General features: G+C 41.4%; 1 protein-coding gene across 3 annotated transcripts; it reads right to left on the bottom strand.

Annotated features, from left to right (window-relative positions):
* Window positions 1-53,531: 53,531 nt before the first annotated feature.
* ZCCHC2 (zinc finger CCHC-type containing 2) lies at window positions 53,532-108,668 on the bottom strand. Of its 3 annotated transcripts, none has more exons than XM_058557263.1 (14): window positions 107,390-108,668; window positions 94,392-94,503; window positions 91,736-91,812; window positions 89,167-89,238; window positions 84,872-84,984; window positions 75,226-75,320; window positions 72,689-72,772; window positions 71,081-71,138; window positions 68,814-68,949; window positions 67,627-67,691; window positions 67,136-67,230; window positions 62,028-62,156; window positions 56,566-58,059; window positions 53,532-55,639 (listed from the first exon to the last, which is right to left on the bottom strand). In XM_058557263.1, the coding sequence occupies exons 1-14, from the start codon at window positions 108,320-108,322 to the stop codon at window positions 55,572-55,574; spliced, it is 3,531 nt and encodes a 1,176-aa protein (XP_058413246.1). In that variant the 5' UTR covers window positions 108,323-108,668; the 3' UTR covers window positions 53,532-55,571. The 3 variants fall into 3 exon arrangements, with proteins under 3 accessions (XP_058413246.1, XP_058413247.1, XP_058413248.1); XM_058557264.1 differs by having other exon boundaries at window positions 62,028-62,171; window positions 107,390-108,103; XM_058557265.1 differs by lacking the exons at window positions 71,081-71,138; window positions 72,689-72,772; window positions 75,226-75,320 and having other exon boundaries at window positions 62,028-62,171; window positions 107,390-108,103.
* Window positions 108,669-144,179: the final 35,511 nt, after the last annotated feature.

Here is a 144,179-nt window from a genome sequence, read left to right as displayed (position 1 = left end):
TTCTCTCTCTTAAATATTTTCTTTTAAAATCAGATTTGCCTCAAAAAGCATTTGAGTATTTAACTGACAAGAAACAATCTAAATTTTTTTAATCTCTCCAGTGGCGGAAAAGAACTTTGTGCCCCTCCCCCATTACTCCTCCCTATCTGTATATTTCTCACCCCATTCTCCCTCCTACTCCAACTAGGTCTCTTAGAAGAGCGGCTTATGAACTATGCCATCTTCTTTGTGATAAACATTCAACTCTTTATCCCTCTTGCTATCTCATTGATATGTGTGAGGGTAAAGAAAAAAATATATGTAGACTTTTAAAAACTAGAAATAAAGCACTAGGGTTCAAAGTATAAATATTTATTAGTACTAACTATCATTAACATTTCTAAAAGAGCCAGAAAAAGAGAGCTAATATTGCTAAAAATAAGAAATTGGAAAAAATTGCTGATGTAGAGGTCAATTTAAGAATAAGATTGAACATGATTTTGGACGACTGGTCATAAATATACCAAATTGGCATTAGAAGTGTTGCATTTTAGGTCAGTCCAAGTAAATAGGCAATTTTTGGCTTCCTCAGAAAATATTCAAAATTTTAGTAAAAAATGGTGAATATCTTTTTTCCAAAACATTCTTTGCTCCCTTCTGATAAATATGTATGCAATGTCAGCTGATGCGTGCTAACACTGTGTTGAAACAGACAACGAGGCAATAACTGAGAGCCCATGAGTGGGTAATATTCTGATATTCATCCAATAAGCAGCCCTGGGATGCTCACAATGTTCAGCTTGCTGTGATCGGTATTTCAGAAGATTAAATAAGAATCAAACTGTCATTTCCACTTACATAGATAACTTTTTCTCATAAGGAAGAATTTGATATTTAGGTGATGTGGTGTTTAAATTGCTTGTTATGTTGAGGGCTATCTAGAACCTGGAATTGAAACAGCTAACGAATCAATGGTCGTTATTGTTTTAAATCCCCGTTTGCCAATTTTGAGATATTGAGATAGAGATGCAGAGACCATTACAAACTGTCATTTGCTTATTTAATGTGATTTCTGGGGCACCAGGGGAGCTTTGAGCAACAAATTCTCTCTCACTTGTTTACTCTCCCCTAAAAGTTCCAGTTGACATGCATGATTCCTTTCTTTCAGATCCTGACCTCTTCCATAATGATAGAAGTTACTAGTGGAGCTGATAGTTGCTGACAGTCATTTACATTTGGTATGACTGCATTTCAGATCTTGTCTTGAGAAGGATTTTTGTTTGGGAAAGAGCTTAAGACCCAAAATATGGGAGAGAGACTCCAGTGACAAGGTAGGGAACTCAAGAGAAAACTCTGGCTCACACCACAGTTTGGTCTAGGATCAGCATTGTAGAAAACACCAACAACAAATCTTAAAAAACAGGTAAATCTGAAGTCTGTCTGTAAAAATGTGGAACATAACATTCTACAAGATGACGACATCAATAGAGAAGAAAGTGACAAAAGTCCGGGAGAAACACATCTGGACCACTCTTGAGAGAAGGTTGCGCTAAGATGGAATGTTAACCCTCCAGAATAAATCGGCCTGGGACAGAGAGAGGAGCAGCAGAGAGGGAGCCCCTGAGGAGAATACCTATTATCCCAGCCGCCAAAAGGCAGTTTTCAACGGTCAAGACTTCTTGGTGGGAACCTGATCTCTATATCACGTGAGTGTGTGGGTTTTACCAGAGTCTGCACTGCTTCTGCATGAAAGAGACGAGAAAGTGTAGATTGCCCAGTGACTTTCAATTCTCCAAACTTGCTTTTCTATAAAATAGTTTGGGATTGAACATGCAGATTTTTAATCACTTTGTCCCCCTCAGATGGAATGTTCCTAGCCAGGTAAACCCTGGTTCTGCCCACCCCAGGTCAGGAGCAGCACCCCGCTTGCAATAGATCCTCCAAGACCCTTAATTTGCAAAACCCTCTGTTACAGCAGCCCAAGGAATTATTCTTAGGACTTAAGTCTTGTAAAACAGCCAAAACTCCCTTAAATTCTTTCTTGAGAGGGCCCCTGCTATGTGGGGAAGTGCCAACTCCGCCCTCAAGCCTGCTTCCTGCTTGGCAATTTAGAGAGCAAGCAGAACAGTGAGTTTTCCTAGCCCGTTATTCACCTCTGAAAGATAATCCAAGGGAATGCCTTTCCTCCTATTATACTATTGTTCGATTTTATGGAGGACTGCCTCTGAATATAGATGTTGTCAAAAGAAGACAAGAACCTAAAGTAAACAAGAATTTTCCAAATAGTACTTGGTCAAACTATTGTATTCCAGTAGCTAGCACCACTGAGCTCCTGAAGGACAATGAGCCATCACGACTGGGGCCTCCATACAATTTAATTCCTTTTAACAACTGAACATCTATCTGCGGGCCATGCAGGTAGGCCACGGGGCCACTAGCTTTAAACGTCCTATAAATGGAATCACACGGTGTGTATTCTTTTGTGTCTGGCTTCTTTGCTCAAACTCGTATGTGTGAGAATTCATCATGCTGTTGCATAAAGCTGTAATCGATCATTTTAATTTCTGTGTAGCCTTCCATTATAGAAATATACTGCTACTTATTTATCCATTCTGCTCAAGGTGGACATTTGGACTGATTCCAGTTTGGAGCATGTGTTAATTTCCTATTGCTACTGTAACAAATTACTACAAATTTAGTGACTTAAAATAAGACAGATTTGTTATCTTGTAGTTCTGGAGGTCAGAAGTCTAAAAGGGGTCCACGGGGCTGTGTTACTTTGGAAGCTGTAGGGGAGAATCTATTTCCTTGCTTTTTACAGCTTCTAGAAGACATATATTTCTTGGCTCGTGGTATCTTTCTCCATCTTCAGAGCCAGTAACATAGCAGCTTTTCTCATCTCTGACCTCTGCTTCTGTCCTTACGTCTTCTCTCTGACTTTAACCCTCTGGTGTCCTTTCTATAAGGATCCTTGCATTACATTGGGGCCACCTAGATAATCCAGAATAATCTCCCCATCTCAACATCCTTAACTGTAACACATCTGCAAAGTCCCTTTTGCTATGTCAGGTAACATATTCACGGGTTCCAAGGATTAGGTTGTCTTTGAGGGGCCATTATTTAGCCCACCATGGAGCATTATGAATAAACCTGCTATGGACATTCATCTACCTGTCTTTTGGTGCACATATTCTGCATTTCTCTTGGGTGAATACCTAAGAACGGAATTGCTGAGTTATAGGCTATGAATATGTTCAGCTTTAGATTCTGCAAAAACAGTTTTCCAAAGTGGTACTAAGTTACCTTCCTACCAGCAGCATATGAGAGTTCCAGTTTACCTGCATCCTCTCCAACATGTAGTATTGATATTTAACCATTGTGAGTATATAGAGGTATCTCATTGTGGTTTAATTTCTACACCTTTGGTGACTACGGAGATTAAGCAGCTTTTTATGTATTTATTGGCCATTTGGATGTCCTCTTTTCTGAGTTGTCAGGGGTTTTTTTTGAGTCTTTTGCCAACTTTTCTATTGGGTTTTCTTTTTCTTGTTGCTTTGTAGGAGTCCTTTATATATTCTGGATCCAAGCCTTTTGTTACTTATATGTGTGATAAATAACTTCTCTCCCTCTGTGGTTTGTCTTTTTACTCTTTTAACGGTATCCTTTGATGCATAGAAATTCCTGATTTTAACATAGCCCAACATCTACAAGGAAATCTCAAGAAAAATTTTAAAATATTTTGAACTGAATGAAAATAAAAACACAACATATCAAAATTTATGGAGTGAGGCTAATGCAGTGCTTAGAGGAAAATTTATAGCACTAACTTTTGGCATTATTGATTTTATCAATTGTAGGTTTATTTTCTATCTTACTAATTTCTGCTTTTTTCTTCATTTTCTTCTTTTTACTGTTAGATTTGATTTTCTGATTGTTCTCTAAATTCTTTAGATTGATTCCTAGATCATTGGTTTCTCAGCCTTTTAAAAATTTTCTAATATGTGCATATTAAAGCTATAAACATCCTTCTGAGCTTGACTGTAGCTTCATTCCACAAGTTGTGAAATGTAGAGATTTAATTATGGCTTAATTCAAAATATTTCCTAATTTTCATTGTGATTTCTTCTTTGAACCTGGATACTATAAATGTATTGCGTAATTTTCAAACATATGGGGATTTTTTCCTTAACTTTTTGTTACTTATTTTTAGCTTGATTTCACTGTGGTCAAAGAAAATATCCTAATACTGGTTTTGCAAATTCTCATTACCTTGGTAGCTTTCCAATGTCTTAAAAAAGATGTTTTTATATTTAGTCCAGTTTTTCTAGTTGTTTTCAGAAACAAATTTGATACAAAATAATCTATTCAGCTATTGTCGGAAGCATGACTACCACCAGGGATAATTTAATTAATTGTGATGTTGCCACAACCCATAGATCACCAATATCCCCGCAAAAAAAGAAGTTATCACTGTGTCCATGGTCAGAGTTAAGCCACTCCATCTCAGAATTCCGTCTTATTTTCTCCAAAGCTCATGTTCTTGCTATTTCTAACATGCCATTTATTACATTTATTACTGCTTTCAAGGTCCTTCACAACTGACTGCACATTTTCTATCTAATCTTATTTCTCCTATATTTTAACTTGGCCTCCCACCACATTTTTTTCAGTTCTCTTCTCCCTCTTGTTTGCAAATACCAAACGTATACCAAACTGTATTCCTTTGTTGTGTTGTTCTCAGCCTCTCTTTGCTTTTCTTTGAAATGTCTGCCTTTTGATTATTTTTGTCTAATGTATAATAAAATAAATATGTGAGTATTAAAGTGAAAACTGGTCATCTCTGTGCCACTAAAATTACCTTGAACACCAGCAGTGGCACATGTCACATTTTTGGAAACTCTAAGCTGGTGTGAGAAGCAGGGGCTTTACCTCATGGGGTGGGGGTGGTCAGAGGATTCACAGGTGCTTGTCAGGGATGTTATCAAAAGGACCATTGTGTCTAATAGGATTACACTGCATGACCTATACAGTCCTTTACATTTTGAGATTCTCATTCCAGTTTCAAAATCTCAAAAATAGCACATAATTCTGTAAACATTTGTTTTATTTAGGTATAATTTTCAAAATAAATATACTTTCTACCGACAAAGCTGGCAATTGCAGGCCTCTAAGATGGGTAGCACTCTTAATGGCAGACATAACTATAATATTCATGTCAACAGTCCCGCAGTATTGCTTATACTTGAGTGGATCCTGGGGAGAGGGCAGACTGCAGTAATTGCTGGATTCCCCAGACCAACCAACCAATCAACAAAAACCCCTCTTTTGGTGACAGTGGAGTTGGTGAAATATTTTTAATGTGACAGGCTCATTGTTTCTTTCTGAGGCTTATTTGAAGAGTAATGCCAACCATCCCAGACAACTAAAATCTAGTTGAACTTTCAAGCCAGTCAAGAGAAGACCACTCCACAAACCCTTTTGTCACCCATTCCAAGACTCAATCCCTCGGCTGCAGCCTGAGGCTATTTCCTCTCCTTTCCTTAGTGGAGATGGACATTAGCTGGTCACTAATTCTGCAATATAACCCTCAAGTTTCTAGACAACATAATTATCAACGTGCTTCTCAGCCTTCTCCCACCAATCATTCTCGTCCCTTTAACCTTTCCTCACTGGCCCTAAGTGAAAACTGAACTTGAACCCTAACCCTCGTCTCAGAATCTTCTCTGAATTTGTCTCACCCTAAAGAAGACAGAAGTGAAATCAGTGCTGAACGAAATGGTAGAACAGAGCAAGGGACTGTCTCACCCTAGAAATATGCACACTATGTGAAACAGGGCTACTTCGCTGTGTCTTCAGAAGGATCTTATTACAATGAAGACAGCACAGCTCTTGCTGGATGAGACACCTGACAAGGTGCAGCCAACACAATGATGTCACGCTCAGGGGAGGAAAACAAACATCCCAGTGTTTGAGACCAACTCCCCAGGGAGATGAAGCTAACGCAGCAGGAGGGCCCTTGCCAGCAAAAGCAGTTGTAAACAAATTGAGGTAAATATGAACGAGTCTTTTTTGTTCAGTGAGATTCTAAGCCCTGGGAAAGCTGAGAACCAGCATCATATGTGTATCATATATCACAGAAGTATCATATATTGAGGCAGATATGGTAGATACCTGCAGTGGTGTCTTATACATCACAAGCAGTAAGTAAATGTACCAATTGATGACAAGAGGCCATTTCCTCAGCATCCTTTCTGTATGTGAATTTGAAGACACACAGTCAGAGCAGAGAGGTGGTGAAATACTCAAATTCTGCCTTGGTTCCAACTGTTGTTAGGATCTTTGTGGGGTCCCAAGAGATAACTCTTCTTTCCTGCCTGATTTATGAGTCAATGGAGAAACAAAGCAAGAAAGATGGCAGGTGGAGGCTATAACATCACCTTTATTAAGCTGCTATTGATGATACAGCTTATATCTGTGAGCAAATAAACTTTCCAATACTGAACTGCCACAGCAGCCTGGGCCATGGCAGCCTCTCACCCTGACCCAGCCCTTCCCCAGCTCACCCACCAACTCATGTCCTCTGATGGCAGGGTAGCTCCCAAAGAGGAAAACAGAGGAGCTGAGCCCATCACTTTGCTTTGTTCTCTCTAAATTTCCTATTAGCCAAGTATTGCATCTTCTCTGAGCAGAGGGAGAGACAGGCCAGGGTGTTACATAAATAGAGTCCCTTCCTCCTGAAATAACTGTCAAATGTGGGGATTAAGTGTACCTCCAAAATACAACTCTGCTGCCTCACCTCCCTTATGGACTGCACTCTCTGATCCTTCACCATTCCACACCCAAACACTCTTGGCAAAACTCCTCTTTTGCAGGTATGATAAAGTGTGAGTGTGCATGTGTGTTCATTCAAGTGTATACATGTGTGAGTTTGCATGTGTATGACTGGGTTTGCCTGTGGTATAAGTGTGTGCACATGTGCATATGTGCATATCGTGAGTTTGCATGTGAGTGTGTTTGTGAGTGTGCAACCATGAATGCATGTGTGTGCAAATGTAGGTGTGCAGGTATATGCATGTGCATATATGTGTGCATGTGTGTGCCTGAATATGTGTGTACATAGGTGTGCCTATAGCGCAAGTATGCGTGCGTGTCTGTATCGAGCTCTGGAGCCAGGCACTCAGGTACATATTTGGACAGATTCATTTCAAAGAACATTCCTTGAGCACCTCCAATGACCAGTGACTGTGCCACCATGAAGAGGAGTATTACATTTCTCTAGATGCACAAAGATTATAAGCTGGTTGGAAAGTTAGACAAATAAGTGACCATATGCAGTGCAAGATCAAAGATGCTACATGCCATAACGGCACGAAGAAGAGGAGAATTGCTCTGATCTGTAGGAAGGCAGGGATATTTGAGACCAGCTTAAAAGGAGATGGGAGGTGCCAGGGAGCCATTCCAGGCAAAGGCATAGCAGGAGCTCAGGCCCAAGGTGGGAATATAGGGCCTGTTGAAGCAGTGAGTCATTTGTTGTGCCAGGGCAGAAATTAATGCGAGAGTTACTACAGCATGTCAGGGACAACATCCAGCCTTTCTTCACCTTATTTCACAGGGTGCGCGGCGATGAATGATGGGAGATGGCCCACTTACGGAGAACTTCGTTGTACTAAGCAATGTGAACTCCCTTTCCTAAGGCAAAGGCAAGCCCTCATGGTAGAGTGGAGAAGATGAATGGAAAGAATGGGGCTGGGAATTTCAAGGCTAACAGGTTATTGCATCGGCCTAGGTGAGATAATGAGAGCCTGAACTAGATGATAGAAAGGAGGTGTCAGAGAGGTCAAAGATACCCACAAAGAGGGGACGAAGATACTTTTGCAGATACACTCAACAGTATTCTATTAGTGTGAAGAGGAGGTTTTCAGAGCTGGCAGCTGGCTGTGTAACGATGTCACTACCATGAAGAGGAAGAAGACGATGTGGTAAGAAAGATGAAGTTAATTTTGAACTACTGGGTCTGCCCTGATAATCCATTGGAGCTAAACTTTGTCATCCCAAAGCCTACACAGATATTGACTTTTGGGAATTGTGTCCTCTTGCTGGCTAGGCATCAAAGAACAAATGTTTTCTCTTGTCACCGTGCTTCATCTTCCGGAGAGAACTGTTCACTTCTGAGGAAGCCATTCCTCTTTCATCTGGAACCTTTTATCTCTAATGAATTTATCTTTATAGCTCTAACTCAAGAAAAGTCCAATGGGAGTCCTCAGTGGGAGCCCTGAAGAAGCAAGTTTCCTAGAATAAGAGAGATATTGCTCTTGCTCTGGTCTGCTCTGCTCAAAGTCTAGCAAGCCACATCTGGACACTACAGTGGGCATGTCCAGTGGTGTATGACCTGACAGAGTGATGAAGGAAACTAAACCGCATCAGCTGTAAATAGGCACATTTGCGGTTCCAAGGAAAAGTCAAGTTCCAGGAGAGGACAGGCTACTGGGTGGCTCCAATCTACAGATGAGGCTCTGCTGGGGCAGCCAAGATGCTGAAGCAGAAGCCTAGGACCCTCACTGTACCACATCAGCCTGGAAGGATGGGGAGAAGGTCTTCGGCTGCAGAATTCAGCAGAACCAGGGGCTAAAGATAGGACAAAGTTGGAAAGGCAAACACCACAGCAACTAAGATGGATTCCAAGAATGAAGAATGGTTAGCTAGAAATATGTCAGGCTTTTAGGCAGCTAAAAGCCAACAGTGGGTGGATTCCCAATGTGGGGACCTGAGAACTGAAAGGGATTGAAAAACCAAAGATCCAATGTTGCAAACACATATGGGCTAGGGGCTGCCCCGGGTCCTAAGGGGTGTGGTGCAATCTGAGAAAGCTGAGTAGGCACTGGAGTTCATTGGCCTGGAAAAAAGATGGTAGCTGTTAACTAAATCATGAGCTTCTGGAAGGCAGAGAATGCAGATGTGATGTCCAGATCAGTAGGCAATCAATAGATATAGATTGTTTGATTGCTTAAATAAGCCTTACAAGAGGATAGCCTCTTAATTGCTACCTTCTACCTTTGGAATGCCTTTGATTTTCTAGTTTCTCTCTTTCTCTTTTTTTTCGCTGGCAGCTGTTATTGCCTCAGCAAACTAAAGCTGCTGCTATTTCAGCATCATTGCTAAGAAGGGCATCGGAGCATCTTAATGTCAGGCTGAGCTCACTCAACCAGATTAATTCCTTAGATGTTCAGCATAATTTCTGGTAAAGTTACATTTAAGTCAGAACAAAAGGCAGATAACTCACTTTATCTGTGAGCCTTTTATCTTGTTGACAAACTCGAATTCTCATCCATTACAATTTTCATGGCAATTCAAGAAATTGCTATAAGGAGAAATGTGGACTTTGGAAAGATACATGAAGTCAGGACTGTGCTCCTCGCTGTCACGTGAATGTCTCACAGTCCTGGCAGTTTCTGATTCAGTTCAGAGGGGATTATAGAAGCATGGTGATTACTGTGTTCCCTGAGCTTCTCACTGGCTTTAAAGAGGTGGCTGATTTCCACTTTTATTTATAGAAACTTTGAGAATTATCTCAAAAGGCCAAGAGTCCAAGAAGATATCCAGAATCTTCGAGTTTGAGAGGACATGTGGGGTCACCTAAACCCCACCTGAGTCAGATAAGTAAACCAAGGCTCAGAGAAGTGACTGTTGGCTAAGGTGCAACTAAGTGGAATGTTGGCACTTGGAACTGAGCTTCCCAGGTTCCACTATATCATGCCTCCTCATTAACAGAAATACTTGTACTGGATCCAGACATTAAAAAATGAATGCCAAAAAACGATTTAAAATATAAAAAGCCATCAAAACAAAAAATGCAAAAATAAGGGAAAAAGTCTTAAACCAAAAAATAATGCATATGGCACTCGCTCTGTAAACCAGGTAATCACTCTGCTAAACACTTTCGTGCATCCATTAGACAAAGCACTCTCAAGCTGTCTCAACATGTGTTTCGCAAAAGGTTCATTATATTCCTTTTTCTGTGCAAAAATGACAAGCTATAACCTTTTTCCTGAGCAAGTGATGACAATCCCTAGCACCCACCATTATGAAAATTCAGGTATGTAAGTTTTGCCCTTTATCTCTCTCAGTTTGTATCCTCCGGAACAAAGAAAATTATAGGCATTGTGCTGACAATGGAAATGTAAGCCTTTTTTTCTCCTCTGGCTTTTGTTACTAGGGTTTGAGACCACGTGTGCCATAAAACTCTTTCCCATCTGGCTGGGTTTTGAAACTTCGCTGGGAAGCAGTTTTTACAGTTGAGTAATTAATTCTCTCCAACACTTGGGAGCTGTGAAATAAAGGAGATTTCAGAGAGCAGTTCATGACCTTGTGCTTTTGTGTGTTGTGCTGAGAACTAACCTCCTGTGTTCCTGGGAGAGAAACATCTATTAAAATCTCTTGGGTGAATACTTCAACAGGCTGATTTCATTTTGAAACAAATCACTTGGTGCATTTTAGAAGGCATGATGAATGATGTCACCTCAAATATTAATATTGTTATAACTCTGGATAACATGTTTTTCCTCAGATTCAGAGCTTTACTACATTTCAGCAATTCCATTCAGCCACACCTATAACATTTGAAGTCTGGTAAAATACAGGGGAAAAAAACAACATTGTTTGATATTGTTGAAAAAGTATCTAAAACTGTAAAGTATCTATGAATTAACCTAACAAAAAAAATCACATGAAGTTATGGAAAAAAATTAAAACTAATAAAAGATACAAAAAACTACCTAAATAAACAGAGGGATATGTACCATATTTATAAATGGGCCTACTTAGCACAGAATAGATGTTCATTTTCCCTTAATTAATCTCTAAATCAATGCAACTTTAATCAAAATCTCACGATGATTTTTTCCCAGCTTTATTAAGATATAATTGACATATAACATTGTGTGAGCTTACGGTGTACAATGTGATGATTCCATACACATATGTATATGTTGTGAAATGATTACCACAACAAGATAAGTTAGCACATCCTTCACCTCACATAATTACCATTTGTTGTTGTTGTTATGGTGAGAACATTAAAGCTCTATTCTCATAGCAACTTTCTTTTTTTGTGTGTGAAATTTATGTATGTCCCTTTTTTTTTTTTTTGCAGGGAAAGATTTGCCCTGAGCTAACATCTATTGCCAATCGTCCTCTTTTTTCTTTTTCCTCCCCAAAGTCCCAGTGCATGGTTGTCTATTTCAGTGTAACTCCTTCTAGTACTTCTATGTGAGCTGCTGCCACAGCATGGCAACTGACATATGAGTGATATGGTTCTGTGACCGGGAAACTAATCTGGGCCACTGAAGTGGTGAGAGCACTGAACTTTAACCAGTAGGCCATCAGGGATGGCTCTCTCATAGCAACTTTCGAGTACGTGACACAGTATTAACTACAGTCACCAAGCTGTACCTTAGATCCCTGGAACTTGATGAATTCAAGACAATTTTTCTATTGGAAAAATTAATTCTAAAGTTTATAAAGAAGAGTAAAAGTCCACACATAGCCAACGGAATTCTGAGAAAGAAAAGCAAAGGAGGACTAGCTCCTCATATAGTAACTATATTACAAAGCATAAGCATAGGAGAGACAAATAGAACAGAAAGTTTTGAAGAAGAACTACATATACAAGAGAATTGCTATATGATAGAGCTGGTGTTACAGATCAGAGAGAAAAAGACATGTTATGTAATAATAGATCTTGGAAAATGTGGTTCACTCTGTGGAAAAAATAGATTTAAATTAAAAATTTTTTAATTTAAATTTATTTATTTATTTATTTTTGTGAGGAAGATCAGCCCTGTGCTAACATCTGCCAATCCTCCTCTTTTTTGCTGAGGAAGACTGGCCCTGGGCTAACATCCACGCCCATCTTCCTCCACTTTATATGGGATGCCGCCACAGCATGGCTTGCCAAGCGGTGCGTCGGTGCATGCCTGGGATCCGAACCAGGGAACCCTGGGCCGCCACAGCGGAGCGCATGCACTTAACTGCTTGCGCCACCCTAAATTTATTTTTAATAATTATAATAATATAATATACAATTATATCAATTTATTATATAACATATATAATTATATAATTATTAAATTAAATAACAAATATAATTATTTATTAATTATAAAGGAAATATTTTAAAATTTAAATAATTTAAGTATATTAAAAATAATAAAGAAAGAAAGAAATGCCAAATCGTTTTAAGACTGTAAAACCACTAACAGCAAATGTAGGAGAATACCTATAAGCTTGTAGAAGTGAGGTAGACTGGGAAAAATAGAACAAGAGATGGAGCACAGAGGATTTTCAGGGCAGTGAAACCACTCTGTATGATACCATAATGGGTTGGATACATGTCACGATACACTTGTCCAAACCCATAAAATATACAACACCAAGAGTGAACCCTAAGGTAAACCATGGACTTTGAGTGATAATGATGTGCCAATGGAGGTTCATCGATTGTAACAAATGTACAACTCTGATGGGGGTGATAATGAGAGAGGCTGTGTATGTGTTGGGGCAAGGGGTATATGGGAACTCTCTGCGCCTTCCACTCAACTTTGCTGTGCACCTAAAACTGCTCTAAAAAATAAAGCTTATTGAAACAGACAAACACATTTTGCAGCTCCTCCCATCAGGAGGTAGACGGAGACTTTTTTCCCCTCTCCTCGAATCTGGGCTTGGCCCTGTGACTTGCCTTGGCCCACTGGGCATTAGCAATATGAAGAAGCAGAGGCTAGAAAAGCACTTGTACACCAGGGTTTGCCCTCCTTGCTGCTGAGACCACCACGTGAAGAAGCCTGGCCTAGCCTCCTGGAGGATGAGAGGCCATGTGGACTGAGTGAGAGGCCCAGCCATCCCAGCTGAGATCCCCACTACTCAACACCACCCTTGACCATCCAGCCCCAGGAAACAGGTCCGGTCCAGAAGAACCACTCCACCAACCCACAACAATTAATCATTGTTGGCTTAAGCCACTATGCTTTGGAGTGGTTTGTTATACAGCAAATCTAGCTGATTTGAGTAGGGGCACAAAAAATACAACTTCAAAGGAAAAAAAATGGATGGATTTAACAACATCAAAAGCAAAGCTTTCTCTTCAAAACAAGACACACTTGACAAAGGTAACAGACAGGAGATGTGCTGGAAGAAGACATTTTGCAAAACTAGGACAAAGAATTAAAAGCCAGAATATCTAAGGAACTCTTGCAAATCAACAGGGAAAAAAAAATAGAAAAACGGGCAAAAATATGAAAAAGAAACTCATAGAAGTAAAACCAGAATGGCCAATAAATATATGAGGAGACTCTCAAACTTATTAGTAATCAGAGAAATGCAGATTGTGTTAAAAATGAGATACTGCCTTATAACCATTAGACTGACAAGAAATAAAAAGTTGCATGACAGCAAATGCTGCCAAAGATACTGCCTTATAACCATTAGACTGACAAGAAATAAAAAGTTGCATGACAGCAAATGCTGCCAAAGGTGTGGGGAAATGGAACTCCTTATTGCGCTACAGATGGGCAGGAGCCACCTGCTGCCACCATTTTTTGAGGTCAGTTGGACACTACTTAACGAAAACATGTCTATGTATATTCTGTGTGTGAACCAGAAATACCATTCTTGGTGATACCCCAGAGAAACTGACAGGTGCCCAAAGAGACTTTTGTCTGTAAGTTTGCACTAGCATTGTCAGTGTAAACAGTTATAAACAATCTAGCTGTCCTTCAGTGGGAGAGTAGATAAATAAACTGTGGTGCATGTATAGGATGGAAAAACTAGACAGCAGTCAGAAGCAGTAAATAAGATTTACTTATATCAACATGGCTACCTCTCAAAAACATCATGTTGAGTGAAAAAATAAGTAGAATGAGACACACAGCACAATACCACTTACGTAAACTAAAGTCTACCTTACACATCTGAAGGTACGGAAGGTGAGAACACACATTAAAACCCAGAATGGGTGTTTATGAGAGGAGAATAATACAGCAATTAAGGGGCTATAATAAAATAAAATCAGAAAATTAGTTTTATACATGTACCTACTACTTATAGCTGCATGAGTTTTACTGATAAAGCTGTGATTTAGAAAGCTAAGTAAAAAAAAAATAAACAGAAAGGAAGAGATTCTTTTATGTAAATAAAACACAAAGTGCAGAGTGATCCCCCCACCTGTGACAACATTTTGCTGGTACCGCTTGTATCACTATCAACCTGTAACTCTAGATGGATGCCCAGTGGAAAACAAAACAAGACAAAAGGCATCTTTCTTCTTCTTTTTTTTTTTTATAATTTTATTTATTTATTTTTTCCCCCCAAAGCCCCAGTAGATAGCTGTATGTCATAGTTGCACATCCTTCTAGTTGCTGTATGTGGGACATGCCTCAGCATGGCCGGGGAAGCGGTGCGTCGGTGCGCACCCGGGATCCGAACCCGGGCCGCCAGCAGCGGAGCGCGCGCACTTAACCGCTAAGCCACGGGGCCGGCCCATTCTTCTTTTTAAAGGAAGAATCCTTGTGGGGAAAACTCTAGACTTCGTGCTGAAATCAGATATTAAAGGCTGGTGGTCCCCTTCACTCATCCCCACGATCTGGCCTCTACAGTGCATTCTTCTCTATGGCTGTGCTGCTTCATAACAACCACTTCTTTAAATATGAAATCAATATCTACGCGGGGCCTCCAATTTTATACTACCCTTGAGTATAATTTATTTAATCTAGTTTACATCCAAAGGTAAAACCAAAACTATTTTATATTCTTAGCTGAAAACAGCCACTCATGCAAGAATCAAGGTGTTACTTCTGAGTTAAGAATTTGTCCTGGCCCTGGTCTCATGACTTTGGTTACATCTGGTTAAGTTTGTCATAGTCATTTGAGTTCATGGAATATAGACCTTCCTCTACCTTCTCCCCCATGGAGTAACCCACGATGAGATTATAGGTGTGAGTGTGGTGCACTGAGTGGGGACAGTGTCAGGGTTAGGACAGGGGACGTGATGAATACATGGGCAGACAGAATCCAAGTGTGATGGTTAATTTTATGTGTCAACTTGGCTGGGCCATGGTGCCCAGATTTTTGGTCAAACTTTTTCTTGACATGTTATAAGAGTATTCTTGGACGAGATTAACATTTAAATCAGTAGACTTTAAGTACAGCAGATTGTGCTTTATAATATGGGTGGGCCCCATCCAATCAGTCAAAGGCCTGAATAGAACAAAACTGACCTCCCCTAGCAAGAAGGAATCCTTCAGCCTGACAGCCTTTGGATTTGCACCACAGCATTGGTTCTTCAACCTGACAGCCTACCCTGCAGACTTTGGACTTGGCAGCCAATTTCCCAAAATAAAGCTCTCTCTCCATATAGACATATCCAATTGGCTCTATTTCTCTGGAGAACCCTAATATACCAAGGAACTTCTGTAAGGGAGTGATCAGAAGGTTATCAGCCGAATTGTTTATGCCATCAGCTTCTGCCTGCAGGGTTAGGGGCTTGAGATCCGTGATAAGTAACAACCACTTCAGAATAGTGCAGCGGAAAGAGATGCTCAGATTTCATGTAAATGGTGCTCAATTTCCAACAGAACTGTTTATATGGAGGGGGAAACATCCCTAAACCAACACAAACCCACTACCGATCTCAAAGCCTATCAATTTTAACCACAACCATTCCCCAGATGGCTCAGCTTGATTTCCCAGAATGTGAGACAATTCCATGAAGGAAAATAAGCTGATTTTAAAAACTGGAAATAACTCAGTTACATAGGATTTTTTTTTGGTTGGTTTTGTTTTTGCTTTTCATTCTAATCACTCAATAAGGCCCAGTTGCCATAATGTAAGAATCCTCTGTGGGTGAGGCTGGATGCCAGGTTCAACATTCACCAAGTCCCGGGGAAACCTCAGGCCAGTGAGTGGAAAGAGGAGGTGGGTCACTCAGCCTGTTGGAGTAATAAGATCACGGGGAACTTTTCTCCCTGTTTTAAACTTCTAATATTGCTGTCATGAAATTGACCAATAAATAACCTTTCCTAAATTCAACCATTTTTCAGGGAAAAACAAACAAACATGCTAATCTTGCCTTCCCATCATGCTCTGGGGAGGCTCCACTGGCTCCCCAGGACACTATAATCAAAGCACTTTTTCCTGGTCATCGGACGGTTTAACCACAGGCAAAAGAGGACATGCAAAATCATCAGAGCCATAATAGAACGGTCCATGGAAACAGAATCTAGGGTTGGAAGGAATCTTGGAAACACGTTTTGTCCATCCCCTCAGCTCTTGGGCCACACCTAAACTCTTAAAGCCCTTAGGAATTTACCATGCTGAAGACCTCCAAGGACAATACCTAATCTGTTTTAGAAACTCATTCTAGTGTCTAAGAATACTTACAGTCAGGAAGTTTGGTGTTGTAAGTTCAGGCTCCACTCACACCCATTTCCTCTGGCTCTGAGCTTGGGTGGAGATGGACAGCAGTTGGACACATTCTAACCCACCCAGTGAACACACACAAAAGCTAAAATAGCCCCCTCCCACCCCCATTGTCAGCTTTCTCCTCTTCAGGTTCAGTGATCCTTTAATCTCTTCTCATTGGTTTCATTCTCTGAACTAGGACTACCTGTGCCTAATCTTTGCCAAATAGTCCAGTAGAGGGTTGGTCACTACTGGCTGTGGGGTGACCAACTGTCCCAGTGTGCCAGGGGCTTCCCAGGATATGGAACTTTCAGTGCCAAAACCAGGAAAGCCCCAGGCAAACCAGGACACGTTGGCCGTGCTGGTTCTCTACAGAGGAGAAATGTCTCACCCCAAAATTTCAAGGAAACTTCTAAAATCATAGATTCATATCCGTGCCTCGGTTCTGATCCTTAGAGTTTGTGTAGAGCCCAACTGCTATCCCTCAAATTCATTGCCCAAAATGTGTCCCTCTTGTCAGAAGGGATATGGGCAATGATCCATTCTCTGATGCTACAAGGGAGCATCTCAATTAATGACATGTCACTCTCTGGGGACAGAAAGATCAATCTTGAGTGTCTCATTTGCTCTGTTCTCAGCACAGACTCCGTCTGGAAGGGACGCGGCAGAGCATCTGCCCTACGGCGCACAGCATCTGTGTGTCCTCCACCACAGTCACCTGGGCGGGCAGGAACACATGGGAACACAGCACCTGCGGCTAGAAAAAAGAATCAAAACGGGAACAGATATGACAAGTGTGAGGGGGAGGAGAAATTGGACAGGGGAGAATGCCAATAAAAGGGAGAAAATAGCCTAAATAGGGTAGCAAAAACTTTAACTTTTTCCCTCTATCCTCCTAGGTTCATTGGCTGGGGCCCTGTAAATTAGACTGACAAAAGACAGATTAACAAGAGGAAAACAATCAGAAGGTTATTAACACATGAACACATGGGGCACTCTGTGATGAGTAACTCAGGGATGGTTAGAACTTGGGCTTATACAGCCTCTTAAAAGAAAACTAAATGTTTAGAGAAGTGACAGACAAAGGAAAAGGACTTTTAGTTTCTTCGGTGGCAAATTGTGGGAAGGTAACTAGATGGGGGAACTAATGGAAGATAAGGGCTGGTTAGTAAGTTTATAACATAGGTTACCTCTAGGTGAGAGTCCAGAGCTATCTCCAGTGACTGACCCCTATCCTCCCTGGTAGAGAGGGGAGGAGAGAAATCTTTACAAATTTATGTCCTGCTCTTAGGTGAACAAGAGGAGGGCAGAGGGCTTTTCTTATATCTGCTTCTTCTCAAATTGCCTTCAGCTCAAAAGAATCCTTCTTCCAAAGTGGCGTGTTTTGGGGTGGCATATTCTGCTATCCTTCAAGGGCTGGAGCAAAATCAATAGAGAGAATAAGGTTAGAAACATTCTCAAAGAGAGGGAGAAGTTGGCTAAGGAATGAAAAAAGGAAGAACATGAGAAGCCTGTGTTGGTACGAGAAGTAGAGAAGACACCTGTCTGCTCCAAGTTCAAGCCAAGATTCTGCCTCAGGCTGGATCACCAAGGGAGAGCCTGCCCACCCCTCTCCATACTTCCCTCACACCTTTTAGAAGAATGGTTCTCAGACTTTTGGATGTCATGGACCAGAAAAAAATAAAATAAATCAAGGATTCACTTAAAACTGCAAAAATCTGAAAGTACTTTATAAGTACCTTATGCTCATTATTTTCAAAAGCAAAGGACTTTGTACATTCTCCGAGGAAGAAAACTGTTATTGGCAACTGAATGCCAACTTGCACACACATGACATTGTCCTTATTTCTCCCATTTTGCCAAGGAATGCTGAAAACTTTGTCACAGTCTGGTGCCAGCTCTCAGCTTGGCATTTAGGAGACACTGCTAAGAGTTTAGCTATGCATTTCTTCAGAAAAATGGTAAAAGCTCACATTTATCAAGCACTTACCATGTACCAGCCCCTGTCCTCAGTCCTTATCTCATGAAATGGAATCAATCACCCAGTTCTAGTTACAGTTCTCATATTCCAGATAAGGAAACTGAGGCCTAGAAGTGTTAGTAAACCTGTCCACGGCCAAGTGGTAGAGGCAGGTTTTAATCCAAGGCACCTGACCCCAGGGCCAGTGTTTTAAACCACCATGCTGCCCTTCATAAACATGTTCCTTGATGGAGAGAGTCTTCTGGAGTTTCTGGACAACTTAAAAGGATTTTCATAAACTCTGTATCAGTTTTGGTTATGCCTCCAACTGAAAAAATACAAGGGTCTCCCTAGGACTACGCTTAAGAAATACTCAAGAGATTTAAAAGCAGTGATTGCTGCATCTCCTCTGGCCTGGCCCCCAGCCAGGGTCCCTCATCCCTCCCCTGACTCCATGTCAGCTCCTCACTGTACATCCCGGGTGGAGCCCGTTCTCTCCAGTTGCTATTCATAGCTGTATTTGTTCAGAGGCTTCCTTCCTGCCTCCCTTTTCACTTTAAGCTCTTCCCTCTTCAGGAGCCTTGGCCTTGATGTCAAACTCCAACTGTACCTCAAAATCAGAACCACAGAAAGATACTGTCAGGTAGAAGTTTCTTTGTTACTTTTCTATATTGGAGACTTGGTGCCCGTGGGATGAGTGCTCAGACAAAGCTAATGCCTCTGAAGTCATCCACGGGGATTAAGTGACTGGTCAACCAGGAACTGGGCTGTCCTCCTATTCAAACCCAGGTCTTATTGGTGTATGCGTATTTTATCTGTTCACCACTTGCTGATTCTGTTTTATTAGCAATCTAATAATGAGGTAAGCTTTCATTGTAGCTTTTCTAGAAGCTTGAGGGAAACAGAGTCTGTATTAGTTTACTATGCTGTTATGTAAATTGGAACATCAGCTTCAGGGCTGGAAGGGAATTTAAAATCATTTCCCAGCATCATTCCAGACAGAGAAGTCATCCTGCTTTTAGAAATCTCTAGAGAAGAATGTTCCACAATCAACTCTTTTAGCCCATCCCAATGTTTAATAATCCTCATTGCTAAGAAATTTTTCTTCTTTTAACCCAAATCCTTTCTGCCTTAGTTTAAACTCATTGCTTATAGGTGCCCTTAGTATAGCTGAAAATACCACCATCCATATGGTTTTTTAATATAAACTTCTCATCTGAAGAAGAAAATTCTTGACTCTTTTCTCATTTTTCAGCATTTAGAAGCTAACCTTTCTATCCTCTTTCATACAGTCGTAGAATTGGAAAGGGACATCAAATATATCTGGTTTAGTATTTCTGAGACCTAGCACTTCAAAATCTCCTGCAAGTCAATGCAATGCCACAGTCCCACCCCAGCTGTGCCAGATCAGAATCTCTGTGAGTGGGACTCCAGAATTTATTTTTAACAACCTCGGGTGACTCTGTTACTGACATTGTTCAGACAGGCATCTGGGAACCCTCGACCCTGTCTAGTCTCTTAGATTTCCTTGTGGCATCCAGATGGAACACCTCCAATGAGAATGCAATTGCTACATCCCAAGAAAACTCTTCCCATGGCCAGAGTCCTCTAACCATAAGATAGTTTTTTCTTTTACTAAGCCAAAATTTGCTTCCTCGAAGTTTCTATGAATTATGCTAGGTGTGGCTTCTGGTGCCAGAGTATTTCTAATTCTCTTCATTAACTTTTCCAACTCTGGTAATATACAAATCACGTTTGCAGGTCAACATAAAAAAAAAAGAATAAACTGTCCCTTTCTCCAGTAATTGGTCACATGCATGGGGAAACTACATATCCAATTGTCCAAAAGCCCTGTTTTAATCATCAGCACATCAATGAAAAAGGAGTTGTGGAAAGATCTAGCTCAGTGGTTCTCAGGGCTTGTCAAAGCAGGTTGCTGGGCTCCACCCCAGAGAGTCTGTTTGAGTAGGTCTGGGTGGGGTCTGACAATTTGGTTCTCTGATTAGTACCCAGGGGATGCTGCTGCTGCTGGTCCATGCACCACACTTTGAGAACCACTGGGCTAATTAATTGTAGGCTTAAGGCAGCACTTATTACCTGTGGAATGTGAACCGACTGCATCACAATCAGCTGGGGAAGCTTTAAAAGTACAAATTTCTGTAGGGCTCAGGACTCTGGAATTGCAACAAATATTCCATGTAAATCTTCTCACTAAAGTTTGAGAACACTTGGACTGTGGTTTTGACACTTTAAAATAAGAGCTTTGGATAGGCCCATGGTTCTCAAAGCGTGGTCCCTGAATGAGCAGCGTCAGCATCACCTGGAAACTTGTTAGAAATGCAACTGTAGCCTTGTTTTCATAAGCCCTCCAAGGGATTCTGGTGCAGGTAACGGTTGAGCCACTGGCACAGGCTAAGCTCATAGAAAGCGTCGATCCCTCACCACTTCCCCTGCTTCTGCTGCTTCCCAGTTTTGTTTTGTTTTGTTTTTTCACTAGAGAACATGTTAGTTTATTCTTGTAGAGTTTCCTAAACTTCAAGGAGTTGATATGGCAGGTGGGGAAGATGGCCTGGAAAAGAGTTTGGAGTTTGAGGGAACCTTATCTACTATATCACGGGTTTTTTAATTTTTTTTTTTTATAATTTTATTTATTTATTTTCCCCCCAAAACCCCAGTAGATAGTTGTATGTCATAGCTGCACATCCTTCTAGCTGCTGTATGTGGGACGCGGCCTCAGCATGGCCAGAGACGTGGTGCGTCGGTGCGCGGCGGGATCCCAACCCGGGCCGCCAGCAGCGGAACGCGCGCACTTAACCGCTAAGCCACGGGGCCAGCCCCACGGGTTTTTAATTTTTAATTTTGATAAAATATACATAACAAAATTTATCATTTTAACTATTTTTAAGTGTACAGTTCAGTGGCATTAAACACATTCATGTAGTTGTACAATCATCACCACTATCCAACACCAGAACTTTCTCAGTCCCCCAAACTAAAACTCCGTACCCATTGAACACTAATTTTCCATTCCCCCACCTTCCAGCCCCTGGTAACCACAATTCTACTTTCTGTCTCTATGAATTTGACTATTCCAGGTACTTCATATTAATGGAATCATATGGTACTTGTTCTCTTGTGTCTGGCTTATTTCTATTAGCATAATATCTTCAAGGTTCATCCATGTTGTAGTATGTGTCAGAATTTCCTTCCTTTTTAAAGCTGAATAATATTCCATTGTCTGTATAGACCACATTTTGTTTATCCATTCATCCGTTGATGGGCATTTGGGTTGCTTCCACCTTTTGACTACTGTGAATGATGCTGCTGTGAACACACGCGTGCAGATATCCATTCGAGGCTTCTTCCCAGCTTCCTCAGCTGAGCTCAATGACATTCTTCTGCTCACAGACACAGTCTCATCTCATATGGTGAAGGCAGGAATTGATTAATAATCTGGCAGGTTTAGAATGAAGTCACTAGCTCAGGTGTGGGTTCTGGGACCTAGTTATAGATGCTAAGTTTTGCTATCAATCCCAAGTCTTCCTACTGAACCCCACCCCCGTTCCCCCAAACCCCTGCTTCATAGAATGTTTCTTCCAGAAGAGCAGGAGCTGTGTCTGTCTTACTCACTGCTGTGTTCCTGACCCCCAGGACACTGTCCAGTCATGAAAGGAGCTCGGTGTAGATGCTGAATTAATGAACTATGCTTAGGGTCAGGGTACCCCAACAGAGATTTCTGGGTCACAGAATCTCTCTCCTTCACCGAGAGTCCAGAACAAAGCTTTTATCTTCTTATTCTGATAGGCAATCCAGCTGTTCTCAAAGCTGGTTCTCTCAGCTGGGAGCCCCCTGCTGTCCCGAGACCCAGTGTTTTCTTGGTCGTGCACACCCCTTCCCTGGTCCCAATGACCAGCTGGGGTTCTATATGGACAGCCTCCTGGTGGACACTCTTTGGACTCCTGAGTCTGTGTTCCCCACCTCCATCCTCCAACAGTGGTGGAGTTCCTGCCTTGCGTTTTCTTTGGCCCCTGGGAGCAGTGGCTCAGTGTTAACACAGGCTGAGACCCCACCTCCTCCACTCTGCTATGCATCAGGTCTGGAGCTCATGTCAGACAGAAAGTCGGGAGGAGAACGAAACAGATACTTGCTGGTTGACCTGAAGCTGTGGCCTTAGAGCAGGCAAACCACAGCAGTCCAAGCATGGCTCCTGGGCAGCAGAAGACAAAGCGTAAAGTCTCCTGGACTTAGAAGGCTTGAGGCTGGGGCCAGGCATGGTAGAGTCAGGAGATGTAGAAGGTGTTTTGTACTACCCTCGGTTCACATCAGCCTCTTAAGCTGCTGACCTGGGAGCCTGCAAATGGGACAGATGAAGTTTACCTTCAAAGGGCCCCTTTTTCATTTACTTTGAATTTGTGGTTCCAGTTGTTTGGCGGGGAATTAAAAACCCCAATGGACAATGAAAGACAATTACTGCCGGATCAAACTTACCATTTTATAAATGTTAAGGTATCCCCTTCACTCCAGACTCACTCAAACCATCTAGATGTTTCTGTCTATAGCAAAAGCTTGATTTTGAGCTATAGGTTGAGAATGGCTATGGTCTCCTTGCATATTGAAGACTCTGAGCCAATTCAACCAGACTGGCTCCCGGAGAGTCATACTAGGAGGAGGAATCAGGAAGAAAATGTTAAGTGCTGGGGTCTGTAATAAAGTCAGTGGAATGCAAAAACTTGAGAATCAAAGCATTTGCCAGAATTCTTCTCCTGATACCCTAGAGGATTTCCTGTATGGGTATGCTGGACTAAAATGTAATTTCTACAAGAGTGTTTATCATTTTCATCTTTATAATATTTATTGAAAGCTATGGATTCATAGCACTGCACTGAAAGGTCTTTAAATGATTGACATCTATAGCTAATATCTTTCATTGGTCATGCCGACTTCAATTTGTATACTAAGCAAAAGCAGTGAAATTCGTGACTTTCAAATACCACTCAGTTCTCAGCAAGCACAATGAAGTATTCAGAAGAATTAATTTGACAGGCAATGCTTATTGGAAATATTATTGCCTTTAGCTTCTATATTGCTGCATATAAAACATTAAGGAAAATTATATTTTCGGAACCCATTTTGACACACACATAGAGCTTAGAAGAGAAAGAAGAGATGAGTGCTATTTTAGGATCTGTATTTTCAAAGAGTAGCAGCTCTCCAAGCAACGAGAGAGCAAGTAGAACCAATTTTAGAATGAAAGGATGGGGTAGGTAGGAGGAAAGGGATGATATAGGTTTGGAAGGATGAATAAGACATAGTCTTTGCTCTTAATAAGCTTCCATTCTAGTGAAGTGGGTGAGACCAATACCCCAAAATAGTAGTGAACATATTTTCTAAATTCAAATTTGGGACACATGGTCTGAAAAGAATGGGTGCACTTTATGGGGACAACTGGTCTCAATGTTTGAAATGTTAGCAGTTTTAGGACATGGAGTTGCCATACTTGGAACAGAAGACAGAGTAAGCAAAGCTCTTGAGGAGCGACGTGTAGTGCTACGTAGCTTCAGGGGAGGTAGTGCTCACGACAACATGCTTTCCTTAATACTCCACAGACACGTGGAGTCCAGCACCCACTTCCCTCTGTCCACCCTGTGCCAGGTACTGAATTAAGGGTTGTGGTGGACATGCTCCGGGCCAGGTACACACTCTCCTTTTGACCAGTCATATGCATTTTGAGTATGTCTGAGCTTGGGTCTTGAAGAAACTTCACTGTTGGGTTCAAACACATGGGGGCTATCAGGCTGTAAGGCGAAGAGTCTCTGTCACTTTGAGGTGACGTCAGAAGCACAGGCTCGACCCTCATTTCAACTTCAGAATTACAAATTTAAAACAATTCTTTAATATAATATTGCATATCTATTGAAGAACAGGAAGGGGAAGAGGAGGGGGAGGATAAGGGGGAGGAGAAGGGGGGGAAGAGGAGAGGGGGGAGGAGGAGAGGGGGGAGGAGGAGAGGGGGAGGAGGAGAGGGGGAGGAGGAGAGGGGGGAGGAGGAGAGGGGGGAGGAGGAGGGGGGGAGGAGGAGAGGGGGGAGGAGGGGAAGGAGGGGGGAGGAGGAGAGAGGGGAGGAGGAGGGGAAGGAGGGGGGAGGAGGAGAGGGGGGAGGAGGAGGGATAAAAAAATCTGTTAGGCCTGAAGAGAAATTGGTTATTTATATATTGCTAGTGGTACTAAAAGTAGGTTTATTCTTGCAGAAAAGGACTCTGGCAATATGTAATGAAGTATCAAACGCTTTCTACCCTTTGACCTAGTAGTTTCACTTTGGGAGACTGTACCTCAAAATGGAAACAATTCTATACAAAACTCCATAGCAGCACTATTTATAAAATAAACAATGGGAAACAACCAATACTCAATAAGAGGAAAACATTAATCAACAAAATATTTTTAGCCACTAGATAGTGTGAGAATATACCAGTAAATGGAAATGTGTAAATCAAATATCGAGTGAAGAGAAGTAGAACATGAAATTATATGTACATATTGATTACAGCTTTGTAAGCCAATGTGTATATCAATATATATCCAAAGAGAATTTTTATGAAACAAATAGCCGTTTCATGTTTATTAGGTTTTTCTGTAAATTGCTTGCATTAATATTTTTTTAAAAGGGAGGGGTGAATATGCAAGGGTATTGGTTGAACCATCGCAGTCTTCAACCTCACTGAGTTTCTTATTGGTTTATGATATTGAGAGGCATGCTGCAAGTAACTTGTTACTAATAGTTAAAGCAACAGTCTTTGGTTTATTAGAATATTTTAATAAGTTAGAGGTGATTCAGCGTTATCTGTATATGCACCACGTGCATGTGTTCTGAGATGCTTCTTTACCAGAGACAGAAGGCACAGAGTCACCCGTCACTCTGCAGCCATGTGTTGGCTCACGGTCCTGGAAGTGGGTGTCACACATGTGAATGTCAGCTGTCACGTGAGAGAGGTCGGAACTGATGAACTGTCACGATGTGTATGACAGTCTTGTTCCCAATTATTAATACCATGCCATCTGATCTCATCAATCTAAAAAAATAATTACATTTCCTCCTTTCTTCTTGTTTAAATGCCCTCACTGGGGTCCCTCCTACTCTCCCTCTTGCCTACATCATGCCTTTTTAGCCAAGATCCCCAAGGAGCCGTGGCCAGCTCTTCTCTACAGCTCCTCCGTCTCAGGGACTTCCTAGTTACGAGATTCAGTGAACGCTTTTCTTGAGCTCTCTGCAACGTTGAATGCTGAGACCACTTGTCTCCTTGAAATGTTCCCCAGCTTGGGATTATGCCCAACTCACTGGCACTTGGAGAACTAGTCCAGAAGACCAGCAAGATAAGGGCCCCACAGAGGGGCTTCACTACCCGTGGAAGGCTGCCAATTCTGCATTCCCTTGGCCACATGGCCACCCCCATCACCAGCTGAGAACAGAAGAGGGAACTGATCCCCACGGGGTTGGGCCACAGGCAGGCAGTTCGGGAGGCTTCTGACACCGGAAGGATCCGATGGCAGGAAGCCTGTGGAAGCAGTCAGCCTCAGCCATGTGTATCCCTCCTACCTCCCTGCTCCCTCTTCCCACCAAGATGATGGAATTGAGAGCAGGGCCTCTGTGCACCTGATGTGTAGCCAGGCCTTTCTGAAGAAAGTGCTGGAATTTCCCCCCCAGAATTGCTCAGCTTCTATCAGCTGAGTGTGACGGGGATGGGTAGGCCTCCACTAGGCTTCCTGGCAAACCTCCCCACTTCTGCAGAGTCGCAAGTGGCTGCCAGGAAGGGACACAGCCAGGGTGGTGGCAGGGTCAGAGGGGTGGCCTCCCCAACTTCTCAGAGGGCTCCAGGAGCTGCCAGAGGGGAGCAGGTCTCAGCTCACCGTCTGCATACTGGAAGGGAGAAAGCAGCCAACACCCAACGGATGCTGGGCCTCCCCAGCAACACCCCTGGGTTGTGGTTCCACCCCTGCAGTCAGAGGCTAGTCCGCAGCTGCCCTGGTTTAGTGGACAACCTGGGTGTGTGGGCAGGGCACCGAGGAGGGGCCTGGCTGTCCTTCCTGAGGTCCTGAGGTTGATGTCCCATCACGGACCCTGGAGGGGTGCCCACACCCCGCCTGTGTCCAATTCTACTCGAAGGCTCATCTCGGTTGTAAGAGAGACTGGTCTCTGGGATTCCTGTCTTGACCCTTGAACCTCAGGAATGGTGCTGGGCCAGATTTCCCCAGGAAGCCCTGGTCTCTGAGGGCCTTAGAGCAGGACTTGCTGCTGGTGGTGGTGACAAGGAACACCCAGGACAGGAAACTGAGAACAGAAGCAGGGAGAGGGGAGGAGTGGGAGTGGGAGGTGAGGACACTGAGATGATCCTGTAGCTGGGCTGGCCCCTGAGCTGGACAGTTGCAGGCCTGACAGTCTTGAAGGAACAACTGCCTTGGGACCCGGAGAAAGAGCTGGCAAGTCACTTCTCCCATGTTTAGACATGTAGGTTCACGCACAGGCAGCCCACGGAGCAGGCCAGCTGGTGAATGGCTTTCCACAGCTGAGGGGAGCCTGGCCCAGCCGCTCAGGGGTGGCAGTCAGCAACGGGTGGGGCCCCATCTGCAGCCTCGAGGATGTGCAAGTGCCCTAAAGGCTCCCCGCCCCCTTTGCCAAGGCAGCGCCTGGTTCTGTGATGCTGCTCAGCACAAGTGGCTGGAGAATTTTCAGCTCTCAGGAAAGAGCCTGCTATGGACTGAGTGTCTGTGTCCCCCGCAAACTCATATGTTGAAACCTAACCCCCAGTGTGATGGTATTTTGAGGTGGGGCCTTTGGGAGGTGCTTAGGTCAGGAGGGTGGACCCCTCATGATGGGATTAGTTCTTATAAAAGGGACCCCACAGAGAGCAACCTCACCCCTTCCTTCCACCATGAGGGGACATAGCAAGCTGTCTGCAACCTGGCAGAGGGCCCTCACCAGCACCCGACAATGCCGGCACCCTGATCTCAGGCTTCCAGCCTCCAGAACGGTGAGCAATAAATATCTGTTGTTTATAAGCCACTCAGTCTGTGGTACTTTGTTATAAAAGGACTAAGAATGGACTAGGTCAGAGTCCAACTCGGGCCATCAGCCCATCCATGCGCCAAGCACCTCCTACTGCCTCCTTGTTTTCCCCTTTCTCTTCCAGGAATTCCCCCCACCTCATGGCCCCCCACTTCACTCTGGCTCCACCTTTGGGATGCTCTCTGCTCCTCTTCTTTCTCTTCCTCTCCTCGTCTCTTGGCTCTTTCTCTTTTCCTCCTCCCTGGTACCCAGAACTCCTGGTTCTAATGAAAGAGAGCGTGGTGCATGTAGCCTAATGGTACTCAGCCCAGGAAACTGGGCAAGACAGACACAAACACAGCCCCCACCCCAAATCCCACCCCTCACAGCTGCACTCAGGGGCAACTGCGGTGCAGACCAGCTGCTGCCCATCTGCTGTCATTCCCTCTCCTTTCCAAATGACATCTCCCGATATCAAAGACACTGCCAGCTGTCAAAATAAGGGTTCATATTTTCATATATAGGACAATGCTGAAAAGAGATGATGCAAACACAGAAACAGAGGAAGGGGAGGCTGCCTCCCTCCACATTCATCCTTTTTATCAAAGCAGAAACTGAAATGACCTTCATGTCTTTAGAACAGCAACCGACAAGCACATCCTCCCAGTCATAAAGGCTTGCATCAGAGGAAACTAGAGAAAGGGACGAAAGAGCTTGATCTCGGAGGAGAAGGAGAGGGAAGATGCAGAGTGCTTGGGACAAAGGGACGGCCTCGCCTGGGAGTTCACTCTTCCCTCTGCCCCCAACATAACGATGTGTAATGAGCACAGAAGAAAGCAAAGTGAATTTCCAACAAAGATAATGAAGAGGCCAAGACAGGCCACCACCCAACGGAGGCTGGAGGCCTAAGCAGGGTGACCTTCTTATGCATTTATTGATGTTGTCCTCCCCTTCCTAAGGGACGCCCCTCAGGGACACATCTCCCTGCTAAAATTGTAGAGAGCTACTCACGTCAAACTAAAGGCCCCGAGTAGGGTTAGAAGTTACGAAATTAAGGTTCTTATTCTTGCCCTGTTACCCTGAACGAGTCACTTTAATGTTCTCTGCCTTGGTTTCTCCAGTTATCAGATGGGGAATCCTAAAACTGGACTCAAGTGTTGTTTCAAGGATAAAATGAGATCACAGTTGGGAAAGCAGAGTGTGGACCTCCAGGGGCCTCAGTGGGAGTGATTGGTACCGGGTACAGAAATGTGAACCCATTGGCAGCTTGCCCAAGTGACTGAGATTGTTTTTAAACGTCGTTGAATTTCACATAACATAGTCTGCAGTGTGTGATCTCAGTGCCTGCCCCACCCACAATTTCTTCTATGACCAAGCTGTCCAGCCCATAATCATGCAACAAGGTCAAAATCAGATCCGGGAGGAACCGTGCTCAGCTGCGAGACTCTTATGGTCTCCCCCACCCCACTAGAATGAGGAGACCAGCCCAAGTTATTGCTAAGCAATGAAGGCCTTGGGACTTTGGTCTTTTGGGCAATTGTAGCTATTGAGAGCTGGCCACTCTAAAGGGTTTGGTGATCCAAATGCATGGAAATCCAAAATCATTCATCTAAGCCAAGCGACCCCAGAGTGGGAATTGATGGGCAGCCCCCAGAGGTTCTGCAGGAGCTGTAGCATCATAAAAATTCCCAGCCTAATAAAAAGGAGAGAGTCTTAGTCAAACAAAGGCTGCAGGGAGTTCTGGTCCCTCAGTTGATCCTGAGACCTTACAACAGAGCTGGAAAGCCAGGTAGCCCTCCCCGTGATGTAGGCAGCAGCTGAAATATGGCTCCACCCTCCCAGCAGGCAGAAGCTCCAGAAGCCAGATTCCACAACCAAAACTCACTGCAGTGCAAAGAAGTGAGGTCACATGGGGACCCTCAAATTCTCCAACCATTCACAGGTGGTCAATCTAACAGTGGAGGTCCAACCCTGTGAGGCTAGCATGGTGTCCGCAGGGCTTCAAGTCAGACTGGGGACAAATCGCAGTAAGGATGCTATTCCTGCCATCACTGGAATTTGTGGGTTCAAGAGCAAGTGCTCTCTTTCTGCCCATGCAATTATTCCACTTCTGTTCCACTGTCATATGGAATCTATATTGGCTTTGGTTACATTAACCATTTAGTATACAGATTGCAGAATGGAGAGAAATATCTAGAAGGGATCTCAACATAACTGGGGGTGAAACTGACTCTGACGAACAAGTCATTTCTGAAATGGCCTTGCCCTATTATTTCCGGGGCAATAAGATGTGGCTCTGTTGTTTGTTTGTTTGTTTTTCCCCCCCAAAGCCCCAGTAGATAGTTGTATGTCATAGCTGCACATCTTTCTAGTTTCTATATGTGGGACGCGGCCTCAGCATGGCCAGAGAAGCGGTGTGTCAGTGTGCACCCGGGATCCGAACCCGGGCCGCCAGCAGCGGAGCACGCACACTTAACCGCTAAGCCACAGGGCCGGCCTAAGATGTGGCTTTGGATGAGGTGAAAGGGTTTCAGGCTTTGTGTTCGATAGTTGGATCATATTAGGTGGGAGCATATTTGAAACTCTGTACTGGAAGACATGTTGTGGGGTCTCTTACGTCCATACCTTTTCTAGGAGAAGCAAACTCTCCTCACTTTTAGCCATATTGTATCACACGAGACACCCTCCCCACAGGTGAATGGAACAGAAGTGACCTGATCTGAGGAGTAGTCAGTCACAAGATGGTCACTGTTATGGGTTGAACTGCGTCTCTCAAAAAGATATGTTGAACCTAACTCCTGATATCTGTGAACGTGCCCTTATTTGGAAATAGGGTCATTGCAAATATAATCAAATTAACTGGAGGGCTTTAGGGTGGGCCCTTAATCCAAAATGACTGATGTCCTTATAAAACGAGGGAAACTTGACACCGGAGACACACACAAAAGGACACCAGAGGGGAGAAGGCCGTGTGACAACAGAAGTAGAGATGGAAGTGCTGCGGTGGCCAAGCCAAGGAACGCCAGAGATTGCCGCAGCCATCAGATGCTAGGAAGAGGCGAGGAAGGATCCCCCACTGGTTTCAGAGGGAGCGTGGCCCTGCCAACAGCTTCATTTCAGACTTCTAGCCTTTAGAACTGTGAGACAATAAATGTGTGTGGTTTTAAGCCGCCTAGTCTATAATAATTTGTTCCGGCAGCCCCAGGAAACTAATGCAGCCACCCACCTAAGGTGTGGCCTGACCCCAAAAGCTAAGCAGGGCTGTTATGGGTTGTATCATGTCCTCTCAAATTCATATGTTGAATTCCTGACTCCCAGTACCTCAGAATATGACCTTATTTGGAAACAGGGTCATTGCAGATGTAATTACTAGTTAAGATGAGATCGTACTGGAGTAGGGTGGGTCCCTAATCCAATATGACTGGTGTCTTTATAAGAAGGGGAAATTGGACACAGAGACAGACACACAGAGAGAACGCCATGTGAAGATGAACTCAGAGATCAGGGCGATGCATTTACAAGTACAGTAACGCCAAAAGTTGCCAGCAAACCATCAGAAGCTACAGCAGAAGCATGGAACAGATTCTCCCTCACAGTCCTCAGAAGGAACCAACCCTGCTGCCATCTTGATTTTGGACTTCCAGCTTCCAGAACTGTGAGATAATAAATTTCTGTTGTTTAAGCTACCTAGTTTGTGGAACTTGGTTATGGCAGTCCATGCAAACTAACACAAGGGCCAATCCCTTCTCTCTCTTGGGAATTGGAGCTAAGAGACGATGAGAAAGAGGCAGTTCGTGATGAAAGGGGAATCTGCGATGTGAGGTGCAGAGGTCTGGAGAGGGTGTGACGGGCTCCCTCCTGAGGAAGCCAGCTCTATGAGTAGGTAGAGGAAGCCGGCTCTGTGAGTAGGTAGAGGAAGCTGGGTGAGGAGAGAGGAACCTCCAGGGGACGGTGTCCAGGGAGCAGCAGGGACTCGAGAAACAGTAGGTCCCACCAGCCAGCGTTCAAAGCCCTCACAACCCCTACAGCGTCCCACGCCAGATCTCACTTGGCATGGGATCCTCAAAATGAGCCCTCTTTTTTACCTTTTTAGTAACTTAAGACTCTTACTATGAGATGAGCCCAACCAGAGCAGACAGTCTGGGCCCAATTGGTCCAGGAAACGACAATGTTCTATATGGTGACAGTGCAACTGCCTAGAAATTGGGCTTTGGTTTTGTCATCAAAACACGAGTCCAGGTTTCTCAGGACATGAGAAACACCCTCATGAATAAGCTGACTGCCTGAATTTGAGGTTTTTTATTCTTGTTATCATTAATAAGATTAAGGGCTGCTTTTATCGTGGTTACTGTGTGGAGAGTCTCCATATTTTCTAAGGTGAAAAAGGAGGACAGGAGGGGCGGGGGAGAAAGCAAATGGAATGTCTCCTTTCCAGGGAAAGAGGCGAACGTGAAACAACGGCTGGGTCTCTCCAGTATCAAATGAAAAGACAGACAAAGCCAGGAACTCCTGGGGGACCTAGAGAACGAGATGGTATTGGCCAGTGAGCTAATTCAAGGCTCTGCTAATTCCCTGGGGGTATCTGCTGCAAACCTTTTCAGAGACCTCCAGAGTGTCCTAGAATGTGGGGAGTGACTCACTTGTGAGCCCTGGTCCACCTGGACAGGCTGCTCTTTCTGCTGTCTTCACAGGCCCAAGAAATCATTTCCAGTGGGAGATGGTTAATTTGGATATCAGAAGAGAGCTTAAGGCATCCCTTGGAGGGTCTGTCCCATGGGGTTAGGGGGAGCACAGAAATCCTGGCTGTACCCCAGCCAGGCCTGGCTTTCTGAAGTTCTGTTGGGTGTCCACAAGAGAGGAGGCCCTGGAAGCTTCTGAGACAGCACTGACCTGATGATGACACACTTCCACAGGGCTCCTCAGCAGGCCAGGTGACCTACTCAGCACTGTGTGGGGGCAGCAGGATGGACCTTTCTCAGCCCTGAGGGAGACTGAGCTGCTGGTGGAAGTGTCCCTCCACTGGCTCCTCACGTTTCAATGCGAATGCCTTCTCCTTTGTGCTGGTGTCCAGGCAACAGCCAGAAAGATCCCTGACAAGGCAGTGAGGGGCCGGAATGGTGGTTTAGTCACCTGGCCCTTAATAACTGGGTGCCCGTAGTGGAGGTCACAACAGGGTCACTGTGCCATTTCATTTCAGGACCAACTTCCATCTCGCCTCAGTTCCACCTCCATGAGATGCGGAGGCCACAGGGCAGGGGCTGTCCACGACCCCTGGAAACGACCCACAACACCTTGTAGACGTGCATTTTTCTGGGTAAAATCCATAGATTTTGTCCAGCATCTTGAAGAGATCTGTGAGCCCAGAAAGGTTAAAACCACTGACACAAGGGTCTCCTTGGTAGAAAAGGAAAGACGGTTCTAGTCCCAGAGTTTTCTGGAATGGGAGGTAGATAAGCGATTCCTGTGTTTCCCACTGAGCACAGGAACACAGATGAGAGGGTCCGGACTTTGGCATCAGGATCGCGTCCCTGTCACTGAGTAGTCTTGTGACTCTGGCTGAGTTTCTTATCCTCTCTGAGGAAGGACAAGTGCATTCACTAAATGTCTAAGATCCAAATCCCTTCCCTGGTGCACAAAGCCTTCTGTGGCTTCATGCATCCCTTCTGTGACCCCATGTCCTACCTGCCCCTGAGTCCCAGCTTTCCTACATTTGCAACCTCTTCTCTGAATGTTCTCTTCACCTTCATGCTCAAACCCAAACCTGGCTCTGTCCTGAGGGCACTGCTGCTCCTGAGCCTCTCAAGTGATGCCAGCTTTCCTTCTTGCACTGCCAGGACTTTCCCCTCCCTCCTCCCCACCACTCTCCCACCCCTCCCCTCCCTATTACCTTCCCCGGTATGCCTTGTATTAGTTAGGGTTCTCCAGAGAAACAGAACCCATAGGCTAGACGTAGATTTATAGAAAGAGATTTATGATGAGGGATTGGTTCATGCAATTATGGAGGCTGAGAACTCCCGTGACCTGCCCTCTGCAAGCTGGAGGCCCAGCAAAGCTGGTGGTGGTGTTCCAGTCCAAACCTGAAGACCCGAGAACAAGGGGAGCCACTGGAGGAAAAACCCCAACGTTGGTTAAATCTGACTCTTTGACTGCTACATGCCTGTGTTCACCCGGCTGTGCTCACATGAAGAAAGACAGTTCACTCACCGGTCTCTCCCCTTGTTGACTGAACCCACCTCAATCAGACTTTCACTCCACCACTCCGTGGAAACTGCTCTTGCCGAAGTCACCAATGACATCCTTAGACGTCAATCCTCAGCCCTCCTCTTACTGACCTCTCAGCACCATTGAATGAGGTAAGCCCAAACTCCTCCTTGAGACATGTTCTTCATTTGTCTTCCTAGACACCACATTCTTCTGGATTTTTATCTACCTCAAAGGCCCTTCCTTTTCATCTCCTAGCTAGTGCCTCCTCACCGCTCTGGCCACTGGAGTGACCCAGGGCTGTCTTTGGACCTCTTTTCTTCTCTGTCTACATGTACCAGCCTCCTGGTAAATGCCATATGGTGATGAATCCCCAACGTATCTGTCCAGCCAAAATTACTCCCCGAGTGCCAGGCTCCTATATCCAATTAGCTAGTCCACATCTCTGAGTAGAGTTCTAGCAGGCATCTCAAACCTATCCTTTCCAGAGTTTTCCCTATGTCACTAAGCCTACTAAGTTTCTGAGAAAATTATTGCCAGAGAAATCATGAAGTCACCCTAAAACGTCTTTGATTACGGTAGACTTAAAACCCTTTGGGTTCCATGAGCTGGAAGAAAGCTCCCAGAACTGGACAGTGCCAAGGAGAAGGGCTTACTCCCCAAGGAACATGTCAGGTGTCGTCAGGGAAGATAATGAAAAAGAAGAAACTCCTCTGAGGTGAAGGCAGAAGCCATAGAGAAAATGGAGAGGGAGTGTCCTTCAGAGGTCAGAGCAGAACCTAATCAGGGAACTTCCCCCTGCCGGGGCAGGGAACACTCACGAAGCCTGTCTCATGAGAAGGAGTCACTTCTACAGACCAGGGGCTACTGCACCCTCCCTTTTCTCAATGGAAATTTTGTCATTTCTATTTCGCCACTGTATGTTGTGTGTTGGAGTGGGAGGCAGACAACTTATCCCTTTTGTTCATTGGTTATCAGAACATAGAATTGATACCTGCTGAGGGAGAAGAAGGTGCTTGACCTGCAGATCCAGGATGCAACTTTGAATTGTCTCCCAAGTGAAAGATGAGTGTGTCTGTGTAGGAGAAGAAGAGTGAGATGGTTTGGTGACCAAAGGGGTCTACTGTGGCAGAGACAATGCAATTTCCTTTCTTTCTGGGCACACAGGAAAAGGATGTTTCCCAGTCTCCTTTGTAGCGGGTGGGGCTGTATTACAATTTTAGGTTGATGTAACACAGGCAAAGACTGATCCATAAAAAGTTACCCTTTTACCTCCTCCCATGGCGACCTTGGAGGCCACATGTTGAGGATGTCCTGCGTCACTGGATGGATGCAGCCTAGGTCCCTAAATGACTACATGATGCAGAGCTATTGTCCCTTCGTAATTCCCACCCTTCCACCACCTCCGCCTCAGACCACATTGGACTTGAAGTAAGCAAGCAATACTTTTATTGTATCAGGTCATGAGCTTTTAGGGCCGTGTGTTAGAGCAGTCAGCCTACCCTGACTTGTACAGTAGGTGCTCAATAATTATGGTGACTGAATGTTGTAATTTCAGAGCCCAAAGTTTTAACCACTGCACTCTCTTAATTGGCTTTCTGTATGGTCTTTCCCCCTTTCTTCATAAAATAAAATTCTTTTCTGATTTTAAAAGTAATATGTGTTCAGAACTCAAACACAACAACAAAAACAAACAAATTGATTAAAAACTGAGCACATGACTTGAATAAACATTTCTCCAAAGAAGATGTACAAATGGCCAACAAGCACATGAAAAGATACTCTGAACATCATTAGAGAAATGCAAATGAAAACCACCATGAGATACCACCTCACACCCATTAGCATGGCTACTATCAAAAAATCAGAAAATATCAAGTGTTGGTGAGGATGTGGAGAAAATGGAAGCCTTGTGCAGTGCTGGTGGGAATGTAAAATGATGCAGATGCTGTGGAAAACAGCATGGCAGTTACTCAAAAAATTAAAAATATAATTATTGTATGATCCAGCAATTCTACTTCTGGATACATACCCAAAAGAATTGAAAGCAGGGTCTCTAAGAGATATCCGTACACCCACGTTCACAGCAGCTTTATTCGCAATAGCCAAAAGGTGGAAGCAACCCAAGTGTCCATCGGCTGATGCATGAATAAACAAAATGTGGTATATGTATACAATGGAATATTATTCAGGCTGAAAAAGGAAGGAAATTCTGACACATGCGACAACATGGATGAATCTTGAAGACATTATGCCAAGTGAAATAAGTCAGTCACTAAGACGAATACTATATTTTACAAACTCTACTTCCATGAGGTCCCTAGAGTAGTCAAATTCATAGAGACGGATAGTAGAATGATGGTTACGAGGGGACGGCGGGAGAGGGAAATGGGAGGCTGTTGTTTAATGGGCACGAAGTTTCGGTTTTACAAGATGAAGAGTTCTGGAGACTGGTTGCACAACAACGTGAATGTACTTAACACCACTGCACTGTATGTACACTTAATAAATGGTTAAGATGATAAACTTTATGTTATGTGTATTTACCACAATTAAAATTGTTTTTAATTTTTAAAAACTTTTTATGTGCTCATTTTTGAAACATGACAAAATATAAAGGAAGTTTTAAAAACATCTTCCTCTATCACTCCAATAGAGACTCCACTGTTGAGAGTCTTTTTATGTAGCGAAAGTGGAGTTGTTTTATAAAACACTGATTCAAGAGTATAAAGTGAAAGCCGGGTCTTGGTGGAGAAAACAGTCCTGTGACAGAGGGTGAGAATGAGCCCACTTTTTGCTTCCAGGCAGTCTGGAACAACTCCAGTATTTCTAAGTCTTCACATTTGAATTTGGTGAATATTGTCTTTGTAACAAGAAGCGCAGAGGCCTCAGGCACAGGCTGGTGTTTGGACAACTGTAATTAGTTTTTGACTCAGGATTGTACAAATTGATACCTGGGGCATTTCTTCCTTTCATTCACACACATATTCATTCATTGACTAAATATTTCTTGATCGGCTACATATGCTCGCCGCTGCACCAGGGGTTCAGGAGGCAGCAGTGAAGAGGAGAGGACACTGACATTCCAGCTGGGGAGACAAGCAGTAAACAAGTAAACAAACACAGAAATTGCAAACTATGACGCGCTCTGAAGGAAAGGAACACTATAATGCTATCGGAAGGAGTGGGAGAGGAGGTGACATTTGAGCTGAGACCTGGAGACGGGAATGAGCTCCCACAGAAGGTGCTTGAGACACAAAAGAACCTTAGGTCATTTATAGGAACAAAGGGAATCTCTGGTGATGGAGTCAGAATAGTGGTTACCTCTGGGGGTGTACTAACGGGGGAGGCATGAGGGAGCCTTCCAGCATGCTGGAAATATTCTATATCTTGACCTGGGTGAATATGTATGTAAACAATTATGCAGAAATTCACTGAGCTGAATACTTTAAGGTTTGTGCACTTCACTATACAAATGTTATATCTTAAAAAAAAAATAAAATAAAACACCCCTCCCCCAAAAAGAAGAGAAAGGGCAGGTGGCCTTTGCAGGTAGAGGAAACGACAAGCACAAAGGGCTGCCCATGGGACAGTCTCCTGGTGAAGAACACAGGGACCCGCAGGTGGAGGGCAGAGGGTGAGGGGCAGTGGGATGAGGCTGGTCCCGCACCCATTTAACAGTGGTTATCCCTGGGGAGAGAATTAAGATTGGGGCTCTGGACCAGGGATTTTAACTTACACTTAAAAAAAAAAATTTCTGTTTTTTACCATGTCGTCATATTTTACGTGTCATTTTAAAAATAAATAAATGAGGCCTTTTTTTGCTTTCAGAGTGTTGCTTCCTGCTTTTGCAGCTGCTTGTTCTAAGGAAGTTAATGGTTTTGCAGGTCCTTTGCTAGTCTCAAGAGGAAAAAAAATCCACGGGGTGTAAGGCCCTCATAACTTCTCATCAGGGCTGTGGTCCCAGAACCACCCATAGGACGGTCACTTCTTGATTCCAGGAAGAACACAGGGAACCGTGGGGGGCGATGGTTCCTCACTTCATTCCTTCATTTGACATTTACCGAGTCATTTTATATACAGACACTGCTGCCTTTGCGGATAGTTCCAGGTCCGAATCTCTCTCCCTTCTCAATTCATGATGGAACCACAAGCTGAGGATCCCCGCCTGAAGCAGATGGGATTAGGATCCTGGGGGCTGCAGAAAGAGAGGAGAAGATGATCCAAAGGTAAAGTTTTCCTGGTCTTCTGGGGTGCCTGACAGCCTGCGCTCAAGGACGCATTCCAGCTGAGGCGTTGGGGAACCAGTTGAAGGCAACAGATGGGCACTTTCTAGGCCACCAACCCTGGGAAAGCCCTGCGTTGAGCCTCTTGGAAAGGACCGTTTCTTGCCTTCCTCCAGACCCGCACATATCTACGCAGCGAGGGGGAGCTGATGGGGTTGGAGCCTCCCTTTCCCCGGCGGCTGTTCAGGGCCGCGCGCTCAGGACGCGGTGCAGGCCGCTGGAGACACAGCCGGAGCCTGGATGGAGACGCGCGGCCTCTGCGGTGGCGCCGGGCCGGGGGACTCGGTCACCCTGGGCCTCCGGGCCCATGTGGACTTCGTGTGCGCTGGCAGCGGGGCTGGGTCCTCCTCTCGGGGCCCTGTGGCTTCGGAGAGGGACAATCCTGGGTGGTGTCTGGCTGTCGCACGCGTTTTTCAGGACATTTAGCACCCTCAGCCTTGGCATTAAAACACCCCTAGGGGGCGGCGCGCCGGGGTAGGATCCTCTGGGCGCCTCTTTAGTTCCTAAAAGAGGCTTGGAGAAGCGAAGAAGGGTGTCCACGTGGCCCGGGGACAGAGGCCGCGGAGGGGCCCCGGAGCCGGGCAATCCGCTAGCCCGGCAGCTCCCGGGGGCCCGAGGACAGCCCGTCTGCAAACGGGGCGGAAGTGGACGCGAAACCCCCCACGGACGCCCCCTAGCGCGGGCGGAGACTGCAGGTGCGCGCGGCGGTCAGGCTCCGGGATCTGGGCTCGGGGATCGGGGCTGTGGGCCCGCCGGTCACACGGCTTGGCCGAGGGTCCCGGGAAGCCTTCTCCGAGGTCCGGGGTTTGGCATTCGCCAAGCGAGCGGCCCCCGTGGGACCTCCTTGGAGCTGTGGACGTGACCCCACCCAGCGCCCGCAAGCTGCCCCCAGGCCGCCCCCTCCTCCTCCTCCAGTCCCTGCGCCATCAAACCCTACGCGACACCCCCTGTTCCAGGTGAGGTTCCAAGTGAGGGTCTCATCCCAGCACAACACTGAGGGCTCGCCCCCAACACATTTTTGTTGGATGTTTATTTTCAAATATTTATATTTGGGGAGGGGGCGCTGGAGGGCCAACTCATTCACAGTAGAGGCCCGAATCTGGGAGGGCAGGAGGCCCGGCCTTTCTTCGCGGTCCTCTTGTCGTATGGATCCCTTCCGTTCATCCAAAAAAGGGCCGATTTCTAGGGAAGTCAAACTCTTTGCTGGAAGTCTGGGGTGAGAATTGTCAAATTGTCAAAACAGATTCAATGCGTGGCCTCGTTCCCCTTGCAGTTACATTAGGGGTCCCATACCGTAAGGTTCTGGGTACAAAACTGTCTTTCATCACCATTGGTTTTCTTTGTAATTCTATGTATGTGATTTGACGCGCCTAAAAACGTCATTCTGAGAAGGGGCTGTGGCGTCCCCAGGCCACAAAGGGGTGAAGACCCCAGTGTTCACACTAAATAGGAAGATTACTAGGGGTGCCCCCAGTTTGAGGAGGGCGACTAGAAAGCAAGATAGCAGTGCTCTGCATTGGTACAGCCAAGGAAATAGGCATGTTTAACGTTGCTAGTTGCTCAATTATAATTTCTACTTATTTCTCTAATCATTAAAACCTGGATTCCTGACATCAGGAGACCTGGACCCTCCTGGCTCTGGCTTTTCTCTTGAATACTGATGAGACCTGGGTCCATCCCTTCCCATCTCTGGGCTTCATTTCCCTCATCCAGTTTGAACCAAAAGATTGCTAGAGGTGCTGGAACTTTCTATGATTCCATCATTTATCAGTCCCACCTCCTGTGCCCCTCATTCTCCCTTCCCTCTCTTCTCTCTCCTCCCTCTTCTCTTCCCAATTCATTTAGCAGGACCTACCCAGCTTTCCCTCAGGAGGTCTCCCCAACCTCAGAGCCCGCCTCCTTTCCCCAACCTGCAGCAGCACCTGCCACCTGGCCCCTTTCTAATGGCCTGTCCTGATGGCAGATGATTGCTTGACAAATGTCCCTCCCCTCCATCATCCATTTTGCTCTGTAGACAAAAAGAGCAGTGGGCACTTTGGCCAAAAGAAACATTCTTTTTTGTTAGAACTCCCTGCCAGCCTGGAACAGCACTATTCAATGAACTTTCTGCTATGATGGAAATGTTCGTATCCGATACAGTAGCCACTGGCCATGAGATAGGTAGCTAGGTAGACATGTGCAGGGGATCATAGCTGGAGACCTTGCTCCATCAATGGAGTGTCTTACTGGCATCCAGACATCAGCAGTGGAATCACAGCTGGAGACCTCACTTCATCAAAGAAGCGTCTTGCCGGCATCCCACAAGATACAGATAAAGGGGAACTGAGACGCGCCTGGCGCTGCCTCCAGAGTCTGAGACCTTCAACCACAATGATAAAGATAACAAGGGCACAAACAACACATACAAAGCCTTCTGCTCTACACCTCTAGAGGACATTGACCTTTCTTTAATTTACGTACAAATTCCATATGCATTAGCCCCCTTCCGCCGGGGATGACTGCCATGACCGTTCCGGAGATTCCCCTAAAAGGTCAAGAACTCCTCCTCCTGATGTGTGGGGTGGAGGAAAACCATTATTGGCGGATAACCAGATAATACTAATTCCCTCTAAACAGCCCAAATAAAAATAAAACTAACCCAAGACACGAGGCAGATGCGTTCTCTGGCACTGCCCGCTCCTCACTTGGAGCGTATCTGACCTTTCCTCTCATAAATCTTTGCTTGCTTGCTGTTGCTGTTGCGTCGGTGTCTGACTTCCTCTCTTACGCTGACCAAGAACCTGGGCGATCGGACTCTTCAGTCCGGTTACAGCCACACGTGGCTACTGAGCACTTGAAATACGGCTAGTGTGACTGAGGATCTGAATTTTAAATTTTATTTAAACATTTAAAAATTTATCAGCTATTTTGAGGTATAAAAAACACATCAATGAACTGAACATAAAGTATAAACCTGTGAAACTATGACCACAATCAAGATAGTGACCATAACAATCATGTCCAAAAATTTCCTCATGTCCCTTCATAACTCCTCCATCCTTGTCCCCCAAACTCAGGCAACCATTGACCTGCTTTCTGTCATGAGAGATTAGTTTGCATTATGTAAATGGAATCATGCAGTCTGTACTCTTTTTTTGTCTGTCTTCTTACACTCAGGAAAATTATTTTGAGATTCATCCATCATGTGTGTCTCTGTTTCTTTTTATTGCTGAATAATATTCCATTGTTTGGAGATACTACAGTTTCACCTGTTGATGGAAACGGAGGTTGTTTCCATTTGTTGGCTATGAACAAATAAATAAAGCTGCTATGAACATTCTTGCACAAATCTTTGTGTAGACATTTCTCTTGGATAAACTCCTGAAAGTAGAATGGCTGGATCCTGGTAGGTGTAGGCGAGATCCTGTGTTTAACTTGTTAAGAAACTGGCAAACTTTTCCTAAGTGGTTGTACCATTTTACATTCCTGCCTATTCCTCCATGCCCTCGCCAACATCTGCTATGGTGAGACTTTTTAATTTTAGCCATCCTCATGGGTGGCTAGCGGTATCTAATTTTGGTTTTAATTTGCATTTCTCTAATGTCTAATGATGTTGAGCATCTTTTCACGGGCTTATTTAACATTAGTATATCTTCTTTGGTGAAGTGTTCATATCTTTTGCCCATTTTTTTATTACGTTGTTTTCTTATTATTGAGTTTTGAGGGTTCTTTCATAGTCTAGATACAAGTCCCTTATCAAATACATGATGTGTAAATATTTTCTCCCAGTTGACAGCTTGTCTTATTTTCTTAACAATGTTTTTCAAAGAGTAGAGTTTTAATTCTGATGAATTTATTAATTTATTCTCTTATGCATCAGGTTTTCAGTGTAGCATCTAAGAAATCTTTCTCTAACCCAAAGTCACAAAGGTTTTTTTCCTGTGTTTTCATCTATAAGTTTTATAGTTTTTGCTTTTACATTTAGATCTATGGCCCATTTTGAGTTAACTTTTGTATATGGTGCAAGGTAGGAATTGATGTTCAGTTTTTTGCATATGGATATCCAATTGTTTCAGTACCATTTGTTGAAAAGACTATCCTTTCTCCATTGAATCACCATTGCACTTTGTTGAAAATCGGTTTTTGGTATATGTGTAGGTCTACATCTGGATTTTCTGTTCTATTCTATTGATTGACTAATTTAAATTTAAACAACGCTCTGTGGCTAATGGCTACCAAACTGGACTCCTCAGGTTTAGACTGTGAGCATCTCAGAAAGGATACTCTTTGTAAACCTCACCAGAGAAAACTTTTTGCTCTGCCTTAGGCTCCAGAATAATAATTTAAACATTCTTACCATGTGGCTGCTGAAGAGGAGTTAAACTTCCACTGTTTCTCAGTGAGTGGATTTCAATTTTCTCTATCAGTTTATTATCAGGTCTTTAAGGGCTAGAGGCCTAAGGAGACAGGACAGCTCCAGGCTCTGAGGCCCCACGTTCAAATCCTGACTTAGCAACTTACTAGCTATATGACCATGGGCAAGTTGCTTAGCCTTTCCTTGTCTCAGTTTCTTCATCTATAAAATGGGTATCATAATTATACCTGTTTCCTAGGATTGTTTGAGGATGGAATTATACATGGAAGTGCTTAGGATAATGCCTGGGACATGAGAAGGACTCAGTAAAAGCTAGTCGTCATTATTACTTCATGTAAAACAAAACAGAACACAGCAGCCGAGGAGGTAGACACGGTATCCTTTCTGAACCCCTATCTCTTCTTCAGAGGAGCTCTCATGTGTTTTAGTGCCCGTTTCAAACACTTCAGCTTCAGTACATTTGGTGGCTGTGCAGGCACCGGACGGTCTCTTCACAGCCCCATCACTATTATTCCCATTTTGCAGATAAGAATTAAGGCATTTAAATATCTGTCCAAAGTCACACGGCTAGGCTACCGGGTGACAGAGTCAAGATCTAAATTAGGTTTTTAGGCCTTTAAAGTTTGTACTTCTCACTTTGTGATTTTCAAAATCGATGTGCATCTGAATGGCCCGGGGGCTTGTGAAATGCATACTCCCAGGCCCTCCACCAGGTATTCTGTCAGTGGGGCTGGGCGCAGGAGTCTGCATTCCACAGGCTCCCCAGGTGGGCCTTGGATAGCACTGGGAGAAGCGCCGTGACCCACTGTCACTCGACTTGAAGGGCCTCTTCCAACTGTTCTCAATCAAGAATTACCACCATCTTTGCCAGAGCAAACACACCTCCACGTTCTGTTAGGTGGAAAGTCTGATTTAAGAGGAAACTGGGATTCAGAACTTGGCACAATGACTTATTTTCACTGGGGTCATAGACACTCGAGAGTAGTTCGCTTCCTCCTTGCCATGTTTCTCAATATGGCCAGAAAGATGTATATTTTACTACTGATCTCCGGAGAAGATACTTAGCAATTCTGAAGCACTAGGACCTCGCATCAATCTATCATGAGGTGGGTGGGGTGGGAGGAGTGTTCTGGAGACTCCCATGCAGGAAAAGCCCCTCCGTGGGGCTGGACTTCCCTTCCACTGCCATGGGGTGATTTTCCATCCTGCGGGAAGCAGACAGGGTTAATAGTCTGGACTATTGTCTGCTGTTCCACCAAGGCCCTGCCAAGGTCTTGTGTGTGTTCCAGTCAGAGACACATCTGCACGGGGGAGCAACAGGCAACACCTGCACCCGCTGCCTGGAGCCTGAGGTTAGAAAGCAGCTTACTTCTTCTTTGACTGTGCCTGTCTCTATAAATACACTGGGGAGGAACTCAGTCCTTTGTGTCCCAAACACGGTTGAAGAAGTTATGAGGGGATGTCACTGTGGGCCCACAACGTTTGTCCTCTGGGCAAGTAACATAATGGGTCAGCAGTGGCCCAGCCCCCTGAAAGTGCCTGGTTGTCCCTACAAGGGAGGGACTTGGAAGCCCCCAGGGTCCATCCCCACTGCCAAGTGAGCAGTGCCAGCTCTGGGCTGAGGACTTGGCAACCAGTGGGGAATGCGTTTCCGGCACGTTGCTGAAAGCACAAGGAAGTACCACTGGAGGCTGTCTGCTGTTGCCTCTGATAAGAATAGAGACACGGTGAAACCTTCTGACTGGTTTCTGTCCCTTGGTGTCCCCACATTTCCATTTCATTGTAATAAAAAGAACAAAGCATTAAAAGAATGAAGCCAAAGAGAAAATATTTGCAAAACACAATCTGACAAAGGACTGGTATCCAAAATGCACAAATCTTAAAAATCAACAATAAGAAAACAAACAACTCAATTTTAAAAAATCAGCAAAAGATGTGAACAGACACCTCACCAAAAAGGATGACAAGTAAGCACAGGAAAAGATGCTCCACATCATATGTCATTAAAGAAATGCAAATGCACACAACAATAAGATGCTACTACACACCTCCTAGAATGGCTGAAATATAAAACACTGACAAGACCAAATGCTGGTGAGGATGTGGAGCAACAGGAACTCCCATTCACTGCTGGTGGGAATGCAGAATGGTACAGACAGCCACTTGGGAAGACAGTCTGGCAGTTTCTTACAAAACTAAATACATCTTACCATATGACCCAGCAATTGCACTCCTTGGTATCTACCCAAATAAGTCGAAAACTTATGTCCACACAAAAACTTGTACACAGATGTTCAGAGTAGCTTTACTCACAATTGTCAAAACCTGGAAGCAACCAAGATGTCCTTCAGTAGGTGAATGGATTAAGAAACTATGGTACAGCCATACAGTGGATTGTTCAGTAAAAAAAGAAATGAGCCATAAAAAGACATGGAGGAAGCTTAAATTGCTAAGTGAAAGAAGCCAATCTGAAAAGGCCACAAACTGTATGATTCCAACTACATGACATTCTGGAAAAGGCAAAGCTATGGAGACAATAAAATGGTCAGCGGTTGCAAAAGGTTGGGAGGGAGAGGGGATGAATAGGCAGAGCACAGGGGATTTTTAGGGCAGTGAAACTACTCTGTCTGATACTATAATGGTGGATACATGTCATCATACATTTCCCAAAACCCACAGAATGTACAACACAAAAAGTCAATCCTAATATAAACTGTGGACTTTAGTTAGTAATAAAGTATCAATACTGGCTCATCAATTACAAAAAAGAAAGGTATAAAATGCATGTATAAAATGATTACGACTATATAAAATGGAAACAGCTAACATGAAGAACAAAGCCCAGTCTAACCCAAAGAAGGCAGGCATTCCTAATTTTGACAAGCCCTAAAATAGGAAGGCGGGTTTTAAATAAGGAAACGTTTTTAAAGGAAATATAATGACATGTTGTGCTCCCCGTATGTCAGGCACCATATCTGAAGGTATTAACCTCACACAGCCCTGAGGGCAGACACTCTTAGAATCTTTCTTACAGGTAAGGGAACTGGCTCAGAGCCCCAGCCCGAGCGGCAGCCTTAGGATTCAAACAAGTCTATGCCGAGAACCACTATATTATACCCTCTTCAAAAAAATTAGCAACTAGACTGAGGTTAAAGGGTTGTCCAGGGACCTCCCAAAAAAGAGAGTAGAATTATAACAGCATTTATTTGTTAGTAAATAGATCCTTCTGAAGTGCTTGTCCTAGCGGTTTAAACATTGCCCCAGAAATCGAATTCATGCTCTTATGTTTAGCCAACTGCCCTCCCTCCCCTCACTCCCGAGGTGGTGAGAGGCAGATTTCCGCCACTTACCTTTTCTTATTTCTGTAAATCCACATTAGCGTAGTCCAGATGCAGTTTCCTGGAGGCCTCAGCTGCTCAGGCATCAAGGTTGGCTTGCTGCGTGATGTACACTCTGTGTAAAAAAACAGCCCCTCTGGTGGCCAGGGGTCCTCTCTTCTGTCTCTGGCTTGTTTGACCGCTGTGAGGTACCAGAGATTTAGTAGTGACTTGTGACAAGGTCTGGGTCTCCTGGGCCTTACCCTGGGAACCATGCCCTGGAGGCTGGGGAGAGACCAAGAGCTGCTCAAGAGAAGGCTGAGGCGGTCGGGAGGCAACCGGATCCTGGGGACCAGGCCCAGAGCCGCTGTGGGCGCCGACTTCACGGGAGAGTGATGGAAGAGGAGAAAGGAAAGCCCCACGGAGGCCGGTGAATTAGCCAGGGCAGTGAAATCAACCCAAAATCTTTGCAGGGAACCCTCAGATCTCCACCCCTAATCGACCGAACCCTTCTCCATGCCTCTGCTTCCTACACCATTATAAAAATTTCCCAATGCATGCTGAGCAATCGGCCACACCTCAAAGGAATAGTTCCAACCTCGGTGGACTCTCAGGGTCAACTTGGTGCCCTTTGGCTCCCATTCCAAGCAGCACTTCCAGACCTCGGCTCCTCTCCTCAAGCCCCGGCCTCCCCTGGTTTCACTGAGAAGAGGGAGGCCATCAGCTGACTTTCCTTTTCCCGCCCATTTATAACGTGCCGGCGGTGTCGGCTCCATCTGCACATTCTCATCTGGGCGTCTGGGCGTCTTCCTCCAGCTCTGCTCGCAATCCCCCGCCCCACTCTGCACCACCCCCCTCATAACTGTCGTCTTCAAGTCACCAGTGACCTCGTGATGGTCAAACTCACTGGCCATGCTTCCTTATCTCCACTACGTGCGGCAATGACTATTTCATTCTTGAAATTTTTCTTTGGTCTTCAGGGCACATTCTCTCTCGATCTTCTCCAGTATCTCTGAATTCTCATTCTCAACCTTCTTTGATGGCTCTGCCCACAAACATTCTGGGAACTTCTGTGTTTGGGGGAGGGCGAGCCGAGGGATCCGTGGTTTTATTGAAGCCCTTCAGGTAATTCTGCTGCAGGTGACCCAGGGCCGCGCGCACTTTGAGAAACACCACACTCTCAGATGTGCTCAAGTACCACAAATTCAGCATGAGCAAAAGAACTCACACTTTTCTCCTTCAAATCTCCTTCTCCTGCCTCCCTCCCAGGTCAACACTGGGTCTGTACCCACCTGTCTTCACGCCCTGCTCCCTATCCCAGCCCCGCCTTGCCCAGTCCTCCCAGCTCTGGCTGGCACTACCTGCTTTCTTATCTCCCCACCCAACACATTCCACAGTAGGGCTTTGCTGAGATACATCTTCGATGATGCTGTTTTCTCTGCCATCTCTCACCTCTTCACTAAGGAATCTCTCACTTCATTCTTGGCCCAGTTAGCATGCTGTGGCCTTTCAAAACCCTTCCCCAATTCCCCGCAGGCAGAGTTCACTCTCCACTCACTGTGATCCCCCCGCTTGCTGCCCTGTTGTAGCTGGTTATGCTCCTAACACTCCGAGCTCCCAGTCTTAGCAAAGAAATGTTTGCTAAATGGCTGACTGTGCACACGTTCTACTCAAGCACCAGATGCTATTTATTGTGCTAAGAAAACACAGCACCAAAAAGAACAGAGTGCAAACTCCTACACTCACATAGCACTGGGGCCTAAAGGCTGCCGGAAAGTGCATCTTTATTCAGATAAGGTTGACATATGTCAGGGGTCAGCTAGCTTTTTCCATAAAGGGTCAGAGAGTAAATATTTCAAGCTTTGAGGGCCACATGGTCTCTGTTGTTAACTACTCACTTTTGCCATTATAGGGTGAAAGCAGCCATAACAACACATAAACCAATGAGAGTGGCTGTGTTCCAATAAAGTTTACAGTAGACACTGAAATTTGAATTTCATATAATTTTCATGTGTCATGCAAAATTATTCCTCGTTTCTTTTTCAACCATTTAAAGATGTAAAAACCACTCTTAGCTATGGGCCGCAGTTTGCCCATCCCTCTGTCACCAATCTGCGAGCTACGCCTGAGTCCTTCAGGGCAAGACTCAGTATATGAGCTTTATTTTTTGACTGAAAGGTCCCCGCAAAAGAAAACTTTATCAATACAAGTAAAGAAAGGCCCAGAAAGTTTATGATAGTGGAAAGGAGAGACAGAAACCGCTCTTCAGCGAGACGGCGTACAGCCAGAACTCTGTGCACGCTGCCATCTAGTGACTGCCAGGCCCACGTGAGGTCTGTTCTCGCCGCTCTCACTAAGGACCCGGAAGACATTTTCCCTCCCACAGGCATATGGTGACAGCTGGTTTTTGTGTTCCTGGCCACACTCAGTAAGGACTTCAAATCAGTTAAAAAAAAAATAAATGTAAAGTTAAAGAATGATAAAATCTTGATAAATCATTTAAAGTGAAAAAGCAAGCTTCAAGTCACAGAATTTTGAGATCATTTAGTTCAATTTCTACCACCCTTTACCGACCATCCACCCAGCTTTTGGGTAAGAAAAATAAAGGTCCATGAGGGCCAGCTGTTCAAGATGACACGGCAGAGCCTGCCTGAGAGTCCCCCTCGCCTAATCCCAGCACAGGACCCCCTGTACCATCATAGTGAATGCCTACAGAAGTCCCAGGACAGGGGCACCAAGGAGAAGCGCGTAGCCCAGTGGTTACAGAGCATTGGGCTCCTATCCCAGCCCTGTTGCTTAATTGCTCTGTATCCTTGGATACTTACTTAGCCTTTGTGCCTCAATTTCCCCAACTGTAAAATGGGGCAGAGTACCTACCTCATAAGGCTGTTTTGAGGCTGAAATGAGCTAATAGCACCTGGCCTCTAATGCGTATTAGCTAATTAAGGTCTTAGCTACCAATACGAATTTACCGAGCACCCACACATTGAGTGCTTTATGTATTTTGCCAGATTTAATCCTTGTTGCTATTCCACAAAGTGAATGTTATCCCCTTCTGTAAATAAGCCTGAGAAAGATCATGTGTATTGCGGGTGGGTGCTGGGAACAAAGCCACGATGGGTGCCACCTCTTACACAAGCTCACCTGATGAAGGCGTCCAGTGCACAACTGAGTTACGTCACACACACGACCCAACCCTGACACGCTGACAAGAATGAGCACTGAGTAACCACTAGCTCACCTGCTGGCATTCTCAGCATTCAGAAGGGCTTTTGGGGTGCGTGTGTGTATCACTGTCCCTGCTTGAAGGTGACTTTGCCACCATCCTTCTGGCCTTGGGAGTGTTTCTGAGTGGTGGTGGCTGGTAGAAGGAGTGCTTGGGAAAATCTGTATGTGAATATCAGAGCTTTAAAAATATCAGCAGTTACGTGTCCTTTCTGCTTGCCCTGCTACTTCATTTCTTAAGTTCTGAAGTCTCAAAACTAACGGAATATTCACTTTATGTTCGATTTATCAAGACGCCTGGGGATAGTACCGTTTGTAATGCAAAACTCAGTGTTCCCACAGAGGAGGTTTGTGCCCGTTTCAACCTTGGATGTGCTGCTCCTTGAACTTACCTGAGACAGACAAGTGCTTAAGGCCTAGTTCTAAGAGTCCTGAGGATTCCCATCTCTGGAAACTTGCCCTCATCCCATGTCTTCAAACCCTTCAACAGAGACACAGAAAAGAGACATTCTGACTGACTAGGCCCGGCCTAGTCCTCTCTCAGAAATCCAGAGGCCGCATGGTTGTTACGTCCATGCGTCTCTATCATTTTATATGGTTTAAAAAGGTCACAGTCCTTGGGTCAGCCGCAAAGCTACCTGTGGGGCAGACAGCGGCTAGAGAGGTGGGCGTTAATGGGAACCTGGGGCCTGGCTTCCATCACTGGTGTGTCTGTGGCACTTAACCCCTCTGAACCCCGAGTTCCCCATCTGTAAAATAGGGAAGACGATCCCATGCCCTTCACAGTTGGGCTGACCAATGAGGAAAGTGCAAAGGAAACCATCAAGTACCATCCACGCTCGTAAGATGCTTATAATATACTTAGATGGCAAAGGCTGAAAGAGAAGACTGCTCAAATTACTTTTATGGCCAGCTGCCTGCATTCTTTAAGGTTTTGGGCACAGGCTTACAATCTCAAATGTTTTCTGTCTTCTGTTCAATTTTCTCTAAGTTAGGTCAGTGGGAAATAACATCTGCTTGCTTGCATGGTCCGCATCCTCCACCAGGTGGCACTGCTTTCCAATTAGCAATTTCTTTTGGTGGGAGGCTACCTGAGACCTCCCTCCACAGTGGAACAAGTTGGAGCTGCAAGATGAAAAAAGAAAAGCAATGAAGAACCACCAGGCCCCCATCTCACCCCCACCCCCTACCCCCAAATTTCAAGTAGCAAAACAGGATCTGAGGATTAAGAGCTCTGGTGACCAAGGCCTGCAGTCACCGCAGAAGAGGTGTGACTGCAGGAAGGTCTTTGATCCCCTCACCTGTGATGTGCCCCTACTTTCCAGAGCAGGAAAGAGGAAGCATAAGCCCCTGTGCTTCCAAGATGGATAGACTCTAGCGTAAACTTACCAAGTTCAGGCAGTGTCCCCCCAAGCTCCCATTTTCTGGAACAGGACAGCATTTAAGAATTAGGTTGATTTCTCTTGGGATGTGGCAAAGAAAAGTTATTTTTGCATGTATAGGCACAAGAGCTGTGATTTGTAAGCAGTGATATTAAAATAAAACACTAACGTGAGACTGACCTCAGGACTAGAAACTGTGTAAGCCACTGTGCCGATGGTCGTTCTCCGGGAAAGGACAGTGCTGCCTTCTGCACTCGGTCCCGCAGGGGGTCTAGGGCACTGCAGTTAAAACCTGCCCCCTGCCACCCTCGGACCCCAGAGCCTTCATTCTCATAAGAACTGGTCTCCCTGCCCCGCCTCCCCCAAGACAAGGACGGTCCAGAGGTGCAGGGACCATGTTTAAAGCCGGAGCACTCCCTCTCCTCACCTCATCCCCCACACCTCATTTCTCTGATAGTAAATGGGCCCTTTTGTGGGGTGGGGAAGGGGAGGGGAGAAGTCAGCATTTTTCTTTATTCTTTTGCCACGAAATGATGGAAGGGTATGGGGTGGAACTACTGTCACAGCTTGCCTCCATTTCATTTCACTGTCTTAACCTTAGAATGCTTTTGTAATCAGTATGCAGAACTGAAAAAAGGTGTCTTCCAAGCTCAAATGGATGATGCTCATAAGTACTAGATGCTACCTGTTAAAAAAGAGAAAGATTATTTTACACTGTGCTTTAATCTTTTTGGAACCTTCTCAGAAAAATTTGATTTTTAGTACTTACATAAAAAATTATACATGGATTTGCCTTGTAATGCATTTATTCTACTTTGGTACTGAATTATCAGGACTGCACGACTCGGCCCATGTATACACAGCGCAGAGCTGCCATTAATTGCTAAGCTCTCCGACTAGACTCAATCTTTGAGGACAAGGACTATTTTGTCTTTCATCAGTGGACAGAGCTGAAATTACTAATTTTAATGTAACAAGAACTGTCTGCCAGCTTCTTTACCCCCAAAGAACCACTGCCTTCCCAGACCGAATTCTCTCCCACATTTTCCCTGTTGCATACAACAGTACGTCAATTCTGTTCACCAAGTTGAATTCAACTAACATTTGAGAGCCTTTTTGGTGCTATTTCATTTTGTTGGACCTTTCCTGTATATTATTCCATTCAATCCTTTTAGCCATAATTTGAAACAATCTCATTTTGTATGTAGGGTAAATGAAGCTCAGAGCCCAAGATTTCTGCTCGTCTCTTCCATCCCCTTCCTTTCCGGCTGCTCCTCCTGTCTCTGAGCTTCCAGGCTTCTTTCCTCAACCATCCAATGGTTTCCTCAAAAACGATCGTCAACATGTTTTTTCCCCCTATTTAAAACTTGGTAACTTCCAATTGTTCATTCAATCAACTCCAAAATCTCCAGTCTGACTCTATTTTACCTGTTGAACCACAGATCTCCTAACTCTTTCAATATGTTCCCTCTACAACTGCCTGTCTCCCCCCTCCTCCCCAGCCACACAACACTGTTGCTCCTAGTTCTGTGCCTTTCTTTTCCGGCACCTTCTGCCTATAGTGCAACCCCTCCCCAACACCGGGACCATCCAAACCCACTATACTGTAAGGCTCTCCCCACACTCACCTCTTCCATGAAGGCTCACACAAACACCTCCAGACTACAATGATTTCTCCCTGGCCGAACCTCCCATGGCACTATTACATCATCTCAGGAGGGTGTCAAGATATGGACTGAGGGACTTGGTGTGAGTTTAAACCACTTAAAAATGATACAGCAAATCTTGGAAAACGGAATGTTTGCACATCCTACCACTCAGCACCTGCATGCCTAGATATATATCCTAGAGAACTCGTGCACACACGAACTAGGAGACTGGTGTAAAGACTGCTCCTGTTTGTAATCGCAAAAAAATGAAAACCACCCAAATGTCTGTTGACAGAAGGGATAAACTATGTCTGTGTATACGTATTTTTTACCCCGATGCAATGGAATATTGTAGTCAGTGACAATGAATAAACTGCAGGAGCACAACATCAAGACCATAAAACCACATGAGTAGAGGCAGTCACAGAAGACTAGGTACAGGACACCCTTTTACAAAGCTCAAGAAAAGTCAGGGGCCGGCCCCGTGGCTTAGTGGGTAAGTGCACGCGCTCCGCTACTGATGTCCCGGGTTCAGATCCCGGGCGCGCACCGACGCACCACTTCTCCGGTCACGCTGAGGCCACGTCCCACAGACAGCAACTAGAAGGATGTGCAACTATGATCTACTGGGGCTTTGGGGAAAAAAAAGGAGGAGGATTGGCAGTGGATGTTAGCTCAGAGCCGGTCTTCCTCAGCAAAAAGAGGAGGATTAGCATGGATGTTAGCTCAGGGCTGATCTTCCTCACACACACACAAAAAAAGTCAAAATACACTGCATATTTGGAAAGGAGGATGTAAAAAGGTGAGAAAAAAGCAAGGGCATAATAAAATTTAGAGCAGTGGTTACCCTGGGTAGTGGAGGAAGGAGGGAGAAGGGATGGGTAAGGGACACAGGTGATGACACTGGAGATGTGCGAGTTAATTTGCAGGTGGGCTCATAACTTACGTCCGTTGTGCATAGATGCGAATTTGCTGGCGAAAGGGGAAAGCTGGTACACTGTAAACCACCACGGATTCTGTGATCATTTCAAACCCACTGCCCAACTGGGTACAGAGGGAACATTCACTAGATGGCTCCAGACAATCATTCAGCGCCCTGAGAGCTTGAGTCCTTCTGAGTGTCCATTATTGCACAGAACACTGGGGGGATCACTGGAAGGGCCTAGACCTAGTGACAAGATGTTAGTCATCACTGAGGACATGACTGACCTACGGATACTTGGAAAGCAGCTCCCCATCATCTCTTATAAATTACTGATTGTGTAAAAACTGCCTTGAGACTGGATTATAGAAGACCAGTGAAATAAGATATTCAATATTGTACTGAAAGAGGTGCCTGGAAAACAAAATCATATTAAATTTAAGAAAATAAATTAGGTCCTCTATACTTTCGGTGAGGACCTAAACCAAAAACATAGCTCTACGGTGACAAAGACTCTGTTCTGGCCACCACGGTAGCCTCTGGTGCACAGTGCGTGCTCAGCACAGAAATGCAGGCTCTTCTTTTAGTGGTCACATAGGGACCTATAGAGTAAGGTTATTGGGGGGGAAAATTGAAGAAAATCCCAAAGTTAATAACTTTGGGATTCACTGCCCACATTACAGGGAAATAATGGGTTGATTCAAAAAAAAAAAAAAAAATCACCATGTATGACGTTCTCCTATCTTTTCACTTTTATGAAATTTGCAATAAGGCACAATTCTTAGGCTGTTTTTCATTTTTTTATTGCTGTTAATTCAAGGAAAAAAGGTTGCATAAAATCCAATCTGTTCTAGAAATATAAGTGGCCTCTCCAGTACATAACATTTCAAATATCAAAGTATATGGTAAACATACAAACAAGGAGAAGGTAACATACCTCCTATGTACAGTACAGTATTTTAAATCATAAAATAAGCTCCATAAAGTACACCTGGCATGTGATTCACAATGCGGTCCATACGTGGCTTATCAGAACTTGCACTTGAACAACTCAACTGCAGCTTAACAATTAATTTAATAATGTGGTCCAAAAATACCCAGATCAAATAAAATATATTTAATCAAAATAATTTCCTTTACTCGAACATTTTTTCTTTTTAAATTAAAGCTTTCATCTACCCCTTCACACCCACCCTTTCCCTTCCCCTTAACTCCCACCCCTGAAAGAAAGTTTCAAAATGTACATTGGTGCTAGAAATATAAACGCTACCTATGAAGCATTAAATGAACCTTCTTTTCTCTTCAAGTTTTCCTTTTGTCTAGCAACTGTTAGGCTTCTGAACCAAGACCAAATATTTAAGTTCCTCTGATGCACACACCAAAGTTACTCCATACAATAAAAATCTATCATTTCTGCTCCATACTGAGGAATGGGAAAACAAAACCACCCAACCCTTTAACCTATGACTATACAGTGGTAGCTGCTCATTGCTAGTGAATGCAGCAGTCCAAAAAAATACACCCCATCTTCCAGATAACCTCAGTGCACTTTAAGAAATAAAAAAATTACCTGGAAGCAATTTAGTACATAGATTGGCTTTAGGGAAAAAACCGGTTTTTTTTTTTGTTTAAACAGCAGCATTAAACTTAGTGACATGACACTGACATGATTAACACCATCTTACACTCAGAATTCAGTCTTTCACATTATAATCAAGCATAGTGGTAAACTGTTACAAAAGTGACTTCGCTACGAGAGACAGGTTAGGGAACAAATACCTGACTTTTGTAGAAACACAGAGCTTCTGTTCAGATTGCAATAAACCACACACATTTTAAACACAATGTAACACTGTAACAGTTGGTGTAGAAAAAGAAGAAATCTTTACTCAAGTAGTGTCTCTTTCAGCTGACACAGTGGTAGACTACAAGTAAACTGGCAGTTGTCGTCGTGACACAGACACAGGAGGACGACACTCACACCAGTTTGTTCACTTTATGTCTCTCTGAAGCAACAGGCTAAAAAAGTATGATGAAGTAAAAAGGTTTTTTTTGTTTTTATTTTTTTTTAAGAAAAAGCTTTGTCTACTTCATAGATCATATTTTTTCAGTTCCGTATGGTTTTACTTCTTCCTCTCTTTCCCACTTATTCTGATTTTTATTTGGACAACAAGCACTGCACATAACGTATTTACGTGATGCTGTTTATTACATATATACACACTATTTGGGGAATCTGAGTTCTCCCTTAAGGTTAGGTGAAACATTTTACCTCGACTTATGTGCAGAGCAGTTTACCGAGTGTGGACGCCGGCAGTGCAGCCTCTCCTGCGAGGCCACCGGGAGAAGGGAGGGCGGCGGAGAGAAGAGTGCAGTTGAGGGGGAAAGTGAGAAAAGCTGGGGAAGAAGCAAAGTTTCTTTTTTTCAAAACCATATAACTGTCACCAGTGTTGTAAAAAAGGTCAAATACACAGTTTTCAAGATTCAGTAAACATTGCACACAGCAAGTATTCAGTGTAAAAAAAAAAAGCACGCATTAACACGTTCCTCTTGATGGTTTGTTTGGATGTTTGAATTACACATGTCACACAGATAAGCCTGTTGTTGAACCAGGAGACCAGAGGCTCAAAAGCAATGCATTCTTCTTTGTTTTGGACATCAGTACAAGAGAAATGAAAAATCCCAACTGCATAGAAATCTAGGAAATGTACGACAAAGAAACACAAAATACCTTTTCTTTCCTCCCCTCTACCCCCCACCACGACTCCCCACACTTCAGTGTATTAAGTAGGCAAGCTTTTCTTGTTTCAGTCTGCAGAATCCAACGTATCACTAGAAGGGGGGAGGGGAGGTGCGTATCTCAGTCTGTAAGTGCCTAAAACGGGAAAGATAGAACTGCTAAGTCACTGCTTACAACGCAAGGCATCACAAACCACTACAAGATATCAAACGGACATGCTCGTCAGAAGGCAGCTTCTTCCGCACTACTACAATTCCAAAATGGTAAATAAAATTTTTAAAAAGTAATAAGAGGTTTGTGCTTTAAGTTCAACCTAAAGCTATCAAACTCGATCTTCCTTTAAAAATGCCAAGCACATACTCCCATTTGAGATTTTTTTTCTGAGTGAGATTTGGCAAAGTGACAAAAGCCAAATGCAAGTGAAAGATAACAGTTTGAGGTCTACACTGAGTTTGGTATCTTACTCATTTAAGAGCCTTTTCTTGTTTCTGGTGGTAATAATGTTAAACTTAGTTCAAATTCCCTTACTCCCAAACCAGTGCTTAAATATTCTGTTCCTGTAAAATGCAACAGCATTTTTTTTAAACATCTGCTGGGAAGGAAAGAGGTGGCATGGGGCAACACGCTTGAGGCCAGCTGGTTATGCAAAGATATACTAAATAATAACTAAAAATCTTACACGTCAGATGACTACATTACTTCCTATTTTTCAATATTTAAAAATTTTGCTTACTCTAGTAAACAGGATTGTAGCTTTAAAGAAAAGTGCTGCAAGCAAGAGAGTTGACATTATTTAATGCAAATTCCCATTACATTCCTTAAAAAGTGCCTTATGGTTTATTCCTTAATTGGAAATTGAATTCCTCTGAACTTCCTTGTGCTGTGTGACCTGGGTCTACCCTAGGTTTTGCCGTTTGTATCGTATGGTTTGTCACTGAAAGCACAGCATCCGTACACGAACACACAACAGCTCTTTCTCTACAATAGAATCACCGTGATCAACAAGGTGGGGAGAAACAGGCACACTCAAAAACAAGTCCTCGGGGCGCTCTCATGATTACCTTGTTGACCGGCCTCCAGGGACGACTGCTTACACTCCTGTGCATAGTGTCCGCTTACGCCGCAGTTGTAACATGAGACATTCCCATTCTTCTTGGGCCCTGAACTGCTAGTGTTGGCAACTACATTAGGTGCTGGATATACGGGATAGAATCTCCCAAATCCTGCCATCTGTTGCATGCCATAGTTGGCTTGGCTCCCCATGACTGGGTCATGCACCAGTCCGTTTGCATATGGAGTCTGAGGCAGAAAAAAAGGAAGTTGGTTTCCATTGCTCTGGTGTGCTTGGTTGAGGTAGCTGCCATTGCAGATGGATGGCAGAGTGAAGAACGACGGGACTCGGTACATTGGTCCGGGCATTGGATTAGGATAATAGTAACTATTTAGCTGAAGGTTGCCATTGGTCCCACAGCTGCACCTTCGCCCACAAGAACCACAAGGACCTGAGCCCATCTGCTGTGGCGGCAACATTGACCCATTAGCGTTCGTGTTTCCCACAGCACTGATGTAAGATGTGCTGTCACTCTGTGCAGTACTGTGTGTCAAAGCAGGGCTTGGGCTTGGGGCAGGGCCTGGGGTATGGGTGGGAACTGCGGGAGGAACCGTGGACTGGGCCTGACTGACGCCCGCCCCCGCTGACTGGGCAGACGTGGCCGCCGTGCTGAGCACACTGGAATTTTGGCTGGGTAACACGCTGGCAGCAAGGGGAGAGCCTGGTAAGGTGTAGGAAGCTGGTGGCTGTGCAGCTGAGAGGCCAGCTGCTGGAAGAACTACCTTCACATTGGTAGGCTGAGGGACTGTCCCTGTGTTTCCCTCAATTTGAGGCACCATTTGATTTAGTCCTACCACTTGGGATGCAGATTTTGTGATGGGGTCCGTGGTAGCAACAGGAGATCCTGGAAAACTACCTGCGTTATGGACAGGAATAAAGGCAGTGTTTGGTGATCCGACGCTCAGACTCCCGCTTGGTTGCTGTGGGATGGTGACTGTGCAACTCTCAGAAGATCCCTGCGGTGGTGGCAATTTTAGCCTCTGAATCGTTAGATGCAAAGCAGGAGTACTACTGTGGGGAAGGAAGGTTGATGGAATAGGTAAAGGGGAAGCCAGTAATTCAAGGTGTTTTTCTGAATCTCCAGTAGAAGCTGTTGGCCCTAGTATTCCAACAGGGGTTGAATTTGTGGACTCCCTTATTGCAGAAATAGCAACAGGACTAGGAACAAGCATCCCTATTGTTTTGCCATCAGCAGATTTGGGTGGCGGAACGACAACTTCAGACTTCTGGGCACCATTGTGCATGACACAGTGTAAAGTTGGCATGAAAGAAATATGCTGATATTTGGGTGAGCTTAAGGGATCTTCTAAAAGGCTTCCGTTGTCATTTCCTAATGAAGCAATTTGAACAGGTGGCTTCACAGTGACAGTCTGGTTGACAGAACCATAACCTGTAAACCTGGTTGTTGATGGATTCCCAGAATCCTCAGAATTGCTGTCCGTGTCTAAAGGAAACAAACAGAAATAGATGTTAACACAAGCATTAACTCCCACCTTTCTTGCTAGAAATACATTTTAGTATATCTAAAATGAACGCTGAAGTTTGGAACTGGAGTAAAGGTGTCCCTCAGCTTCCTGACGGCCAAGCTGAGTTTCTTTTAATTTTTGGCTCTCTATGGACTTTATTTAAAAAATATGGAGATTCTGGAAAAGGCAAAAGTATGGAGACAATAAAAAGATCAGTGGTTGCCAGGTGTCGGGGGGAGGGAGCAGATGAATAGGCAGAGCACAGGGGATTTTTAGGGCAGTGAAACTACTCTGTCTGATACTATAATGGTGGATATGTATTATCATACATTTGTCCAAAGCCACTGAAGGTACAATACAAGAGTGAACCCTTAGGTAAACTATGGACTTTGGGTGACAATGATGTGTCAATGTAGGTTCATCCTTGATAAAAAATGTCCCATTCTGGCGGGGGGATGCTGATAATGGGGGAGCCTATGCATATGTGGGGGAAGGGAGTACATGGCAAATATCCGTACCTTCTCAATTTTACTGTAACCCTGAAACTGCTCTAAAAAATAGTCCAAAACAAATTTCTATGGAGAGATAAGCAACAAAACATAAGGTGAACTGAAGACTGAATGGAGCACAGTTTAAAATACAGAGATTTATCTAATATCACCTTATTACTGAGAAAAGGATTAGATATTTTTAACCTTAATCAATTTTAGGCAATTCACTTGATTTACATTCTGCACCACCAAACCCAAGGTCTTCGTATTTGTCTCACATAAATGATACAATTTAACGGAGCTCAATCAAAACTATATTTCACTCAAATATCTAGAGGCGGGAAGGGAAAGAGTTTCATAAAACAAAGATGCTGCAACACACGAAGCAGGGGAAATACAAGCTAGCACACTGCCGCCTCTCCAAAAGAAAACAGCAGAGGCAGATACAAAATCACACTGCATTTGTTTTCACTGCTGCATCACTCCTGTGCTTGTATACAGAGATAACTTCAATCCAGACTTCCCCTGGATTTCCGGACTTTTGGTATAAAGAGGGCAGAGGATAAAATCTAATTCACAATGTTTAAATATCATAAACCCAGATACCGCAATAATACGTACAAGACCATTCAACTAAATAGTGCCTATTTTAACATCTTTCTGCTGATAAATATAAGCAGAATTGCATTATGTACTTAAATTGTTTATATTTATTAAGGTAATAACTAGTTATATTCAACTAAGATGTTAAAAATTTTTGAAACAGAATACTAAAATCAAATCGTACTAGTCTTCCTGGAGAAAGGTTAAATAGAACCTACGTAGTCACACACAATGTAAACTGTGTTATTAATTCAACTATTATAATTTCTATTAGAGAGAAGAGATTCTATTTATGAGTAAATGGTTCTAGTACAAACTCCTCTTAATAACTGAGGTGTTTCTTGCTAAACTTTGCAAAACAAAAAGTATCCAAAAATTAATAACTTATTTAAGGAATTATATCTGTATCATCATTCGAGTACAGAGTTAAAGATAAACATTTATGCCCAAAAGAAGCTGTGATATTTTTCAGATGGTCAATTAAATTTCTATATAATTTGGGCTTTGTTTAAATGTTTTTAAGTCATAGCAAATGGTCCCACGGTCTTAAATGGTTCCAGATGGTTTTCTGAGCACTGTAAGGACTCATCTAGCTTTTTAGAGAGAGGTCTCATCCTTTTTTGTACTTTGAAAAGTATAGTCTCAAAACAAAACCCCATTACAACCAACAAGAACAACGACAAAGCCATATGCTTTTCAAAGCAACCTTTTTATGTACTCAAAATTCTAAAAATGATCAAAGCTTTTTATCACAGTGGCTATTTTTTCCCTCTGCTGATTTTAGAAAGCCCTAAATGATTCTTCATTTGGTCACTTGGTAACTGAGCCTATCTGAAAAAGTGCAAGTTCCTCTATACAGATCTTTCAACTCGCCCTATCTGACAATAGGAAATGGAGGCTGCAAGGCAACCAAGTGTACAGATGGCCTCTTAACAATTCTGACACAGAGGCCAGATCTGCACTGTTAGCTGAAGAGCCACAGGATTATTTGTATATCCCACAAAATCAAGCATAACATGTGAAATGAAACATACTGAAAGCCTGTCTATTCTGGGTAAAACATAAAAATTCTCTCATTTAACCTTCATAATAGCTCTGAGAGATTACTTGCATCTTTTTTTTTTCATGAGGAAACCATGGACCAGAAGTGCAGTGTTGCCTCAGACTAGTAAAACTGGTGGGAGGATCAGTGCACACTGCATTTGGTGTGGCTTCAAAATCACTACAAAGTACAGGTTGGCATTAACTGTATGTGGTGCAGCACATACAGCTACTGCCACAGCTCCCTAAGACATGACCTGATACTGCAACACAGAAGCTAAGGTCTCAGAGAGCTGGGCCACCTAGGAAGAAGCCACATGTGGCTGAAATGCTGTGGTCTAAGGATCTCTACAGATCTTTAGGTAGCTCAAGATAAATCATTTAATACTGCCCACCAGTACAGGTATACCTTACAACCAAGATGTTACCAATCAGATGTCGCTATCATGTGTAAAGAATGACATCCTCATTCAACACATACACTTTTGAGATCTCACTTCCGGAATGGCAGAGTAAGGACCTCTGATACTCCACTCTTCCATAAAACCAACAAGAATCCTGGCAAAAACTGTCAAAATCAACTTTTTCAGAACTCTGGAAATTAACTGAAGGCTTGTAGCAATCTGAGGTGTGTTTAAAGAAAAATAGCTGAATCTTTTAAGAACAGGGAGCATTGTGGCATTTTATCTTGCTCTAATTCCATCTCACTTTCTCCAGCTCTGAAGTAGCCTTGTAAACTAACAGTCTTGCAGCTACATTAGCTATGAACACCAGCAGCCTAGCAGCCACTAGAAGAAGCATGGGTTTGGAGCTCTCTAAAACCCCATTCCCAGAGAACTGTCTCTATTTGACTATCTACAGCTTGAGCCCACTCTGTGTTAACACCTGCTTACCCACATTCATTTGTGACAATCAATCAGTGGCAACTGTTTAAAAACTCGGCTGCCTGAGGCAGCATTACCAGTTGGGGCTAACAAGAAGCTGACCAAGAACTTAACAGGAAAAACTGGAGAGTAAGATGTCCACAGGGAGCTTTGAAAAGCTTTGATATATTCCTGGGAATCTAGAAGGCCATGCTCGTGTCTAGGGCTGTATGTACGCCCAGGAAAGACCTGAGAAGGTCCTAAACTCTCACTTGTGGCTAACTCTGAGACTCTGTTTAAGGAGGAATTGAAGACCTAATACACACAGAAAACAAATAGCAAAATGGCAGAGGTAAATCCTACCTTATCAGTAATTACAGTAAATTTAAATGAATTAAACTCCAATCAAATGGTAGAGATGGGCAGAATAACTAAAAAACCATATAGTTGGATAACTATATGCTGTCTATAAGAGACACACTTTAGATTCAAAGACACCAACAGGTTTAAAGTAAAAGGATGGAAAAAGAGGTACCCTGCAAACAATACCCAAGAGAGCTAGAATGGCTAATAGTACTATCAGATAAAATAGACTTTAAGACAAAAATTGTCACTAGAGACAAAGAATGATATTTCACAATGATAAAAGGGTCAATCCATCAGGAAGATATAAAAAGTATAAATATACAAATTTTCAATCTTTCTACACTAACTCTACATTTTGTTATGACTATCTTCTTTTTAATTTCATATGCAGCTAAATAAGTTTAAAAAAATCAACATTGCTAGGAACTGCTAAGTCAATGGTCTATAAGACACCCTTTACATCAATTAAATTTAAAATCAATAATGACATTTACAGGAACATAAAATTACTTATGTTTGACTGATTTTAAGAGAAAATACACTTTTCCCCCCGCCACCCCATATCCCCTCCAAAGAGCAAACCTCTGTCTTTTTCTTCTTCACTTTCAAAACTTTCTCTTCCATCATGTCGTGGGCTAGATGGAGAACTGTAACTCTCTGAAGATGTTTCTCCACATGTGTCATGTCCAGATCCAATGTCCAAATTCACATCTAAAAATAACAATTCTATTTTTTAAAAATCATGTTAAATAGTTAAATTAATTTCTGAAGTGAACCATTAGAAATTAGTTACAGCTGTAAATATTCTTTTTCAGTTTTCCTACAATCACCTAAAAAGCTAGTCTTTGACCTAGGTAAAAATTATTAAATCACAATTTTAATTAAAAATAATTGATAAACACATTCTTAAAACAAAAGGCAGAGGAACAAGTCAATCTTACTGACTTCAAAAAATCAGTTTAAGGTTCTTTGTAGGGTCTGTCCAATAATAGCACCTTGAGCCAAGAAGTCTAGATATTTTAACTCCTCAGAGTTTGTTGGAAAATTCATTCTTTAAAAGAACTCAAAAACAGAACTGACTGCCAAAAATGATTATTCAGTTACAATTACTATGTCTGAGTATTTAAAAAGAGTAAAATGCTTCCCATCTAGTAGAATAGCCCCTTGAGTTCTGCTCAGCAGCCAAGCAGACAGTGAGGTGGGATTGGGGACAAAGTGCAGAACCTGTCATGATCAATTAGCTATATCTGTTTCGAGCACAGAGGAGAGATTACTGGTACACCTAGTACTGGACATTCCTGCACTGGTCCAAACTTAGGGAACTGTCCTATTCACTTCCGTAAACCTAGGAGCTAGCACAGCTTATGCCTTGCAGCAAGCATTCAACACATGTTTAGTGTATAAATCCCCATATAAGGGATTCCAGAGGGATCTTAAGAACTATATATGAGTGAATCCCTTCCACAGCAACCTGGTAGAACCAATAAAATAACTACTAATCACTTGGACAAAATATGTGTTAGAGAAAAGACATGGTTTGCGTAATGAGCAAGTTAGTTGACTAATCTGTCTTTTGACGGGAGTAAATTTTAAATAGTGTTAAGATTGTTAAAGATGACCTAGCCTAGCCCAGCCACTAAAATGGTAGATGAATACTGAGAAGAATAAAGTCATTAAGAATGCAGATGTTGCTAGTTCCTTTTGGGTGATAAACTGCCACAGGAAAACTGCACAAAGTCTCATGAAGCTATAAGAAAAGTGGCAGAGGAGTTACTTGGGCAAGTAATAATTTTACAGAAAAGTAACCCGGAGTATACTTATACACAGTAATGGGTTCTGAATTACCAGTCACAACATGACTAAGGAAAAGGACGCAAGTCAAAACCAATGGCTATCTGAAGACAATCTAATGTGCCATAGTGGCCAAACAACCTGGCATTATTAAATTGGACTAATGAAAATGAAACCTATAAAACTGTGGCACATATGGAAATTCTGCACATAAATATTTCAACCAGCATATGACAAAATGAATAATTTAAAGATCAAGAAAATCAAAGATTCAATATGATAGTCTCAAACCAGAAATGATGGGCTAAAAAGGAACTACTGAGTAGAGTGAGTTGAGATTTGCTCACTAAAACTCGGACAATGAAACTACAAGTGGAATCTTTGAAACTTCAAAAAGTCTCAGAATACATTAAAAAAAAGCAGCTATTTCTCAGAATGACATAATTTATAAAATGATTTTCTTTAGATTAGCTAGTAAATATTCTAATCACTAAATTGTCATATATTAATTTGCAGTTTTCAAAAAACTAAATACATAAATCTAAATTTATACTAAACATAATTTTCTCTTTTTGATGATCCAGAAGGTGCTTCAGAATTGTGTAGGGTCTTTGGAATTTTTATAATCAGAAATTATGTAATCCTCTAGAATCAGATATAAAAGGTATACAAGGTGAGGATGAAACAATTACGTCAAAGGATACCCTAGAAATCGCACTTGTAAAGAGAGATATAAACTTTTTTATTTATCTCTCAAAGAGTAAAAGGTCATGCATGTTAAAAACTTTCAACATTAGCCACTTCTCTAACAATAAAAATTCTGGTTATTAGTATTTATGAACAAACAGAAGTTGTTAAGTTGTTAAATGGTTAAGAACCATTTAAACACATCAGATGACAGAACCACAATGGGTTATTAAAGAAAGTTGGAGACCTCTAAATCACTGTAATCTTTTAATAGAAATTGAGAGGTCAACCACCTCATTCCCCTAAACGTTTTGGTGCCACAATCAGCAACAGAAGAATGGGGTGGAAGAAATGTGGGTGATATGCTGGGACAGAGTTTTTAATGATGCAGATGAGGTAATGCATACATCTCATTAGTAGAGAGATTTAAAGTTTGAGGTTTTATTTTATTTTTTTTTTGTGAGGAGGACCAGCCCTGAGCTAACATCCAATGCCAATCCTCCTCTTTTTTGCTGAGGAAGACTGGCCCTGGGCTAACATCTGTGCCCATTTTCCTCCACTTTATATGGGATGCCGCCACAGCATGGCTTGACAAGCGGTGCGTTGGTGCGCGCCCGGGATCCGAACCGGCGAACCCCGGGGCCGCCGCAGCGGAGCGTGCGCACTTAACCACTTGCGCCACCGGGCCAGCCCCTAAAGTTTGAGGTTTTAAAAGTAAATACACTGCAAAGAACACAGATGACAAATAGCAGACTGCTTTTTGGAAGGAGACAACATGGATGGAGGCAGTGAGGGATTTCTTTTGTTCCCTTTTGTACCTTCAGAATTATAAACTATATAAATGTATTATTACTCAAAAAAGAAGTTAAATTTTAAAATTAAAAATAAATAATACTAGGGCCAGCCCGGTGGTGTAGCAGTTAAGTTCACGTACTCCACTTCAGCAGCCCAGGGTTCACCAGTTTGGAGGCTGGGCATGGACCTACGCGTACACTGCTCATCAAGCCAAGCTTGATGAGTGGCGTCCCGCATAGAGCAACTAAAAGGATGTACAACTATGACATACAACTACCTACTGGGGCTTTGAGGAGGGAAAAAAGGAGGAAGATTGGCAACGGATGTTAGCTCAGGGCCAATCTTCCTCAAAAAATATATAACTAAATAAAATAAATTTTAAAAATAAATAAATTAATTAATTAACAATACTTATCTTAAACTAGAATGAGTTAAAGATCCAGACAACCTATGAATCAGAAGAATCCAATCTTTTCAGCTTCAACATAGTATCCATATTTTGATATGTATGATTGATCCATAAAAAAAAATTATTAAATATATCTTGAGTTTACTGAATGCTTAAAGGGTAATTCAGATTCCTTCAAATATTAAGGTGATACCTTAATATTCCAAAGAGAAATTAATAAAGAGGATCTTTTTTTAAGTTGAAGAAAATATCTGAGCTACATTTGACATCAATGAGACAAGATGCAGAAAGTACATTTTATTTAGTCATATTCTATAAATGTAAATATATATAAATCGGTGACATATATAGAGGACAAAAATAGATTGAATAAGGTTTACCTTAATCAAAAATCCTGAGGTTGTATTTTCATAATATTTGAAAATAAAGAGGTAAAAGAAGTGGAGCTTGAGATGTTATTAAAAAATTCTTGAAAACCTATACAGCGTATGTTTTCTTCCAGCTTATGGAACACCTATGTGCTCGGTACTAGCTAAGTGCTTTTCATATGTTACCACATTTAATTCTTACAATATGGTGAGGTAGGTACTATTCCTGTTTTACAAATGAGAAACTAAGGCTTTAGAAAGGCCACGCACATAAGAAACTGGCGTAGTATGAGATTCAAACCCACATCTGTCTGAGACCAAAGTCCACGCACTGCTCCTCTGAGAATATGAAGCTAAAAAGGAAAGGACTGTTGCAAACTTCTTTGGTGACCAGTAGATCCCAAATTATATGAGAGATGAGACAGAGTGGTCTTGTGAGGGTGGTATATGTTTGACAAGAATTTCAACGGAAGACAAGAATTTCAACGGAACAATGACCTGATTTAACACGTGATTTAGAAGACAAATTAGGTGGCAGTGTAGAAAATGAACTAGAAGGAGACAATGATAGAGACAGGGAGACCTGGCAGAAGCTAGTTTTAATCATCCATGACAGAGACCTTTTGTCTTCTTTATTTTAGTTTTTTCCTTCTTCTTTTGGCTGCCATCACCACAGGAAACCTAAAAGAGTGTACAATATACTCAAAGAACATGGGTTTTTTTCCATGTCATTTTTTCCCCTAAAGACAGCTCAGTTGATTCAGTGAGTTGGCCAGATGATTTCAGAGTCAAAATGTAACCGTATTTCCTTCATCAATATTCAATTTTTCTAAACAAATGTACCCCTTAAAAATATACTTCATTAAAAAAATATATTCTGGGTTTGTTGCATCACAACTGAATGTACTAACATTTGACTAAAATTTAAATTTAAAAAATCCTTATTTGTGGGATCAGTCCAGTCAACAAATGTGTTAGGTACACACACAGATAAAACATCCCCCTAGAGGTCTGTGGGCTTTTATTCTTTTTTTTATCTTTACTATTAATAGTAAAGGTAAACATAACACAGAAAAGTTATCAGTGAACTAGCAGAAGGGACAATTCTCAGTCAAATGAACACAAAACCTTTCACCTAAAAATAAAGGGACCTTAAATCAACGATGAGTAAATGGAAATCACGCAAGTCTAGTACAACAAAAATCTGAGTGTTTAAATTCCTCTAAAGCCCCATAAAATTCCACAAAGGTCAGTCATTAAAACAAGATTCTAAAAAAATGACTTTACACAGGAATGGGTACAGGCTTCCATGAGGGTGACTAAGATCTTTCAGGTCGTCTGGACCTCTGCTCTGGAGTAGGGACTGGCTTGAGAAGGAAACCAGTGAGGAGACTGCTGCTACCAGAGGAAGGAAAAGGAGGGTAAGTGTAACTGTGGCCAAGGAAATGTCTGCCTTCCATGGCTGAATCCTATTTCCTCCATTAACACTTCAGAACTGTTTAATTCAGAAATTGCTATTCACAGCAATGCAGGATAAAAGTATAATATCAGGATTTGACACAACAGCTCAATACTTACTATAATAGCTATCACACTGGGTATATTTAAGTGATGGGTATTTGAAAGAAAAACTTTCTTACCTTTCACAGAACCACCATGGGCATGCTGAGGAGTGGAGAGTCTAATACCATTTATTCTACTATTCAATCTGTTGTCAGTTTTCTTAATTTTCTCCCTAAACCAAAAGTATACGTGTTATCAACATTTTTTATAAGGTTCTCTACAGAACACATTAAGTACAGTATTACTAAAATTCCCCTCAAAAATTTTCTATAATTAAAAAAAATTTTTAGTAAGGTATAATCTAAATCCAAGATTCACACTTTGGTGTACAGTTCTGAGAGTTTTGCCCCTCCAAACTGAATATAATATTTGACAATAGCTTTACTTTTATCACCTATATATATTGATTATTTTGAACTAAAAAAATAAAGCTCAAAAGTAAAAATATAAAGAAAACTAATAGGAAAATACTATTTATACTACATAAACTAAACATGCCCATAATCAAATGCTACATGTTCTCTTTTCTTCCCAATTTCTATTACTGGAAACATTAAATTGAACCCACTTTTCTATTTGTGGCTTTCCTTTCTTCTTATTTATTGAAGATAAGCTTCGTTTTTCAGTTGAATGCTAGTGGAAAGAATAAAAAGAAATCAAACAGACTAAAGCTGAACCACAGTCATGTAGGTATCCTGTTATTCTCATATCAAACATTAAAATGATACATTCCCAGTTGTATATTCTAATACATTTTTATTTACAACCTATTTTTCGAAGTTATCTACCTAAAACACTAAAATTTGCATATTCCTGACAAATATTTAGTATTAATCATGAGAAAAATATCTATTTTGTATTTTGCTTTAATGGATTTGTATTCTTTCTTCTGACCACAAAATAAAACACAGTCAAGTATCTGGTATTTGCTATAGGTTTACTACTATTCTTTTAAAGTTCAGGTTGGTAAAACTGCAATACACAATTTTGTCAACTCGAAGAAGAAAAGGTGTAGGCATTGAAGTAGAGAGAGAAAAAGTATAATCAGATGGACTTTCAAAACAGGCCATTAAGTAAGTATGAGTAAGATAACATACAATTTCTTAAAATATGCTTCAATGCTTTAGTTCATAAAAACACATTCCAGTAAAGGTTAACATCTGGATTTGAGGGTGGGCCAGAAATAATAATCAGTTTAACAAATCGATTTTTTAGAGAGAAGGTTGTCTCCATAGCTGCACCAGCATGTACTTACTCCCCGTGTCTGTGATGCCATAGTACCTAAACACACTAGAGAACACTGTGCTTTCTGATTACACCAACTCCTAAGAAAGCAAGTATCTCCTAATTACATTCAGGAGTGCCGGTAAACTGGCCCAACTACTCACGACAAAAGGTCAGTTTCAAAACTCACATCACCAATAGCAAGATGACGATTGAAATGTGAATAATTCTTTCAAAAGCAAAACATTTAGCATAACAATTTAATGTATCTCTGGTTAGAATCAACATTTTAGGCCTCATATTAAAACATACTACATTTCTGAGCAATAAAAGTAATCTAAATGTATTTTCAGGTCTCAGAAGAGCCTAGATCATATTACCTATTGAGTTTAAAGTCTAACACTGAAACTTGCCTTCATTCCTTTTCACCAGATACACTATCTGACATCATAATGCTTATAGAACTTGACTCTTATAGAGTAGCAACACTTTAACTATATGGCACGAAGACAAAACAAAGCCCCCAGAGACCTGGTCAGCTAAGGCCACACAGTGCTCCGGGTGCTGAATGGTGGTGCAGCTTTGCTTCCTCCAATCCACAACTCCATTCTGCTCAGAATATTGCACGGTGAGCCCATCCAACGGAGAACAACTTGTACCAGTAGTGCTATCAAAAGAAAAGTTTATACAAGTATGAAAATCCATCCTCAATAATCTAACCTACGATATCACATAACGAAGAAACCACAGTAACCCTTCTTCAGTACATTAATTTTTTTAATATAATGCCTAGTGATAGCTCTAAGGGAAAAAAAGTATACTATGAGAATAAACCAATACACAGGTATCTTATCTATTTATTAATACCTGTCTCTCAGGAGACTAATAACAAATGCACATCCTGTCTTAGACTCTATGCTATGGTCATCCTGTACCACATACAGTTGGGGTATCATCCCAGTCTTGAGAGAGTTGCTGACTAAATACTGTTTCTCTCACAGGCAGGTGAAGGGACAGGATGCTGTGACTGAAAACCAAAAGAAACAGACAATAGAAAGAGACCCAAAGAGAATCCAGAGGATGAAGTTATTGGACACAGACTTTAAAAAATAACAGTGCTTAACATAGTCAGTGACTCCAACAAGATTGAGAATTTAGAAAGAGTACTGGAAAATACAAAAAAGAACCAAATGTAAATTTTAGAATTGGAAAATAAACTGAAATTAAGAACTCAATGGATGGGAAACAGATGAAAAAAATCAGCCAAGAGGAAATTTGGTCAGAAGAAAATCATCAGATTGGAGCACTGAGAGGAAAAAAAATATGGAAAATGCAAAAAAATTTAAGAGACATGTGGGACATGGTGAAAAGTCTAACATATAAGTACTCAGGAGTCTCAGCAGAGGGAGCAAGAGAACAGGGCAGAAGCAACATCTGAAGAGATGATGGCTTGGACTTCTTTAAAATGAAAAGGTACCAAGCTTCAGACTCAAAGAGCAGAATTCATTCAAAGAAAGCTACAAACATATCATAGCAAAACTGCTGAAAACCAGACAATGAGAAGAATCTTAAAAAGCAGTCACAGGGAACAGCACATTAACTTCAACAGAGCAACGGTAAGACTGAAACAACGGATGCCAGCTATCTTAAGTTTGAGTTCCCCCTAAAAGCAGAATCTGGGATGACTCCATTGATTTGGGAGGTGATCCGAGGAAGCAGGAGCAAGGAGTGGGGAGATTGGAATAGGTAAGGAGGACAAACCAGTGTAAGGGTCCATTAATGAGGTTGCCACTACAAGCAGGAGAGGCTCAAACTGGCTAGGACCTCCCAGAATTATCTACCCAACAGACAGGAAGCTGGAGCTCCTCCATCAGTTGGGGGGTTGACCCTAGGCAAATTAACTCCCTTGCACTTCTGGACTGTGCTTGTTCAAGGGCCAAGCAGGCCCCAGAGAATGAGCAAGGGCCCTCAGGCAGAAAGTGGAAAGTCTTCTGGCATGTGCTTGTGGTGGGACAGCATTAACATGAGGGGAGTCAGCAATCACATAAATTTTATGTGATTTTCAGCAGAAATCAGAGCTGGGATGACAGGATAGGATGCAAGAGACCAAAGGCATTAGACCAGAAGACAATGAAACTATAGTTTCTAAGTGCTAACAGACAGTAACTGCCAACCTAGAATTTTATACCCAGCATAAATATCTTTCAAAAATGAAGGTAAAATAAACATTTTTTTTAGATAAAAACAAAGTGAATTCATCACTGTCAGATACGACTACAGGCAGTGTTCTTCAGTTAAAGAAAACAATCATAGGTGGATGCTCAGACACACAGGAGGGAATGAAGAGCAATAGAATGATAAAACCTAAACAATTTGTGAAAAAAGGTTTCATGACATTTAAAATACAGAGAGAATTAAAACACACAACCTCTACAGTTTATAAGCCCAGAGGAGATAAACGAAGTTACAGTGATCAATGGTCCTCACATGGCTTGAGAAGCGGCATGATCACTATCAGAACTTCATAAATTGAAGTTGTGTAATATAATCTCTAGGGAAACCACTAGAAGAGTCGAGAAATAAAGTATAACTATCAAGGTTAATAGAAGAGAAAAACAGAATAAAAAACCACCCAAATGAAAGAAAGGAGAGAAAAGGAAACACAGAAAAGGTGGGACAAATAATAAACAAATAGTAAAATGGTAGGATTATAGCCAAATATGTTGGTAATTAAATTAAATGTGACACTGATTTAAAAATGCACAAAGACCTTTATGTTTTAGGAATTAGACACCTACTTCACAATGGGACTTTTCCCGGTATGTTTCTTGTGGATTATGGTGTGCTGTAACACATCTAAAGTAGAGAGAAAAATAATTTATTATACTAAATGCTTCTGCAAAAATCCAAAATAATGATGCTACTAATTTATGTGACTACAACAGTGTTCACAGACTGTGTAGGGCACTTGTAAACATTTTTCAATACAGAAAATTCCTTAAAGAAGCAATTTTTCAAGGACACAATAAAAGACTGAATTTCCTTAAATATTCTCTCAATGTGTTCTACCTAATAGCAAACTGATTTTGTCCAAAACTATGCAAGTCTAATAGGAGTATGCCACCGCAAACTGTAACATTCAATTTCAGGCTCTCTTTTTAACCATTAAAAAAAATGGGAGTGTCTCAAATATTCAAAAAACACGTTATCTATTAACATAACAAACACCCATGTACCCACCTCCCAGATATCACTGTATTTGCCTCCTTTTTTTTTTTTTTAAGAAACAAAATATCACAGAAACAACTGATAGCCTTCCTCCATTCCATTCAACTCCTTCCCTCTACAGAGGTTAACTAGTTGAAATATTCTAGTGCATGTTTTTATTTTAACTACCCATATATGTATTCACATATATGCACACATATAGTGGTGCTGGTATGTTTGAATATACTATAAATATCCTTCATTTTAACTGCCACCTAAGACGACTATGCCACAATTTATTTACAACTTTATTAACATTTAAAACATTCAGGTAATACCCAGGTATTTGCTATTACACATAACACTGCCAAGGGCACCTGATCCCTGAGCACACTGACAACGATTTTCATAGAAGCAGAACTGCTGGGTAGCAGCATAAAATTAATTACCTCCAACTTTACTACAGTGTCAAATTTCTGTCCAAAATAGTTGTACCAATTTATACTCCCATCAGCAGTGGATGCGAGTTCCCATTACTTCATATCCTTGAAAATGTTTTGCCAATTTGATGAGTGTGAAATGATATCTCATTGTTTTTAATTTACATTTTCTGGATTACTTGTGAAACTGAACACTGTTTAATGGCCATTCAAATTTCTTTTTCTATGAACTACCTATCTTTTGCCCATACTGCCATCAGACTGATTTTCTCATCGATTTTTAGGAGAACCTGTCTATAGTTTGGATGTAGTACTTATCTGTAAATATGCTGCAAATGTCTTCTGACTATCTGGTTTCTTGTCACATGTAAGTTCTAATTTATAGTGGAAAGATCTCCACTTCCGTCATGCTCCACCTTGTTAAGAAAGCCTTCTCTTCCCAGATTATTAACATACTAAATTTTACAGTTTATACATTACATTAAGTTTATATGTTACATTTAAGTTGTTATTCACTTGAAATTTTTGTGTATGATGTAAGTAAGGATCTAATTATATAATATTTTTTTGATTGGGGAGCCAGCCAACACCATTTATTGAATAGTCTGTTCTCTCCCCAATTATTTGTTATGCCACCCATCACATTCCAACTTCCCATATGTCTGTTTCTCAGGTCCTTAATCTGCTCTAATGGTCTGTTTACCTGTCCCTGTGCCAGTTAGCAGGCAGAATGACTTATTCTAATAACTCAACATTTACCTTCTTCTTGACTTGAAGCTTCTGAGCTGTCTTCTTTTAAGTGTTCTAATATCTTAGAAGTTTTCAGAGAGGATTGTAAGTTATCTGCGGGAAGTATTCAATACCATTAACTTTTTAGGAAAATTATAATAGAGAGATAAAGAGAACAAATGTAATGCTTACTTTTCCCCCAAGGAAGATGAGAATGGAGGGTTAGTGGTAAAGAGAACACTTCTGCTGGTTAGGACCTTTAAGACAGCAAGATGACATAGCTCCCAGATCACTGGACTGAGAGTGGGGACCCTGAATCATGGAGCCAGCTCTCCCCAGGGGACTAGGGGAAATTTCTTCACATCTGTCAGTGCCATGTGCTCAAGTGCGAAATGAGGAGACAGACTTAGATTGGTGCTTCTCGAACACCTGTGGTAAGGTTTTTTTTCTTATTTAAATTTCCGATCTGTTGTGGAATGTTACCTTTGTAAAATACAGTAATAATGTTGTGGCAATGTCAAATTGCTACACAAGCCTCTCCACGTCTACTCTCAGTTTCTGTTCCTCTATTGCAAACTAGTGACAAGCAATTTGTGGACGAGCACTGACTCATGGACACATTTTGAGAGCACTGCATTACTTCTCCATTAAAATACAGACCAGTGGGATTCCAGAGTTCAACATTTTAAGTTATTTAGGAGTTGAACATTTGTTTTCTCAGTTGTCAGGATATGAAATGTTGCTGTCATCCCAGGGGGAAAAGAAGTAGAGCTGTCATTTTTTCAAAAAACGAAGTGCAAATGAACTCTGACAACAATGTGTTCTCTGGTGAAACAACTCGGACAAGCATGAACAATATCCTGACCAGATTTTCTACAATCTCAAAACATGTACTTTAATACATTATTTTAATTTCATAACAATTTACATTGTAAAACAAAATCTACCAGCCTCTTTAGCATTGCTAAATACTGCCCAACGCTCAAGATGAGTTTACTATTTATATACGTACTACTCACTTGGGTGAGTTTTCCTGGGCAGTCTGTTAATCTGAATGGGCAGTTTAACTTTGTGCTTCAATGCCTTTTTAGAATTAAACAGATGCTATTTATAGATAATTCATTAAGAAGTACTTACACTTGGTTCAAGCAGTAAGCACTGGTTGTTAAACCTACACAGTTCTCGAATGATCAGTATTCTCTTTAAAAACAGATATTGCCACTATTCAAACATAAATTTAACCCTGGAGTTGTTCATCTTGTCTTAGTCATCTCATGAAGGGTCATTAATTCTAACTACTACTGTTTAAAATATTCAGGGCATATATATCCATATATATATACGATTAGAGAAACTCTAAAAGTTTACCCATATGTTATAATATCCAATCATATTTTTTTTTTTACCTCTTTCTCCCATCTCAAATTGAGAAAATATGCATTTTCTTTCCCCTTTAGGTCAGGCAGACACAACTTTGTTGAAAGCAGAAGGAAAGATTTCAAAAAACAAAAAAATACACAGCCACTTGCCATAGTGGCTGTGCTTAAAGTTAGCAGAAATTCTCCTAAAGCACACATATTTTGTTACTGGCAAAATATTTGTTAAAAAAGGCAGCTGAGATAGCTGTGTATACAACTAGACATAAGGCAGACTGTGACGAGTGAAAGCAAAACTGAACTACAGGAACAGAAGACAAAACTGGGAACCCTTCAGGGAAGAAGTGATCCTTCAGTCGGGTCTTAACACAGGCGTGATTTTAACAGGCTGTGACAAAAGGAAGGATATTTAAGTGCAGGTACAGAATGAGCCGAGACACTGGGACAGGAAACGGCAGTGAATGCCAAGCCTGAGGGATGAGAAATGAGGCTCCTGGCAAATATGCTCCTGGCAGGGCTTGAATTTCATACCAAACTTTTAAGGTTTTGAATAGGGGATTAACCATCTAATTGATTCCTGAGATAATCCTGTGATAGGTTAAAGTACACTGAGAAACTAGAATCTGAGAAAAGAGCGAGGCTTTGCACGGTTTATGCATGAAAGAAAGGCCTCATCAACAACAAGCGGATTGGTAAGGAGGGGTAAAAAAGGAAGTTGCCCTTTGTCTAGTATGGCTCAGCCTTTAAATGACTGAATACTGAAGAGGAAAAGTGAGAAGAGGAAGGCTGAGGTTTCCAGCCCGAGAGGCTGGGAAGTTCATTATGGGAACGCGGCATATGGGAGGAAAGGCAGATTAAAAAGGCTATTCATTGTGCAACCAGCATCGTAGCATCTCTACGACGCATCAGCCAGCTCTGTCAAGGAACTTAAGGATCCAGTAGGTCCATGAGTTTCACAGATTCTTGGCCTCTGCCTTGGTATCAGTTTGTTTTGTTACATTAGCTTTTATACATTATTTTCTTTAAAACTAGAGTATAAAATTCATTAAAAACTACAAATATTTCTTAATTGTATGCCACTCTTCCTTGACTTTAACTAAAATGACAACCCCATACAAGATGGCATGGTAAGGCAAGAAAACCAAGCAAGAAAAACATCAGATTTCTACAGAGAAGCAGAAGGATGCTTACTGAGGCTGTGTAGAGGGTCTGATGATATGGACTGAAAAAAGCTGTGTACTTTCTGACTCTGTAGAAAAGCTTGTGATGAAGTTGAAAATAGCTGCCTGCATATGAAAAGAAAAGAGATTTGTTAATTTCATGTAAAATAAATCCACAAGAGTCCCAGTTTAGACTGTAAAGCAAACTTAAGGGGAGTTTCATTCAGGTATAAAAAATACACTGTTTTCCCAGGGAAAAGAATATTATTTTCTAACGTATTTCCCATAGAAGGAAGTGAATAAAAGTCAACAAAACTTGTTTGCAAGAATATAATAAACAGGCTTATTTTTAATTTAGTATAATTTACTGGTAAGGTTTCAATTCTGGCAAAAAGAAGTGTATTATTTCAGCCTTTTGCCCAAGTGGTCCGATAGCCACCTTTCTGCTCAGAAAAAGAACCGTGATTTCTTTACTCTTCTTCATAGGTGTTACGTTTCACCATTTGGCGGTACCATGAAGGAACCTTCCCACCCTCTGAGACTGGGAAGTTTGGAATGCAGTGGTCAGGTTAGTTACAAGTATTACTACATCCTGAGGCATGACTAACTGATGATTCATTTCACTGTGTATCACGGCATGATTCTAAGCTGTTATCTTTGAAAACCAGCTTTCCTCATATTTTATTAATGTAATTAAAAGATTCCAACTGGAGGTCCTCCCTACAAAAGGAACCCTGCAAAAAGAGGCACAGTTACAGCACAGTCTAATGGAAAGTTTACTCATGGATCTGAATATAGCTCAACCACTTAAAAGCTGAATCACCCTAAACAAGTTATCTAGCCTTTCAACTTCAACTTCCTCATAGGGAATACTACCAAATTCTTCAAGGTTATGACACTAAATAGTATTCGTAAATTAAACTGTCACACTGCTCAACATACAAATCCCCTTACACTAATTTTGAAGTTAATCACTTTAAATGCTCATTTAAATTTTTTAATTCTTAAATTTCTCCCCAAGGTTTTTGACTTATCATTCAGATGAATTATAAAATCATTAAATACCATATAAAGAGATGGCCCTTATGGGTAAAGTTGCCTTGTACATTAGGCAAAATTGCTTCTTGATACTCAAATGTGGAGGTAAATATTCAATAGGAAGACAAAGGGGGGAAATGAACAGATGGAAGAAAAATTGAGATATGATATAAAGAGCTAATCTAAACTTCCAGGTTTGAACACACTACCTAAAGCTGGGGATTAAAATCCAAAGGTAGTAGTTGGACCTATTGCCCAGTTACATTTACAAATCAATTGGTCAAAAGTACAGGCACACCTTCAATTCAAGGCTTCAGTCCCAAGAGACAGCCCAGATACCGCCAACAACACCAAATACCATCTGCATATCCACTCTGGGAACATCAAGCACTGCATTTAAGCCACACCTGAGATAAAGGCATGGGCTTGAAATCAGCATACAGACTAAAGTCAAGGTCCATTAGTGCAGGATGCAATTATACTTATATTAAAAAACCAAAGTGGCCATAAACTACTTAATGAATTAGATGAATAAGAAAAACAGGATTACATTTTGACATGACAGAAATCTTCCAACCCCAATGTACACTTCAGTGCCGTATTTTCATTTTCCTCATTTACAATGTATTTGGAACTAAATTCCGTGTGTCCTGTACCAAACCAATCTCTACTTCACTTATAAACTCATATCCTATTTCTCACTTCCATTTCCCCCTCCTTTATAACCGCTACATTTCTTAAGTGACATGAATGACAAATGATACTCTAAAATTCACAAACTGGGAAAGAAGTGTTCTCCCATCCTATTGATGGTGTTGAGACCACAGGTTAGCCACAGAAATGAACCAAAGATTTTTTTAAAAAGGGAAGTATTAGAATAAAAGATTTTTAATATAGTTTTTGAAGAGAAAAAGTCTTTCTAAGCAGGACACAAAAACCCTGAAACCATAAGGGAAAAGACTGATAAATCTGACTACATAAAAATTTAATTTTTATGGTCAGGAAATAATAACAAACAGGGCTCCTTTCTTTAACAAATAACTCTTATAAACCAGTAAGACCAATAAAAAAGTGGAAAGGACTGAAAAGGCCATTCAAGGGAAAGTGCAAATGGCCACTAAATACAAATTAAAATGAGACACAGTCTTCCTTTTTGAGACTGGCAAAGAGGAGAAATTGAGAATATTTTATGACTATTGAGGTGTGGAGGTATAAAAACAAGGCTCGTGAGAGTATCAAGTGTTGCTACCTCCTTAGAAGCAATTTGGAAATATTGCATATTAAAAAATGCATAACTTTTGACCCATTACAATTCTAGAAACTTATCTTACACATAAAGGTATCCAAATGTGTTAAAAAAAAAATGTGGACATTCACTGTAATATTGTTTGTGGTATTTTTAAAATATTTAGGAACAACCAAAATAGCCAAAAAAAAATACTAGTTAATTTAATTATGGTGCAGCTAAAAGTGGAATATTACATAGTAAATAAAAACAAGGCAGCAATCTTTTTACATGTACTAATGTGTTACCACGTCCAATATATTTGTGAAAAGAGCAAGTGGTAGAAAAGTGTGTATAGAATAATTTAATTTGAACGGTAAAGAAAATACAAATACATAAATTCAGGGTGTTTGCACACACAGAATTTCTGGAAAGTTACATAAGATTTTAAAGGAAGGCTACTTCTAGTGACTCGATCTGAAGAAAGCGAAATTAGGGACTTTTCACATAAAACCATTCTTTGCATTATTCACAATAGTTTGAATTACACCTTTATAGTAAAAGGCTATCTTAACACACACACACACACACACACACACACACACACACACACACACACACACAAAGATCATCACTGAGGAGAACCCTAAAAGCCGTAACAAGGAGTCAGACACAGACTTCTTAACTGTGGTCTTGGCCAAGAGCCAAGCTTCTGAAAGTGACTCCTTGCGAATGTATTTTTTCCTTCTGAAAACCTCAAACTTACAGAAAAGTTGCAAATACAGTAAAAATATTTTTTTTTCCTGAACCATACATAGCTGACCTGATGCCCCAACACCTGGTAAGACAAATTAGTATTTTCTACAAAGACCTTCTCCTACCATCAGTATCAGAACACTGTCACTGATAAATTATGACCTCCTAATCCTCAGACTCCGTTCAGTTTTGCGAATTGACCCCCAAGTGTCCTTTATACCACAAAGATCCAGTTCAGAATCCTCACTGCATCCAGCTCCATTCCTCTCTAGGTCCTCAGCCCTCCCTCGATTCCATGGCTTTAAGAGGACAGCACAGGTATCTTGTGGAACGGTCACAATTTGGGTTCGTCTGATGTTTCTCATAATCAGATTCATGGCAGGCATAGCATAGGAGTGAGGCTGGTTCTTTTGCTGCAGTCTATTGTATGGTGGGCAATTTTTCCTGACCTGTCACTCATCAAGTTCACTTTACAGGAGTAAAGTGGCGTCTGTCAGGCTTCTCAGCTCTGAAGTTATTCTTCTTCCCTTTATAATTAATAAGCATTATTTTGTGGGAAAGGACTTTGATACTGTAAATATCCTATTCCTCAAACATTCAGTTTATTCATTTATTATTATTTATTTCAACATGGACTCATCGTTTCCTATTTTATTCAATGTTACTAATATTATTTATTTTGATGTTTGATTTGCCCCAGATTTGACCCCGGAAGCCCCCTTCAAGTTGGTTTCTGTGTCCTTTTGACCAAGCCACGTTTTTTGAGCACTTCCTTGCTTTCTGACACAACAGGCTCATCCTATACTTTTCCCACTGCAGACCTGCAATCGGCTTTTCCTCCAAGGAGACCCTAGCTCCGTTTAGGGGAGAGTGGCATTAGAAGGTAAGATCTGGACACCAGGTATGCACGTTGCTACTGGGGTGTGGCTGCTTTCAGACAGTTTTAATGAACAGAGCCAGGAAACATATGTGTACACACACACATAGCCGTATTTATTTCTCTACCTACCTATAAACACCGAAAGTCATGAGTTTGCACCAATATTTTCAATTCCAATCAGAAAACCAGAGTTCTGGTTTTCTCCTTTTTCCACACTATAACTCCCTTCTCCAATAGAGAGAAACCTAGTTCTCACTATTTTTAATGTATTTACTAACTAGGTCAATCCCCCTGTAGTAATCTATCTCCCATTGTCACCGCTGCTCCCTTCCAACCCTCAGGCAGATGCCCTCCTGACCCCACCCAAGCTCCAATGCCCTGCCGGGCCACCCCTCACTTACATGCCCTCTGAAACACTGTGCCAGGCCCCCACCACCATCACCCATGAGCAAATGACTTCCTCACCCCACTCAAGTCCCTCCATTAGGACACAACCTCTAAACCTGATGCTGCTGTCTACCTTGCTCTGTCCCACTGAATTGCTTTAGGACTTAACTGTTCAGCAGGGACAGGGGAGAGAGGACAGGAGCTGGCAATAAATCTTTAAAAACGACAGTCATACAAAGAACCTGGCACTGGTATTACTAAGATGACACCACAGTTCAGCATATCTCCTAGAGCACATATGCATCCAGTTTTAAAGTAACTGTCTAAGCTGAAGAATAAATATCTGAGAACATGGAAGAGTATCTTAAAAAATAGTACCAGGAGTAGGAAAAACCAGATCTGCCAGTCCTTAATCAATTATAAAGCTCAAATAATTAAAATGGGATCCCAGAACAAGAATGACAGATTGATGAAATGAGAAACACCAAAACATGTTCATGTACCTGAGAGGCTAGGATAAAGAATCATACAGGAAATCAATAACATAGGAGAGAACTCATTGTTTGGAAAGGGAAATAAATTTAGATCCTGACCTTATTTGGTGTAACAAAATAAATTCCAAAATGATTAAAGGAAACAAAAAACAAAAACTATCCCACACACAAAGAGAGAGAGAGCATTAAATTTTTTTAAATAAATGAAGAACATGCAAGGCCGAAACTCAGAAGTTACGAGGTGACCAGTCATTCTCACTTCTATTCCCCAGGCTCTTCTTCCCTAGAGACGAGCCTCTTTACATTTCATTGCATGTTTTTTCAGAGATATTCTACGCACACAAACATGTATATACCCTTTCTTTAAAATAGCAACATTCTGTTAACCGCTCATGTCTTGCTCTCCTCCAGCACTATTTCATGTACCTTTGCTATCGTTCTTTTTTCAGTAAAGTTGCATGGTATTCCAGTGATGAACATACCATGAGTTAACCAAGTTCCCATCACCACGTAGCTGTTTCTAGTCTTTTCTAGTCAAAAAATACGCAGTAGACATCCTCGAACATTCATCTTTGCAAATAAGTGGGAATATACCTGTAGGATAAATTACTAGAAGTGGAACTATTCCAAGGTTATTTGCACTTAAGTTTTGATGTTGCTAAACAGCTTTCCATAGAATTTTACCAAATTACGCACCTCACCACCAAGAATACCCGCCAAACTTTTTCATTCAACAGGTTAAAAAAACCTCAAGGTTTTAATTTATATTTCTGATTAGGAGCATCTTTCATATGTTTAAATGACACTTAAAATCCCAGTTTCTCTGTACTATTTGTTCATACCTGCTCCCATTTTTCCCTCTGCTTTGGACTACTGGGTTTTATTCTCTTATTGATTTTTAGAAGAGTTTTCTTTTTATTAAGAAAGAAATTGTTACAAGTATTTTATTCTGAACTTGAGGTCTGTCTTCACTTTATGTGTATTTTCTTTCTTACATCATGCAGAAATTTGACTTTTGAGTATTCCATTTATGCTTTTCTTTAATGGTTTCTGGGTATTGTGTGATATTTATAAAAATCTCTAAGACACACATTATAAATATGATTTCTTTCTTGCATTTAAGTCTCTGAGCCATCTAGAGTTAAATCTGATGTAAGGAACGACATAGAGTTCCAGCCTCATTTTTTTCCCATATGGCTACCCAGAGGTACCCAACATTTAACAATCTGCGGATGACTTTCTAATCATGAAAGAGATGTACAGGAACATAGAATCAAAGACTGAGAGACCTAACATAATATTTTAAACTTCATTAAAAACAACATATTTAACTGAAAAATACTATATTACTAAAGATAAGTTGTTTCTATTGATATAGATTTCATTTAAAAATCTAAAGAAAACCACTAAGATCCATAAAGATAAACTGGGAAAGGACAGATGATCTTACAAAACACACAAAAGGCTCAACTTACAGACAGATACTGAGTTTCACTAATGATGGAAATGAAAATTAAGCCAAGGAGATAATCACTCACCTATCATATCACGAAATATTTTTTTAAATGATACCGAAGCTAGCCAAGGTGTGGTAAGCAGGCAAGTTCAAACACTGGGAGTGTGTACTGCTATGCACATAACTTTTTCATAAGAAAAATAATAACATACATCTGGGATCCTTAAAAAGAAATCATATACTCTTTGAATCAATAAATCAATTTCAAAGAATCTCTCCTCAGTAATTATTCACAAATCTGGGAAATGTTTTAAGCACAAAAATGGTCAAAGCTTTATTCTCAGGAAAAAAAAAAAACAAAAACTACAAACAGAGAAACAGTCAAAGGATCAGACAGCCAGGTGGGATATATTTTGCAGTCACTCAAAATACTTCTGAAAAATTAAATATAAAAATGCTTATAATTTAAGAGGAAAAATAGGATATAAAACTACATATCTAGTATTACAGGCAACACAAAAAACAACGAAAAGGCAAAATAAAAATGTCAGTAATAGTTATGTGAGTAATTGTCTTTTTATTACTTTTCTGTATTTCCCAAATGTTCTATATTGAGCATCTGTTAGATTTATCATGAAAGCCCCAAACTATCTAAAATAGAGTGATTCTATATGGAGCACTTTGGATAGAAATATACTGAATAAGGCTGTATTATACTTTTATCACTCGAAATTGGAGCAGTATAGTGGTGGAACTTTGAGTTCACTACTGGTCAGCCACATGACCTCAGGCAAGGTGAGGACCTTGGTTTGAAGCTGATACCAGGTAGCAAGATCATCTGGCTGGGGAAAAAGCACACACTGAAGCCGGCACAGACAGGGTAACAGCACATGCCGACCTGCTCCTAAAGACGCACGTTCTGTCGCTCGCCACACCCCAGAAGCTGCCATCCAGCATCCTCACTATCTCTTGGAGAGCAGAGCAGAGGCACATCTGGCTCACGTTGCCAGACATGCCTCCCCCAACCCGACAACATCACAGCTGCAGAGCTTCCTCCTGACCCACTTCTAGATGCGTGGTCTGAGTGCTTGCCACCGTCTATGGCCTGCTACTCAACGTGTGCTCTGTGGATCACCAGCCTCTCCTGCAGCCTACCAGAATCTCAGAATTGCACCCACCCCAGTACCATGAAGTAAGAATCTGCACTTTAACAAGATCCCCAGGGATGCACATGCCCATTGAAGTTTGAGTAGCACAGGGGACTCGGGAATTCAACCAACACTCCCTCACCATCATCACCCAACCTCTCAGCTGGTCTCATCCCTGGAACACTCTCTGTGACCACTCCCTAGACCCAGCCCCTCCCATTTCTCCTCCTCTTTCTCTGAACCCTTCCCTTGTGCCCTCTGAGACTCCCCAAATATTCAGGCTCTTCAATGAAGGGAGCCTGTACCTCCTTATTCTGACTAAAATCTTGCTAGCCCCTGGAGTCCGGCTTTCCTCACAGCCCACTCAGGTGGAAGATGCTCATTTCCTCTCCTACTGTGTGCGGGCTGTGAGGGTGGGAGCACTCCTGTCAAGCTGCCATTCAGCCACTCCAACCCCCAATTTCACCTAGTCTAGTCATGTACCAACCTTCAAGTCACTCTTACACATTTATATTCAGTTTTGGCCCCTGCCTCAGTATCTTCTCTACTCCAAGACTTCCACCGTGCTGGGGGGCTTCAAAATCCACACAGGTGACCACCAAACACTCCAGGCTCTTTGTCTGGCTGCCTTTCCCCAGGGATTTCCTCCATCTCCTATCTTATTAAGTCATCTACTTCCCATAGTCACACCCTGGATCTGTCAAACAATGAAAATACTCTCCCTCCCAGATTTCTGCTTCTCTCTATTGAGGAGCACACCTTCATCCCTTCTTCCCAGCCCCAATCCCTCCTGACAATACCCACCAGGCCTCTCACTTAGGAGGGGGAGGTCACTACATTAACTGATGCACATCTCTGCTCTCGCTCCCTCTGCCTCAGCAAGTCAGCTTCCCAAATTGGGCTGTCTTAGGTTCAGAGGGCAGATAATAAGAAGTCTCACTTAAGCCTTGACTCTAAGCCATATATGCTCCCACATTGCTTTTACTTATTTTACTTATTGAAAAACTGCAAGTTTCCACTAAAACAGCATTTGTTTCCTTGGCCATTAATCCTTAATTCATCTCTCCTAAAGGGAAGCCCTCAGAGAGGGGTGAGTGCAACCATCACCAAAACAACACCCTAAACCTCTAGCATTACAAGGAACTGGTTCACCTCAAAACTCACTAACCCAGACATTTCACACTCTAATCTCAACTTGATTCTCTCTGCTTGATTACTTGATTTCTCCATGATGCCTATTCTCCAACTGCAGTTCACTCTACTCTATGACTCATCCTATTTTCATACTATGAACCCAACTGTCCAAAAAAAAATTTCACATAGCAGGACAAACCAATACCACTACAATTTGCTGATCTTCAATGTCAACTGGACTCCAAACCCTGTCCAGCTCACTAGGCTTCCTTTATCAGGCTGTTCTCCACATCCTCACACAACTATTTTAAATCCCTTCTACTTGCAAACATTTGATATCCCATCCTCAACTACCCTCTCTTAAGCAAATCTCTTACTTTAGAAAAAACATAAGCCATTAAGCAAGACATCTCTCAACTCCCCATCATGAAACAAGTAAATTTACCTATATCCACACCCATCCCGCCTGCGTACCTTGTGCCACCAATTATCCCCACTTGCCTGTATCTTCATCTCTTCCTCTCTCTACAGGTGCAAAGGATACTCAGGGAGCTAACCCAAGACAGGGTTTGTACGCCCCGGGCAGCATATTTAATGCTCATCTCACAAAACCCAGCTTTTCCAATAGCCCATCAACCTCACGAGGGCAAAGACCTGACTTTACCACCACTGGATCTCAACCACCACCACTGTGCTTCAACTACCACAGTTGTAACTTAACTAGTACCGCTGTTCCGCAACCACCACTGTACAGAAGAACAGGCGTTCAGAAGTGTGGTTTCCTTTCACCTTCCCGCTCAGTGGCCTAATCTTACTTGACAACTTCAAACAAAAAACATCTCCAAAGTTGAGCTTCTTGGACAAGGGTCTCTTTCAATAAATATTTTATGGAGTAAATATGTTTCACTGAATATTTGTGTATTTTAGAAGCAACTCTTTATGATATCAAAGATCTGAAGAGTATAACGATAAAAGAAATTAGGTTGGTGTCTCTTACTCTGAGTCTAGACCTAAATAACACATGGATTAAAAGTCCACTTTAAAAAGTACTGCAGAGAAAGAATCTCTGTGATCTCCCTTAAAACTCCATTCTGAGTCCTCCAGACAGCCCGTGATCCAGTCTGTGACGCTGCTGTGATAGCATCTGGTCGACAGTTACCTTAGGATGGGTTCAAGATCAGGATGTCGCCGTTCTTCCCTCTTCAGTGAACCCTGATTCAGGGCTCTTAAGATGGTCTTGTCAAAAGTCTCCGAAGACAATTCCTTTGGAAGCTAGAAGAGAAAAACAGCACGGCTAATGTTAAATTTCTCACTTACTGATAAATGTTACAAACCAGAGGCATAAAAGATAAGGGCTTCCTGCTCAGCAATCATCCAAAAGCAGTTCCTTTTCTAAATCTTCATGACATAGGGCCCCATATTGAAGCAGCATGGATTTTTCCACTAGGAAACACCCGTCTGCCTTCTGGGCACCCCCCAGGGTTCCCCAGAGGTGCAGAGTAACCCAGCAGCATTCAACATGCTTCGGGGACATGCCTGTACGCTCCTAACCTTCTAAGTTCCGCAAGCCACACTACAATGACACCCACACCAAGGTTCTGTAGTCACATGGGACGTTTTGCATAGCACAGCTAGTATTTTTATCCTCAAATAGTATTCTGAAAAGTGTTATCTCTGCCTTTATAGTTATCACTTTTGTGCCTCCTGTTTTACATCTGAATCTCAGGCAATGTCAGACTACCAGTGCTATGCACCAAATAAAGAACTGGGTGTGAAAGATGGGGTGAAAACTCTCAATCTTACATTAAAAACACTAACTGAAGGTTTAGTAACCTTTTCCTCAATGTGACAGAGGTGCCCTCAGAGCAATGGACAAGAAACCACAAAAAAATCATCGCTTGGCCAAGACAATTTTTAAATTAAAACAAAATTTTAAGTCATTTTATTTATTAACTAGTTTACTTTTTAAAATGCCTAATAAATTGATTCTTTATAAAACTAACTAAGACTTTCAAGAAATCAAAGTCTTAAATTTGACTTTTGGTAACTAATTTTTGCAATTAACTTCTGAATTACTGGCACTTTCACTAAAATTAAGAGCAGAAACGTTAACATAGTATCTAAGGAGCTGCAAGAATATAATGATCTATACAAATTGTCAATTTACATATTGATCTTTAATTGGAGAACCCAAAGTAAGTATTCTTTTGACAAATAAGCATTTTGAGTCAACAATTCAGAAATGGAAACTTTCCTAAACGTAGCATAAAGTTATTACTAATTTTAGGCACAGAGAGACTATGGAATTAAGATACTATGTCAGAATGAAGCTCCTCCTGGTTCTTTTATTAATCCAATAAGGTCAAAGGCTCTGCAGGCATTCCACTAACCCAGTGTGGAAATCATGTCCTCTGACCACTAACAGGAAAAAACAAGTTCTAAAATCCACATATTTTCCAAACAAAGAAATGACTATTCATCTCAATATTTACACATTAATAACATCATTTTAATACAGATTTAGGACACTAGGTATATATCATATTACCCATTTTAAACACGATTTCTCCTGAATATCTGTACACAGCCAAAGAAAATAAGCTTCAGTGGAGAGGTCTACTTCAACTACCATATCGCTGATGGCTCTTCTAAATACAGGAAGGCCGGAGTATATAAACGTTCACCTAGTCAACCACTGTTCTCGTGACTGGGCAGAGTGTGGATATGTAGTCATTAGTATTTGCAAACTGATTTACTTTCAAGCCGTTTTTATCTTCAATTTCCCAGGACTATTTTCAGGCCTAGAGGAAGGCATATTTGCTAAAAATACAGGCTTAAATCACGTCTCTTCAATTCCAGTCACTCCCAAGAATTTTCTCACCTCTTGGTCTTCATTTCAGCATACCCAGCCTCAGCTACAGAGCCTGGGCTCAGCCTCAGCACAAGCTCAGAGTGCTGGGAGGCACCGATACCTCGCTACGACAAGCTTTTCTTTAAAAACATTGACGCCTAGTGGACAACTGTCTACAAAACCTCATTAAAATTCAGTTTTTGAACTCGTCTCGTTCATTCACTCACTCAGTCAGTCAACAAATATCCAAACTCCAACCCTGTCCTAGGTACTGTTTTAGGCGCTGTGGATACAGCAGTGAAAGAAGAAACAGAAACCCTGCCTCCATGGAGCTTCCACTCTGGTCATGAGGAACAAGAGACAGGGTGTCAGAACAGTGAGAAGCAGCAGCAGGGGAAGGGACTGGGAGGCGGAGCGCAGAGGCTGCCTTTTATACGGAAAAGGAGGATTTGAAAGCACTGACCTCCAACTCACTCTTCCACATTATAGCAAACAGTAAGTGCAGTTAAGCAGCATCTACAAAAGTTAAAGGTTGTTAGCATGCACAGGTTGTCAAAAGGACAGTTTTTGCTCTTAACTTTTGTAGATGATTTTGAAAGGAAGGGGAAAAGGGGAAAAAGATATATGGTAAACTTAAAAGCATGTTTTATAATAGGCAGTTCTCTTCCAGAAGTACTCAATGTTGCCAACTACTTCACATAACTTGATAAGGCATTTGTCTTATTTTAGAAAAATACTATATTCAGATATTGGCTAAACAGGGGGATCATTAATTACTGTGATTCTGAAGAGTGAACTATTTGGGCTATATTTTTTTAAAGCACCTCAACTTTTAGAAAAATTGTATGACTGAAAAAATGAAATCTGTCAAGGCCAACAGTAGCTGAAGATTAGTGACACCCAGTAGGAGAGCCTGTGACCAGGTGCTAGGCCCAGGCTGGGTGGGGGTCCATCATGGGCTCTCTCCGTTAATTCTCTTGGCACAGGGGACAGGCAGTAGCACCCCCCACCAAGCGCATTAAGTACCTGGCCTTGACAGGTGGCAGCGTGGCACTCGGTGCCAGGCTCCACACTGCGAGCATTTCAGCCTGGGCTCTCTATTCCCGAAACTTACCCTCCAGCGTTAGAATCTGTCCTAGAAAGGGCACAGAAGAAAGGGAAAGGAAGCCTGTTGCTCTCTAACCCAAATGAATCCTGCTCACGATTACTTGCCCCAAATTTGGATAAATTTACTCCATCAAGAGACAGAAAAGAGAAATAAGTAGAAGAGATGTTAAAAGTGCACGTGTGCGGGTGGCGTAGGACAGCCCTTCTCAGTTTCTTCAATAGGCAGAACGGTAGCCAGGAGTGAGTTTCTCCTTTAGGGGGCTGATGGCTCTCTTCCCTGGACAACGGTGTTCACACTCGCTCCTTCCACCACTCTCTCCTTCTTCACCACACTGTCTAAAGCTGACATGCCACGTGCAGATGACCTTCGGTGACTGGAAATTAATGACCCCCCATCTTTACACGGAGTCAGGTCACCAGCTTGAAGTGGAAGTTCTCAGCCCTTAACTGAGAGAGCCTAAGTTGAAAATAAGCCACAGCAAAATGGAAATATTCAAGTCGTCCCTGGGTGTTTTCACCCAGCGGAACTAATACTGTGACAATACATCAAACTCTGCGCTCCTCAGAGCCAGCATCTACTATGCTGCTCAAAGCGCTGCAGGCTGGGGTGACAGCCTCTTCCAGCTTTAAGAATGAAGAGACCCACATGATTTGAAAGAATATATTTAGAGTGACAAGCAGACAACCTAAAAACCAGCACTGTCCTGAAAATTTCAGTAGGTTCAATAACTATGTCACACCTTTACCCAAAAGTTAGTAATTGAGCTGGGAATGTTTCCTGTTTCTGGACTTTGTGCTTTATCTCCCTATGAACAATAAATTTTAAAATATTTGCCTATTGAGAAATACTAATTTATTGGTTAACCATTTAATCTATTCCCTCCTTTCAATATTTATCTCTACTCACAAGCTTTTCAATAAAATCAAATTAGTATAAGAAACAAGCAAGGGTTTGAACAAAATGATCTAAGATACTGTTCACCTCTGCAAGTCTGTATAAGATGTTTCCATTATTCCTTATTCTCAACACTTTGGAGATTCTCTCACGGGGGGAAGCGGATGGGAGGCTGGAACTCAAAGAAGGAACAAATGGAGACGTATTTAAGGAAGCCCACAGAGGGAGGTGAACAGCTGTCAGGTCTGAGAACCACTAACACAAACAAGCCTCACCGCATTTCGCAGATGCACTTTCACAGCAAGTACCCGGTAAGCAGCCACCAACAATATACATCTTGGCAAGGAACTAGGAATAAGGTTTCATTTTTTTAAAAATGTGGAAAACAAAACCCTTCATCATTTCCTTATATTGGTAATGTAAGGTAAGAAAACTTACGTTTAGAATAACATGACGTTTTCTACAGCTAATGTTCATGCAGAGTTCTAAGCCAACCTTTCCTTATGTGTCTTAATTTTCCTGGTGTTTGTTTTGATATTGAGGTTTCAGGATTCTGTATATTAGGTAAAAATCATTTTAAGAACAAAATCTATAATTTTACCTTCAGTAGAAATTCCTGTAGTTCTTGGTGGGTTTTTGTTACTGTTGTGACTGAAAGATCAGACCAATTTACCTGATTTAAAAAAACACACACATATTATATAGTTATTTCTTTAGGCAGGAACCGGCTAAAAAAAAACCATGTGTAAAACAAAGGGCCTTACTTATTAAGATTAACAATCAGAAATATAAAGTTAATCTGGCATTGTCATAATTTCTTCAATACTGTTACAATTAACTGTAAATTGACATATTCTACTCAAAAAAATCTTAGTAACTCCTTTCAAACTGCATGGTTTTTTTAAAAAGCTGTCTTTAAAAAAATGTGACTATGTTTTAGTAGTTTTTCAGAAAGGGAAATGTCTTACATTCCTTTTTGTGAGGTTGCAGGACCCTACAATGACACTTTGACAGTCTAGATCTGTGTTCCAAAAAAGATAAAAATTCTATTTCCTGGGACTTATTAAATACACATTCTTAAGAGTAATAACTAGAGTTTACTGCCTCTCTTTGGAAGTATCATATTGTATTTTCACGGGAATTTATAGTTTATGAATCCTATTAAGGCAGATGGGGCAGGTATGACTATCTCCATTTTCAGATGGAGAAAGTAAAACTCAAAAGTTACCTTACTTAGATTCGACCCTAAGTAAGTGGAAGAGCCAGAACTGACACCTATTATGCGCCTTACCTCTTGGGATACTTTTATAATTCAGCCAACTCCACGGTGGCCCATGAATAATTTCTACTTTACAATTATTTGAGCTAAGTAAATATTTGAACTATACTAATATCTAAGCCTTACCAACTAATCATATCATAATTAATCAGACACTTAAAAATATACACAAAATTTTACCTAGCAACCCTCTGAGCAACCCTCAAAGCAAATATCTTTATTAACTGGCACATCTTTTAAACGATTTTTAATTATTCAGTTTGTTGAGCAGCTACTTGTGTCAGACACTGCTCTCAGTGAAAGGGATACAGGAGTGGACAAGACAGCTGGAGTCTCTGCTGGCTGAGGGCAGAGTACAGTGCAGGAGATGGAGTAAAGCAAATGAATACTAGGATTCTCATCAGTGATCAGCGCTCCAAAGAAAACAAACATGGCATGATGCAGGAGCGGGGAGAGGCGCACAGACGGGCACCAGGACAGACCTTGGAGAAGGGGGCAGCTGAGCCAGTCTTTGAGCTGCAGGTTGTCAGCTGTACCACGGGCTGGGGACTGTCCTTCCAGAGCGAGGGGACAACGAAGGCCTTAAGGAAGGAACAAGCTAAGAGCTCCAGCAACAAAAGGAGAGCCAGTGTAACTGAACGAGGAGAGCCAAGTGTGGCTGGTGCCATGTGTTACAGAACTGCTCAGTGAAACGTCGAGATAAGGACTTAAAATTTGCACGCTGAGGATATTTCTCCCACAAAGCAGAAGCCACAGTTCTGAAATTCATTCAACAAATGTACTAAGCAAGTCAGATACGGTGGGACAACAGAGGATGAAGATTCCCGCTCTCCATGAGATAGTAACCTACTGGAAAGAAAAAACATGTAACCCACCTATAAGAAGTGAAAGGTGAGATGGTAGTATACCTTGGATGAATGAAAAAACATTCTGCTGGAGGATGAGAAACGACTTAAGAAGAAAGGTACAGCTAAAGTTTGGCAAGCACTACCTCTGGGGAGGAACTGAAGTGAGGTAGCACAGAAACAAGGTGTCATTCCATTAGGCCTCCAGGCACGTGCAGTCCAACCTTAGGAGGAAGGGCTAGACAGTGAAGCCCAAGCAGGAGGAATAAGGAAGACGTGGACAAGGAGTCCACACTACAGTCAACCGGCAAAAAGGAGACGTGGGGAGTAACAGAGCTGGGCTCTATGGTTAATCAGACAGCTGTGTGAAGGGCAGAATGACAGCAGAGCAATCAGAGATAAGACAAGGCAACAAAGGCCCGGGAATAGCACTGTCGCGAAAAAGGAGAGGAGGAGAAAAATATCAGGGAAAACGATGCCAGGAAAGGACAATGCCCGTGATCTTGATTTAAAAAATACTGGTGGTGTGGGCCGGCCCCGTGGCTTAGCGGTTAAGTTCACAAGCTCCGCTACTGGCGGGCCGGGTTCGGATCCTAGGCACGCACCAACGCACCGCTTCTCCCGCCATGCTGAGGCCGAGTCCCACATACAGCAACTAGAAGGAGGTGCAGCTATGACATACAACTATCTACTGGGGCTTTGGGGGAATAAATAAATAAATAAAATTATAAAAAAAAAAAAAATACTGGTGAAAGTGCTGACTTTTACTTTAAAGATGTTTCTTACACCTTAAATCTAAGGCTCTTATTTCTCTTTAATAAAATTGTCAGTGATTTTAATGTGATGCAATTTTTAAAACTTGGCAAACCATGCTGTATATACTAAAAACAGTAAGGTGCCTTAATTAAGACAAACGTATACATATGTATAGCTTTTCTTAAATTAACAAACTTGCCATAAGTTTTTCCAAAGATCAATTTTCATTCTTTCCAAAAGCTCACTTAACATAGGATATGAGGTTATCTTTGGGGGTGAGAGTAGCTTACTTTGAAGGTGTACTCCCAATATTTGTCAGCCCTTTTTCTCTGGACTCCTTTCAACATTATCTTCTCAATGTGCACAGCTGAAAGAAAGAAAACATGCTGACTTGTTCTACAGAGACTAGACACACATTCCAGTTTACCCAACTTAACAAATGCTCAACGATTAAAGCTATTTATCTTCATCCTTACTACTGGCCCTAAATCACGAAATAAAACAAAAAAACCCAGAAACACAGCAATGTGCCATCCATCCGTGAAGTAATTTTTTCTGTATCCATTCAGCACGCTGAGTGCCTGAGTAGTTTCAAGCACTCTGCTGAGCACCAGAGATAAATAACAAAAGGCGCCTAAAGTGAAGATTATTTTTCGGGATGATAATCTTCAAAAATGTTTCTTATTCAGATTACCACAAATACAGCACTCAAATTCATTCAATTATTTATGCATAGCAGGTGTAAACTAGAAAATATCTAGTTTTTTTTTAATTGGAAAAAAATCTTTCAAAAGTAATATATGAAATATAAATTTCCTTCCTATTGGAAACTTAAAAATTCTTTTTCTCAAATGTGACCCTTAATTTCATATAATGGTAACACAAACTTAACATTAATAACAAACTATGAAAGTTCACTGTAGCAAATTTTTTTTTACAATTTACTATACAGATAAAATAGTGGTCATAAATTATATTAGTGACTTAAGAACAATTACTCTAAATTGAACTGGATAAGAGGATCAGCTTATTCATGAAGTAATAAGCAAATATGCAAATCCCTGAATTACTCATTTTACACAACCTTTAATAAAAGTATCACCTTAGGAAGTAAATCTCTTTACAAACTGAAAAGAGCCAGTATACTAAGCATAATGTAAGGACTTAAGGAAAAAAAAAAGATTGTTGTTCGGGGTATAAATGAAAGAAATAGTACTTAATAATGAGGCTGGTGGTAATGAAGATGATAAAAGTCACACGGAAGAAGTTAGGAAAGTGACTCAACAGACACTGTTGGTTTCTGGAGACAGGAGATGGAGAAGAGGAGGGAAGGATTCATTTTGCCTTAGAGGAAGAAGTTAAAATAGATGAAGTAGAAAATATAAAGTAATAAAAGTAAACAGGAAGAAATAAGATTGTTATAGACCAGGGAAGATGGGCAATGAGAAAGCAGGAAACACAGGGATATTGACATCTGCTGGTAAACAGACTTCATACTAAACCAAGGAGATACGATTACCAGTATTTTGGGCCAACTTTCCAAATATATAGTGTTTGGTGGCCTGCTTCTGGGCCAATTCCCCTTAGTGGGTGAGAAGTGTTGAGGATGGAGACAAAAGTCTCAAAAGCCAGGTGAGAAGCCTGTAACTCCTCAGAAGCACTGCAGTGATAAAGGCCACAGCGCAGGAGGGAGGTCAGCTATTCTCAGGAGCTTTTCCACTAAATGATGTAAAGGATGACACTACTAAATAAAAACCATCTGAACTAATCTATGTTCAGAAATATAAAGCAGCTGTACTTCTGCAAATCAGTGGACTAAAGGTAGAGACCACTGGGGCACTATAGGGTATGGAACACAGCTCTGTCTTCAGCCTTGATTTCAAGGTATGCCTGCTATGCTCTATCAGAATCAAGATGAATAAGACAACAGAGTATGTGGTGAGGAATGGCCGATAATGGGAGACCCTCCAACCCTCATAAATTGAAAATGCAAAGTATGGATTACATATATTTGTTTTTAAGAATATAAGGAAAATCATCTATAGTACCACCTTACAGCTAATTGTTAGCATTCTGACATAGTCTTCACGTTTTTAAATATTTTTATTAAAAAAAAAAAACGGACCTTCGTTGTAAAACCAAACTCTGCTTTAGGTTACTAACATGTGAGCTTGGTTTAAGTAGTCTATAATTCAAATAGTTTAATAGTCTTGAATAGAAGTGGTAATTAGGTAAACTTTTTTTTTAAACATTAAACATTCATACATACTTTTTTTCTGTGAGAAACATGTTATTACACAAAAAAGATTATTATTGGGACTAAAAGGAGACAAAAAGCATCCATTCAAAGCTGTTATAACTGAGTGTGATGCTCACTGCATATCCTTCACTCTTCCAAGGCTGCCCAGGTAGCAGTCTACATTTTCCATTTCAATTTTTCCCTCAACACAAGTTAATGGACTCCCCAAATGCTAAGAGAATATCTGAACTCATTTCTTTTCAGATGGCAATGTCCTTTTACTCCCCCATCCCAGCCCTCTTGAAAACTGCATTACTGGAGGAAGCATGGACTTCTAAGACAGTTCTTCACTCTCTTACAGTGACCTTCTGTAAAACTTATTTTTTCAGTAGATGCTGAGCACATTCTACAGATAAAGCACTATATACTAAACACTTCGGGAATGTGTTAAGTTCTTTGCCCTCCAGAAGTATACAACCAGACTGAAGACAAGAGGCTACAAGGCAGAATCAAGTAAGCACACGCTAGGTCAGGCCAAGTGCTGCAGAGCGGGAGCCCAGACTCTAACTCAAAGAAGTGTGAGGACTAGTATTTGAAGTAAACCTACGACCAGGAGGATTTCTCTACTCCAAAAAGGAGAGAGCAGAGTTAGAGTCTGCAATCTTTCCATGTATAGATGCTTTAAGTTCACAAAAAATGTAGCATACCTTCTCGTTGGGTTCTATGAGGTGCCACAGTAAGTCCATCATGAGGTATTGGGGCTCGTTCTATTAAACTGGCCTCGTTACTTTGCATGTAATCACCATGAGCAGAGTCATTCTAGACGAGAAAGAGGGGCATGTGTTAATCTATACCATAGACTAAGAATAGTAAATTCCATAAAAATAAACCAGACTAAAGTCTTATACTTTTAATAACAACTATTTTAATAGCAATTTTTAGAGATCAAATAGGTGATTACACATTAAGGGCAGAAAGGTGCAAAGTGTCAGAGCAGTAAGGCAAAGGAGAAGTATCAATATTTATCTTCATTTAACCGTAATATTCTATCAATTATTTACTGACTCAGTCTTCTTGGGACATAAGGCATGTTACTATTCAGAATTGCCAATGACGTCAATTCTATACCAAAGGGAACCAGAATTGAAGGAACATATATAAAAGATGGTTCCCTTTATGCCAATCCCCATATGTTAGGGCATTTGCATTTTTTACATCATTTATTATGCAATTTTTACTCATTACTTGGTTTTAGTGACAGTCTAACAAGATGCTTTGCTAGGGAAAAGTTTTACAAAAGGTATCAATTCATGCCAAATCTTTCTAAACAAGAATGCTGTTGGACAGTGCGTTTACTATCAACGGTCAACCATCTAATAGCAACTGGGCGCTCTAAATCTAATTGAGTTTGCTCAGCCAATCACCGTCATTAGTAAACCGGAGTAAGTTTTCTCCTAGGAGAACTGCTGCTTGGAGTAACAAAGAGCATCCTGATCTTACACACAGCTCCCCAGAATTCAAGCACTGTCACGTAATATCTTGTTGCTATAACACACTGATTAAGCCAAAAAATAAAAGAGCCTTGTGACAGTTCTTTATCACAACTCACACTTTATCTCCCTTAATGTTCAGAATCTCAAAAAACTACTCAGACCAAAATCACCTCAGTTTCAAGAACCAATTACAATTTTACAAATCTGCAATAAATAATATACATTAATTTTTTTAATTGCATAAAGAAATGAGGCAAACAGAAGACTCTAAACTTCCCAAGAATCCTAACATAAAATATTTTGCTCTGCTGTCTAATCACGCATCCTGGCCTGACAATGAGTATGGGTCGCCAGCTGACAGCTCTATTTCTGGGAATAAAGCATCACGTTAGATTCTCTTGGGAGCTAAGCTTCAGTCTTACAGTTTGTCTTCACCTACAAATCCAAAGAAATAAAGATTGTCTACACAAACCACCTCATGAGAAAGAGAGCACAGACCTCTTAAGTCAACATCCAACCACTGAAACATTTAGCATGACGGCATTCACGAATTTTCAATATTACTGATTAAAAAAAGATAGAGGAATTCTTCTAACAATAACAAAATCATATACATCCTAACCAGACCATAGAATCACTTACTACAAAGGACCTAAGTTCATCAACCTATGAAATATCTACTAATTAAGTTTTATTCCCCCGCCAAGTCTCAGCATGTATCAGAGCTATAAAATTACTTAGACTAAGTTTAGAAACTATTGATAAAATTTAAAACTGTATTAATTTAATAAAAATTTAATCTAATGCCTCATGAGCTACAGAGATCAGAATCATGGAGTTTACTAGTCTCGACAGTGAATGGTTGTCAGTTCTGCTGTCTCCCCTTTTCTACATGTCACATATGCTTTTCTTTACTTTGAGTAGGGGAAAGGGAGCCATAAAATCTGAGAATATTGGTTTAATGGTATCTTATAGAGCAGAATTACACCCACTTTCTCTATTAAAAGTTCAGGTTCCCATGAAAACACCTGGCAGATGACATGCCAGAACTGGCATTTTACAAAGATTAGTTAAATGAAAGTAAAAACCAAATGAAAAGTGGAAAATTTTTCTCTGCTTGGATTAAGAAGATGAAGTTTAAAAATTCTAAGCCTGTAACAATATGCACAGGAACACAGAGAACATTAGTATGCGTGTGCTCTTCTCCTTTCTATAATTCATTAAGTAAAGCTTTTTCTGTCCTATGGCGAGGCTCCTCATGGTTAGCTCAAATCCACACATCATGCAACGCAGGTGAGCTGCACATCTCGTTCATTCCAGAGATTACTCAGATTTAAGTTTTACACATGTAGATCCATCACAATTACACACTTGAGATTTCTTAAATGTGGGGAAAGTTTGTGAAATAGTCAAGTGGCTGGACAGCCCTAAAAAGACTCTTCTCTGAAAACATACCATGAGAACTAAGGTAACATTGGCCTCATTTTACTTTAACAAAGTTCAAACTGTAGATGGAGTTTATTTTAGCTCATCTAACAACGTTCTACAGGTTTCCTCTAGTCCTTCCACGCAGACTGTAAATTTATAAAATACCAAGACATTCTCTATTAAAAAAAAGCAGAAATTAAGAGTTTCTTTGTCTTGGTTTTTGTTTTTTTTTTTTTTTACTAAATTTACTAACTTTTTCAGAAGTTTTTACACTCATCAACTGAGACTTAGAATATTAACATTAGTACATAACAACATCCTATTAAGTTTTTGTGGTAAAGATAGCCAAAAATACTTTGATACTCCTCCCCCTGAAACGCGGATCTAATTCCCCAACCAGTGGGTCTGGGCTGGCTTTAGAGACTTGCCCGACCAACAGAATGTGATGAAGGGGATGCTCCACTTGCTGAGGGTCATACAAAGGTTTGCAGCCTGGGACTCCTGGAACGCTTGCTCTTGGGAGTCCTGAGCCACCATGTAAGAAGTGTAATTCCCCTGAGGCTGCCGTGCTAGAGACCATATAAAGAGAGGGGCAGGAGAGAGAGAGATGACCTCCAGTCCCCAGCTGCATCTCCAGACATCCTGGAGCAGAGACAAGTCACCCTTGCTGTTAGTTACCTGTCTAAATTCCTGGCCCACAGAACTATGAGAAATAAAAAATGGTTGTTGGTTTAAGCCACTAAGTTTCGGGATGATATGTTTCACAGTTATAGATTTTACATTCTCTTCTTTACTAGGCTTGCAACTAAAGCATATGCTATTATTTAAGCAAGATTCATAGAAAGTCTTGCTTTGAAAGTTGGAAAATGATTTACTATTAGAAACATTACTGAGATGTCAAATTTCCTCCATTTCGGTGGAAGAGGAGGGAAGAAGTTGGGGAGAATTTAAGAATTATTTATTGTCTGCCTCTTTAATTGAGAGGATGTGGTAGACAAAGCAGACATTTGTCTCATCTCTACTCAATGAAATAGCACAAACCAACCCAAGGTAATGCCTCGAATCACCCTATAACATCTGATAAAAGGGAGGTTCTAGTGTGAGAAGAAACATAGCTGGTTAATGTATTAAAGTTGTGCTACGGAACAACAAAACTGTTATGTCAAACAGTTCAAAAAGGAGGGAGACCAATGAATCAACAGCTCAGAAACAGCATGATACAGATTTCTGCTATGATCGTGGATTCACTTCCCATGTAACTAACTGTTCAATTTAACTAGAAAGTGGGTATAAGGTAATTCAGCAAGACGAGCGTGGCAGAATTAACCATCTTAAAGCACGGGTAAATGCACTCGAGCTATTGAATGCAGAGGAAGCCAAACGATTTGCTGAATCCGTGTATCCTCTTCTGCCATCAGTCCACAGACCAGACCTGACCATTGCAACAGCAGCTACACCAGTTGTTCTTAACATGACATTTATGAAGAGTGGATATCTGTGCAGAGTAGAGGGGGACTGGAACGGGGTGGGTGGAACAAGATGGGTGAGGGAAACTCATCCCTATAACTTTCTATGTATTTTTGGGAACTTTATGAATTTATTACAAATAAAAAAACATTAAAATTGTTGATGTCATTGTCTTTTCTAGAGAACTGAACTTGCCAGGTGCACAATTAGGGAAGATCTGGCAAAAGAATGCTGACACGGAAGCCTACTGGGGAGGAGGGGAGTGGAGAATGAAAGAGAAGTGAGGGCAGCACTTTTTACCCAAGAACTGGCCTTGATGTTTTCCTTGTAAAACTCCCTTCACGTTTCTGTTATTGCAACCTGAATAGCGCCATCTGTACTAGACAGGTGGACTGTGAAAAATATAAACCGTATTGGACCACAAAACTAAAAAGGTATAGAATGCAGAGGGGCAGTGGTAATGGATTCTCAGGCCAGACGAAAACTGTGTCCCCACTTTTTAGCACCAGCATCCGTGTTTCCTTTACCTACCTTTTGTCCTACCATGGAAGGGAAAAGATCTCCTCTTTTACCCTAGAACTAGGAGGTTGTACTAGGAATTGCTATCTCCCTGGGCTAGCAGCCCCCAAATCTTTAAATCCCCACTTTGCCAGGATGTTCTTGGGTGAGGTTAACAGAACACATCCACGAACGTGAGTACAAGAGGATCCAGAGAGGGTGCGCCTCTCCTCTCTAGCCCAGATATGACCTTCTAGCTGCCCTCTCCTTCACAGCTCCACCCCACAACAGATGAGAGCGAGGGGACACGAAGGGGTCCTTGGTAGGAAGAGAGCCCTGGGCTCAGAAGCTTGACAGCCAGCAGCACTGCAGGGACTTCTAGCTCCTGCAGCAGAGCCACAATCTTCACCCCCACTGGAGGAAATGTTCCTGGAACCATGTAGAAATTGAAAAATTGAAGAGTTTAAGCAAGATTCTTGACAGTAAGTGATTTACAGGTTGGTAAATATTAGTGTTGGGAAATAATGCATTAGGAGTTGCATTTAATTCCACCTGTTAGAACAGGTGCCTTCCCCAAACTAACAAAACCACTTAACACTACTCTCTCAACAGGCAACCTCTCTATAAGTACGATGACCTCTTTCTCAAGGAAGTACTCCACAAACACTACACCATTTTGGTTCACATGTGACTATGTTGTCTGTTCTGGAACCACCACTGAATTTCAATCATTTGATACTCAAAAATCAATTATACTGCAGAAAAGTTATGTTTCTTAACTATCCCAATTTAAGCATTCGTAACAAGAAACATAAAAATTCCACAACTTTTAGGTTATAGATTGCTCACTCAGTGACCAAAGTAAGTTTTCAACTTTCTGATCATAAGCAAGGTACAATCTCAACTCTGTATCTGACTCCCACTGCCTCTCAAGCAAATCATAAACCAGAGATCAACACTAGACAACTACAGATAACTACCCAAACAATAAGAAAATAGTCTGTAATTTACCACTTTCCATCCTATCAAAACATCCCCATAGGTTTTCACCAATTTATGCACCCTCACACACAAAAGCTTATTTAACTTAGGGAGTACAAATGGTCTGATTTTGAAACAGTAATTAATAAGCACAACTATTCAGCATTCACACATTGACGATTCAGTTCAAATCTATACTGTTTTATGCCTGTTTACCTAAAGAAACAATTCCTATTGTTATTTCCAAAGCAACTGTGCCTATACCATATAGGTGTAAATATTTTTATAAGGTAGCTGATAAGTATAATTCAATACAAGACCAAAAAAAAAATCACTGCCTGATGCACTTTGTCTTAAAGCAATTTATCATACTGGTATTTTTCAGAGCTATATCTGAAAAACCTAAGTATAGGAAATTTTGACTGAGCACGTATGACACTATATGCAATGCTTACAAAAAAATGATATGTGACGCCTGAGCCTTTGGGGAACTTAAAATCTAGGAGAGAAAGTGAATTTTATATGTTATGTAAGTCAAAGAGTCATAGCAGAAGTGGCAAAATTATAACACAGGATACACATGCTCCTGGAATTCAGAGGTGGCAAAGAATCTTATGAGATGACTGCCACAGGGACAATTCCAGAGAACATGTCAGAAATGATGGTGTAAACCAGCCTTGAATGAAAGGTAGAAGTATGAAAAAGAGTGGGAAAAGGGAATTTTGAGTCCAAAGACCTAGAGGCCAGGCTCCATCAGTCACTACAACAAGACGTGACATGATTCAATATTGCTTTAGGAAGATATATCTGGCAGTGGTATCCACTGGCAAGAGGTGAAAAGGCGAAAAGCAGGGGAATCAGTTAGGAGACCACTATAAAAGTCTAGGCATCAAGTCCCCAAGAGAATGGTGTCAGCAGGATGTGGAACGGGTGGATTCAGGATATGAGGGGAGGTGAGGATTACGGTTATCAAGCAAATCCGAGTGTCTAGAAGTATAACGGTACTATTCAGAGAACTGGATGAGCCTGGAAGATTTTTTTTCCTAAATCAACGAAGCATTTTTTTCATAGATATTAGGTTTAAAGTGACAGTGGACATTTCAAGGAGACACACCACAGGTGCGCGCACACAGAAATTTGCACTGGCTCCCACTGCAACCTGCTGACAACTTATTCCTTTCATCTGACCTTCAAGGCCCTCTGTAACTCACTCCTATTACCTCTTCAAAATTCTGTTATTTCTATTCATCCACTGCAACCAAACTGTGCTATTCACTCTCTAAACCACCGATAGAGAGAGATAAGACTGATATATATGTATATATATATATGTCTCTTGTTTACCAAGCATTTTCATACATACCATGTTCATCTTCACAGCCGTTATATGCAATAAATGGTGATGATATTCTTATTTTATACCAAGCAGTCTGAAACTCGGAAAGACTAAACTTGCCAAAGTGATCTTTTCAAAACCTAAATCTGACCTCGAATAAGTTATTTCTTGAATGAACATAAAACATTTAGCACATAAATGTGCTACGACATTTAGAAGGGAATTAAAGGCCAAATGTTGCCTGGAGCATTGGAAGAAGAGAAGGAAATGGACTACCAAGCACCCAGCAGCTCTGCCACCTGTAACATGAACATGCTATTAGGCACTTCCCTTCTAGAGCGACTGTTGACACTGATGAAGGACGCTTTTGGGACAAAGCATGCTCTGTGAATACAGGGAGTGCTGTTCCACACAGTCCTTCATAACGAAAAACAGAGTCAGTACAAGTGAAGCTCAGTCTGCTCTGAGGGTAGCGCAGGCCTTCTCACTTCCCTTAAAAAAATAAAAATTTAGCTTAATATTTCTCAAGGAAGGACAAAAATAAATAAGCGTAAAAATTAGCTAATTTAATAGCTTCTATAAAAAAGATATAATAATGTTCCTTAATTATCCATGGATTCCAGTCTGTGCCCTGAGCTAATGAAAAATTATGTAACTTAAAACTGCAATATAGCTTTAAATTGTAGAATAGTTTTCCAGCTAACTGTGAAAACTGGATAAAGATTTAAGTAAATTATGGCTGCATGGGAGTTAATGAGAATCCAAATTCAAAATACGTATTTTCTCCATTCCCATCTTCAAAGCCAATACGGGGAGAATACGTATCTTAATGATTTGTGACCCAGAGAAATGTTTGCTTTGGGCTTATTTATCTGTAGCATACCAGAACTTTACAATGTAAGTATTAACAAGAATAACTGCTCCAAATAAATGTATCTGAAATACTATCTTTTCAATTACCTGTCCTTCCTGGACACCAATCAATTTAGAGGTAGGTTAATAGAGGACAATATAGAAAATACTATACCGTACGGATTTTTATTAGGTGAAAGAAAAAGAAAACCCATTCCTGAAAACAACTGATATAACAATCTCGATGGCTGCAACTTAGTGGAAAAGAAAAATGCACTGAGCATCATTCTCAGAGAATTTGTCTTCAAGACAGTATGTGAATTATTTTGCATCTTATCTCATTACTTCAACCACCACAACCTCCAAAGAAAGTTATTATCCCCATTTTACTGTAAGACTGAGGCTCAGGGATTTAAGTGGCCTCGTTAATATCAAAGAGCTAGTGACAGAGCTGGAATTTCCAAGTCTAGGGTTCTACTAAACACGGCTATCACTCTTCAAGGCCTTTGATGGCCTCACAACACACTTCCTGTCCCCTCCCCCACAAAAAGCAGTAAAAGAAAAAAAAGTGTGTGTGTGTGTGTGTGTGTGTGTGTATATTACATTAGTTAATGTGAAGAAAAGAACTTGCTTCCTCTCCATCTCCACCACCCCCTTCTCCTACTGAGGTATAACAAGTGAGACCTTCCCTGAGTTCTCCTTAGCTGGGAAAACCACTGCACAGAAAAACCTAAGAAAACTGCGGGAGGATACCCAATATCTCCCATTTGCTACTAAAATAATCACGAGTAACTGTGATATTCTAAAAGCCCTTTCCAAAAGGCATTTATAACTGAACTGCTTTTATTCCTTGCTGCAGCCAAAGCAACCTAAAATTTCCCATAAAAGACATGGCTAGTTCTGCTCCCCATTCTCAATCTGTGCGATGCTGTACCCACTCCTCTACCTTCCGAACAAGACTTAACTTTTACCTATAACTGCTAACATTTATTGAAGATCATGTGCCAGACATCACTCTACAAGCACTTGGTCATTAATCCTAACATAAGCACTGTTATTATCCCTCGCATAGGAGAGAGGAAAGCCTCAGACAGTGCCCTGCTCCAGGGATACTATTCACTGTAAAATCTCCTAGCACTGACCAATAAATTAAATAAAGGTATTTATTACCTGTGAGCATTAGAACTGTTCTTTTTAAAAATCGTTTTTAGAAAGCATCTTTTTAGCGCCTAATACAACAACAGCTGAAATCCTGACAACTAACCTCTCCCTTCTCATTTTAAGTCAGTACTCTCATTAGGGTTCTGGCTGCCACATGCATATTCAAGTTATTCTAAAGCAGGACTGTTTATGTTAAAACTCTTTGAAAAGAGCTTTCTTTTTCAGGCCCCAACATTACCAACACATTATCTGTATTATTAAAATGAGTGGAAGAACTTGCTCTGTCAAGCACAATATAGCTAATTAACCTACGCTATGAGAAAGTAACAATTTTGCAGTTTTCTTTTTTAGTAACCTCATTTATTTCTGTAAGTAAATGACCAATGGGCCACTTAATTTTTGTGAGTTCAAATATGCTTCGTGAACTCAAAAAACAGTAAGACACAGGATGAACGTGTGTTTTACTATCAAAAGTTTCAGTTTCTATCCTTAATTCAAACATTAGTACTATTTGCCAAGCAACTACATTTTGAGGATACTGAAAACACAATCTCCAGAGAAACATGCCAGACCAACGATATTGACCACTAACGCTATCAAGACAGGCTATGTTTCTTTTTTGTTTCTGGTTTTTTGTGTGTGTGTGAGGAAGATTAGCCCTGAGCTAACGTCCGTTGCCAATCCTCCTCTTTTTGCTGAGGAAGAATGGCCCTGGGCTAACATCCGTGCCCATCTTCCTCTACTTTATATGGGACGCCACCACAGCACGGCTTGACAAGTGGAGCGTCGGTCAACGCCCAGGACCCGAACCTGCGATCCCCGGGCCCCGAAGCAGAGTGCACGAACTTAACCGCTACACCACCCGGCCGGCCCCAGTCTATGGATTTTATGCTTTCTTCATTTTTGTGTTGCTAATTGGGGGTTAAATCTCCAAAATTAGAATACCCACTTTCATGAACAGGTAAAGGTGTCTTTAGGCATTCAAGGAGAGGAAGCGTGGCTGTCTTTCCTCTTTTCAATGAAAAAGCAACAGAACTATCATTGTCTGAAATACACAGTTTTTGTTGCTATTGCTAACACATTATTTATAGTTAGGGTTCGTAACAAGAAGAGACTCATTTTTAAAACCAGGTCTTTCCAGATATGCTATATATGCAGTCTGTAACTTTCTTAACACATAACTACACCAATCACCCAACTTTCCTAGGACACTGCTGAGTATTTTCACTACTTCCTACTCGCCTATTGGTTGAATTTTATACAAGTGACTGACAATCCACAGCAGTTCTGAAGAACATGAGCTTTATGCACAAGTCTCCAAAAAGCAATGCCAACATTTAAGCTGTAATCCAATGTAACATTTACTCTAAAATCATCCAAATCACATAGGAAAATCCTAAAAATATTACTCTTAAAAATGTAGTTTAATCTTCCTCCATCTTTCTAAAATGATCTAGTAAGTACATTCCAGTGGCAAGTTTGTGGACCTATCACCTCAACTATTAACACTGTAACCGTGGTATGTCACCAAACGGTTGCTGGGCCTGGTCAACTTGAAAGCATATATAATTAATACAAAATTCGCATTACAGCTCATGTTCTCCCTGTAAACGTCATTAGTATTTATTTATTTACTTATTTTAACGCGAAGCTGCTGCATATTAGGTACTGGATACAAGTCTTGAAAGAAGCAGGAACACTCTTCTGGGCTAGTATACTCTTACTCTAATGGAAAAGAAAATTAAAAGTTCTCCTTTCTCCATTCAGGATGGATGATAGACAGTAGTAAGAAACAGAACGATTCCTATGCAATTAAAAAGTTACATAGATGTATCTAACGGTTACTTTCGGGGCAATGAAAGGGTGCCACACGAATTCCCCCTTAGCACTCGCAGAGTACATCACCCACGTGGTTCTCCACTCGCCCCGCCCACCCTCGCCTCGCCCCCCCCAGCGGAGGCCGAGGGAACTCCCCCCAAGGCGCGGCCCATCCTCAGCCACCCGCCCAGGGGCGGGGCGGGGCGCTAGTCACGTGGGCGGCGCGCGGCCGCCATCTTGCAGGGCGGGGGAAGGGAGAAGCCCCGCGCGACAGGCCCCCGGCGGCCGTCTGCGGGGCCGCGGCAGCGCCAGACCCCGGGGCCCTCCGGCGCGACATGCGGGCGCCTCCCTGCAAACTCGGAGGTGGGCCGTGCCTCCCCCGGAGCGCATCGACGGCGAAGGCCGAGGAACAGCCGGGTCGGACTGCAGTGAATCGGGATTGAAATCAATCCACTCCCATCTGCAGCCTCCGGAGTGACAGCCTGGGAGCAACAAAATCCTTGCAGCGGAAATGTCTTCAAGGCCAGAACACGCCACAGCTGGGGGACCCGGAGTCCACGCTAACAAGCAAAAGATGCGGGATTGTAACAATTTAATGCGACGCAAATGATCTGTTACGATAACCCTCAACAACTACTGGAGAAAGAAGTTCAGCACACCACCAGTGTCTAGAAATAGCCTTCAGCGTCACCTATAGTACGAGTATCCCCTATGATTTATTCCCGCACTTCAACTGACGGCCACAGCACCGGGCACTGCCTGAGAAGTAACGATGCGCTGAAATTAATGGCAGGATGCCCAGCCTCACTTCGTCCACTCCTCCCAGCAGCCACTGGCTGCCAGAAAAGGCCACACACTGCAGTCAAGATAAAAATCTCATTACTCTGGTTTGCACGCATCTCTCCCCTTCCTCTAGTCGCCTTCCAACACTCGCATTACAAGCAAAATTTAAAGGAAAAAAAGACTCGTAGCAGTTAAAAATCAGAAATTGGTTACCGTTGTTGGAATATGAATATGGAATGATATAAACTGTTCCATTGTGGGACATTTTCATTACACCTACAATCTAAGGTTATTTTTACAATATATACTATTAGAAGAAATTCTTAAAAATAAGATATATAAGTACGTATTGCTCTTGAGTTCAGGCTTCTTAAATTTAATGGCAGTGGCATAAGGACTTTTTGGAATTATTTGAGTGAGTAGGCTGAAGAGTGGTAAGTTTTTGCCATGAGTATACAGAGTGGCACAGTAGTAGTAAACAGTGGAAGATGATAAAATTTCAAGCTCACCAAGAAAATACTGGGTACTAGCATTACTACATCTGAGTTTGATAATATGTCCTAAAATGAGTTAGTCACTTAACAGAAGGCTAGTTTTAAAAGGAGAGGCTCAGCCTAGATTATCGCTGAATCCCTTCCAGTCCTCCAATTTCTTGATTCTATGGATATTGAGTCTACACACTCGTTAGAGAAATACAATGCCCAGTTTTAGTTCCAGGGTATTTAATAACACAGATATATAAGTTGAATTAACTTTCAAGCAATGAGGGGGAAAAAAATCCCCTTTTCCAACATATCATTCTGGAAATCACCTCAATTGGAAAGCATGGCATCCAAATTAATACCTAAGTAAATGAACCACGAAAACAAACTCTTATTGTACATAGTTTTTACTCTAACTGAAACCTACTCCCCTCTCCTCCATTAAATTGTCACGCTCAAGGATTTTATATCGGGCCTAGGTTATTATTAAATTGCTTTCATGGCTCTATAAAAATTTCGGCTTCTTCGATGTTTGCGACAAGTGACTCATCTGGCTTCTCGTCTACTACACTTTGGTGTTTAATGACTTTTTAGAAAACGACATTTACGCCTATAGTAAAGGCCCAACAAATATCCCCAGACCCAAATCTGTAGGCACGACTCCAACCCGTTAGAAAGCAGGTTATGCCAGAGGCAAAGGGCATAACCAGCCCGCCCCAGGAGAGATTTCTTTACCCAACCTGCGCTACTACTTCACTAATTGGAGTCAATTCGCAGATCTCCACATGAGATTTCTTTTAGAAACATTAAGTTCTCTGAGCAGGAGCCAAAAGACCCTTATAACTCCTTTCAACTTAGGCATACACTGAGCAAAAAGTAAAGCCCCTCTGTGCCAAAGATAAGGGCCGCCCGCCGGGAGCGCACCTTAGGACACCTCCCCGAGGAGTAATGCAGAGCTTTCAAACATGTAACCGGAGCGTCAGCCGGCAAGACAGGAAAGGCACTGCCCGGGGCCGGACTGCGGCTCCCACCCTGGCTCCTCCAGCGTTTCCCTTTCCTAGCACCTAGGGCCCGAGAGATGCTCTAAGCGAAAAATACTCTAAGCCAAAAATGTCCCGAGACCCTTCACCCGAGAGGGGCACGCGGGCTGAGAGCTCCATGTTTTCCGTGGCAACTCCGGCACGGAAGAGACTTCTAGAGCATTCTGTTATGGCGGGTGCCTGGGTGTGCATGGGGTGGGGGTGGGGGGTTGAACTGAGCGGCCCAGCAAAACGAAGATCAGTAGTACGGGGCTGAGAGCTGGGGGTGGGGACTCCGAGCCACCTGCGCCGGGTGAGGCTCGGCCAAGGGGTGTCCGAGAGCCAGGCCAGGGAGGCCGCCGGGCGGAGGAGGCTCGCGCGCCTTACCTGGGCCCCGGGGCCGGCGAAGTTGCACGGCTCCAACTCCGCCTCCTCGGAGCCCCCGCGGAGCGCGGCGCGGAGCCTCTCCAGGTGCTCCCTCAGGGTGACCCGCTGGTGGAAGGAGAACGCCGGGTGCAGCGAGGCCATGGTGAAGAGCAGCAGCAGTTCCTCCTGGGCCCTGAAGCCCAGCCCGCCGCCGGGCCGGGGCTCGGCGCCGCCGGCTTCCGGGCCGGAGCCGTCCTTCTCGGCGTCCTCCTCGCCGTCCTCGCCGCGCTCGCCGGGCTCGTCCCCCGCGCCGCCCCGCGAGCCCTCGCCCCGGGCCGCGCGCAGGCTCTTGAGCACCGAGTCCACCTGGGGCAGGAGGCGGTGCAGGCGGCCGGCGGCCTCGCGGTTCTCCGAGCCCAGCAGCGCCAGGTAGACGATGAGGCGCGAGCGCACGGCGGGCTCTCGGAAGTCGGCCAGCGGCCCCGGGTCCGAGAGGCCGTTGGCCTTGGCCTCCGAGTCGCGCAGGTAGTGGTAGTCCTTGCGCGCCAGGTCCTCCAGGCACGAGCCGAGGAAGCGCAGCTCCAGCGGGTTGCACAGGTCCAGGAGCCCGCACATGAACTCCAGGCGCTGCGCCGAGCCCAGCACCAGCCCGAACCACTCATACACCCGCTCCTGCTCGCGCAGCGCCGCCCCGGGCCCGCCGCCGCCGCCCGGCATGCCCGCCCCCGCCGCCGCTCCGCCAGCAACAGGCGGCCCGAGCCCCCGGGGCGGCGGCGGCGGCGGCGGCTGGGGGCCCCGCGGCGGGCCCGCGGGCGGCGGCGGCGGGGGGCGGCAGTCACGGCGGCGGCGCGGCGGCGCCTTCGCGCCTGGCCGCGCGTCCGCCTCAGGCTCCTCCGCCTCGGGCGGCGGCTCCGCGGGGTGCGTCGGCTTCAGCGGCAGCTTCATCCTCAGCATCCTCGGCTAAGGCGGCGCGGGCATGCAAGCGGAGGCGGGCGGGAGGGGCCGGGAGGGGGGGCGGGGGCCGAGGCGGCGGCGCAGCCGTCAGGAGCGGGGCCCCTCCATGCCGCCGGGGGAGGGCCGGGGCCAGGGGCGGGTCTCGGCCGGCGAAGGGGGCGGCGGCCGGCGGCTCGGTCGCTGGCGTAGTCTTCCCGGGCCGGAGGCGGGGCGTGCCCGCGGCGGCTCCTCCCCCTGGGCTCCGCGCCGGCTCTGGGAACCCGGGTGCGGGTGGGAGCAAGCGAGCGAGCGCGTCCTCCTTCCGCCGCCTTCTCTCCCGTCGTCCGCACTGGGCTGGGGTGGCGGCGCCTGAGCGCTTCCCTCGCGAGCCGGGGCAGACGGAGCGGCTGGGAGAAGAGGAGGAGCGGCCGGGCTGGGCGGAGACGCTTGCGGGCTCCGCGCTGGCACCTCAGCCAATCAGCCGCCCGAGCCGACGGTTGCGCAGCTCTCCCCGCCCCCAGGGGCCGCCTCTCTCCGAGAAGCCCCGCCCAGCTGCTACCTGGCCGCCTCCCTCTCGGTGGCCTCCGCGCGGTCCTAATGTCTGATGTTTGCCGGCGGGAGGGAGGAGGTGGGTGGGACGGTGGGGCGGCGGCTAGGTGTGCAGGAGCGCGGCAAAGCCCATGTGAGAGGAGGGAAGTGGGGAATTTCACCTTTACCAAGGGCCCCAGGCCGACTCTTGACCGCTGACTGTGCCTTCTCCCGTGGGCTGCCGCCCCGTTCCGTCCGCGGCCTCATTGAACGCGTCCCGGGAGCGGGGCTTCCTCTGAAGTGAGCGCGTTCACCCGAGCTGAGCTCTTTCACCTCTCCGCAGCCTGGCCGACTTTCTGGAAGTCAGCAGTGGGATAATTCCCCCCACAACTTTGCAAGGATCGCTTGTGTTGACTCAGTGTCTGGGTTGCGGATCCCAGAACTGTGTCGGGAGGCAGGGTTGTGGCCATGGTTGGGGGGCCCGGACGCCTGGATCCTGGGCGAGCGCCCTCGCCGAGCGCTGGCTGCACCGTGCGGGGCTGGGGACGCGCGGCCCCGGGGCGCAGAGGCGACCCGACTTGGGACTCCACGGCCTCTGGGCCGGGGGGGACGCGCTGGTGTGGACGCCCCTGGCCTAACGGTTGCCTCTCGTCTGTAACGCTCCTTGGAAATTATTTCCACGACAGTTTGGCAAAAAACCCCCAAAGCCTCCGTCTTTGGGAAGTGGTTGGATTTGCTAAATAACCTTTCTGTGCCTAGCACTAACATTTTGAATCTTTGTGCCGGTGCGAATTCCCTGTGACCCGAGGAATTTAATAAGCTACCACCTTGACAGGCTTTCAACCTTTTTTTTTTTTTTTAGTTTTGTTACATTTTTAAGGTTTGAAGACCTCCAAAATGTCTCTCTCGCACTGTTGCTTTTTTTTTTTAAGCAATATAGTCCAAATTTTTAAAACTCAGCTGGATCTTTTGAGGGCTAATAAAAAAGATGGGCTTTTAAAAAAATCCTTAGTTTTAAATTAAGACCTACTATAGATATACAGTAGGAGTATATAAAAAAAATCACATTGTAACTCTTTCAGAAAATGTTGGGACAGCTTATTCTGAGCCCTCTTTATCTCACAACTTTATGCCCTAAGAAACTAATTTATAATTCAGTAAAAGGCTGAAGTGAAGCCTAAATCAGTTTCAGGGGAGACAGAGAATTATTGTCAACACATTTGAGATTGGCAAAATATATGACAGCCATTCTTTCATGTAATTTGCTATTTCTTTTTATTCTTTGGGTGTAGTATAGAAATCATTACAATGAAGAGAGAAGTTTGTAAGGACTTTTATTAACAATCCTTGCCCCTTTTTGCTGTAAACCTCAGCTGCCCTAGAATCTTCTACCCTATCTCATCTCCTGTTCACACATTTCTGAAGTTTAGAGTGAAATACTTTAGGCAACCAATAATGATATTAACCTTGCTAGACATTCACAGGTCCAGAGTGAGTCACCTGTCTAGATCAGGATATTGAGTAGTAAGCTAATACTTTACCTCTGAGGTGATTTTTATATGTGACCCAGGCAAAAGGTCTTTACATTTTCTTTGGCAACAAGAAGCCATTTGGAATGAGCTCTCCACTTTACTTGATCCATAAATTTTACATCAGAGTTCAGATGAAGAGTCATAATGATGACTTTTGTCCTTCTGTCTTTGGCCAATATTAGAAAATGCAGTGATCAAAGCTTCTATGCATACATGACATATATACTATGATTTCATGATTCTGGTTATCATCCATCAGCTGGACAGTTTGCTGTTTATCCCCCCAGCGCATTGTTTCAGAGCCCTCTCTCCATTCTGCAACTCACTAGACCAGGGCTGCACTTTTCCCCACCCTATCATAACTGAGAGAGAGAACTCATTCAGGAAGAATGCTGCACTACTGCACTGCTTCTCAGGGAGGGGCCCGGATGGAAATCCCAGGATGAGGTGTAGGTGTGTTTAGTTGAGAACAACTACCCAGATGATTCTAATAAGACACCCCAGGAAGGTATTCCTCCCACTAGGCCTACCTGTTGAGAACACTTGCTCTAGGTTCTCTGCTATTTTATATATTCCCTGTATAATCATTCAGATGGGCCAGATAGTATTACTGTGGTGATGGTGGGTGTGTGTGTGTATCCAAATCTTTCTTAGAGGGATATATCCCATAAAAGACATCTTTAAGGACACAAAGTGCTGTTGTCTCTTGTCTCTATATGATATTTAATGCATATTCAATATACTTTCTTCTATTTGCTTCTTTAACAATGAAAGATGGTATTATTGACTTTATTGTCCAAATATTTATATGTAACCAGAAGACTGGTTTCAAGTTAAGGTTGTATTTTGGATTAAGACAGTAGGCACTGATTGAAGATTGAGGAGACTTTGCAACCCTCTCTTTTGCAATTGGGTTACTGCAAGAAATTTCACGAAAACCATAGTTAATTGGATGGTTCAGAGGAGATGAATAATGATATCAACTCCATAAAAAGAGTGCTCAGGGGGCCAGCCCGGTGGCATAGTGGTTAAGTGCGCGCCTCCGCTTCAGTGGCCCAGGGTTCGTATGTTCGGATCCTGGGCGTGCACTGATGCACTGCTTGTCAAGCCATGCTGTGGCAGCGTCCCATATAAAGTAGAGGAAGATGGGCATGGATGTTAGCTCAGGGCCAGTCTTCCTCAGCAAAAAGAGGAGGATTGCCAATTGGTGTTAGCTCAGGGCTAATCTTCCTCACAAAAAAAAAACAAAAAAAACGATGCCCAGATACAGCCACTTCCACCTCAGATGAGATCCTGAAGCAGCCACTCCGATCCATACCGAGAATTTGTTCTCTCAGTCTTTGTGAATGTTGACTTATTTGCTCCCTCTCTGATTATGCTCCCTGTCTGTTTCCTCCATTAGAATATAAATATCTTAACACCAGTGACCATGTCTTATTCCATTTTGTATTTTGACATCTGGAACAAAGGAGATGCTAATAAATGTTTGCTGAATAAACAAATGAATGAATAATGCTTCAGGAACCAAAAGTAACTGCCAGCATTTCCTGGGGTCACCTGAATCCTTGTTTGTATCTAGCAGGGAAAAGAAAACATGTGCCTCCCAACATTGCCAGACTAGTCCTGAGATTCATTCTAACTGAATTGGCTTAGGGTACATGCCCATTCCTGATCATTCACTGGAGCCAGAGCGTGAAGTCAGCTTCTTCAGAATTATGTGAGTTCCCCGCAAAAATCCGAGGCTGTTGGAAAAGAGGAAGGGAAACATGGATGCTGGGGAAGCAACCAACATGTGGCCAAGATCATTGTATTTACAATCTGTAGCTTTGATCACTTAAATTGTCATGGGTTTAAGCTACCTCAAAAATAAATTTCTGTTTAGTTAGATCACATATTTTTGTTTAGTTAGATCACACATTTAAGAGAGATATTAAATACTGAGTTGTCTCCAAAGATTACAATTAAAAAGCTGGTCTAAAGGTCTTGCAAACGCTGGTAAATTATTCATCAATACACAACTCAAGGGGAAAATTGTATATTTCAAATTAAGAAAAGTTTTTGTAAAGTTTGCAAAAACACCCTACGAGATTTGAGATAGAAAGAAATCATCAGTATTGACGCTGTGACAGTATTCCCATTGGTAAGCTGGGACTCCATGCCCAGCACTATGGTGTATGGCACCTTTTCTGGAAGACTAGTGTTGGGTTAAATTCCAAGTCTCCCTGGAGTTGTGGTTCCATTTGTCAGAGAAGTTCACAGTGACTTAGATTGACCAGGCTGCCGAAGTTCTCCCGTTTGTCCATTGAAACTTTTAGAGAAACCCTGAAATCCACGAATCTTTGAAGCATGTCCGGAGATGAGCTTGATTCTAAAGTGGGTTGGCTTGGAAAATCCTCACACTACCTGCTTGTGTTAGAAATTAAGGAACTGGATGACGTTAGGCACTTGCCTATGAGACCTCTACAAATAGACTTTGCCCAACCATTCAGAAAGGCACGAGCTGTCTCCCAAAAAGACAACATTGCCTTCTAGGGACCCGTGGAGAGGTGGAATTGAAGTCCCAGAGGGTTGGCTTGCTAGATAGAAAAATAACCACGGTTCCAGCAGTGTTCCCTGGAGTGGAATTTGTTGAATTTGTGTACTTCTTTAAATATACGGTTACATCAAATTATGGTGAACTGTTGATTGTCAACCCAGCTTAAACCCACCATCTCTTACTCTTTCACCTTCACATAAGAAACTTGATTTTTTTTTTTCAAGTATCCAGCCTTCTCACAAAAATCCTTTGTTGTTTGGGGGATACCTTTGCCAGCTCCCTGGATAGATCTTGATCAGTAACCCAAAAAGGAAAGCCCATACTTCTTGCCAATTTGTTCAGAAATCCTGAATGATTGGGGTATGTCAAAAGGACACACGAGGGAGGGCAGAAGGGGTAATGGGGCACATGTGTACGGTTACTGATGGCAACTAGACTTTTGGTGGTGAACATGATGCAGTCTCTACAGAAGTTGAAATATAATGATATACACCTGAAATTTATATAATGTTATAACCAGTGTGACCTCAATTAAAAAAAAGGACACAAGAGCCAATAAACTCTAAAAAATTGGCACATGAAGGGGCTCCCACTGGCCAAATCTGGCAGAATTTGTGTATCAAAAAGAATAAGATGAGGGGCTGGCCGGTGGCACAAGCGGTTAAGTGCTCGCGCTCTGCTGAGGCAGCCCAGGGTTCTCCGGTTTGGATCCTGGGCGCGCACCGACACACCGCTTGGCAAGCCATGCTGTGGCAGTGTCCCATATAAAGTGGAGGAAGATGGGCACAGATGTTAGCCCAGGGCCAGTCTTCCTCAGCAAAAAAAAGAGGAGGATTGGCAGATGTTAGCACAGGGCTGATGTTCCTCACAAAAAAAAAAAAGAAGAAGAAGAAGATGATACCAGTGAATAAAAAAAGAATCCAAGTCCATAGGGATTCTCAAAAGAAACCGGGAGAGGGGTGGGTAGAGGAGGGCGCAGAGAAAGTTCTTCTTTACCCAAGAAGGCCAGCTAAAAAATTTAAAAGGAAAGTCTCATTTTGCAACCACCAAATGTAAGAATTGATTCAGGCATTTTTACCATTGAGTGAAAGTTGTTGGGAAGGGAAAGAGTCACATGTTCTCAAAATAACACCTCGCTTAATTAAAAGGGAAGAAAGGTACTTTTACATGGGTAAATCTAACAGATACCACCTTAACCATGTGGTCACAATTAACATTACCAATACAGGACAATCTAATATTCTTCCTTATGTCATAGATGTCATTGGAAGTACAGACTTTTTGCAGTATTCTGGCCAAAATTTTCACACTGAATCTAATCATGAGGAAATAAGACAAATCTAGATTGTGGGATATTATTGTGGGACTGGATTGTGAGACAATTGGCCTGAACCTTAAAAAATATCAATGTCATAAAAGCAACACAGGCAGGGGACTGTTCTAGATTAAAGAAAACTAAAGAGACATGACAACCAAATGTAATTCATAATCTATAATTGGATCCTGGATTAAAAACAAAACTCTAAAAGATAATTTGGGGAAAATTAGGTAAATTTGAATATGGACTTCTTATTAGATATGGTTACTGTATTAATGCTAACTTTCTTGGATAAGATAATGACATTGTGGTTATATAGAAAAATGCCCTTTTTTTCAATTGGTACATTCTGAAACACTGAAGGTTGAAATGTCATGATATCTACAACTTATTTTTTTTAATTTAAAAATTATATAGAGGGGCCGGCCCGGTGGCGCAAGCGGTTAAGTGCGCGCGCTCCGCTGCGGCGGCCCGGGGTTCGCTGGTTCGGATCCCGGGCGCGCACCGACGCACTGCTTGGCAAGCCATGCTGTGGCGGCGTCCCATATAAAGTGGAGGAAGATGGGCACAGATGTTAGCCCAGGGCCGTCTTCCTCAGCAAAAAAAGAGGAGGATTGGCGGATGTTAGCACAGGGCTGATCTCCTCACAAAAAAAAAAAAAAAAAAAAATTATATAGAGAGAAATAAAGCATATGTGGCAAAATATTAGCAATAGGCAAATTTAGGTGAAGGGTATATGGGCGAACATTGTACTATTGCAGCTTTCTGTAAGTACAATTTTTTCTTTTCAAAATAAAGTGGAAAAAATGGAGATAGATACACATCCACAGAATGAATAAAAAAAGAAAATATATTAAATTTATGAATGCGTTTAACACGTTTAAAGTTGTTTACCTTGTTTTGTAAATGAGACGAGACAGTAATCAAAGTCCCCTTAAAACTATCTATAGAATAGAATAATAAGATTTGTAAAAGGAACATAGCAGCTTAACGGAGAAGTGGTTTTCTGAATTTGTTTCCTCAGTATATTGACCTTTCAAAAAATCAGAGAGTGAAGCTGGTTAGAATCAACTTGTAATGGCTTGCAGAGTCAGAAGGTGTCCCAAGAGTCAGTTTGTCATTGTGTTCCGAAGGAAACCTGGGACAAAGCCAAATGCAAGCAAGGTCATCTCTAGACAGAAACATTCCCAAAGAAGGGTGCAAAATAATCACGCTGGAAGCGAACTACATGACATCATGGTGAAGTACAAGGAGGATGGTGTTCCATGTGGAGTACGTTGTAATTAAATTATCTTAATTAATTAATTTTTTTATTACCTGCCTTCTTTCAAAAAGAATTTAAGGTGACTGCTTGTAAACTAAAATAGGAAAAATGAAAACACTAAAAAATAAAATAGGAAAAAAACCAGCCTATGCATTTGTTAAGGTTGATGCAGAACTTTTCAATGTAAACAGCCGTTGTGTTGGGTGGATATGACTTTTCCATCACTAGAGAGACATACTCTGTCCTGGAGAAGACTTAGTCCTTTGGGCTTTTCCATCACCCTCATGAAAAGTCTCTGAGACCAGGCAATTTTCACACTGTGAGTCTGACTCGGGATACAGCCTTTTGATTAGCAATGCGGTTTCCCCTTGACTTAATGCTGGGAAACAGGACACACTGGAGAATGGAGATATATAATCCACTCCCAAGAAAGAGATATCCCACATTGAAATAAATATATTGACAGTCTGGTTTACTAGTCTCTTGTAAGTTTAGTTAGAGGGGTCACTGCCCCTGAATCTTATCAATTCTGGGTAAACAAACAAGATCACTTTCTTGGATCCTGGCCTATATATGGTGCCTCGAGCAGCCTACTATTCTTATTCTTTGACATCATTTTAATTTATACACCATTGTAAACTTAAACAATGATTTAGACCCAAACAATACCATTTCAAGAATGCTACTCTTTCTGGGGAAAAAAAACTATTGGGAAGAATTTTTTTTAAACTCTACAAAATTTTAAATATTACTCATCTACTTTAGAGGGCTAGTTACAAACCTTTATGTAAAGAGGAAAATACATACTAAAGACTCTTACTTAAACCCCATAAACAACTGATGCTATATAAGATTTAATTAATTTTTAAAAACTTTACTTTTAAAACAAAAATTATGTTTAAATCATGCTAAAATAAATGGTGGATTTCTTTAGTTCACTTAAAAATTATTCATTTAAAAACCATCCAATTTGTTTATGATGTAGAAAAATATTTGTTTTATTTTTCACTTTTTCAACTGATTATGATGGAACTATGCAGATACAAGTAAAGCAATTATAACCTAAATTAAACAATACTCTTGCCACATTTGTCTCAGAGCATATCAATACATCAGAACACTGGTTTTATAGTTTGATTATACTTGAAATATTTATTTTGCTATTAAACTTCAAGTCAAAGTTTATTTTTCTTGCATGCAACATTTGTATTTAAAATGTTCCATCAACATTTACAACTTGAAAGGTTTTTCATCGTAAGTCTCAAATATCTAACTATTACAAAGGGCATGAGAACAGTTTTATTTTACAGAAATGTAAACTAAGCCCAGACACTAAGATTCCATCTACATAGTTCTACTGTTTTCCAGATTTAACTTGCTTGTGTAAAATTAGCAAACTCATGTTGTATGTCACTGTTGCTACTGAAATTTGGATGACCTACAGAACTATTTCAATTCTATCAATTCTATCAGAAGGCTTTGGATAATGATGCTAGAAGGGTTAGAAATGATAGAAGAAATTTGACTAAATTGTCATTTCCTGACTTCTAACCTCTGAGGAGTCTTGGGCTTCACTTGGTGACTCAGGCAGTAAGCCATTTGGAGGAGATGACTGCATGGCGCTAAATTAAGACTCACATACGCATTATCAGTTCTCAAAATCCCTCCCGTAGCACCCTTTCTGCTTGCACACCCAGCCCTCTGGGTACAAGATCTCTCAAGCGTTAAATGTCCAATGACAAGGAGGAAAACCACACTAGGTTCATCCTAGCCTCTGCTCCCCATTCGGGACAGCTCTGGCCATGGCTGCACCACAATTCACCTCTCTAGCACATCCTGCCTGTGAACTTGAGCAGTGACTCAACTTGGGTTGATTTCATGTATCAATTGAATGACTCAAAGGTGGAGCTGCTCTAATAATGCAAAGAGTTGCCATGATCATCTCCAGCTCCATCCTAATCTTTATTGGCCAGTGTGTTCCCTAGTCTCATGACTTGAAGAAGTCAGACAGAGCAAAGTAATAAAAGCTGGGAGAAAAGAATCGTTTCCTCACAGCAAAGCATACGTCTCTCTAAACAGAGCAACAGCAACAAGGATAAAGACCATTTATTGAGTACGGAATTTTGTGCTGTTGTACTAACCACTTTATACATAGTTTCTATTAATCTTCATAACATTCTTTAGATGTATGCCCTTTTATAGCCGAGGAAACTGAGACTGAGAGGTTAAGCTGTTTTCCCAAAGTCTCATGCTAGAAAGTGTCTGAGTCATGATTCAAACCCTGATTGGCCACCCAAAACTACTTTTTCAACTACTATACCATCTAGAGAGTGTGAAATATATTCAAGTTAAGGACTGAAAGAATTTAAAATAACATTTATCATTTGTTTCCTGACTATAAAAGCCACATGTGTTCATTACTAAAAATTTGATTAATAAAAAAATTTGATTACAATGAAAAATATTAAATTAGCCCTAATTCCACTGCCTGCAGGTAACTACTATACAATTGGTTTCCAATATTTTCCTGTGATTGTATTTCTGTGAGTATGCACGCATATATGTGTGTATATTTGTGCAGAGTATATATCTCATACACTGTAGTTTTGGGGGTGCTACATTTTTAACTTAAGACTATATTGATTTCTTAATTTTATTTTTGAATTGTTCATTGCTAGTATTTAGAAATACAATTAATTTTTATATGTTGATCTTGTATCCCACACTTTGCTGACTTGTTCATTCTAGTAGTTGTGTGTGTGTGTATTCTTTAAGATTTTCTACATATAGAATCATGAGTCTGTGAATAAAGACATTTTACTTTTTTCCTTTCTGGTCAGTATGCCTTTTTTTTCCTTCCCTGTTTGCATTGGCTAGAATTTCTAGTACAATGTTGAATAGAAGTGGTGAGAGTGGACATCCTTAACTTATTCCCAACCTTAGTGGGAAAAAAATTCAGTGGTTTCACCATTGAGCTTAAGGGTAGTTGTACATTTTTCATAAATACCTTTTGGTAGATTGTGGAAGTTCCTTTCTATTCCTAATTTTCTGAGAGTTTTTTTCATGAATAGGTATTGGATTTTGTTGTATGCTTTTCCTGGGTCTTTTGAGGTGATCATGAGGTTTTTTTGTACTTTATTCTATTATATTATTATATTAAATGATATTTAGATGTTGAGCCAACCTTGCATTCCTGGGATAAATCCCACTTGGTCATAATGTACAATTCTTTTTATATGATGCTGGATTCAGTCCTCTCTGGCAGCTGCCTCTGATCACCTACTCTGCCTGAGTAGAACTACCTCACCACGGAGCTGGGGGAAGGAATGGATGGAAGCAGCCTCAGGGTAAAACATCGCAGACTTCCACTGACCTTACTGAAATTCAGCAGTTTATCTTGAATAAATTCTTCTCAACTTGTTGGTATGACTTTGGTCAATTTACAGAGTACTGAAATTGTTGTTTTTGATAGTTTTGTCCAATTTTATTGTTACTTTTTGGGAAAATGATTTGCTGTGCTTCTCCCTCAGTCACTCTGGCAATCCCGCCCTTACCTCTCCCCGCCCCGGTGGTTTCTGTAAGGATACAATATACATCTGTAACTTTTCATAGCCTACTTTAATTAATGTTGTTTCTGCTTCATGAAGAACGTTGAAATCTTATTATATATAGGTTAATTTACCACTGCTGAGGTTCATACGTACGTTCATTTGCCTTGTAATTTATAGGTTCATTTACCATTTATAGGGAGTGTAAACACTCCCCCCACTTTCTGTCCTTTACACTATGTTATCATGTATCTACATTCATCTCCAAACAACTTTCAGAATTTAGATTAAGTAACTATTAAGCCCCTTTTCATTTAAAAAACACAAATGCTTTTAATAGAAAAAGAAAATTATAACAAAAACTCTTTACATGTGTTCTGCCATCTGTGAGTAGCATGTGTCTTTTCTTATAGTTTAAAATTTTTGAAAACCGAAAGAAAGCCTTTATATTTTAGGGACTAGTGCTTAGAATAATGGCTCTAATTCTTTCACTGTATAAAAGGTGCAGAGGGTTATTTTGGGCAAAGATAGTGTGTGCAGAGTGAGTGATCTGTGTATACTTGCAACACCTTTGCCCCCGTGCAATCACACAGAACTGAACTTACATACCTTTTACACCAGAAGAGAATCAGCATCCACTAGTATTTTGTGACTGTGTGATCATTAATCTTTAATATCCTGAGTGTTCTAGTTTATAGCAATATAATTGGGGGAAAGTTTCTAGGGTATGGTTTTCATTTAGTTCTGTTTATCTTTTGGAGGACAAATAGTTTATTTGCTTTAAATGCTATCTTTTAGAATATATTTTTTTCTCTTTCCCTAAAATTACCTCTTGGAGAGGTGTACTGTTAATTTTATGCTACATGTATGTACACACATCTGGTTATACCACATTTATCTATTTTGGAAAGTTAATTTTTAGTGATCAAAGAACATGTTTTCCCAAGAATAGGCACATTAAGCTTCTGTTTTATTCCTTGTCTGGAATGTTTCTTATCTCCTCCTCATTCTTCTAAATCTTAACCATCCTTGAGGACAATGGCTCTCCCACCTAGAAATGGTCTTTTTCTCCTTCATTCATTCATTCATTTAGCAAATATGTGTTGACTGCCCACTCATTGTAAGACACTGATTAGGTAATAGAAGTTAAATAAAAGTTGTCTGTTTCAAATAATTTTGCACTTGTAGATATATGTTTCTATATCTTATTTCCTCAGTTAAATTGTGAGTTGCTTGGGGCTACATCCTCCACCTTATTATTTATTGCATTCCTTATAAAATTTAGCAGAGTGACTTCTGTGTATTAAGTGTTAAAGAAAAAGTTTAATTTACATGATGATTTTCTTTTTAGACTTTCGATAACTATACTTATGTATACAAGATACAAATAGTTCCCATAGTAAGTTATACAATTTAATCATTCCATACAAAATATCCTAATACAGGTGTGGAACTAAACTTTGAAGCTGTTCAAAATTCAGTCACCTCTTCACATCTACATAATCACTCCTACCTGGAATTTCCCCTCCATTATTTTCCCAGGCTCTGTAAGAATGCTCTGTGTGTGTGTGTGTGTGTGTGAACATATAAATATAAAGCATTCAATAATCCTAGTCTCTGTCAGATTCCCATATGGTGTACCTGAATGCTGGGCCCAGTAGAAACAGTCTTAGGAATTAGGACATAAAGCTTCTAATTTTTTACTAACGTCTACTTTCTCCTTGGCAAAATGTAGGCTATGGGAGATACTGGGCTGAGCTAAGGTCTCTTCTAGCTCTAAAATTGTATGAGCTTATGCAGACTGACTTCTTTGAATACAAACCAGGAAATGGAACATCAGAATTTAGTGTACAAATATAGTCTACATTGCTTGCAAATTTTAGCCTGCTGTCTCTTCCTTTCCTAATATTTATGATGAGCCATCTTTGTAAATCCTGTTTTCCCAGTCTAGAACACTCTTCTCACCTCATCTGTGTTTATCTATCTTACCATGCTTCAGTGTCAGGTTCTACCACTTCCAGAGAAAAATAACTAGCCTGTCTCCCCAACCAGTCCAGTCCCCGTGAGTCTCATGTCCCTCTGAGCTACAGCAGCACTTACCATCCAGTGCAGCGACCCTGTTTTCTCCCCCAATTAATTCTGTGTGTAATGTTTGTTTATCCTATGGGACATGGACTACATTTTATACTTCTCTTTATGCCTCCCTGTCACTTAAATAAACTGATTAAAGCTTGATTTTTAAGTTCCAATATGGTCACATTAGTGTACTGCTAAAAACCTTTCAGAGGCATAGGTAAAATAAAGCACATTTTTGTATAAAGTAGCAAACTGCTTTGAACAGACTATTTGCTTCCAACAACTTTAAGTAGCTGATTTTATGAGGAACATTTACATTAAAAAGGCTACTTTAGAGTGTAAACTACTACAACCATTTTGTAAAGCAACTTGACAACATGTATCAAGAATCTTAAAACTTTTTGTATATTTTAGTGTACCTATTTCTGGGGATGTATCCTAAGGAAATAATCCTAAATCAGAAAAAGAAAAAAATACCTGTAAATGCAAGCATATTCATAATAGGATATTTTCTAATATTAATGGCCAAAAATAAGTAAATGGGCAAATACATTATATACTTATGAGGGAATATTATGTAACCACTGAAAATGTAGTTGGTAGGGGCCAGCTCCGGCATAGTGGTTAAGTGCGCTCGCTCCGCTGCTGGCGGCCCAGGTTCGGATCCCAGGCATGCACTGACGCACCACTTGTCAGGCCATGCTGTGGTGGTGTCCCGTATAAAGTGGAGGAAGATGAGCACAGATGTTAGCCCAGGGCCAGTCTTCCTCAGCAAAAAGAGGAGGATTGGCATGGATGTTAGCTCAGGGTTGATCTTTCTCACAAAAAAAAAAATGTAGTTGGTAAAATTTGTATCAACACAGAGAAATGCTATAATATAACGTTAAGTGAAAAAAATCAGGATATAAAATTTTACATATAGCATGGTCAAAACAATATGCAAAAATATGATTAGAAAAACGAAATAGAGGAAATATACCAAAATGCTAATAATAGTTACCTCTTTTTTTTTTTAATAATTTTATTTATTTATTTTTGCCCCAAAGCCCCAGTAGATAGTTGTATGTCATAGTTGCACATCCTTCTAGTTGCTGCATGTGGGACACGGCCTCAGCATGGCCGGAGAATCGGTGCATCGGTGCGTGCCCAGGATCCGAACCCAGGCCGCCAGCAGCGGAGCGCGCGCACTTAACCGCTAAGCCACGGGGCCGGCCCAATAGTTACCTCTTAATGGCAGAATTGCAATTTGAATTTTTTTCTTTCTACTTTTTTTCTGTTCTCAAAGTTGCCAACATTGAGCTTACATTAACTTTGGAATGGAAAACAATGTAATTTCAAATATGAGGGCATCGAGGATTTAAGTTTCAAGCAGAAAATTTTTAGAGTTTAAGTATCTCAGTGATTTAGTGTCTGAAGTATGTGTGGTTGTCTAAATAGAAGTTAAATTTCTTTTTCCCTAAGTGTTGTCAAGTCTGAAGAGTGATCTAACCAGTTGGTCACTATTTTGAGTCCTCTCCCCAAACTTTCCAAGTCATGTTGTCCCATGGAGTCCTTGGGCTGTTTGGATTTCAACAGAGCTGAGAATAAGCTGTGGATGAGGAGACTGACAGTTCCCCTTCCTCCAGTTTACGGCCAGAATACCAGCCAGTTCAGGGAGTTCTCAATCCGTGCTCTCTCCAGCAAAGGCAGAAATCCTGGTTATGGCTCCTTCACATTAGATTGGTCAGGGCGTCAGAGATTCTTGGCGGCCTTTTCACAGCAAGGAATGTACCGATAAGTGAAGTTAAGCCATGGATACATAGATACCAAGCTTTTGGGAAAATTTATGATACTAATAAAGTAGATGTATTTTTCTTAATGCTAGACTAAATTTGCATTTAAGCTTTAAATCTGTTTAAACTTCTGTTTAGGAATATCTGCCTTAGAATACCAGTGTCTTTTAATCAGCTTAAAGGGCACAAAGGAACAACGATAACGAACAGGATCAGATAATACCACTAACAAAGGAAAGAGAATATCCTGAGAAACAGAACTGAAACCTAACCAATAGAAACAAAATGAAATGAAACTGAAACTTAGCCAGCAAAGCTATTAAAAAAAAAAAGTCCTGATCTTAACAGAGTCCTAGCAGGTAACTACTTATGAGCCAGTATGACCAAAAGTAAAAGAAATAAATATCTTAAATTTTTCTAAGTTACATTGGTACTTGAAATAAAACACATAACCAACCTTGCTAAAGTCACTTAACCTCTCTGAATCTCAGTTTACTTGTCTATGAAATAGGGGTAAACACATCAGCCTAAATTAAACATAGAATCTCAGGGCTTGAGGGGCCTTAGGGATCATCAGGCCCGACTCCCTCCACTGGCACAGGGCCTCAGTCTTGTCATGCTTCCTCTCAGTCACTTCACATTCAGGGCCACATCTCTCCTGCCCATATAGTGAGCTCTCGTGACAGCCGTTTCTGCAGGGCCCACTGAGAGCTCAGCCAAACTGAGTCCCAAGCAATGTGAGGGAAAGGCTGGGAGGACATTTAACTGATCTGGCTTCAGAAGATGGCTCTATGGGCACAGCTGAGTGGTCCGAGCCATCTCGGACAGGATGCACACATTCATCATCAGAGAAGGAGTCTATAGTGCAATAAAGTGGCGATGGAGCAAGGAACAGGAGACAGGGATAGGGTACCACCAGGGTGGGCGACCTGTGCAGACAGGACGGCAGGCTCAGAAGAGAAGCGCCCTGTGCTTGTTTAAATGCTCTGCTATCACTATCCTGAAATTTGCAATAATCTTTTAACAGAGGGCCCTGCAATTTCACTTTGCACTGGGCTCCGCAAATTATGTAGCCAATCCTGGTACCAAATCTAAGAGTTGCTTAGCAGAGGACTGCGGGAAGATGAGGAGGGGGACGCAGGGAGATCAGGAACTGCCCTGGCATGTGTGACTTTTTCCCGGGCCCCAGTGAATGGGAGGACAGGGCTGCACTGTGCTTCCTGCACCCTGAGGACTGGCTTAGCACCTGAAGGACTCACCTGAGCGCATGTGGGGACTGGGGCTCATTCCCATGGAGGCAGCTCCACAGAGGTATGTGAGAGAGGGCCAAGGGCCTGATTATTGTCATTTTTTCTCTTGATTTTGTTGAGGTAAAATTGACATAACATAAAGGTAACTATTTTGAAATATAGAGTTCAATGGCATTTAGTACACTCACAATGTTGCACAACCATCATCTCTATCTAGTTCCAAAATATTTTCATCACCTCAGAAGGAAACCCTGTGCCGATTAAGGAGTCAGTCCCCTTTCCCCCCAACCCCTCAACCCCTGGCAACCACTAATTTGCTTTCTGTCTCTGTTGATTTATCTATTCTAGACAAGTTATATAAATGGAAACATACAATATGTGACCTTTTGTGTCTGGCTTCTTTCACTTAGCATAATGTTTTTGAGCTTCATGCACCTTGTAGCCTGTAGCATTGTAGTATTATGGCTGAATTATATTCCATTGTATATTCCATTACATGGACATACCACATTTTTTTTATGCATTCATCCATTGATGGACATGAGATTGTTTCCACCTTTTAGCTATTGTGAATAGTGCCGTAATGCACATTTTGTGTACACGTATTTGTTTGAGTACCTGTTTTAAATTCTTTTGGGTGTATACCTAGGATGCTGGATCATACAGTAATTCTATGTTTAGCTTTTTGAGGACCCACCAAACTGTTTTCCACAGTGGCTTCACCATTGTACATTCCCGCCAGCAATGTTTGAGGGTTCCAATTCCTCCACATCCTTGCCAACGCTTTTGTTATTTTCCATTTTTTTTTTCCCTAATTGTAGCCATCTTTGTGGATGTGAGGTATATCTTACTGTGGTTTTGATTTCCATTTCCCTAATAACTAATGATGTTGACTACCTTTTCATGTGCTTGTTGGTCATTTATATATCTTCTTTGGAGAAATGTCTATTCAAGTCCTTTGCCCATTTTTGAATTTGGTTGTTTGTCTTTTTCTTGTTGAGTTCTAAGAGTTTTTTATACGTTTTGGATACAAGTCTCTTATCAGATATATGCTCTGCAAATATTTTCTCCCATTGTGTAGGCTGTCTTTTCACTTTCTTGATAGTCCTTTGATGCACAAAAGTTTTTAAGTTTTATGAAGTCCAGTTTGTTTTTTCTTTTGTTGCTTGTACTTGTATGTCATTTCTAAGAATCCATTGCCAAATCTGAGGTCAGAAGGATTTATTTCTATGTTTTCTTCCAAGAGTTTTATAGTTTTAGCTTCTAAATTTAGGTCTTCGATCTACTTTGAGTTGATTTTTATATCTGCTGTAAAATTGAGGTCCAACTTCCTTCCTTTGCTTGTGGAAATCCAGTTGTTCCAGCACCACTCGTTGAAAGACAATTCTTTCCTCATTTTATTGTCTTGGCACCCTTGTCAATTATCCATACATGTATGTGTTTATTTCTGGACTTTCAATTCTATTCCATTGATCTATATGTCTTATCCTGTTTAATTGATGTGGATAAAAACACGGTCAGAATAAACTGCAGCCTGCCTTGCGCGGAGTCATGGTAACGTGTCAATATATTCTGGCCAAAGGTCAGATACTTAGGGCTTGGTAAATCTGTTAAAAGAGTAGAGCTGTTAACATTAAGCATAAATGTGCAAACACATATGCTGACACAACAATCGAGGGACCTTTTCAAGAACTTGAAATAAATATGTAAATAGAGACAACCTGACCAGACCTGTCCTAGAAGCAATGGTTCTTATCTTGGTGGATGAACTTGTTCTACAAATACAAGTAAACATCTTAAGGAAAGGCAGATTCATCAAAGACTCTGCAAACAATTCAGAACACAGTGCTCCGTATGCCAAAACCAGGAAGAAATTATGATGCATTTGCTTGAAGCTATTTTAAATCATCCCCCTATTTTCAGCTTGGTAACAAAACAATTTGCTTTTCTCTCTCTTTAGACAAAGTGGTCAAGCTTTCTAGGAGTAAATTTAGTTCAAATAAGTTCAATCAAATGCTCTAAGTAATTTATTATTTACTATTTAAATTTTAACTAAATTAATTAATTATTATATTTCAACTTTATTACCATGTATGCTTATATTATTTATATCATTATATTGTTTATATTTATATTATTTATATTTATTGTTAATTATATTGTTAGTAATCCTTAATTAATTCATATGCTTAAAAATAATTCTTTAACGCAACAATGTACTGAGTGTTTACTTTGTGTACCATGCTAGCTGAGGACATTTATTCATTCATTCAACAAACATTGTCTGGGCATTAGGGTGGGACAGGAACAGGCTCTGCCTTCCTGAAGCTGCTGGATCCTCCGTCAATCCTGTAAAGGGCAAGGCAGCAGAGGTTGCAAGTGTCTCCAGGGCTCCACCTGCCCTGGTTCTATTGACTCTGTCCTAGTCCCAGGGTCTGAGCTCCCTAGCTAGTTGAGTCCACAAGCACGCATCCCCCTTAGCCTCTCAGTTCAACCAAGACACACAGGAGTTTTTCATACGGAATTTTATTAGGATGCTAAGGGAAATCCCAAAAGAACAAGAACAAAGAAGAAAACACCAAAGCAGAGAAATAGACAAGCTTACTGAACATGGATCATTTATCCCAAGGGAACAAGAGTTCTTCATTTCAGTCTCACCTAGAAACTCTCTCCCCAAACCCTAGTTTTCCACACACCGTCCCCAGTACTCCCAGCATATTCCTTCCTGTGGCTGCCAGACTCTTAGAAGGCTCTCCAAGGGAGGGATAGGACCTTTTCTGGGGCCTAATAGGCTGTTCTAGTTAGGTTTCAGACGATATCTAGGGGTAATTAACCTAGGAATAACCTCCCTGCAGCCCTAGGCCCACCCCTAACCTTTGCAGGGGTGTGGGGCAAAGGTACAAAGGGAGGCCCGCACACCATATGTCTAAATAGTTAAAAGTTAGAAATCAAGCTAACAGACTGTTACGGGACAGGTTGTATCCTCCTTCCTTGACAAACATTACTTCTTAAAGACAGGGAAAGCAGGTTCCAATCTAGAATTCCCTCCCCCTGCCCGTGGCCTGTCCCTATTGCTCACCTCATCTTACTCCACAAAGGACCTTTCACATACGTGTATGGTCACTCCAGCCAACATATCCAAGTTCTGTATTATTTCTTATGACTGCATTTGAATCTACAATTATCTGAATACAAATTTAAATTAAAAAAAAAAAAAAGAGGAAGAGGGAGGAATGAAGAAAAAGAGAGAGAGAGAGTCTGTGCATGTGCCTGTGTGTCTGTGCAGTATGGCTCATACACCCGAACAAGAAGTGCCCCTGTGCTGGGCTGTCTGCTTTAGAGGACTCCCTGTGGCCACCTTTGGCCCCTCCTCACAGGACAAGGAGCCCACAGGCTAAGAGGGCTTGTTTAGGACTAGCTCAGTGCTCCCCCTTCCAAACCATGCTCTGGGTACCCAGGGCCTTGGAATTCCCTGCTGAAATGGCCTCCAGCCCACTTCCAGGGCCTGCACAGGCCTTTCCCCTTTGCCATCCTCCTGAGTGGGTCTCCTGCATGCTGGCGTGTGCACCTCCAGGCCAGGGGGAGACTAAGGGGGGGCTGTTTGTGGAGAGTATGAACAGAACTTGATTTGGAAAATGAAAACTTAGAATGTCAGTAACTCCACATGGGAATGACCCAGTGCGGAGAGGGGGACAGGCACATCGTTTCTCTCCCTCTTAGCCATAACGTTCTAGAAAGGAGAGCAAGAGGACGGCAAAGCCAGCCCCTAACACAATCCCTGAACTCTAGTGAGTGGGACGTGGTTCATAAAACAATCCAGAGGCAAAGATCAACTGTTCTGCTCCAATCAACCGTGAGCGATTGTGACATCAAGCAAAACGTCAGGCACCAATCCAAAGATTAAAACGTATAAATCTGAACTAGAACAAGGCATGCTTCATTATTTCTCTCTTCCCATCACAAACCAAAGAAGGCCCCGTGATTTTGGCATCTAACACCCAACAGTTCAAAGTACGGTAACATTTTCTAGGTCCTTCTGGCTCAGCCAAGACATTTGACCTGGAGCTCACAGTGGAGAGAGGTTGTTTCTTGTTTCAAGTCCTGTCAGACACAAGGGTTTCGTGGTGCGTGCCACAACCCCCTTCTCTGAGGATAAAGTGAACCTAAGACCTGGCTGTTATGGCACAGGAGGAAATAGGACGTAGGGGTGAGGTGATCTCAGAGTACAGTTTAGAAGTTTCTGGATGTTTAATATTAGAAACAGAATCAGCTGTCAATCACCAAGTGCTGAATGTTTTAGAGTTTGGAGCATTTCCTTTTCTATTCCAGCCTAATTTATATTTCACAGTGGACTTTTAGAATTACCATCTTAGGTATTTATGCACTGCTTCATTCCACTCCCAAAATGATTTGAAGCAGCTTATCTCCCTTTAAGGTTAATGTGTTTGGGGCCTAAAAGTCTTCAAAATGCTTTGGGTTTCATATTAGCCAGCCAAAATTTCTCTTGGGAAATTGTCAGAGAAAATAAATAACCGAGGAGGGAGAGGCATAGTTAAGCCAGAGGACACTTGGGTCCAAGTGTATTGGAAACATGTTTCTGCTTGTGGCCATACTGGGGGAAGGGCATAACACTTGAAAAAGTCGTTTCTAGGGGATTGTCCTGGAGAAGAGGGCCTGACATGCAGAAGGTGCCAAATAAACATTTGTTGAATAGAGCAGAGTCTCCCAATCAGCGAGCTGCAGTCCTGTGAAAGGGATCAGGGCGCTGGCACTCTCAGTCACAAGTGTTATCATTTACTACAGGTCATGTTGGAAATCACCAGGCCCAGCCCTATCATACACTCCTCCCTCCGGATAGTCCTGGGAGCTCCTGCAGGGCAGGGAAGAGAGCTCATTTGTATTGACGTCCTAAGAACAGTGCATCATGCCTGGCATCTGGTAGGCACTAAATGTTGAACAGAATTTGCAAGCATGCTTTTTATAGCTTCCTCCAAGTCATCTATCAGAATGTTGAGCAGTAGAAGATCAAGGACAGGGCTATTGATCTGCCAGGTACCAGGTTGACAATAATTTATTAATCCATACTGGAGGAATGTTAAGTCAAAAAAGAAGGACACTTTGGAGGGACATGACAATTTTGTTCCAACACCAGAATGGTTGTCCCTAGGGCAAGCAGGGAACCAATGAGCGAAAAATGGAGAAAAGGTAAAGTTATCCCAAGAACAGTATCATGGGTGAGGGTGTGGGGAAAGGCGCATTCTCATTACTGCTGGAATCGGGATAAATGTACAGTTTTTCTGGAACAGAGTTTGGTAATATGTATGAAAAGTCTTAAATATGTACAGAACCTTTGACCTAGGAATTCCACTTCTAGATTTTGGTCACTGAAATTTAATCAGCTTCACAAAGATATATGTACAAGAATGTTCACCATAGTATAGGTTATAATAGAGAAACATTTAGAACAATGTAAACTTTCAACAATAAGGGCTTAAATAAATCATGATATATTCATTGAATGGAATATTATACAGCTGTGAAGATGGTGAGATAGAGCTATATTTATTTGAATGAAAATATATTTGTACTATATGGTTAAATAGAAAAAAGCAGGATACAAATGTTACCATTTTAAATTAATAGAAATATATATATTATATATAGAGAGAGAGACAGAGACAGAGGTAGAGAAATTCTTGCAGGATATATATCAAAATGCTAATGGTGGTTATCTCTCTAGGTGGCAGGAATACAACTAATTTAAAATTGGTATTTTTATGTTATTTCTAAACTTTAAACTATGGATATGTGATACTGTAATAATAATAAAGTAGATTAGAGCTGATGAAAACATGCCCCTGCTGTTCATTACAGTGGTGAGCTTTCTGCTAGCGAAAGTGCTCAGCTAGAGATGCAACAGTTACTTGGCTGGATGCTGTGGGAGGAAAGCTGGGATAGAAGAGGCTAAAGACACTTCCAACTGTAGATACTCTGATTCCATGAAGGAAGATGGTGATGCTGGAAAATATGCATAAGTTCCTTGGGCCCTTTGTCAAACAAATATGGTTTTTCAGAAATAATACTTACAAAGTCTTTGCTAGGCTTTTTTGTTGTTGATGATGAGAATGCCTTTTAAAGTCAGAAGCTATGTTCTTAATATTTGCCTCTTTCTATGACTTCCTAATGAGCAACAACATAACAATTGGAATATTCTCGTTTTGGTCTCTGTTTTGGTAGACAATAGCTTTGTATGTAGCCCTGAAAACAGAAGTAGTATTTGCCTCTCATCCCACTGGTTACAATGTAAGCTCCCTGAGGGCAGGGATTTTGTTTTATTTTTTTGTCCCAGAGCCCAGAGGAGTGCCTGGCACACAGAAGGCACTCAGTAAATATTTTTGAATGAATACATGAATGTTGGCAGAGTAAAACAAGCAACTTGGAAGAAAGCTGCTCTGCAAATACATGCTTTTGCTGTATTCATTTTAATCACTTTAAAAACATGAATTTGTAAACAAAATTCCAAAACAAAAACTCAGTCTTTTTTCATGTAATTAAATTTTCAAATTAATAACATTCTTTAAAAATCAGGTATGATCCTTATACAGCCTTATATTAAAAGATGAGAACTACAGATTACGTTCTAGATAACCACTGTTCAGTAGAGCTTCCTGCAACAAGACAAATATTCCGTATCTGCATTCTCCAATATGGTAGCCACTAACCATATGAGGTATCCAGCACTTGAAATGGGGCTGGTTGAGAATGAGGAGCTGAATTTTAAATTTTATTTAATTCTAATTAATATAAATTTAAATTTGAATACCATATAGGACTGTGGCTACTATATTGGACAGTGCAGCTCAAGATCAAACTTCTTATCTTAGCATATGTGACAAGGTAAATACCATATGTTTACCAAGATACTGTATATAAGCATGAAACCGTTACTACAATCTAGATTGAATCTTGTACTGAGAGAATGGATGGAAATAGACCCAGGAAACCAGTATGCATGACAGAAAAGTACCTTTCATTAATTTAAAAAATTTCTTTACCACACAGCCTTCCTAATCTCCAGGAGTCCTGCTACATTCTGGACATTCCACAAATTTATTTGTATCCAGAATAAGGTTTTTAAGAGTTACAAAATCCAAAGCAATGATCTGTGCAGTGCCTGCTGTCAGTATCACAATGAAAAGTGCAATTTGCATGAAGAGTAAGATTATTTTTATTCTAAACAGCCTTTTTATTAGTTGAGTATTGTACAATACTACGTTGGTCATGTTAGTTGTAAATAAAGGTTTTTTGTTTGCTTGTTTTTGTTTAAAGATCCCTGTTCTGTTATCTCCAAAGCAGATAATGGCATTGAGGAATTAAGTGAATGCAGAAGGAAGACAATAGTTCAAAAGAGCTACCCCACTGCCTTCCTGAGAAGCCTCGGGAAACATTCGTGCAAAGTGTTCTTTAAACTAACCGGTATTTATCTTAATTCTTTATCTTACTGATGTTTAACTATCCTATGGCCATTCTTAGTGATACAGATGTTCCTGTAGGTCAAAGAACAGAAAGCAACTCCAGAAAAAAAGCAAAAATGGAGGGAGAAAGCAGTTAAAGTGAATATATTTTTGTGGAATTAAACTGAAAAAAATTGTTGTTAGGTGTATTAAGAATTATAATACACCTACTGTTAAATGAGGTACCATCATGTCATTAAAGCTAAGCTATTATAACAAAAATACCATAGATTGGGTGGCTTGTAAACAACAGAAATTTATTTCTCACAGTTCTGGAGGCTGGGAAGTCCAAGATTAAGGCGCCAGCAGATTCGGGGTCTGATGAGAGCCTGCTTCCTGGTTCATTGGCAGCCATCTTTTCACTGTGTCCCCACATGGCAGAAGGGGTGTGGGATCCCTCTGGGGTCTCTTTTACCAGGGCACTAATCCCATTTGTGAGGGCTCCACCCTCATGACCTAAGCAACTCCCAAAAGCCCCACCTCCAAATTCCATCATATTGGGGATTAGGCTTCAACATATGAATTTGGGGGGACACATTCAGTCTATAGCATATATGTTCTATAGTTTCTAGATCAGTTTTGATCATGTAAGAGCTGTGTAATGAATATTTGATGGTTGATTGTTAATAATATTGTATAAAAGTTAGCATGACATTTGTGCATTTATTTATTCAATAAATGTCTATTAAGAACCTATTATGAGGCAAGCATGAGGAGACATCAGTAAAACAGACACACCTGGTCTCCCACCCACCTGGAGCACACATTCAGGATCGCTTATTCTGCTCCTTTGGTGCCCGTAATGTAGAGTCTTCCTGGGTTATGCCATATATTCTATCGAGTCTATATACAATGCTGCTGTTGTTTTACAACTGTGCAAACACATCTGAACAGGCCCATGCATCGAGGGACACAGTTATTGGGGCCATCACAGCAGGCAGCTGTGCCCTGCTAGCAGCCTGGTGGATGCCTTTGCTCAATTAAATTTCTTATAATTTCAGTTCATCTTCTGCTATCATTTCCACACTTTCCACAGTGTGCCTTATTGGAAGAACCTGTATCTTTACAGCAGTGATTCTGAAACTTTTTGGCCTTAAGACCTCTGTATACCCTTAAAAATTATTGGAACTTCAAAGGGCTTTGGTTTATGTGAGTTATAGCTCTATGGTTATTTACTCTATTATAAATTTTTTTTAATATTTATTAAATCATTTAAGAACAATAATAAATCCATTGTTAACATAAATGACATATTTTTCATGAAGAACAGCTATATTTTCTGAAACCAAAAACATTTAGTGAGAAAAGTGGCATTGTTTTACATTTTTGCGAATCTTTTTAATATTGGTTTTGATATCTCTTTAACATGGAACAGCTGGATTCTCACATCTACTTCTGCATTCACTCTTGTAATATGTTGTTTTAGTTTAAGTATGTGGAAAAAGAAAATCTGGCCTCATACAAATAAGTGTTTGGAAAAATGAGGAGAATTTTCATATAATTGTAGATATTCTTCTTTGAAACCTCACCCAAAGGAGACAAGTAGTAGTTTCTTTAGTTGCAGTGTGGAATCTGAAAGTGTATCAGTGAAATTTCCCTGCTCAGTTGCATTAATCCATTGATCCATCTTACGTTTTGAAGGGATCTTTCATCCATGTCCATGCATAATTTTATAACATCATGCATAGACTATTTGCAAAATATTGGTTCCCTGAGTTGTGAAGATCTTCCACATGTTGACCCATTTCATTATACAATATCAAAAAACCACATTCATTCATAGTAGCACCAATCTCCTCTGAAAAGTCTTTAAGTATTGGGAAGCTGTCAAGCTTACAAGGCCTGAAACAAGATTTTTAAAAATCTAATTTTTTCTTGAAAGCTCAAAAGAAACAAATCCTGTCGGTTGCCTTTCCTTGGTGTGACAAGCTCGCTTGGTTCATTTTCACAAAATTGTCTGCCGAGCAGTCAAGTCTGAATAACTATAGGTGCCGGTTGTTCTTTTAGGTAAAAAGAATGTTCCATGAAGAAAGCAGTTAGTTCAGCTCACAACGAATTATACAAGTGCTTTTCCTTGAGATGACCATGGTGCTTGGATATGCAGCCAAAGTGCTTTGTGCCCACCTTCTATTTCATCACACAGAATATTCAAAAGGTCAAGATTTAATATAATTAATAGTTCATATGGCTTTATCAAGGACATTCTTATGTAAAACTGGCTCTCTTTTTTTAACCCATCATGGATGGCAGTGGAGGATACCATGAGTTCCAGGACAGTTTGGTGCCACTGCTACTATTAGAGCTAAGATAGCAGCAGCTTTACCCCCTACTGCTTTTGTAGCAATAGTGTAAATGGCACCATAGTGAAAAACGCAAGTAACATTTTATAATAACTTTGACTTTGAAGACCTCCTGAGGGCCTTGGAGACCTCCAGTGGTCCATGTCACCACACTTTGAGAACTGCTGTTCTGGGTTGAATTGTGTTCCCCTAAAGTTCGTATGTTGAAGCCCTAATCCCAGTATGTCAAAACGTAACTGTATTTGGAGATAGGGCCTTTAAAGAGGTGATGAAGTTAAAACGAGGCCCTTTGGGTGGTCCAACCTGACTGGTGTCCTTATAAGAAGAGGGGATCCGGATGCACAGAGAGACACCAGGGGTGCATGTGCACAGAGGGACAACCAGGTGAAGACGTAGCAAGAGGACGCTCATCTGCAAGTGAAGGAGAGAGGCCTCTGAGGAAACCAACCCTGCCGGCACCTTGATCTTGGACTTCCAGTCTCCAAAACTGTGAGAAAATAAATGTCTGTTGTTTAAGCCACTCAGCCTGCTATTTTGCTACAGCAGCCCTGGCAGACTAATATAGTCTTTCTCATGCCCATCCTGTGTGTCAGGTGGCTTCTGTAACAACTGCCCCTTGGAAACCATTCCCCTTCCTTCTGTCTGGCAGATCAGCTCAGATGCCTATGTGTACGTGTCCCGCAGTCCTTCAGACACAGCCCGCCAGCTCTCCTTCGTGTTTACGTTGTACTCTGTCCACATTTTCACTACAGCTCTAGTCCAGGCATTTTCCCACTCATATACCTGCTTCTTTGCTTAATTCTGAGATCTTTGAGTTTGTGGATCAATTCAATTTCTTCTGCATGGCCTCAGTGCCCAGTGCAGTGCTCAAAGTATATCTATTAAATGAGTGGATCAATTGATGCAGCAGAGTCATTGCCATCTAGCCATTCCTTGCGTTCAACAGCTCTCAGAGGCAAATCACACTCTTCTCTGATAGATTTTTGTTCCAGGTTCTCCTGGCCCATGGCCATAACCTGTATAATGTTAGTTTGGATGCCAGTTTAGCAAATTTTTAAAAATTATCATATTATAAGAACACATTACTATTCCTAATGTACATATTAAACATTGGGCCACAATTAAGATTTCCTTGGGCATAGTTTTAAAGAAAATTTTAAAATTTCACTTCTTATTAATATTTCAGTTTCATTCATTCATTCTTTCTTTTTTTTAAAATTATGACATATCTCGCTTACTTTTTTTTCCCCAAAGAGAGTTCTTCTTTGTTCCTTAGGCAAATTTACAGCTCTGCATCCATGGTAATATTTTGGCTTTTTGTCTTCTATAAATTTATTCATTAATTCCACAGATATTCACTAAGTGCCTCTTCAGTGCCAGGACAATTTTCTGTGCTAGGAATATGGCAATGAGCCAAACAAAACCTGTACCATCACAGAGTTCATAGTCCAGAGAATAAATTGTGATTGATCAAACTACTTTGGTATAAAATTCAAGGGTATATCTTTTGTCTCTTGATTATGTGTTCTGAAAACTTCTCCCTGAACCTTTACCAGTAAGTGTGTTATTGGCACAGATAACATTTTGGTGGTGTCTTATGTAGATGCCAAGGACTTAATCGTTACACGCTGCGTACATAAGAAAAATAGAAGAGGCCACAGCTTAACGGTAATGTAATCATTGTAAAATCCCACTCCTACCTCGAGAAATAACAGACTGGGCAGAATTGGCAAAGTTCGTGTAAGATTGCACCTGATTCTCTGGAAATCAATTCTAATAACCAAGGATGATTTCATAATAATTTGGGATAGTGTCAAAAGATGTCAATATTTCTATTTAATGAGACACTCCAAAACTAGACATACGAATTTTAGAGGGAGTGATTTTTAAACTGAGCAAATACTTATGAAAATGATTATAAGAGGAAAAGCGGCCTTCTTAGATCTGTCCCTAATAATCAGGACTTAATTACAGAGGACCAGATAAAACACTTAATAGAGAGATATAATTAGTGTCATTAACGTGCCAGTCAGGAGTAATGGAAAGAGAAAGAAGGATCTGAGAAATTATATATAATGACTGTCCTCTCCTTATTTTTTGTAAGTTCATAACTATTACTCTAACTTTCCCATTACTTTCCTTTGTGTGTAGGCCACAATTTAGCCTATTTATATGTGAAGACATGAGCTAATCCCCTGGGCATGGGGGGAGCTTACATCATACCACTGTAGCAAGACCCACCGTTCTTCCCTCCTTTGGTGATTGGTGTCTTTCCTAGGATGCTTTTGACTGAGAATTGAGCCAACATCGCCAAAGCTCCTGATGTTACATACGTTGAAGGCAGGAGAGTGGTTTGATAATGGACTGTCCAGCAGTCACTACCAATGATTCCTACAACCTCCTGTGACCTTCGAAGAGGGCCCATATACCCTATAGGAAGCATAAGGAACTCCACTGGGGTGCTGGAAGGAGATAATAGAACTTCCATTTACACTTTATTTTTTATCTCCTCCTTTTGTAACTTCTATTTTTGTGTATGCCTAGTGATACACATACCATATAGGAGCTTCTGTCTATAATTTATAAGCAGGTAAATGCACGCTGGAGTGCGTGCTCAAATGTTTTATTGATGGAGCATATAATCAAGTTTGGGGACACCATTCTGAACAGCAAGCGCAGAAATACCTCAACAAAACAAGCTAGACAAAATCCTGGGGATGCCAGAACAAGAGCAGCAGACCACTTGGCCTTCTCTGCCTTGGAAGAGTGTGAGTAGAATGGTATAGTGGGAAATGTTGCCGACCCTTCCTTAGGGCCTGGCGCTCTCTTCAGCATGGAGTTTTGGGAAGTCCCTCCTCAGGAGCTCTGCCATCAGGTCTTGTGGCCTGTCACATTAAAGGACTTTCTGGTGCTTCACTGAAATGCCTTCCCGGAGTCATTGCCCTTGAACCTAACTTGCGGAAATATACCTGTCCTGTTTGGAAACTGCTAGAGCTTGCTGCCTCCCCACCTTCCAACTCCATCCCCACCATGCTGGGCACTGACACAGTCGCATCCTTCCCCAGGCCTTGCCAGTGTCTTGTTTCAAAGAGTCACAGAACAAAGTCTCCCCAAAGCCCACCGGCTCTGTGTCCTCATGTCCCACTGGGCCTGCAACCCTGCAAGTGCCCCTGGGTCTTGGAGGAGTGAGAATGCAGAGCGCCCCAGGCTGGGCTGGCCACACGGCTGAGGCCCACCAGCCGCCAGCCGCCATGTGGCAGAGGCAAAGATTCTGTGCCCTTTGCAATCTCTAGCAAGCATCCCCAGCCGGCTGCATGGGCCTCGGTTGATGTGAAACTCTTTTTTAATTTTTCCCTTCAGGTCCTCACAATAGAACCCTGGCAGTTGGCCCCGAGGGACAGGCAGCTTGCTGTGTTCGGACTCAACCATTGCCCCTGACACTAATTTTCAAAAACTAGTTAAGCTACTGGCTCTTTCCCAGAGGCTTCTCACCAGATTGCCTGCAACACCCAGTGGGTGCAAAGAATCCTTCTCGCCGAAACCCCTCAGGTACCACAGGGCAACTGGAACTCTACATTCCACCCTGAGGGTGGGTCATATTATTAGTTCAGCCAAGACTTAAATGCTTTCCAGAAAATTCTTTCTAGTATTTCTTTCATTCTGTGTCCCTCACGATAATCTATTAACTACTCCTCTTACACAAGAACATGATTACCTTTTCAAGATAAAAAGAGATTTCATGTTCTCTGGTCTTTCTCAGGTAATATACTTCTCTATTTTCTTGCCACACTCCATCCCCGGGTGCCCAGACAACCACTTGAAAATATTTGTTTACTTTTAGTTCTAAGACACTTGTTTCAGCCTCACCTAGGGCTTAGGGTCCTGATAGGAAGGAATAGTGTATTGAGTAGACCTCACTTGTTTTCAGTTTTAGTTCTTAAAAATGCTTCACCGTAATGGTGATGCACTCATTGAAATATATCAGAGTGTGTTCTGTTGTTCTCAGGGAAGACACGTGAATAAACCTCTCTCGCCTTCTAAGCTTTCTCTTTTCTCTTTGTGGCTAGAGGGGAGGTTCCTCTCTCCTTGTGCATTCTGACTCATTGAGGCATATTTACCGCGAGAGAGTGCAACACAAATGCATATTCTGTCTCAGCTCTCAGCAATGCCTGCGAGATTTCTCACCAGCAAGGTGCTGCATTACGACTTGCTGTAAATCTTTCTCTTTGCTTGATTTCCAAATCCCAAACAAAGATCCAACTGATGCAATAAATGGTTATATTTATCTGTGACATTCACAAAAAGGTGAAGTGTTATAATAAAAAAAGCCTTGAAAACATAGACATTTTAAAGGTATATGAAAAGAATAAAAAGAAATTCATAATCAAATACTAGAAAATCAGACACAGTACATTTTATACTTTATGAATCATTCTTCCTCTATGCCACTCAACTCTTTTCTCCTAAAGCTCTCGTTTCACTGTGTTGTAGGTATTTATTTACATGGTTCGTTCTACATTCGATTGCGGTTACTCCAGGATAAAAACCAGGTTTTGTTTATCTCTGTATCTCCAGTACCCAGAATGGTGCTTAGAAAACAGTGCATGCTCAATAAAGGTTTATTAATGGGAAGGAGTAAAGAAAGTGAGAGAAGAACAGAGAAAGCCTATCGAGAGATAAAATTGGAATCTAGCACATAACTAAAAGGAACTCAGTGATTCTCTGCACCGTAGAGAAGGTTTTGTTATGCAGCCATAAAGTCATGTTTTCCCTCGAGCTTATTGGAAAAGTACCGAGAATTACCTACCATATTGAGAGGGGAGGGTGACAGAGTGGGAAATGGGATAAGACTCATTGCAGATGGTGAATTTTAGAGTGATATTTTTCACACCCACCGTGTCTTATAGGGTATAAGAATGAAAGCAAATTAAATTAATCACCAAGTGTGAAAAGCCTTTGAATCCACCAGGAATGCTGTGGGGATATTTTGAGAATTAAAGAGGAGTAAAAAAAAATAAGCCCACATAGGTAATTTAATGGTCTCTAATAAGAACTAGAGGAAAGAGAGCTTTTACCAGCATCGCCATCATCATCATCTACAGCACCATCATCAAACAAGCAGAAAACCCAATGTCAGTGTTAGTACACAGGGAAACATCCACATTAGAAGATATGTTTTCCAGATAGACGCCCCTTTCATCGCTCAATTCAAGAGGCAAATGAGTTAGATAGGTAATGAGATGTAGCTCGATGCTTGTTACACTGTGATTTTAGTGGAGTCGTTATTGAGCACCTCCACTAATATAAGATTCCCCAAAGGGTTAGTATTCTGTTAATGTGGAAGAAGATGGAATTCAGGATTTTTATAGCTTCTGAAACAGATGGTTATAATTTAAACCTCAGGAAATACAGGAAAGAAGAAACGCAATCAAAAACCTTCAAGTCCTAGTTTCTTATTTTCCAGGCCAAAGCCTGCAGTATAACTGTATAAATAGTTCTGAGATTCCCTTCTATTTTTCTTCCTTCCTGGAGATAATCCACAAAGTGTCTGTCTGGACACATCTAATGGTTAGCCAGATGGCATTCCAAGAATCGCTCTTCTAAAAGTCTGAGATCTCGTCAGATACATTGGAATGATCTTGAGCTGGAGGGGAAGCAGCGTTAAGTGCAGGAGCTGTGGGATGGAAGGAAGAGGAGAGTATAAAAGAATGCCATGGGAGGAATATTGACTTTAAAAGGCAGAAGGAACATTGGAGGGTGAGATGAGAAAAGCCTCGTACATATTAACACTGTCATGACCCTAATGACGCAGCGCTGCCGCGAGCTACTCTTGACACTATCAGTATCTCTTAACAGCAGAGTAAATGCTATATTAGGGCTTATAAATATTTCACAGTCAGACTTGTTAACTACAAGACTTTCCTAGCTGAGGTAAAACAGGTTTGAAAGCAAATTATAACTACTTTAACCAAAGCTGAGAAGGCTTTCCTTCAGGGACAGCCAGACGCTCTTCCTGCAGGCCCCACTTCAGGTTCACGGGCTGATGCTGAAAACTTACCCAGAGCCTCAGTACTTTAATTTAAGGCTCTACTCCCTGTGAAAATGCACCCTCCCTAAACACCACTTTTTCATTCACGTTCTTCCCAGAGATAACGTTCAAAAATAAGCCGTAGACTGATCACCTAGAGGTTAGTGAATGAGCTACAGTTTTGGTCCTGAGTAAAGTATTTTAAGTGTATAATTCAATGTTTTTAATATATTCACAGACTGTGCAACCACAACCCTTTTTATGGTTTAATAATATTCCATTGTATAGATATACCACACGTTGTTTATCCATTCACTCATTGGTGGACATTTGGGTTGTTTCTGCCTATTGTGAATACTGCTGCTATGAACATTCATGTACAAATATTTGTTTGAATACCTGTTTTCAATTCTTTTGACTGTATACCTAGGAGTGGAATTGCTGGATCATATGGTAATTCTATGTTTCCGTTTTTTATAGCAAACATACCTTTTTCTATGTTTGTCAAACTGTTTTCCACAGTGGCTACACTATTTCACATTTCCGCTAGCAAGGTACAAGTGTTGTAATTTCTCCACATCCTTACCAACACTTGTCATTTTCTATTTTGTTTTTATAATAACCATCCTAGTTAGATGAAGTGGTATCTCGTTGTGGTTTTGATTTGCATTTCCATAATGACTAATGATGTTGAGCAGCTTTTCATGTGCTTTTCGGCCATTTGTCTTCTTTGGAAACATGTCTATTCAAGTCCTTTGCCCATTTTTAAATTAGGTTGTCTTTTAGTTAATAAGTTGTAAGAGTTCTTTATATATTCTGGATTCTAGACCCTTATCAAATATATTATTTACAAATATTTTCTCTTATTCTATAGATTGTCTTTTTATTTTCTTGATAGTATCCTTTAGAGCATAAAAGTTTCAAATTTTGATGAAGTGTCATTGTTGCCTGTACTTTTGGTGTCATTTCTAAGAATCCATCGACAAATCCGAGGTCAGAAAGATTTACTTCTATGTTTTCTTTTAAGATTTTTATAGTTTTAGTTCTTACATTTAGTTCCTTGATCCATTTTGAGTTATCTTTTTCTATGCTGTGAAGTAGGATAAAATTTTTTTCTTTTGCATTTTAATATCCAGTTGTCCCAGCACCATTTGGTGAAAAGACTATTCTTTCCCAATTGAAGGGTCTTGGCATCCTTGTGAAAAATTAATTGGCCACAGATATATGGGTTTATTTCTGTATTCTCAATTCTATTCTACTGGTATATATGTCTACTATTATGCAAAAATAATGAGACATTACAAACCAAAAATACAAAAATATAATAATACCTAGGTAGTTACCTTTACCAGAGCCCTCTGTTTCTTCACATGGCTTTGAGGTACTGTCTAGTGTCCTTTCATTACAGCCTGAAGGACTCCCTTTAGCATTTTTTGTAGGGCAGGCCTCCTAGCAATAAACTCTATCAGCTTTTATTTATCTGGATATGTCTAATTTCTCTTTCATTTGTAAAGGAGAGTTTTGACAGATATAAAAGTCTTGGTTGAGAGTTTTGTCCCTCTCAGCACTGCCAAAATTATCAAAAATTATCAACTCATTGTCTGTCTTGTTTCATCATACACCTACCCGCTTCTGTCCCAACACAATACAATTTTTGAGAATTACAAAAAGAAGGAATCTTAACTAAAGCAAAAAAAAAAATGAATTGAATGAAAACAAAAATATGGCAAATCAAAACTTAGGAAATGCAGTTAAAGATGTACTTAGAAAGAAATTTATAGCCATAAATGCATATATTAGAAAAAAAGAAAGGCTGGAAATCAATGACATAACTAACTATCTCAAAAAGTTCAAAAAGACCAGAAAATTAAACCCTAAGAAAGTAGAAGGGAAGAAAAAGTAAAGAGCATGAATTAATAAAATGCAAAATAAATGTACAATAGAGAAAATCAACAAAGTTAAAAATTGGTTCTTTGGTGAGACCAATAAATAGGATAAATCCTTAGCAAGACTAAAAGAGATAGGCACAAATTACTAATATCAGGACTGAAAAGGTGACCACATTGCTAAAGATCTTACAGACTTGAAAAAGATAATATAAAAGATCATGAATACCTTTATATCAATAAATATGAAAATTTTGATCAAATGGGCAAATTTCTAGGCAAACATAACTTACCAAAACTGATACAAGATGAAATATAAAATCTAAATCTAATATCTATTTAGGAAACTGAATTTAAAACTTTCATTCAAAGAAAACTCTAAGATTAGATGGCCTCACTGGTGAAGTCTTCCACACATTTAAGAAAGAAATAATAAAATGTACTTAAAAAAAAAGACAATAAGGAGTGAACCCAAGACTCAAGACTCAAAAAAAAAAAAAACAAAACCAGAAAAGAAATAATATCGATCTTACACAAAACGTTCTCAAGAACAGAAAAAGAGGAAGCATTTCCCAACTCACTTTTACAAAGACAGCATAATCTTGACACCAAAAACAAACAAAGGCAGTGTAAGAAAGAAATATTACTGGCCAGTCTTTCTCAAAAGCATAAATGAAAAATCCTAGACAAAATATTAAGAAATTAAATCCAACAATACATAGAAAGGATAAGACATCATAACCAAATTGTGCTTATTCCAGGACTGCAAGGTTGGTTTGACGTTTGAAAATTGATTCATATAATTCACCATATCAATGGAATAAAGAAGAAAAATCATATGATGACCAATAGATGGAGAAAAAAAATCAGTGACAAGACACATCACCCATTTATTTAAAAACTTTTAGTAAACCAGGAATACAAGTCAATTTTCTTATAGAGAGTATAGTGGGTTGAATTGTTGCCCCCAAAAGGACGTGTCTAAGTCATAAGCCCCAGAACCTGCAAATGTGATAATATTTGGAAACAAAGTCTTTGTAGATGTAATTAAGTTAAGGGCTTTGAGATGAGATCATCCGGGATTTGGGGAGGACCCTAAATCCACTGAAGAGGAGAAGACACAGACAGACACACAGGGGAGAAGGCCATGTGAAGATGGAAGCAGAAATCAGGGTGATGGCATCTATAAGCAAAGGAATGTTGAGGATTGCTGACAGTCACCAGAAACTAAGAGAGATGTGTGAAACAGATTCTCTCTCAGAACTTCCAGAAGGAACCAACCCTGCCAGCACCTTGATTTTGGACTTCTGGCCTCCACAACTGTGAGAGAATAAATTTCTATTGTTTTAAGCCACTAAGTTGTGATTATTTGTTATGGCATCCTTAGGATATTAATACAGAGGATATCTACAAATTACCTATTGAAAAAGCATATTCAATGGAGAAATATAGAATGCCTTCCTCCTGAGAATGGGATGGAAACAAGGATGACACTATTATCACTTCTCTCAATACCAAAGGGGAGGTTGTAGCCAATGAAATAAGACAAGAAAAGGAAATCAAAGTCATAGTATTGTCAAGAAAGAAATAAAACTGTGATTATTTTCAAACGATATTATTGTGTACATTTAAAAAAGCCAAAAGAATCTACAGGTAAATTATTAGAAATAATAAGTGAATTTAGCAAGCTAGCTGGATATAAGATTCCAAAATCAATTGTACATTTATATGCCAACAACACATAATTAGAAAATTAAAAAATTTTAACGGTATCATTTACTATAGCATCAAAAACCCTAAGAATAAATCTAAGGAAATATATGCAAGGCACAAAAATATATAAGAAAATATAATATTACCAGGAGAAATTTTTAAAAGACTTAAATGAATTGAGGTATAGATCATGTTCGTGGATTGGAAGACTCAATGATGTAAAGATGTCAAGGTAATCTCAGTGAAAATCTTAACAGGTTGACAAACTGATTTTGGAAATTACAGAAAATCAAAGGGCCAAGAGTAACTAAGACAACCTTGAGTAAGAAAATAGTTGGAGGACTTTAACTATAAGATATCGAGATGTATTTTAAATGTAGAATAATTAAGATTGTTGGTGTTGGTGCAAAGACAGACAAAATAGATGGGTGAAATGGAATGCAGGTATAGAAACAGGCCCATGCTATATTTATAATTTATGACAAAGGTAGATACAGCGGTACAGTGGGAAAATGATGGTCTTTTCAATAAATGATGCTAGATCAATTGGATATCCATATGAAAAAAAAAGGAATCTTGACTCAATTCACACCACACATAGGCATGAATATGA

The sequence above is a fragment of the Diceros bicornis genome, chromosome 16, assembly GCF_020826845.1.
Source record: "Diceros bicornis minor isolate mBicDic1 chromosome 16, mDicBic1.mat.cur, whole genome shotgun sequence".
Lineage (NCBI taxonomy): Eukaryota > Metazoa > Chordata > Mammalia > Perissodactyla > Rhinocerotidae > Diceros > Diceros bicornis.
Note: the sequence above shows the minus strand (reverse complement) of the source record. Positions and strands in the feature narration are given on the sequence as shown.

Coding starts and splice junctions, on each gene's coding strand:
- ZCCHC2 (XM_058557263.1), bottom strand. CDS start 108,322: ATGCTGAGGATGAAGCTGCCGCTGAAGCCGACGCACCCCGCGGAGCCG. Junction 94,504..107,389: donor TCGCCGGCCCCGGGGCCCAG/GTAAGGCGCGCG, acceptor TTTCTCGTCTAG/AATGACTCTGCTCATGGTGA. Junction 67,231..67,626: donor GGAAAGCCACAAATAGAAAA/GTGGGTTCAATT, acceptor CTTTTGGTTTAG/GGAGAAAATTAAGAAAACTG.